Source organism: Hemicordylus capensis, chromosome 2 (assembly GCF_027244095.1).
Source record: "Hemicordylus capensis ecotype Gifberg chromosome 2, rHemCap1.1.pri, whole genome shotgun sequence".
Taxonomy (NCBI): domain Eukaryota; kingdom Metazoa; phylum Chordata; class Lepidosauria; order Squamata; family Cordylidae; genus Hemicordylus; species Hemicordylus capensis.
Window position 1 is genome coordinate 249,775,347 of NC_069658.1, and position 142,369 is coordinate 249,917,715.

At 47.1% G+C, this 142,369-nt stretch overlaps 4 protein-coding genes across 5 annotated transcripts; 2 read left to right on the forward strand and 2 right to left on the reverse strand.

Annotated features, from left to right (window-relative positions):
- Positions 1 to 499: 499 nt before the first annotated feature.
- On the forward strand, positions 500 to 12,807 carry LOC128343086 (zinc finger protein 24-like). Its single transcript, XM_053291592.1, has 5 exons — positions 500 to 655; positions 1,749 to 3,054; positions 6,493 to 6,619; positions 8,822 to 9,409; positions 12,691 to 12,807. Exons 2-5 carry the CDS (start codon positions 2,257 to 2,259, stop codon positions 12,708 to 12,710), a joined length of 1,533 nt encoding a protein of 510 aa, XP_053147567.1. The 5' UTR covers positions 500 to 655; positions 1,749 to 2,256; the 3' UTR covers positions 12,711 to 12,807.
- Positions 12,808 to 16,614: 3,807 nt separating this feature from the next.
- Positions 16,615 to 31,032, reverse strand: LOC128343049 (zinc finger protein 436-like). The gene is made up of 4 exons (XM_053291447.1): positions 30,907 to 31,032; positions 26,299 to 27,027; positions 22,918 to 22,975; positions 16,615 to 20,698 (listed from the first exon to the last, which is right to left on the reverse strand). Exons 2-4 carry the CDS (start codon positions 27,004 to 27,006, stop codon positions 19,266 to 19,268), a joined length of 2,199 nt encoding a protein of 732 aa, XP_053147422.1. The 5' UTR covers positions 27,007 to 27,027; positions 30,907 to 31,032; the 3' UTR covers positions 16,615 to 19,265.
- Positions 31,033 to 31,474: 442 nt separating this feature from the next.
- LOC128343039 (zinc finger protein 530-like) lies at positions 31,475 to 75,176 on the reverse strand. Of its 2 annotated transcripts, none has more exons than XM_053291398.1 (6): positions 75,039 to 75,176; positions 72,042 to 72,772; positions 67,347 to 67,473; positions 55,189 to 55,283; positions 51,739 to 51,853; positions 31,475 to 33,438 (listed from the first exon to the last, which is right to left on the reverse strand). In XM_053291398.1, the coding sequence occupies exons 2-6, from the start codon at positions 72,744 to 72,746 to the stop codon at positions 32,015 to 32,017; spliced, it is 2,466 nt and encodes an 821-aa protein (XP_053147373.1). In that variant the 5' UTR covers positions 72,747 to 72,772; positions 75,039 to 75,176; the 3' UTR covers positions 31,475 to 32,014. The 2 variants fall into 2 exon arrangements, with proteins under 2 accessions (XP_053147373.1, XP_053147372.1); XM_053291397.1 differs by lacking the exon at positions 31,475 to 33,438 and adding an exon at positions 39,729 to 45,726.
- A 1,486-nt stretch (positions 75,177 to 76,662) lies between these two features.
- On the forward strand, positions 76,663 to 91,017 carry LOC128343061 (zinc finger protein 397-like). Its single transcript, XM_053291524.1, has 4 exons — positions 76,663 to 76,764; positions 79,043 to 79,860; positions 83,098 to 83,206; positions 84,164 to 91,017. The coding sequence occupies exons 2-4, from the start codon at positions 79,048 to 79,050 to the stop codon at positions 85,180 to 85,182; spliced, it is 1,941 nt and encodes a 646-aa protein (XP_053147499.1). The 5' UTR covers positions 76,663 to 76,764; positions 79,043 to 79,047; the 3' UTR covers positions 85,183 to 91,017.
- Positions 91,018 to 142,369: the final 51,352 nt, after the last annotated feature.

Here is a 142,369-nt window from a genome sequence, read left to right on the forward strand (position 1 = left end):
AGTATAGGAATTTTATTTATTTATTTAGTGTGAAAAACCATTCAGCTCATGATTTCCCCCACTTGGAGCTTGAACTGAAACAGCCTGGAAGTGGTCTTATCCCCAGGAGTTTTTCACACAGGGCTTTTAGCTCACATCTCCTCCAGAATGGAGAGTGTGTGTTCACATATCAGCCAGATTACCCCAAAGACCTTGCAAGCTATCGGCGAGCACTTTACACACAATTCAGGTTTTTCATTGTGCATTTTGTAGCCTGATTTATATGGGTAATTTAAAAAATCCATTTTTTGTGTTTTTTTGGGAGGGCAGCTTCGAACTTGCAGTAAATCCTCACAGTAAACACGAGGTAAAGCCTGCTGTCTGAAAACCCTCAGTGAGAGCTAGGCAGAAGCAAAAATCCCTGTCAGAATTTGACAACTCTTCTTCCACATGCCTGGCTCAAAGGGTTAAAATCAGCAGCACCTGCAAATCCTAGAGTGGGATGAAGCCTTTGCCTTGGAAAGCTGGAAAGAAGGGAAGTAAATAGGAGAGACGCTTTCCTGTTCCGCTCTGGGAAATTCGGCTTTTGAATTTCCTTCCCACCAAGACCTGCGATTAGTGGTGAAGAAGGGAGGGCAGCTTTTTAATTGGAAACGGGGGCTGCTATGGGGGACCGGTGAGTTTCGGGGCTGGAGTGGCAGAGGGAGGGAGGGGGACCCAAATCCGAATATGATGCAAATAATGATAATGGAACCAGGCAGGGAGTGGGAGGCAATCTTACCTCTTTAAGTCATAGCGGGAGTGCAGCAGCTGTGAAAAAGGCAAATTCCATGCTAGGGATTATTAGAAACTGGGTTGAAAATAAGATTGCTAGTGTTGTTAATGCCGTTATACAAATCAGTGGTGCAGTCGTGTGCACAGTTCTGGTCACTGCATATCCAAAAGGATGTTCTAGAACTGGAAAAGGTACGGAAAAGGGCAACCAAAATGATCAGGAGGCTGGAGAACGACAGTGAGCCAGGCTACAATGTTGAGGGTTTTTTCTAGTTTAGAAAAAAAGACAAAGGATGGTTGTGTGTGTGTATTTGATAGGCATTTATAAAATTGTCCATGTTGTGGAGAAAGCAGATAGAGACAGATCCCCTATTAACTGGGGAAAGAGGCACCTTTAAAAGTGGTGGTTCTTATACTTAGCAGTGGAGGAGCAACTGTCATAGATAGCATCCCTTCTAGTGCCTGTTGCTGGTGTCTCCTCTGTGTGTTTTGCAATTGTGAGCTTCTTCAGGTGAGGTTTAGGGTTAGGGATCTTCTAACCCCTTTTGCTATGTAAATTGGGTTCAGAATGTTTTTGCTGAAAAGTGGTGTATAACTATTCTAAATCATCATAAGTGGCCTTACCAGGGGTGCCCAACCTTGGATCTGCAGATGTTCGTGGCTTATTGCTTTGGCCATTGTGACTGGAACAATGGGCATTGTACTGTAGTAGTACATGGGTACTGTAGTCCAGCTTTGGCCATTGTGTCTGGGGATGATAGGAATTGTAGTCCAACTACATCTGGGGGAATGCAAAGTTGTGGACCTCTGGTCTATATGCTTTAGTGTAAATAAATAAGACTGGGATTATAGAAAAATATAATTCTTTATAAACTTTAGGAAACTATCATGTTTTTTGTTTATGCTCATGTGGACAGATTTGTGTGTGCACATGCACAGTGATGCCTCACAAATTGGCCATGTTTTCTGTTTCTTACTGTGTCTTTTTTCTCCAGGGAGGAGATTGTCTTCATAACTGAGACCATAATAGTATCCTTGCCATGTCAAATTAATGGTCTGTCTTTCGTCAAGATCAGGCTGGTTCCGGATAATTTTGGGAAAGATGTTAATAGCTGAGCTAACTCATGGTTCATCATTAACTCTTGTGCATTCCCACGGAAAATCCTGATCCTCAGTAGTTTTTCAGGAGGGGCCACACCAACTTTGTGGGATCGACTTATGATACTTAACCTATACCGAAATCTAGGAGTTTGTCTTTCCTCAGTTCTTGACAAGAGATCTGAGACCAAGTGTGATCTCTGGAACCCGAGAGGCCCAAGTCTGGAGAAACTTTTGAAAGCTTATTTCAAACACCTTAGCAGAAGCATTGAATATGCAGCCACCAGCATCCAAAGATTTTAGGTACCAAGTTGTACAAAACTGTGCTTTGTATTGCTAGGCCCAACTTAAAGTTTTTAGGCCCCAGAACAGCTGAATACTTGGGGATTTTTCTAGGAGAGAGAGATGACTACAAAGAAAGTGTCAGCTGTAGCTGTAGGTCTCCAGTTCTCTTCTGCCCAAGAGCAAGGGGGCTTTTCAGCTATGAAAATGGAAGGCGAGGGTGTGCCAGATCCTGAGTCAGGGGAAGGGTCAAAGGGAGGAGAGAAAGCTCTGCGTGTCATCCAGTCTGGAACTATCCGAGAATTTTTGACGTGGGCAGCACCTCAGCCGATACAACAGGAGTCAGAAGAGGTCCTCCCTCAGCACTGGGAGGCTCAGTGGCGGCAGTTCCTGAAAGCAATGCAGTCCCCTCGCTTGGAACTCTCATCACAAGGTGATGCTAAATCTTTAGACCCCTTCCAACGAACAGCTGGCCGCACCCACCACCACCGGCCTACAGGAGGAAGAGGGATGGCAGGATCTCTGCCAGGCCTCAGAGGAAAACCTGAACAGGCCCATAGGAACCTGAATGCTAGGGACAATGTGCATTTCCGAAAGGTCAAGGCCACCTTCCCAGAGAGGAATGCTGGCAGGATGGAGTTGCGACGCCAGCGCTTCCGGAAATTCCGTTTCCAGGAGGCCAAGGGTCCTCAGGAGGTCTGCAGCCAGCTTCGGGAGCTCTGCCACTCTTGGCTGAAGCCAGAGAGCCGGACAAAGGAGGAGATTCTGGAGCTGCTGGTCCTGGAGCAGTTCTTGACCATCCTGCCACCGGAAATGCAGAGCTGGGTCCGAGAAGGCCAGCCAGAGACCTGTGCCCAAGCAGTGGCTCTGACCGAGGGTTTGCTGCCAGGACAAGGAGGGCCCAAGAGACGGGGATGTCAGGTAAGCAGTATTTAGTGTGATTGTGGGGCTTAGTTCAGAGACTCATAGGAACCAAACTGCTGGGGTAGATGTGAACATAAGGAGAGCCCTGCTGAATCAGACCAAAGTCTGATGAGTATGGGGCCACAGCTCAGTGGTAGAGCATCTGCTTAGCATGCAGGTGGTCCCCGGTTCAATCCCTGGGATCTCCAGGTAGGGCTGGGAAAGACTCCTGCCTGAAACCTTAGAGGAGCCTCTGCCAGGCAGTGTAGACAATACTGAGCTAGATGGACCAATGGTCTGACTCGGTATAAGGCAGCTTCCTATGTTCCTAAGTAAAGTTCAGCTTTCTGTTTCCCACAGTGTCCAACCAGATGCCTATGGGAAGCCCATGAGCAGCGCTTGAAGGAGTGTTGTTCCTGAGGGAACTGGTATTCAATTGCATACTGCCTCTGGATATGGAGAGTCTGTGGACCTCCTGATAGACCACCTCCTCCATTTAATTTGTTGAATCCATCTAATTTGGTGGTCATCCCACATCTTGTGGCAGTGAGTGCTATAATTCTGTGTAATGTGAACTCCTTTCTTTCATCTCTGCTGAATCCACGGCCAGTCGGTGTCATGGGGTGACCCTGGATTTGAAGAACATAAGAACAGCCCTGCTGGATCAGGCTCAAGGCCTATCTAGTCCAACATGATGTTTCACACAGTATCCCACCAGATGCCCCTGAGAAGCCCACAGGAAGGGGGTAAGGGCATGCCCTCTCTCCTGCTGTTGCTCCCCTGCAACTGATATTTCGTGACATCTTGCCTCTGAGGCTGGAGGTGGCCTGTAGGCCACCTAGTCTAGTAGTCATTAATAGACCTGTCTTCCATGATTTTGTCTAAGCCCCTTTTAAAGCCATCCAAGCTAGTGGCCATCACCACATCCTGTGGCAGAGAATTCCATGTTAATTATGCATAATTATCCATAAGTTAATTATCTAGTATGATGAGTGACAAGGAAATGCTTGTCTCTCAACTCTCACCACACCATTCATAATTTTATAAATCTCTACATTGCCTCCCAACTTTGGCCAGGTATCTCAAATGGACATCTGTCTTTGTAGTGCTGTGCCAGGTCCTTTGGGTGGTTGAGATGGAGTGCCAGATGCCCCCAGCCCCTCCTTATCTTACCTCCTGCCCTCCGCCTCTGCCTTTTTGGTGTCAGGGGTGGTTGCCACCTTCTTATTCAGCAACAGCACAAAACAGAGTGCGCAGTCTTCCTCCTGCCTTTGAAAAGGATAGAGTAGAAGAGGGATTTTGGAGAAGAGGACTAGAGTGTCTTCCAGGAGATGCTCTAGGCCACTATTCTCCTCTCCTCCTGACTTCCCCCTTCTGCTCCATCCTCTTCCTTTTCAAATCTGGCAAGCTTGAGAGGAGACAGAGTAGTTTGTTGGGTTCTATGGCAACAACTGCGGAGGAGGAAGTGGGTGAGGGTAATGAGAAGGAGCTGGAGAGTGGATAGTGAAGTGGAACTGGGGTGGGCAATGGGAGTGACCCCCTCCCCCCCCAATCCATTTCACCATTTCAGGTTGCTTCAGACACCTAATGGCGTAGCGGGGAAATGACTTGACTAGCAAGCCAGAGGTTGCCAGTTCGAATCCCCGCTGGAAACACCTATATCGGGCAGCATCGATATAGGAAGATGCTGAAAGGCATCATCTCACACTTCGCGGGAGGAGGCAATGGTAAACTCCTCCTGTATTCTACCAAAGACAACCACAGGGCTCTGTGTGCGCCAGGAGTGGACCCCGACTCAACGGCACACTTTACCACAATGGAACTGGCCCTGTTCCCACATGGGGTCTATATCTTGTGGTGAGTTTAGGAATACTCACTGTCTGGCAAATGTTTGTCTTCGAGTTGCACCCAGGATTATATCAAAAATGTCCCCATACGGAGTGGAATGTACCTGGGGGTGTCTGTTCTCTCCCTACACTCCTGACCTCCTGCACACAGTTAAATATTGTGTTTTTTATCTGGGCCTTTGAAGTGCAGGGGCTTGGACCTGGTTGTAACTGGAGAGTTTCTCTTCCTCTTCTAGATCCTGCTGATGAAATATTTGTTTCCATTCTGTATTGTTTTGTATTTGTTTGTATCACTCTAATATAATTATAATGGCCTATACGTTATATTGTGCACCATCTTGAGGCCAATAGAGAAAGGCCGTCTAAAAATAAATACAGCTGTTATGCACAATTAATTGCCTGCTACAGGAGCTGGATTGTATGAACATATAAAGCTGGTATAATTTGAATAAGGCTATTGGTTTTCAGCCAAACCTCTTTCCTGGCTCTGCTTGGATCATTTCCAGACGGGGCTTTTAGCTCAGAATGGAGGATCTGTTTTCACACAGCTGCCGGATTTATGCCAAAGTCCATGTGAGATATTGGGGAGCACTTCACACACGATTCGGGTTTTTCATTGCATGTTAGAGCCTAGCCCAGTTTATGTGTAGGGTAAAAAAAACCCAAAACTTTTTGTGTTGTTTTTTGGACAAATTCAAACTTGCTACTGGAGATGCCAGGGATTGAACCTGGGACCTCGTACATGCAAAGCGAGGGGTCTACCACTGAGAGCACTCTACAGACCTGCCCCTACGGTATAGTCAGGGTCTCCTCAGAGGTTCTTAAACCTGGGTCCCCAGAAGTTGGATGACAACTCCCATCATCCCCAGCCACACATTGTGGAAACTGTAGTCCAACAAGATCTGAGGATCCAAGTTTGAGAACCCTGTGTCAAGTCTACTGAGCTGTTGCTGTGCGTCACATGACGTTGCCTTAGACCAAGTACATCAGTAAAGTAAAGGTAAAGTTGTGCTGTCAAGTTGGTGTCAACTCCTGGCGGCCACAGAGCCCTGTGGTTATCTTTGATCGAATACAGGAGGGATTTATCATTGCCATCTCCCGCGCAGTGTGAGATGATGCCTTTCAGTATCTGCCTATATCACTGCTGCCTGATATAGGAGTCTGGGAAACATACCAGCAGGTATTCGAACCAGCAACCTTTTGCTCCCTAGGCAAGTTACTTCCCCGCTGCGCTATTAGGTGGCTCCAAGTACATCAGTACTACTGAGTATTCTTACTACATATTATTACTACCACTACTACAGATATTTATATGCTGCTTTTCAACAAAAGTTCTCGGAGTGATACATAAGCGAATTGACCCACTTTATTTCAACAAGGAGAGGGAGGAGCACACGAATTAGTAGGGCATTCCAAAACACATTATTTGTTGGGGTTTTTAAAAATTGTTTTGTTGTAAACCACCCAGAGATTTGCATTTTGGGCAGTATACAAATGTGTAAAATAAATAAATAATACATCATCCCAGTTGCCTAATCATAGGGATTGGGCAGCGATAGCTCTGCACCAGCTCTGCGAGCAGGTCATGATGTTCTCGTTGATTATTTAGGTGACAGATTCATTTGGAGATGGAGCTGTTGGTTCCTCCAAGGAGGAACAGATGACATCAGCCACCAGGCAGAAGCCGCTCCGCAGAGAGACCAAGCCAGAGACTGACCGAGATGTGAGCTCACTAGGTGAGGATTGATCTTACTTGAATTATTGGGCTGGTATTTGCCTCCTGGGTGCTTTCCAGATCACACGCTGTTCAGCAGTAAAATGCTTCGGCTTGGCAGGATCATTCTGAAAATGTCAATAGCTTGCACAACCCTCCTCCAATGGGAAGATACAGCTATTTTTCTGCAACAGACTTGCAATGTTGTAGGACTAAAACGGAAGGATAAAATCCAAAAGAAGGCATCGGAAATGTGAGCGGCACCTTGCTGACAGCACAGGGACTGCAATGTTGAAGCACACTCAACGGACATGTAGCGACACTGTTGTAGTGTGCAATCTGGAAAGTGCCCTGGCCAAGTAGGAAATCCTTGGTTCAAATCTCATCTCATCCACACCAGACCTCTTTCAGCAACTGTCTTTCACTCGGCCTCAGCAATATGGGTCTAATCATACTGCCCCATCTAATGGGGTTGTTGTGAGGATAATTAATTGATTAATGAGTTCATGTCTGTCCTGCCCTTCAGCACAATAGGCTCTCAGTGCTGTTTACAATTTAATGAAAACAATGCAATTGGATATAAACTCTAAAGCAAGCCTTGACAAATTTTCTTTGGATTTATGAGCCAACCCAAAAAGTTTTAAAGCCAGGCAATGGATACTGAACCAAATTATATCACTTAGTGATGGGCATGATAAGGGAAGGGTAAATGGGCTTCTCTTTATTAAGCAACTCTGACTCTGAATATCCTAGGAACATAGGAAGCTGCCATATACTGAGTCAGACTATTGGTCCATCTAGCTCAGTATTGTCTACACAGACTGGCAGCGGCTTCTCCAAGGTTGCAGGCAGGAATCTCTCTCAGCCCTATCTTGGAGAGGCCAGGGAGGGAACTTGAAACCTTCTGCTCTTCCCAGAGCGGGTCCATCCCCTGAGGGGAATATCTTGCAGTGCTCACACATCAAGTCTCCCATTCATATACAACCAGGGTGGACCCTGCTTAGCAAAGGGGACAAGTCATGCTTGCTACCACAAGACCAGCTCTCCTCCCATTCTGATCTAGGCACCATGGCTTCCTGGCACCTAGGTTTTGTGAAGCCGTGCTCTAAAGACAATAAAAGCGGCAGGATTACAAGATAATTAGTGGTTCAGACCTGACGTGGAGCCAGAACTGAATCCTGGCTGCATGTGATATCTCTTAGCCCTGCCCTTGGATTTGTATGGTTTCTTTCCCCTTTGCACACACTGGCATCAGAGTAGCCCATCCATACCCTGTATGTAAGCCCAGACCTATGTGAGGTCCAGTGGGCAATTCCTCTGAGTAATTCTCTTGCTTCCTAGCCTGAGGAACAATGAACCTATCCCATCACACTCCCTGCAGGGATGCAGCAGGATGATCCATCCTCGAAGGAGACTGATAGGCAAGTCCCCTGTGAATCAAGCAGAAGCAGGCAATCTCCTCTGTGGATCACAATCTGAACCTTTAATTTATTTCTTGCAGCATATTAGCTGTTCTCTTGTTGCACCCAGTTTGGGAATGGTTGGCACTGGCTTACGTTGCCTGCAGTGCTTCAAAGAGCCCTGTGGAGATGCACAGAGCTTGCATACTAGCTGAGTTTCTTTCTTCTCCTGCAGTGGAGGGTGGGGGCGGGGAGTAATTTTCACTGCTTCCTCCTTCCTCCTAAAGGACTCAGGAATGTGTCCTTGAGGGCTGTGCAGCCCTCAGGTACGTAGGAAGCTGCCATCTACTGAGTCAGACCATTAGTTGAGTATTGTCTCCACTAATTGTCTCAACTCAATATTGTCTACTTTGATGAGCAGCAGCTCTCCAGGGCTTCAGGCAGGATTTCCCCCCTCTCAGCCCTATCTGGAGTTGCCAGGGATTAAATCTGGAGCCTTCTGCATGTAAAGCAGGTGCTCTGTCACTGAGCTACAGCCCCGTCCATTTTCCTGCAGGTGAATAGTCCTTTAAGAGGGAGATGAAAGCAGCAAAAATTGTTTCTCCGCCCCCACACTGCTGCTAGGCTGTGGAAGAAGGAAGAAACTCAATTAGTTTGCAATCTCTTTATGTTCCTGCAAGGTTCTTGCTGTTGTCGGAGCACTGCGGGGAATGTTGACCATTGACAGAAGATGGGGGGGGGTTTGCAAGGGCCCCCATTTCCTGATTTTCAGTCACATTCCTGCATTCTGGAAACAGAATTACATCTGGCTTCTTCTATTTCAGGCAACTGCAGGACTGATGGTGACTGTGTGGAGGAGAGAGCTAAAAATGGGCCAAGCCGCCCTATGAGAGCCCAACTAGAAGATGAGAAGCTCCAAAGTTCTGAAAGTGGGAAGAAGGCTCACCGAGCACCAGACGTCACGCCACACCAGAGAGTCCACGTGGCACAGAGGCCCCATCAGTGCCCTGACTGCGGGAAGCGCTTCACCCAGCGCTCAAGCCTCACTATCCACCGCAGAATCCACACAGGAGAGAAGCCTTATCCTTGCCCCCAGTGTGGGAAATGCTTCCGCCAGAGTTCGAACCTTCTCAAACATCAGAGAATCCACTCTGGCGAGAAGCCCCATCGGTGCCCCGAGTGTGGGAAAAGCTTCGCCCAGCGTTCCAACCTCCTCATCCACCAGAGAACCCACACAGGAGAGATGCCCTACACTTGCTCCGAGTGTGGAGAAAGTTTCAGTCAGCACCGAGGCCTGATTGCTCACCAGAGAGTCCACACAGGAGAGGTGCCCGGTGGCTTTGGCTGTCTGGACTGTGGAAAATGCTTCCAGCAGAGCTCAGATCTCAATAAACACCTGAGAGTCCACACAGGTGAGAAACCCTACAGCTGCCTGGAGTGCAGGAAGAGCTTTCGCTACAGCTCCAATCTCAGTAAACACCAAAGAACCCACACGGGAGAGAAGCCCTATGTCTGCAACGAGTGTGGGAAAAGCTTCAGCCACTTGTCAACCCGGAACACGCACCAAAGAGTCCACACGGGGGAGAGGCCCTATGATTGTATGGAATGTGGCAAGAGATTCATTTCCAGCTCCAAACTCACGAGACATATGAGAACCCACTCAGGATACACCCCTTACATATGCAATGAATGTGGGACGAGTTTCGGTTCTCATGCTACTTTGACTACACACCAGAGAATTCACTTAGTGGAGAGCCTACACGTAGAAAGCAGCGCTAAGCCACCCGAGGGAAATGTTGGACAGAGACTCAGCAGGCCAAATCATACCAGCTTGTTATCTTGAAAGAGAAGTAGAAAGGGAGACAGGCTCTGACCTGACAGGCAGCTGAGAAGTCACACAGTGAAGGCTGAAACAGCCTTGGGGATGGAGACGGGGGACAGAGGATTAGGAGACTTGGCCAGTAACTTGGTTTGTGAGGTAGAGCTTGGCTAGTGAGATAGGAAAAGCTCCTGGATTTCATCCTCAGCTTTGAGAGGGTGTCACATAAATGTGGGCTAGCAATCAGAAATAGTAATTGGAAGTATGGTATATTTATTTACCACTCTTCCTCCAAGGAGCCCAGAGCAGTGTACTACATATTTAAGTTTCTCCTCACAACAACCCTGTGAAGTAGGTTAGGCTGAGAGAGAAGTGACCCGCCCAGAGTCACCCAGCAAGTATCATGGCTGAATGGGGATTTGAACTCGGGTCTCTCCGGTCCTAGTGCAGCACTCTAACCACTATACCATGCTGGCTCCCCCATCTACATCATTGTCTACATCATTGGTTTAGAAAGACGCCTGAGAAGCTGGTGTTCATAGTCTCTCCTTGTAGCAGACAGAAGCATGGCCTAGTAGTCACAAAAAGGAAGTTGTGTTTCCGGGACTCCAAAATCTGTACCTGGCTTAGCTATGAATATAGAACACTATGAATATAGAACACTGTCATATCAGGAAGGAAGGGTTCTGGCCCAGCCATGCACATAGAGAATTAGCATGTAAGGAAGAGATGCCCTGACATGCTCATTCTCTATGTGCATGGACTTTTATTTTTGTATGGAGTCGCCTTTGGTTGTGTGCGCTGTAATCTGAAATGGGATAGCCCCCAGACAGGCAATAGTCTGCGTGAGAATTGGCTCAGAAAATCCCATGGTACTCTCGCCCTATCCACACATTCTGTTCAGCACTTGTACAATCTGTGTACAGTGTACACAGGTACATTTCTGTATGCAGGTACAGTGATTCATATGTTACATTGAGTGCAAGTATAACAGTACACTTCCTATCTGCATCCTGCATTTCAGGGGGGGCCTGTACTTAGGTTCACTTTTAAAATGAACACAGATACAGTCATTCACATAAAAACACATGTCTGTATAGACATCCGAATGCAGGTACAACATAATGTCTGAATAGGGCTTTTGACACTAGGGAATTTTGACCTTTCTTGTGTTTCCTACCCCTTCCTTCCTGGATTATATATTTTTTAAAAGCAATTATTCCTTCTCTGTCCAGTCATTGAGAGCCATTTCACTTCTTTTCTTTTTTTAACTTTTAGGTACACAAGTAAATTGTTTTAAGTGTATGCCTAAAAGTGTAATGTCTGAATGCAACCAGTATATTTATCATACAGGTATCTTTGTCAGGAATCTGGGATTGGCTACAACTCCCTATTGAGTGCACTCTCTGGCAGACCTAGATTTGCTGCTGTGTAATGTGTGAACTGGCTCTGAAATGTGCTGTTCTGCTTCTCAAGAGAGCTTGTGGAAACTCTACCATGTAGGCATTTTGAATGAATTGTTTGGGAGGGAGGGAAGGGTTGCTATAATCTGTTTCCATACCCCATTATGGTGAATTAAAAAAAACCTCAGAAAACAAAGGTGTACTTTATGCCAGGAAGCCATTGCCCATGCAAATGCAGAAAGCAGCACTGGGTGCACAGTTCAGCATTCTCAGACTTCCTCTTTCATTTGTATTATGTTTTGTTTAAAGCAAAATAACATTACTTGCCTGGAAGCTACAAAATAGCAATGGGGCGACTTCTCTTCAGCTTGATTCAGAATCGATTCACGTTGGCCCGGTTCAGACATAACAGGAAGCCAGAGGTCCCTTCACCTCTGGTTTCCTAACCCAAATGTCCGAATTCGGGGAAATGGGAGTTTGCGGGAGAAAGCATCCCACGGTTTTGCTCGCCTTCGGTCAGAAGGGAGTTTTGCCACTCCAGACTCCATTTCTGTGGTGCCAGGATTGTATCCGAGCACTGGCACCGCAGTTTGGGCCCCAGGGAACTGAAGTTGAGAGAGGAAGCTCCTCCCTCTCTCTGGCCTGATTGGCAGTTTAGGCTGTCCTTCAGGGAAGACGGAAGCACTGTTGCCAGAACCAGAGGGGTATACTTATGCGAAACAAGGGCCATAACCTCCTGCACGCCTAAACATGGATGCGAGGGGGCCCTGTGGTTCTGTGTTATGTCTGAACCGGGCCATCGTCTCAGGTCTGAGAGCTTTGGCTGGTGCAGCTGTGCTCACTGCCAGTGTCTGTGCTTGGGCAATTCTTGGGGGGGGGGGGGGGGGGTTGGCCCAACTGCTGGCAGCAACCATTTCTGGAAGAAAAGTGGGGCCGGGGGGATGACATAGCACTGGTGAACCAGATAAAAAAAGGAAGGAGACCCCCAAAGGCACTATAATGGTGATTGTCAATTAAGAACAGCCCTGCTGGATCAGGCCCAAGGTCAACCTAGTTCAGCATCCTGTTTTGCACAGTGGCCCACTAGAAGCCTCTGGGAAGCCCACAGGCAAGAGAGGGGCATGCCCTCTCTCCTGCTGTTGCTCCCCTGCAACTGATGGCATCTGGTGGGCTGCTGTGTGAAACAGGATGCTGGACAAGATGGGCCTTGGGCCTGATCCAGCAGGGCTGCTCTTATGTTATTTAGAGGCTTCTTTGGCTGGAGGTGGCCTATAGCCCTTGGACTAGTAGCCACTGATAGACTTGTCTTCCATGAATTTATCTGCCTTTCTTCAAGCCATCCAGGCTGGTGGCTGTCACTGCATCTTGTGGCAGAGAATTCCATAGGTAAATTATGCACTATGTGAAAGTCCTAAATTTCTTGTCAATCAATTCTTTATTCAACCATTAAAAATATCTTTTATTCCTTTAGATGCGAAATACAGTCTCTGAAGAAGATAGTTGCGCATTTGCCACTGAAGAAGAACTTTTGGTCTCCAAATGTGTATGGCAAGAGATTTTTTAATGCTGAATAAAGAATTGAACATCACCTTTGTTGTTGAATCTTTGGGGCTTCTTCTCTTTTTTCCTCTTAGCAATCATTTCCCCCCACACCACAGTAACCCTGACATGGCAACATTCCAGGATATTGTGGGGAGGAAAATGGCAGCCACCTGTGGGAGCTGCCATTTGATCTCCTCAGTGGTCTGGGACAATGCTACATCACGGGCATTGTGGGTGAAAAATGGTTCCCATGCCTACCATGAGGAGCACCAAGGTAAGCTGCCCCATGAACCTTATAGGGATTCACCAACGGAAGGCACTTTGCCAAGAGCCCCTTCAAGCCTGAAGCTGACTCTGCATATTACCCTGCAGCATTGAATCTACATTGGCATCTGGTTGGGCCTGATCCATCAGAGCTGTTCTTATGTTGGTTTCTGAGCCCCGTTCAAAGTCCTGGTTATCTCCTTTAAACTTCTAAATTGGGGTAGCCAACATGAGGATCCCCAGCTGTTGGAATGAACTATAATTGGTTGTTGGACTAAAGCTTTGCAGCTGGGGATGATGGGAGTTATAGTTCAATAGCAGTTGGACAGCTTCCAGTTGGCCACCCCTGTGCTAAATGGTTCAGACCAGTATAAAGGGGAGGAGAGTTGGTCTTGTGGTAGCAAGCATGAATTTTGTCCCTTTTGCTATGCAAGGTCTGCCCTGCTTGCATATAAATGGGAGACTACATGTAAGCACTGTAAGTTATTCCCCTTAGGGGATGGGGCCGCTCTGGGAAGAGCACCTTCATGTTCGCATGGAGAAGGTTCCAAGTAGGTTTCCTCTCAGGCGTCTCCAAGATAGGGCTGAGACTCCCACTTGCAACCTTGGAGAAGCCACTGCCAGTCTGTAGACATTACTGAGCTAGGTGGACCAATGGTCTGACTTGGTATATGGCCGCTTCCTATCTTCCTATGTGCCTGCAGTTTAGGATTTGTAATGGAGGCTCTCTTCAGTATCCCAATGGCATTAGAAGTGTGCCGGCAGAGGGTGGGGGGCATACAAGATGGAGTCTTCTCTTTGGGAGTACCCAGACTCAGGGGCTCCCTCCCTTAGGAGGTCCCTCCAGGTGGAAAGCTGAAGAGGCCCTTGCCGCTGGGTGAGAGTACCTGTGGCTGTGGGGCTGCCGAGTCAGATTGAAACTCGAACTCCTTTCCTCGGGAGGCCAATCTAGCCTCTTCCTTTTCAACCTTTCAGAAGCGGTGAAGACTACTCTGTTTAAATGGGCCATCCGTTGTGGATAACTTCTTCCTTCCAAGATCCTGTTTTTACCAGCCATTGGAGATGGTTGTGTTTTAGTTGCATGTTTGTCCTGTTCTTTGAATTACGTCAGTGTTTGGTTTTTATTGTCAAACTCGTTTGTGGGCTGCTTCGGGATGCCCTTTGTGGGGGAAAGCAGCAGATATATTTTATAATAAATATGTCTCCAAAAAAAAGCCTTTCCCCCCACAAGCATCCTTGTCCAGCTTGAAAGACTGGCAGGTTGTGTGGGTTTTTTTTTGTTATTGACCTAAAGCACTTCCATTTTTCACAGGAGGGGCCATAGAGGGGCAGAGCACCCATTTTGCACGCAGAAGGTTCACTCCCTCACATTTTCCCCTCTGCCATTTCTCTTGAGTCCTGCTTTCTCTCATTTCTCTTGATGTCTGCTTTTGGCCTCACCAAGAATTTGTACATTCTGCTTAATGCTGGAGATAGATCTGCATAACTGCCAGGTTTTAGATTTTCAAATGCACAACTGCTAGATTTTGTTTTCAAAATGAAATCTTTGTCCCAGCAGGCTTTGAGGCATCAATGCAGTTAAATCTGCCTAACACCGCTCACACTTCATCTGAAGACAGTTTACAAACTGCAGAACTGTGGAATTTCAACATCATGTCCACCTTTTTCTCTGCCTATGCCACTTACCTGCTTAATATCCTGCCTTAAAAGATGTTTTATTTGGTCCTAATAAAAGTATTACCCTACTGTGGCTTTTCGATTACCCCTCTGGAGTAAAACTATAGCAACATTTCCCAACTGAACATGTATGACAATCAAAACAAAGGGAATAGGTTGAGGTGAATCATAAAGTTTGGGAAATAAAGTGGCTTCTGCATTCTGCATTGTAGCAGTCAAAATTGAAGTGTGGGCTGTATGGAACTCTTTATCTTTTTATGATTGTGAAACTCTTGTCCCCACCGCTTCTATGGAAGCCTGTCTAAGAGTCAGAACTCTGTTTAACCCATTGAGTCTATAGAGGTGGGGTGGGCCGATTTAAGGCTTCTGAGAGCAACATTATTCTGAGAACAACCAACTGAACTACAATTGGTATTGGACTAAAGTTTTGCGGCTGGGGATAATGGGAGTTGTAGTTCAACAGCCGTCAGAGAGCTTCAGGTTGGTCACCTCTGCGCTAAATGGTTCAGACAAGTATAAAGTGGAGGAGAGCTGGTCAGTCTTGTGGTAGCAAGCATGAATTGCTAACTTTTAAGATTTCCAAGATCAGCATTATTTATTTATTTTTGGCCAGAGCCAAAAGTGCCACCATAAAATAGCAGCTTGAGGAAGTAAAGCCAGGCACAAAACTGTCACCTGGGAAGATTGAGTCACATCACAAAATCGCAGCTTGCACAAAAACTAACATCAACAGAATAAGGGAAGTTAACACAGGAGAGTTTTGCTGCAGGACTGGTGTGGGGAGCAAGAGAAGCTGCTTTGTGGGGGAAGAAACTGGAAAGAAATTAATGGAAGGCCTAGTTAAAGCAACCCTGAGGACCTGGAGGGAGATTTAAAAATGGTGCGTCCCTGCCTCAACTCAGCCAGGCAATCAGATTTGCAGTACTGGCTGGAAGAGAAGGGAGGGAGAAGCAAGCCCATAGGATCGGCCTGGATAGAGCAGGGGTGAGCATTAGGTAGCTAGTTCACCTCTGGAGCTACCTAATCTTCACCCCTGCTCTCTAGGGGCAATGAGGAACCACTTAGCCTGGACAGAAGGAGAAAGAGGAAATGCTTAGACACTTTAAAGAGTGAGGAGAGAATGATGCTGAAGACTGCTTAGGAGGCAAGAGGCCTAGGTCAAATTCCAGAATCATAGTGGAATGATTCCGATCATATATTTAGACCCCCAACCCCCACCAGGCCATGCAATCAAAATGGGGCTGTGCTGAGAGGGTGCTTGTCCTCACGCCTCCCTGGCACATTTTGCTGCCTTTCGTCCTACCAGTGTGTCCATCCAAACTGCCTCCCCCATGTGATAAAGCAACATGCTGGGAGGACATCAGGATGTGCGGGGAATATGTAAAGATATGTGCACTTTCAACATGTCCCCGTTTTAATTAAATGGGCTGTTTAGGGGTAGGAGGGGGAATATTGTTCGAACTGACACAGTGATTATATCTCTTTTCCCACCTTTTGTCTTTTACTACGGAAACCGCTTTGACCACTTAAAGATAAAAGTGTGCTGTTGAGTTGGTGTTGACTCCTGGTGACTACAGAGCCCTGTGGTTGTCTTTGGCAGAATACAAGAGGGGTTTACCATAACATTGCCATCTCCTGCACAGTATGAGATCTCATACAGGTGTTTCCCATAGTCTGGGAAACATACCAGCAGGGACTCGAACCAGCAACCTCTTGCTCCCTAAGCAAGTTACTTCTTTGCTGCGCCATTAAGAGGCTACTTACTTGGTTGAAAATTGGTACAGACATATTTTCAATAAGTACTCTAAATTAAAAAGATGTGTACTTTTGCATTGGCCAGGGAACAATGAACTTCTGCATCTGCTCAGAGGCACTCTCACCCTCAGCATAAACGTTCTTAAAGATAATGGAGTCACCGGCAGCCTTTTTTATTCCCAGACTATGAAGTGAAGTGAAGGGCAAGATTCTTCCCAGGCCTCCAGCCCAAAGACAGAGAGTATATATGGAACTGCACACGCTAAAATTTAACAACAAATGTTTTCAACATGGTTTTCTTTGTTTGTAGAGCAGCTATCTAAACTAGGCACTGTACGTAAGGCTCAGTCTTCAGGTTTACAATCTAAGTCAGACACAACACATAGAGGGAGGGGAAAGTTAAAAGTGCTGTAGGGGAGAAAATAGAAGGAGGCGAGTTTAATTACCAATGGAAAGAGCCAGAGGGATGCCAAGAAGTAAAGCTTCCAGTGGCAGGAGTAGAAAAGAAGAGAAGCACAGATGAGAAATGGGAAATATAGTTTTTGATTTATGGAGGACAAGTTGTCTGAGACTCCAAGCAGTCAGGTTCTGGGACCCAGAATGGAAGGAGCTGGCAGTCAGTTCAGACAAACCAGAAGCAGGTACTGCATCCAAAACAGCAGGCAGAATCAGAGGGGGCCAGAAGCTGGTGTGACGAAAGACAGGCTGGTTCAGGATCCAAAGCTGCAGGCTCATAGGCAGTGCCCTCACACCAGTGACAAGTTAACATAAGAAAAAGCCCTGGTAGATCAGGCCCAAGGCCCACCTAGTCCAGCATCCTGCTTCGCACAGTGGCCCACCAGATGCCTCTGGGGAGCCCACAGGCAAGAGCCGAGGGCATGCCCTCTCTCCTCCTGCTACTCCCCTGCAACTGGTATTGAGAGGCAAGTGGATCAGAATGAGGAGCAAGCTCTGAGACTAGGGCAGGCATGCATAAGTCAAATACCCTGGTGGGCCAGAACAAACCATGACTTGGTAGGCAAGGGCCAAGATACATTCTCAACACATTAATGATTACATGAAAATTAATTAATTAAAAATATTAATGAAAACAAGTATGAGGAGGGAAGAGGAGGCTCCTAGCAACCTCTCCTCTTCCTTGCAGTTCCTTGCACGTCCAACGCCTTCAAAGGTCAGTTTTGAAAAGGGGCTGACCCCCGCCAGGTCCATGGGGCAAGGAGGAATTTTGCACCTCACCTCAAGCACCACAATACTTTGGGCCAGCCCTGGGGCCAGCCAAAAAGTCCCCGCGGGCCAGATCCGGCCTCCAGGCCTTATGTTGGCCAGGGCTAGGCCAGGGCTTTGCAGGGACTAGCAGACAGCAGACATTGGCCCATGGGGTCAGCTGAGGGGGTGTTTTGGCAGGCTGGTAGTGCAGCCTAGATGGAGCCCTGGAGCCACAGAGCTCAGCAATATGCCCAACCTGAGCCCTGGTGGCTACAGAAGATAAGGCACTGCAGCCTCACCCTGAGAGCAGTCCTGATTCACGGACCCTCCAGTGCCCCACAGGAGTGCAGCGAATGAGAAGGGTCGGAGGGAAAGAGAGGCAAGCCTGAGCAAGAGATTGAAGACAGATTGAACAGATGACTGGAGAAATGTATACAGGAAAGTGGGGCAGGAGCCAGTGCACGGCACTGAACCTAAGAACAGCCCTGCTGGATCAGGCCCAAGGCCCATCTAGTCCAGCATCCTGTTTCGCTGGATCACTGAAAAGGCATTAAGGGGATCATAACAGTGGCAGTCGGGGAGGGCGGTGCAAGAGGTGTGGCGAGAGGTACCTTTAACAGACTTAATCCACTGCGCATGTGCAGTGGCCAGGTGAGTGCTGTAGGTGGGAATCTAACTGTGGAATGCCGGTGATATCGCCAGTTAAAGGGACTCTCGCCGCACCCTCTGTGCGGCCCTCCCCAGCCACCACTGGATCATAATGGATGATTGGAATAAATGCAATGATCTGCATTGTTCAAGGCAGGGGAAAGAGGTTTGAGGGATATTGTTTGCATTCATATTTCTAGTTAATCCCAGCTGCTCTGGATGGGTAACAATGGTTAAGTGAAATGGAAATGTTAAACACTGAACCTCCATCACACCCAGCCCATCTGCAGCAAAATGGAATTTTTCCAGTGCCTGTGCATTATTAAGACCACTCTCCCCCGCCAAAGCAAGCACCCAGTATCTCGTCACCAGCCTTGCACAAGAGCTGAATAAAACCCTTCAGGAACATCAAATGAATCGTTGCTCAGTTCTTGGTGTCATAACGTTTTTCTTCTCCATAGTAAAATAAATAGACATGAGGAGTGAACATGTTCAGCAACTGCAGTAGATTTTCCAATGTTTAGCACCCTGAGAGCAATTCTGGAAAACATTGCCCCAGGCAAAGATATTTCAAGATTCTGGCTTGGTTCTAAAGGTGCCTAGTATGAGCAGAATGCAGTTCCACTTGTGAAAGGAGTATCCCCCAAATTCTTATCGCCTCCTCCCATGGCAACCCTCCATTCTGGAGGATCCCCTATCCTTCAAGAGCAGAACTGGGGTTTGCAGTGGGGAAGAGGGGGTGGGAAACTCCCATTGCACAAGTGGAATTTCACTCATGCTTCTCCAGATTCAACCCATTGTCCCTCCCCCCTAAGATGTTAAGAGCAAGTGTCTGGAAATCTGTGCTCCTGTATAAATTTTCCAGTGTCCCCCATGACTGGAGCTCCAACTGGAAGAATCTTTTCTCACCACCTAAGCTTTCAAGTCTCAGCCTTTCTTACACTCCAAGCATTCTTATAGTTTCACTCCGGTGTGGATTCTCTGATGTTTACGGAATCCGGAGAAACTACAGAATCTTTTCTCACACTCAGAGCACTCATACGGCTTCTCTCCTGTATGTGTTCTCTTGTGTCCAATGAGGGATGCTTTCTGGCTGAAGCTCTTGTCACAGTCCGTGCACTTATGTGGCTTCTCTCGCGTGTGGATTGTCTCATGTCTCAGGAGGTCAGAAGGCTGAGAGAACCATTTCCCACAGTGAGAGCACTGGTAGGGCTTCTCTCCTGTGTGTAGCTTCTTATGGCGGACGAGGTTAGGAGCATAACCGAACCGTTTGCCGCACTTGGAGCACTCATATGGTTTCTCTCCCGTGTGGGCTCTCCGGTGCGTAATAAGTGACTGCTTATCGCAGAAACCTTTGCCACAGTCTGAGCACTGATGCGGTCTCTCTCCTGTATGGGTCCTTTCATGTATAAGGAGGGATCCTTTCCAACTGAAGTTTTTGCCACAAGCTGAGCACGTGTACGGTTTCTCTCCAGTATGGGTTCTCTTGTGCATAATAAGGGATTTTTTATCACACAGACGTTTGCCACAGTCTGAACACTGAAAGGGCTTCTCTCCTGTGTGCAGCTTTTTGTGCCTTGCAAGGTTAGGGGCATAGCCAAACCGTTTCCCGCATTCGGAGCATTCAAACGGTTTCTCTCCCGTGTGGGCTCTCTGGTGCGTGCGAAGGGAATTTTTATCACAAAAGCCCTTGCCACAGTCTGAGCAGGTATGTAGCTTCTCCCCCACATGAGTCCTCTTATGTCTCCAAAGCACAGAGCGTTGGGCGAAACATTTCCCACACTGTGAGCAATTGAATGGTTTCTCGCCCGTATGTATCCTTTGATGCTTTCGAAGGTAAGAGCTGTCACTGAAACTTTTCCCGCACTCAGAGCAACCATATTGTTCCTCTCCAATACAAGCCCTCTCATGTCCAATTGGAAGACTGAAGCTTTGCCCACCATCTGGATATTCGTATGGTTTCTCTCCCGTGTGGCTTCGCAGATGCGTAATAAGGTGTGATGTATTCATGAAGACTTCCCCACAATATATACACTCATGTAGCTTTTCTTTCCGATGCATTTCCTGATCCTTAGGAAGGCTGGAGTCCTGGCGGAAGATTTCCCCAGAGTCAATTGCTGTAGTTTTTGTCTGACAATTGTAGATAACCCCAGGAAAAAGTTTACTGTGGGAGCCCTGATCATCTTCCTTATGAAGAAAAGTTTGTTTTGCTGTCTTCCCTGAATGGTTTTCCTGGTGACTTTCTGAGCCCTCTTGACTTCCAGGCACCTCGTTCATATCAGGACTTTGGAACGATGGTCCTCTGGCCCTTCCTGGAGATATCTCACCAATGTCCACTTGCTCAGGTTGGAAGGCCTCCTTGTTCTTCCATATGTGCCTCTCTGTCTCTGGAAAAGAAAACAATGACATCAATCCTGTCACTTCAGCAGGGGAGTCTCTAAGTGGCAAGAACAGTGAAGCAATCAATATTTATTTTGAAAGACTGATTACTAGACAAACAAAGAGCTTGTGCAAGAGACCACTTTGCTCTAGTGCAAGAAAACTAGAGCTGTGCAAAGTCAAGGGAATCCTCAGAAATGTGCACTTGCGCAAAAATACCCAGCAAAACACATAGGTGTGCCACAGGTTTGAACTAGTGCAACACTAGCTCCAGACTTCGCGGAACTAGTGAAACAACCTTGCGCTAGTGTCACATGTTTGTCCAAGTGCTGCTTTAGTCTGGATGTCAGCAAGATACACACAGCAAGAGGAGAGCTGGTCTTGTGGCGCAGCCCCTGTGCCAAGCCCTACGTTTAAACCAGGCGTTTAGCCGAGGTGAAGTGAAACTGTCATTTGGGCAACGCCCTCCGGGTTAAACGGCTCCCCCCCACCCCCCAGCCTGCCGCCATTTCTGGCAGTGAGCTGGGAGGAAGGAGCGGTCGTGCTGAGTGCAGCCGCTGTGCTCGAGCCGCGGGGCACCCTGGGATGCAGGGGTGGGGGAGTCCTCCCGCCCACAGCGTCTCCCTCCACCGCCCTGCTGCTCGTGTGGGCACCACACAGCGTGGCAGAAGGGAGATCGGCGGCTGCTCAATCTCGTGCCTTCCCTGCGTCCCGCCCGCTCTCCCCGGAGAGGTCGTGTGAAAGACTTCATGGGCTGATATCCAGACTTATGCTGCACTTGTGCGACGAACCAAGTTGCACGAGAGCAAGAAGACTGCATAGCTCTGCAAGGTTACAACCCAGATCCTGCTCTTGCACAAAGCCCCTCTGCAAAGTGAGCCACAGGTTGCTCCCTTTGTTGTGCAAGCACGTTTGTGCTGTATTACTTGTAGTGAGAGATGGTACTTAATCTCTTTTAAAATGAGAGGTCCTATGGGGTCATTCCTGCCTGGGCAGGTGTGAAAATTGGCCGTGGTAATTCAGTAATGAAGGAACGTATTCTGCATATGCTCAGAATTAGTCTCTTATTACCCCACATGTTCCAGGGATGGACATTGGCACTGAAATCAAACCCTAGAATGTTGAAAGTTCTGGCCATCAGATAGTGGCATGTGGTGTGCAGAAAATGGATAGAGGACCCCTTTCTAGGGGTGTGCGAACAGGTTCGGAACTGGAGAGAAGAGCTGTTCTTGTGGTAGCAAGATTGGCTTTGTCCCATTAGCTAAGCAGAGCCTACCCTGGTTGCATTTGAATGGGAGTCCACATGTGAGCATTGTAAGATATTCCCCTAGGAGATGGAGCCGCTCTGGGAAGAGCAGAACGTTCCAAGTTCCCTCCTTGGCAGCATCTCCAAGATAGGGCTGAGAGAGATCCCTGCCTGCAACCTTGGAGAAGCCGCTGCCAGTCTGTGTAGACAATACTGAGTTAGATGGACCAAGGGGCTGACTCAGTATATGGCAGCTTCCTATGTCCCTATGTGCTAGCACAACATGAGCCTGGGACCAGGGGCGGAGCCACCACTGGGCCAACGGGTTCAAAGAACCCGGGCCGCCAATAGAAAAGGCCGCCGAAGCCTCATGGGTCCATGAGACTTCAGCAAGGCCCAGGCCATGCCCCCTTTGTGTGTGATATCACACGCAAAGGGGGTGTGGCCTGTGCTGCAGAGAGCCCGAATGAGCTCTCAGCTCGTCATTTCAGGCAGCGTTGGTTGCCTGATAGGACGTTTCCCCGTTCTCTCTCTCCAGAGGGGGAAAGGAAGGGAAAAACGTTCTATCGGGCAGTGGCGCTGCCTGAAATAACTGGCAACAGAGTTTGCCCGGGCTCTTGGCAGCCCAGGAGTAGGAGGAGGGAGTTTGCTCTGGGCTCCTCTGGAGCCCGAGCTATGCCCCCGTGTGCGTGACATCATGCGCATGGGCATGTTTCGAGCAGGCCACCGAGTGGGGCTGGACCCAGGCCGCCGCTTGGCTGGCTCCATGCCTGCCTGGCCCTGGGACACACGCTCCAGACTTAGCACAACATGTTTGCATAAGTGCAACATTAGTCTGGATGCCAGCCAATATAAATAAGCATGTAGGTTCACCGTCTGGGGCTGCTCTTTGATTCAGCACAGTCACTAGAGGCTCAAGTGGCCTCTGTGGCTTGGAGCCACTTTGATCAACTTCGGCTGATATGCCAGCTGCAACCTTACCTGGATGGAGCTCAGACTTGGGGGAATCAATTGTCACCTCTTCCAAAGGCCCCAACATCTGAAACACAAAGGAAAATCGACCTTTAGTGAGAATTGCCATTCTCTTTTAGGCAAAGAGGGGCAACGGTTGCTGAGCACCAGAGGTCAGGGCAGAAGCATTGTACGTTTTGGATTTTCTTTTCATTTCAGTATTGTAGATACAGCCTGTGGCCAAACCAACAAGTTTGCTTCCTTTCTTACCAAAAGGTTAGAACCAACACCTTGAATGGACCCAGAAAGAAATGGGTTAGACAATGATTTTGGCTTGCTTTCCAGGAGGAGAGCGGCCCAGATCAGAAAGCCCTGTCTGAAAAACTGGGATAAAATTCATGATGGGATTGAGGGCTCCCTGAAGGCAGCTGGGTGGCCACCACTGGAAAGAAGGTGCTGTAATACTGTGATTCCCAGTTGGGACCCTGTTTCGTGCCCCGAAGTCGAAAGGCTTATTAAATCTTTTCCTATAGGCAAGGCTCCAGAAAGCGACTTTATTACTATTGATGCGCTGCGGTCTAATCTTGATTGGTGGGTACCCCTGCTTGCTTCTCTCTTTTCTTACATCGACTCTACGGTTAATATCCCCCGTGATTGGGGTGTAGCCATTATTATACCCTTTTATAAAAAGGGCAACAGGGATGACCCTAAAAATTATTGCCCAATCAGCCTTCTAAACGTGATTAGTAAGATCTATGCTAAACATCTATTTTATAAATTGGTGGATTGGATTGAGACAAATGATGTTCTGGCCCCAGAGCAGGCTAGCTTTCGGGCGGGCCAGTCTACCCTGGAGCACACCTTCACTCTACAATTCTTATCTGAAAAATATTCTAGTAAGCCAGCTTCCGGACTTTATTGATCTTAAATCCGCATTCGATCTTATATCCCGTGAAAGGCTCTGGCGTAAACTGTGCAATCTTTCGATAGACAGAAGGTTGCTATTATTGATTTCTTCCTTGTATGAAAGTGCCTTTCTGAAAGTTCGCTGCAATGCACTGGGGTCCCTTTCGACTGCGATACCTACATACAGGGGCGTGAGGCAGGGTTGCATCCTGGCTCCCTTATTATTTAATCTATACATTAACTCGGTGGTCCCTTTCGTATCTACACCTTCTACGCATCCTCCCAAAATAGCAAATAAGCATGTATCTATCCTTTTATATGCGGATGATATGGCAATCATGTCCCAAACCCCAATTGGTTTGAGACGTGCCTTGGGCCTTCTTTCAAAATTTTGTTCCCAAGAGTTCATTGAGATAAATTATGAAAAAAATAAAGTTATAGTTTTTGCAAAACGACCTAGGCAATATTGTTGGTCCATCAATGATCATAGGATTGCACAGGTCAACTCCTTTAAATATCTAGGAGTGGTTTTTCATTCATCAGGGTCACGCAATGCCCACCTCAAATCTACTTTGTTGACAGCACAGCTAACCACTAATCTAATTACATCTTTTCATTTCTCGAGGGGGGGTTCTTATATCCCCACTGCAGTTAAACTATTTGTATCTAAAGTCCACCCTCAAGTGTTGTACGGAGCCCAAATAGGACCTATTACTAACTTTACGGCTTTAGAAGCCCTGCAGTCCAAATTTCTGAGATCTATATTGTTAGTCCCCCGATGCATTAAGACGAGAGGTGGGTATGATTAGATTGGAAACTTGTTATTGGAGGAATATCATATTATTCTGGTTAAAATTTGTCTTCTCTTGTGTAGGATTGGCCCCCCTTATTAAGACTGATTGTTTCAGATTCAAGTGGAAGGCCCAAATTATTGACAAATTGGCTCATTATGGTTTCTCTCAGGATGAGATTATCAAAATGGGATATGATCGAGCCAGGACTCAGATCAAACAACGTATCATGGACATGGAACTGCAGGAAGAAGTTGCTTCCTTGCCTAAGAATATCTTTTTGGGGGATCAAATGTTTAACATCAAACCAGCTAGCTATTTGAGTCTAATTACCATTCCTAAACTCAGACGTGCTTTGACTCTCGCCCGTCTTAATGCGCTTCCATCTGCTGTTATGGAGGGAAGATTTAAAGGTACCCCTTTCTCTGCTCGACTTTGCCCTTGCGGGTCTGGTCAAGTGGAGACAAGTGCGCATGCCATTTTATATTGTAATTTCTATAGGGACGCCCGCTTAAGATTAGTGTCCCCTTTGCTGCAACATTTTCCTGGGCATTTGGATGACTTTTATTTGAAGTATTTACTGTCCAGTCTTGATGATGACCTAATCAGCAAAATGGCTAGGTACTGTTATATCATTTGTAACATCCGCTTAGGTTTCCAATAATGTTTTGCTTTCTCTTTTCCATGATTTTTGTTTTATGATTGTAATGGAGGGTGCTCTGCTCCCTTTGGCTGTCAGCAAGATCTATCTGGACTTCACCACATCTGCCTTAATTCTAACCTGTTCATATTGCGTTATAATCTGTGTGATTTATTATGCTGAGTTTCTTGCAAGTATGTATGTTTTACTATGTATTGGTCTATGACCGCAATAAAGAATGATGATGGTGCTGGCCAACACGGACCTTCAGTCTGATCTAGCAGAGCACTTCTTGTGTTTTCTTAAAATACCAGAAAGCTAGTCTAGGTCTGCTCTCATAGGAAGCTGCCTCATGTTGGGTCAGGCCATCAGTTCAATAGCACAACATTGAAGTCATTCACACAATCAAAAACTGTGTTCTACCTGAGTTTGGGAGCTGTGTGCACTTCCAATTTTCATTTGTGTGGAAGCAAGGTAGACCTGGGTAGAAGTGATTGTGTGGAAGCAAGATGGAGGCAAACCTGGGTAGCTTTTCCTCCTACCTTGCTTCCATGCAACTGAAAATTGGGAGTGCGCACAGTTCCCAAACCCCAGTAGAACACAGTTTCTGATTGTGTGAATGATCTCATTGTCTACACTGACTGGCAGCAGCACTCCAGGATTCAGATAGGGGTCTTTCCCAGCCTTACTTGGAGATGCCAGGGACAGAACCTGGTATTTTCTGCATGCAAAGCAGGTGCTCTTCCACTGGGCTATGATCCCTCTCCACCCTCAACCCCCAGCTGCTTTCTGAGGAACCCCTAATAACCAGTGTGGTGCAGTGGTTAGAGTATTGGATTTGGCCTGGGAAGACCCAGATTCAAGTCCCCATTCAGCTATGAAAACCACTGGGTGACTCTGAGCAGTCACTTATCTTTCAGCCTAACCGAATTGTTGTACACCACTCTGAGCTTCTTGGAGGAAGAGCAGGATATGCAAATCAAATCAAACACTAAGATTTCTGCTCTATTTTCCAACTTTTTGAACACAGCTGTTGCCATGTCCTTTCAGATGTCTTGAACGAAACGCTCTCACCTTCAGTGTTAACCTCTCAGGCTCTTGCTGTCTCAACAAGAAATCCTCTGCCAGGGCCACTGCTCGGGCAGAGGTTTCTGGCCTACGTTCCCAGACCCATCTCTGCATTTCTTGAGGCAGGATGGTCAGGAACTGCTCCAAGATCACTAGCTCTAGGATCCTCTCCTTGCTGTATGTCATTGGTTTCAGCCACCGGTGGCAGAGTTCCTGGAGCTGCCTGAAAACCTCTCGGGGCCTCTCAGCCTCCTGGTAGCAGAGCTGCCGGAAGTGCTGGCGCTGGGTCTCTAAGCGGATGCCCTCCTCGTTCAGAATCTCTCCCTCCACTTTCACGGAAGACTTGGCACTTGCTTGGGTTTCTCCACGGCGGCCTGGAAGTGTCTGGGCCAGATGCTCTCCTCTAGACCACTGGCTGGCATCAGCTACTCCCTTGAAGCTGGCCTGTATATCCCGAGAATCCTCCTCTGACCAGGTCTGAGGCAGTGGTGGGTTTTTCCATCCTGAATGAGGGGCCTGCATTGTCCTCAGGAACTCCTGCCACTGGGCTTCCCAACACTGTGGTAGACCCTCGTGGGGTTCTTGCTTAATTTGTGGTGGCCCTTCCTCCGTCAGAAACTCTCTGATGGTCCCAACCTGGACAACGTGAGGGTCCCTTCCCCCCACCTCCATTTTCTTCCAGGGTTTGGGTCCTGCTGGGTCCTGCTCTTCCATTTTTATTCCTGGATGTGGTTCCTGGATTGAAAAAGAAATTCATTTCTTTCTTGTCTTTCTTTTTTTGCTATTCATTTTTTATTATAAGCTTTTCCAAGTATCTAATCAGCCCCCAAGAACCCTAATACACCCTTCATCCCTTTGCACAACATCAGCATCACACCAAGTGAAGTGTCTGTCTTCAGTTAGTACAAATGACAAACCCCATCTTCTGTTCAGTAACACTGCAGACATTATCCAGTGCTCTTTCCCCGACTCCCTTCACCCATACTCTCCCTAATCATTAAAATAAATAAATAGATAGATAGATAGATAGATAGATAGACAGATAGATCTATCTACACACACACACACACACACACCCTAGAGAGTGGCCAACATCCTGATTAACAAAGAGGCACCTTTTAAAAATGATGATTCTCTTTACTTAGCCGGGGGAGAGCAACTGCCCCTATCCATTCCTGGCACAGCATTTTTAGGTTGTGAGCCCTTGGGGGGACAGGGAGCCATTTTATGTATTTATATCAAGCCTGCTCAACTTTGGCCCTCCAGCTGTTTTTTGTTTATTTTATTTACATTTCTATTCTGCTCTTTCTCCAAGGAGCCCAGAGCAGTGTACATAGTTACCTTTCTCCTCACAACAACCCTGTGAAGTAGGTTAGGCTGAGAGAGAAGTGACTGGCCCAGAATCACCCAGCAAGTATCATGGCTGAATGGGGATTTGAACTCGGGTCTCCTCAGTCCTAGTCCAGCACTCTAACCACTACACCACGCTGGCTCTCCTAAACCCAAAACGTTTTGAACTACAACTCCCATAATCCCAAGCCACAATGGCCAATATCCAGGGATTATGGGAACTGTAGGCCTTCTGCAGGAGGGCCGAAGTTGAGCAGCCCTAATGTATATCGATGTAAACCGCTTTGGGCACTTTTGTTGAAAAGTGGTATATAAACATATTCGTATTCACATTAATGCTGCACTTGTGAAAGGATATTGTGCTAGCCAATTAGTCATGCTAAGTCTACTAACTGAGCAAAGGGGCATTTTTCAACATGGCGATTCTCTTATATTAAGCTGTGGGGGAGCAATTGTCCCCATCCAGCTATATAGCACAGCATCCCTCCAGTGGCTGTTGCTGGTGTCTACCTTATGGCGTCCACTTTTTAGACTGTGAGCCCATTTTGGAGGACAGGGGATCGACTTGTGTATTTATTATTTATTTTTCTCTGTAAACTGTTGTGAAAACATTGCTGGCATGTAAATAGTCGTGGTCACAGAAGTCTGGAGCTTGCGTTTACACACAAGACAAACTTTATGATGTTTTAAAGTTTTGTTTGCAGTAATTTGAATCTGTTTTATATGATTTTGGGGGTTTGGCTGCTGTTTGTTTGGATTGTGAACCCCCCTGAGATTTTGTATAGGGTGGTATATAAATGTGTTAAACAAAACAAACCAGCACACCTCATGTGTTTGCAGGGAACTTTTGTTCAAGAGCACAATTCCGAAAATCCTCATGATTTAGCTGAGCTATGTGATTCTTGCTCTAGAGCTATTCTTGCTCTAGTGCAACTTCCTTCGCTGCACAAGTGCAGCATTTGATCATTGGTCAAAATGCCCAACTTCAACCATTGCTTTTGTCCTTCCAGATGCGGGAGGCCTAGGGGTGTGGCCCAGAAACATCATCAGTCTTCTGTCACCATAGAGCTCCAGAAAGTTATGCCATATCCCAGGGGTCCCCAATCTCAGGTCTCCCAGATATTGCACTACAACTTCCATCATGCCCAGCCACAATGGATGATGGGGATTGTAGTCCAATAAGATGTGGAGACTCAAGGTTGGTTGGGAACACCTGCCATATCCCATCAGACTTGTTGGAGTTACTCTTTTTTGGCCAAAGTTTCATACGCACCTGATCGAATAGGTCCTGGATCTATCGATCCTGGTTAGGAGTCCACCAGGATGTCTAGTGTCTCCGGATGCATACTGAATGCAAATCCTGAATACTGCATACTGCATACTGAATTATTATTATATACTGCATACTGCATACCCTGAATACTGCATACCCAACAATTATTATTATATTATTGATAGCTTTTTCAAGATATTTGCCTAATTTGTTGCCACATCCTAGAGCAGCGGTTCCCAAACTTGTAATCCAGATATTGTTGGACTACCACTCCCATCATCCTCCACCACAATGGTCTTCGGCCATTGTGGCTGGAGATGATGGAAGTTGTGACCCAACAATATATGGGGACAAGTATGAAAATCCCTATTTTAAACAAAATCCCTATTCCAAAAAACCCAAAAAATGTATTTAGAATGCAGTCTTACACAAAATTGCTTCAGTAAATCCCACTGGACACATTTTTTGTATATTTTTATTCCACCCTTCTTCTAAGGAACACAGAAGCACTTGGAATAGTGTGTCCCATTTTGGGCTCCACATTTTAAGAAGGGTGTTGACAAACCGGAGCAGGTTCAAAGGAGGGCAGCAAATGGTGAGGGGTCTGGAAACTAAGTCCTATGAGGAAGGGTTGAAGGAACTGGGTATGTTTAGCTTGGGGAAGAGAAGACTAAGTGGGGCTAGAATAACTGGCTTCAGATATCTGCAGGCAAATGAAGCAAACTTGTTCTCTCTTGCTCCTGAGGGCGGAACTAGAACCAATAAATTGAATTTACAAGGAACAGATTCATGCTAAACATTAGGAGGAAGAACTGTAAGATCTGTTGGACAGTGGAACAGTCTGCCTCATGCACTGGTGGGTGCTCCTTCACTGGAGGTTTCCAAACAAAGACTGGGCAGTCACCTGTGAGGAATGCTGCAGCAGTTTCCTACACACTGAGCAGGGGGTTGGACTAGAAGACCCCCAAGGCCCCAACGGTGCCTGCAAGCAAAGCAGGTTGCTCTGCCATTACAATAATATAGGCGCATAGAAAGCTGTCATACACTAAATCAGACCATTGGTCCATCTAGCTCAGTATTGTCTACCCAGACTGGCAGCAGCTTCTCCAAGTTTAGAGGCAGGGGTCTCTCTCAGCCTTATCTTGGAGATGCTGCCAGGGAGGGAGCTTGCAACCTTCTGCATGCAAGCAGGCAGGGGCTCTTCCCAGAACAGCCCCATCCCCTAAGGGGAACATCTTGCAGTGTTCACATGTAGTCTCCCATTCAAATGCCAACTAGGACAGACCAGGCTTAGCACAGGGGACAAGTCATGCTTGCTACAAGACCAGCAGGAGAGAAGTAGATGGCATCATGAAAGGAAGGTGGTAAATGGGTCTGGGATGGAATGACATCAGTGGATGGGAGAAACGAGAATCTGGGGGTGGGGGTTATGATGCAGTATGTGTGGTGTGGTGGTGGTGGTGGTGAGGGAGTTAGCAGAGAATGACAAGAAGGAGAGCAAGTTAAAACTGCCAGCAAATTTCATGCAAATACTGGCAAATCTGCCACATGTAATAAGTGCTTTTGTTTACGGTGTCATGTTGTAAGCCAGGGATTTTTAACCTTGGTCCCCCAGCTGTCATTGGACTACAATTTCCATCATTCTTTTGGCTTGGATCTGGGCATCCAATCCTTGTCCTAAGCAGTTACCAAAAGCAGATCTCTGCCACATCAGTCCTCTTCCTTTTATTCCTCTGGACAGCTGCACGGTGATCTCAAACTGTCCTGCCTCCCACTCCCGTTTCTCTTATTTGTTTTAGCATTTGGTCGATTTGTACCTGGTCTGGGAGGATCAGCTGCAGAGACAACCCCCTGATCTGGAACAGCGAAGGTCTTTTTTGCAACCCGACTCTCTTGTCTAGCGGTCAATTCCCTGCCTTTTCCTGCTGTGTCTTTCCCTATTGTTTCCCCTTTCTGATCTCCACCTTCCTCCAAATGCCCTTTTAACTTACCTGCTCCCAGCTGTTGTCTTCTCTGCACCTCTCTGGGATCTGCAGTCCAAATGTCCAACCCAGAGGCTGTTTCCCCCCATTCCCCTCCCCACCAGCAATGGGGAGAAACAGGAAAAGGAATTGAGAACAATTCAAATTTCCCAGCCTGTCTAGGAATCAAAGCTCTGTTGGTTTAACCTGGAAAAGCATCAAGGAGCAACTTTTCCTGGTAGAGCTGTTGAAAGAAGCCGCCAGGAAGCAGAAATGCTCTTCAGCAAACTAGTGAACCTGTTCACAATAAACATAATAGAAATAACAGGAATTGAAGCAAAATTAAAAGGAGTCTCAATAAAAAAATGTTGGCAGATATGAAGAGGAAAATTACTTAAAGTAATCCTATTAAGCAGTCATGGAAATTCAAATTTCGGCAAGGACAAATGTGTCCTTTTAATTTCAATGGGACTACTTTTGAGTAATTTTCCTTATGTCAGATAAGTTTAAAAACTAGTCTGGATGAATTAATATATTACACATTTTAAAAAATGATAAAAATGCATTAAAAAAAACCCAAGGAGTCTAAAGTGGGATGCAACAGAAGTGCTAAAAAGTGTTTTATTATTTAGCAAATTTATGTTACTTTTCAACAAAAGTTCTCAAAGCAATTGCCACAGCAGAAAGAATAGAAGACAATGTTTCCCGGTCCCCAAAGGTGCTCATGATTTAAAAAGAGACACAAGGGAGAAACCAGCAGAAGGGATGCTACACTGGGCTGGATAGGGCCAGCTGCTCTCCCCCTGTTAAAGGTCTACCACTTTAGGAGGTGCCTCTTGGCCCAGTTAACAGGGGTCTAACTGGTTCCTCTATTTATAAAAAGATTGCTTTAACCCCTAGATAATTTTGGTTCCCTTTTCATGCATCTTTTCAGAATCCCAAGGAAGCATCTTTTGCCCATGTCTCAGCTTGAGAAAAAGCTGCTGAGATTCATGTCTCTCTGTGTCTAGGTCCTTACGATCCAGAACTAGATGGGGAGTGTTTGGGACCAGGAGGACTTGGCCTCCAGCTGTGTATTCCAATGTTAAGTTTTCATATGGCTTTCATGTTCTAATTGAGCCTTATAGTCTAAGCATCCTTATGGTTTCTCTCCGGTGTGGATACTCAGATGTTTACGAAGACTATAGGAACGAGTGAATCTTTTATCACACTCAGAGCATTCATATGGCTTATCTCCTGAATGGATTCGCTTGTGCTCCATAAGAGATTCTTTCCGATTGAAGCTTTTGTTACAGTCGGAGCATTTGTGTGGTTTCTCTCCCGTGTGGATTATCTCATGCCTCAGAAGGGAAGAGGTCTGGGAGAATCGCTTCCCACACTGTGAGCATTTATATGGCTTTTCTCCTGTATGGAGCTTTTGATGCCTTATCAGGTTGGGGCCACTACTAAATGTTTTCTCACACTGGGAGCATCTATGCACTTTCTTGTCTGAGTGAGTTTTCCCATGCTCAGCAAGAGATGATTGATCACAGAAACTCTCCCCACATTGTGAGCATCCATATAGTTTCTCTCCCATATGTGATCTTGCATGTATGAGAAGTGGTTTTTCTTCACAGAATCCTTGGCCACAGACTGAACAAACATATGGTTTCTTGCTGGTGTGAGTTTTCTCGTGCATTATAAGTGTTATTTTATCCTGGAAGCTCTTCCCATCCTCAGGACATTCACATGGGTTCTGTACAGTGCGAGTTCTCTTGTGTTCAATGAGAGATTCTATACAACTGAAACTTTTGTCATAGTCTGAGCATTTATGTGGTTTTTCCCTCTTGTGGGTGCTCTGGTGTTTAATGAGATGAGCCTTCTGACTGAACCTCCGCTCACATATGGGGCACTTATAAGGTTTTTCTCCCGTGTGAGTTCTCAGGTGCATAAGGAGGACTGATCGTTTAATGAAACCTTTCCCACACTCTGTGCATTGATATGGCCTCTCTCCCGTGTGTTTTCTCCTGTGGATCTTAAGCTCTGAGCTGTACATGAAGTAATGATTGCAGTCTGAGCATCTATATGGTTTCTCCCCAGTGTGGGTCCTCTTGTGTATCACAAGGTGGTGTTTGTAGCGGAAGGTTTTCCCACACTCGGAGCATTCATATGGCTTCTCTCCTGTGTGGGTTCTCAGGTGGAGAAGGAGGCTAGAGGTGTTAATGAAGATCTTCCCACAGTGTATGCATTTGTATGGTTTTTCTTTCTTGTCCATTTTCTGATTCTTAAGAAGATCAGAGTCCTGATGGAGGATTTTTTCCTGGTCAGTTGGCACCTTTTCTCTATGACCCTTGTGGATTTCCTCTGGGAAGGTATTTTTTTGGAAACCTTGTTCACCTTCCATACAAAGAAAAGCTTGTTTTACTGGATGGTTTTCCTGGTGGCCTCCAAGCATCTCACCCACTTTAAGACTGGGAACTTTTTTCTCTTTGACTTTTCCTGTTGACGTTCCACTGATACCTACTTTCTCAGTTTGTTCCAGCTGAAGATTCTCTTCATTCTTCCACACGTGCCCATCAGCTTCTGGAATACAGAATCATGGCATGAATCATCCTTGCCTATATTTTGGTTACAGGGCAACTGTAAGCAATGACAAAGGTGAAATAAATCAGTAGCATAGGCCCCAGTCAATACTATTGTCAATTTTGGAAGGCCAATGCAGAAACAACTGAACCACAAATATGAATACAAAGGATATTTATATATCTCTTTCCAACCAAAGTTCTCAAAGCGGTTTACATAGATATGAATAAATAAATTGTTTGTTTAACTGACAATGATGTGTATGCCAAAACGTTTTGTTTTATGTCTACCAACTTTATTTTTGTGCAATAAAAAGACTCTCTTCTTTTTGAAGAAAGTTGAGATGTTAATATGTGCATTGTATCGCCAATATATCAACTTAAATAAATTTTAAAATGGTATTTAATGCCATTTAATGCTGGTAGATTCAGTACAGACATGGTACTTCTTCATTCAACACATAATTTATGGAGTTTGGTGCTACAAAATGTGGTGATGGCCATGGGCTGTAAATGAGATTAGACAAAATTGTGGAGGAAGGATCTATCAGTGACCATTAGTCATGATAGCCAAATGGAACTTCCATGTTCAGAAGCAGTCTATCTGAATACTAGTTGCTGGAGAACAGCAACAGGAGAGGGGCATTGCCTTTGCACCTTGCTTCCCAGAATATCTGATCAAATTAGAGATAGAGCTTTGAACCAGTAGGGTGCCTTTTATGAACTGAAATGCAAGTGATGATAGTAGAAAAATCTTACCCACTATTTACTATCTTGGCTTTTGCTAAAGAGTATAAAACTGGAAGTACAAGGGCCAAATTGTGCCCCTAGACTTCCCATCCGACCTCCCATAGCTCCTGACCCCAATGAAACTTCCCCACCATCACACACCCCCCCCCCACCCCGCAGACAATTTCTCTGAATTTGAAGCACAGGCAAAGGCTTTCTAGCTCCCCTTGTAAGAATTCTCCCATCATGCAACAGTTGCTTACTCCCATGTGTGTGAGCCAAAGGCCATAACTGTCTGTCTGTAACAGAGGGAGCCCTCGTTGAGGTGACCCTATGTGTCACTCACTACAACGGTACCAAATTTGGTTCAAATCAGTTAGACAGTCCACAAGTTAGTCCACTTGCACCACAAACATTAATACATCTGCCATTTTGAATTGGGGGAGATGACATCATCACAAACTACACCATTGAAGCATCCCTATGTGTCTCTTCAGCTGTAGCAAATTTGGTCCAAATCGGTAAGGCAGTCCACAAGTTGACCCAATTGCACCTCAAAAGTTTACGCATCCACCATCTTGAATTGGGGTGGATGACATCACCATAAACTATGCTGTTGAGGCATCTCTACAGTTGTAACCAGTTTGGTTCATATTGGTCCAGGCATTGCAAAGTTGATGAGGCGGGGACAGACAGACAGACAGACAGACACACACACACGGAATGTCAGGTGATATCATCAGCCTACTGGAAAGTAGGCTAACAACAACAGAAGACGCTCCAGAACATGCGCAAAGTGATAAAAGTGAGCCAGCGTGGTGTAGTGGCTAGAGTGCTGGACTAGGACCAGGGAGACCCAAGTTCAAAATCCCCATTCAGCCATGATACTAGCTGGGTGACTCTGGGCCAGTCACTTCTCTCTCAGCCTAACCTACTTCACAGGGTTGTTGTGAAAGAGAAACTTAAGTATGTAGTGCACCGCTCTGGGCTCCTTGGAGGAAGAGCGGGATATAAAATGTAATAATAATAATAATAATAATAATAATAATAATAATAATAATAATACCACCAACAACCAAGGGAAACATTCTAGCAGCTGCTGTTAGAAATAGAGCTGCACCAAAAGTTCTTTGAGAAGAAATTTCAGCCAAATTTGGGCGGGGGGATCAGGGCAAAAGAGGGAAATACTGACCCCCTTTCATTGCTGCCTGGCTTTTGCTGTCGTGCTGGCGGCAGCATTTCCCCTAGCAGCCACCAGCTGGCAGCCATCTTCTCTCTAAAAATGCCCCTCGTTCATTCTGATGGCAGAATGTTATTCGGAGTGGTTTTCCGGCAACTACTAGGAGAAGCACCATGCTGTTGGTGGAAATCTTCCCTCCTCGACCCCTGAAATTCACCCCACCCCCACAAATAAGGCAGCAAAAGCTAGGAAGCCATTTTGGCTTGGCCCTAGTTAGACAAGAACTAACTAGGAAAGGCCTGTTGTCCATGAGCCAAGACCATAAATTTTGGCCATTGGTACTAGGGATGTGTGAGCTGGCTCGAATTCAAACTGGCTCAAGTTGGACTGAGCTGTCTTGAAGGCTCAACTTCAAGCCAAACCTGCCCCCTGAAAAATGGGGATGGTCCGAGTTCGAGCCGTGCCACTCCCCAGCTCGAAGCCCGACTCGCAAGCTGGCTTGAGGGGTATACTTGTAAAGGGAAATCTTGCAAGGATTCCCCTTTACAAGTGAAGGGCTTTGCCAAGAGTAACTGTGATGGTGGGCGGGGGGGTGGGATGAAAAATGTTCCTGTACATTTAAAAACAAGCCAAACTGGTTTCCTTCCATTAAAAAAAAACTAGCCCAAGCCGATCACTGTACCTTTAAAAACAAGCCGATGGTGGCTGTAGCAGGGATGGCAGTGATCGCGGCTGGGATGGTGAGGAATGGCAGCAGCAGCCATGGTGGAGGTGTTGGAGGCAGCCGGTGCTCCTCCAATCCCGCTGCCCACCTCCCAAATCACAGGCTCGGTCATGCCTGCGGACAGTTTTGGGCCTCTGCGCAGGTGAGATCACCATTACAGTGAGTTCTGTACCTGCTGAATGGCCTCTGCACATGCGCAGACTTTGGACCAGACCCACTACAACTGAGTCTGAGCTCCAAGCCACCCGGTTCCATTCGAATTTGGCTCAAATTTGAACCAAACCAGGAAAACCAGTACCATGCACATCTCTAATTGGTACCATCTCAGGGAATGAATGCTCATAGTGATTTTTGGAAATATATACCTCACAGGAACATAGAAAGCTGCCATATACTGAGTCAGACCATTGGTCTATCTAGCTCAGTATTGTCTTCACAGACTGGCAGCGGCTTCTCCAAGGTTGCAGGCAGGAATCTCTCTCAGCCCTATCTTGAAGAAGCCAGGGAGGGAACTTGTAACCTCCCTAGAAATAGAAAATAGGGTTAGCATTATTATATTTAGCCCTATCCCCAAATTATTCAGGAAGAATTGCAGTCATTTTTACAAGAGGAAAGTGTTAGGGTAACAATGAACAAATTGTTGTACTCTCTCCATGGAGTAATTTTTAGAGGACATTCCTGCTAATTTGCATTTCTATTCCTCTGACAAAAACTGATTAAAATTGTATAGTAGTTTTTGTGTTTTTTAAAACTTAAAAAACACCATTGCAAATTTGTTCCCAAGGTCAGGACAATGAAAGCATGATAACACAAAGAAAGCTTGAAGTATTGCAGCACTATCACCTATTTTCCATCTGTAGGGATATATAGACCTTGTCAAAAATCACAATGAGCATTCACACACACACCCCACCCATGGTACTGATCACCCCAGCTGGCTCATGTGCTACTGATCCCACAACTAAAGGCATGTGCATACATGAAGGGGCACATTTTGAAAAGGGTGGAGAGAGCACCAGCACCAGCTCCCAAATAAAGCTCTAGACCAGAGGTTCTTAATGGGGCTGGAGATTGTGGCTGGGAATGCTGGGAGTTGTAGTTCAGCAACATCTGGCAGACCTCATGTTAAGAACCACTGGTCTAGACATTCTGAACATTCTAACTTTGAGCAGGCACAGAGACTCTGAAGAAGAATGCTAGAAACGTTAAAGCAACTGACTTGCCAACAGAAAGGTGTGGCTAAAGACCCGGTTACCATTCATGTTAACTTCTAGTTCCTTTTCTAAATGGCCAGGATTACGCTCGAGACTAGAGTAAAGTAGACTCAGAGTCAAGTGTTTACCAACTATTCATATTCAGATGTATGAAAGCAGTGACTACAGACACTTGATTACACTTTTCCCTGCAAACATTCAGAATTATCCGTAAAGAATGCTGCTATACTTGTAATACTGAAATGCTTACAGTTGAATCAGTCTTCATTTCTGAATATCAAATCAGATGCCACAGGATAAAATATCATTTAGCAAGACATCAGGGACAAGCAGCATGGACAGGCACAGGTTGATTTCCAGAGGAAGCGACCAAAAATCACAAGGGGCCAGAGGAGGCAGCATAGTAGCCCGCACTCCACCCCCCGCCCTGAGATGTGCACAAAATGCATCATGCACACCCCAACAATGTAGTACAGGCAGGGTAGCAAAAAGCAGCAATACCGGGGAAGGAATCAAGAATTTAAGCAAGCAAGGATCTGCCTAATAAGACCAAGTTGCTCATTCTGAGGGTCAGGTTCTGAAGCTGAGGTTTTATAGGGGCTGGTGGACATAGATTGGTCCTTGGGATGAGTGCTCAGGTAGGCTGGTACTGCAGCCTAGGTGGTGCCCTTGAAGCGCAGAACTCAACCTACAAGGCTGACCACTGAAGCAGACTACTAGAAACACAAGAGGTAAGCTGCTAGAGCAGGGCTGCAGAGAGGCCTGGTTCAAACCCACCTCCTTCAAGGACCTTACACTTCTATAACATAAGAATATAAGAACAGCCCTGCTGGATCAGGACCAAGGCCTATCGGGTCCAGCATCCTGTTTCAAGCAGTGGCCCACCAGATGCCTCTGAGAAGCCCACAAGCAAGAGGCATCTTGCCTCTGAGGCTGGAGGTGACCAGTAGCCACCGGACTAGTAGCCATTGGTAGACCTGTCCTGCATGAATTTGTCTAAGCCCCTTTTAAAGCCATCTAGGCGATTGGCCATCAACACATCCCATGATAGAGAATTCCATAGATTAAGTACGCACTGTGTGAAAAAAGTACTTCCTTTTGTGGGTCCTAAATTTCCCGGCCTTCAGTTTCATGGGATGACCCCTGATTCTAATGTGAGAGAGGGAGGAAAATTTCTCTCTGTCCACTCCATGCATAATTTTATACACCTCTATCATGTCTCCCCGTAGTCACCTCTTTTCCAAACTAAAGAGTCTCAGATGCTGTAGCTTTGCCTCATAAGGAAGGTGCTCCAGGTCCTTGATCATCTTGTTCTCCTCTTCGGTAACTTTTCCAGTTCTACAATGTCCTCAAGATATGGTGCCCAGAACTGTACGATGTACTTCAAATGTGGCCATACCATAGATTTGTATAAAGGCATTTTAATATTATCATTTTTACTTTCAATCCCCTTTCCTAATGATCTCTAGCATGGAATTTGCCTTTTTCACAGACGCTGCAGAGTCAAAAGAGCTGTCCACCACTACCCCAAGATCTCTCTTCTGGTCAGTCACTGACAGCTCAGATCCCATCAGCATATATGTGAAGTTGGGGTTTTTTTTTTGCTCTAATATGTATCACTTTACACTTGCTAACATTGAACTGCATTTGCCATTTTGTCACCCACTCACCCAATTCGGGGAGATCCTTTTGGAGTTCCTCACAATGTTCTTAGGATTTCATTACCCTAATAGTTTAGTGTCATCTGCAAATTTGGCCACTTTTGAGGCTTACCCCAACAAGTTAAAGAGCTAAAGACCAAAAATGGACTCTTATGTTTTTTTAAAAGCATCTCAAAGCTCAAAGTCAATTGTGGCCATGGGTTTGTTTTCTTTTTAAATTACGTTTATTCATTCATTTAACTTATTACTTGGGGAATAATTTACATCTCACTTTTCCAGTCAAAGAAACCTCAAGCTGGCTCACAGATATAATCCACAAATATAACCAAATGCAATAAAATCAAACCAAAACCAAGACAAAAATGATGAAAACAGAACAACAGACTACTGACTAGCAAATAAACAGTAGACTCAGAGTCAGTAATCAAAGAGTCTCTGCCTAAAGAGACAGATCTTTCATAGGCAACAAATGGCAGGCAGAATAGAGCCAAACAGATGCCTGGGGCAAGGAGTTCCATATCACGGAGGCCAGCACAGAGAAGGCCCTCCCAAGTGTCAGGGTACACTGAAACTAGTGTGATGCATAGAAGGCATGTTTTTAAAAGAAATATGCCAAATAAAGGCATGATGAATTATTGCTAAATGAGCACCCCCCCCAAAAAAAAGCATTGAGTGAAACACATCTCTGTGTTGTTGTTTTTAAATTAAAGATTGTATATGTGTGTATGTAACTGAATACCCAGTTCATGTTTATATTCATTTTCTTGAGCAAATAGACAAATAACCATTTTGTTAGATTTATTTTGTGATGCACACCATGCCACATAGCATTATGTTAGTATTCATTAAGACAGTGGAGAGGTTCACCTTAATTTTCTATATCAAAGACTGTAGCTTATATTTATGTAATGTAATGACCAAAAAAATCTCAAGCCTTTCAAAACCACTATTTAGTCTTTACAAAGTCAACTGCACCCTATACAATTTTTAAAAACCAACAAAGTGAACTGTACTTTCATAAAAGCAAACCATCTTATTATATTGATAAACAATGTAACAAAATAAAACCCTCAACTGTATGGTTGTAAAGTGAAAAAATGAAGTGTATTTTGGATCACGTGAACCCAAAGAACCTGCGGGAGCCACCTCCAGCCATGAGGTTCACAGGGTGACTTTGGGCCAGTCACTCTCTCTCTCCCGCAGCCTAACCTACCATGCAGAGTTGCTAGGAAAATACAATGGGAGCGAAGTTATGTATGCTGCCCCGGAGGACAGAAATGTAATGAATAACACAATAAATATATTTTGCAGGACAAATACTTCATGTTTGAAAAAGGAACATTGGTTTTACCATGAAGTAAGACCAAGGCATGTTTTTCACAGTGTATGGAGGTCATCCATCAGAATGGGTTGTGGACCCAACATGCTCCATAGACAGGACTAGATTCAAATTCAGAACGAGGCTGGCTTCCAGTGCACAGGAGAAGCCAAGACCCCAGTTCCAGGACTGTTACACAGAGGAGTTCAGGTGGAGAAAAAAGAACATGGTGAGGAGAAAGAAAGGAGAATCAGTTATCTAACAAACTGAATACCCTGGGAGTTGCCACCACCCAAAATATGCGACCCCGGTAAACTGAAGATGCATCCGCAGGTGGGTCAGATGACCTCTGTATACTGTGAAAAAGAATCCTTCACAGTAAGACCAATGCTTCTTTTCCCACAGTGTAGGAGGTAATCAATCAGAATGGGACATGCCCAATCAGTGAACAATAGGGCAGGAGAGGATGCAACTAAAGGACTTGTTGAAGGACAGTGTGGCCATAGGCTGCCTGTTCAGAGTGGAAAGATGCAACCTTGTCGCATTTGATAAAAGGGGTGATAGGGGACCAGGGGACCACTTTACAGGTTTCAAGCAGTGGAGTGTGGGCAGAGAAGGCCACTGATGCCAAGGAACAGTGGGTAGTGATGCCACCGGGTATGAGAAGTACCAGGGACTCATAGGCTAATGAAATGTATGTTCAGATCCACCTGGCCAGGATGACCTGGAAATCGTGGAGCCTAGGGATGAAGGATGAAAAGAAACAAAGAGTGAGTTGGAATGGTGGAATTTTTTAGTATGTCTAATGTAGTTGCAGAGAGCCCTACAGACATCCAAGGTATGCCAGTTCCACTCCTTAAGGTGAGAAGGAAAGGGACAAAAGAATGGCAAGATTCTATCCTGCAAACAGTGGAAGGTTGGGTTGATCTTGGGCAAGAAGGTAGGGTTGAGCTTGAGTGCCACCGAGTCAGGTTGGAGAAGGCAGAGTTCTTTCCAAACAGACAGGGCCTCAAGTTCGGAGACTCTGCGGGCTGAAGTGACTGCTACAAGAAAAAAAATAACTTTATAGGATAGGAGTTTGAGAGGTGCAGTGCAAATGGGTTCGAAAGGAGGTTGGGTTAACATGTTGAGCACCTTATAGAGATTCCACAAACCTATTTATAGGGGGCAGAGAGGCTCTCATGAGGAAATGGCGGATGTGCGGGTGCAAGGTCATATAATTATGGGCTGTGAGCTTAAGGACTGATGCAAGAGTGGAAGTTTGATGCTTCAGAGTATTAGGATGCAGGCCTTGATAAGACACCAGTTTGAAGAAAGGCCAATACCTCCGGGATGACTGAAGAGATAGGGTTAAGACGTTTCCTATTGGCCCAGCATGAAAACACTGCCCAGGTAGCCTAGTAAATCAAATTGGTTGAAGGACAACATGAAACCAGGATGGTGTTCTGGACTGTGGGGAAATAGCCTTTCTTGGCTAAGGCTGAACATCCAGGCACAGAATTGGAGCCAGTTTGAGTCTGGGTGTAGAATGGGACCCTGGGACAGAAGGCCTATCTGGAGAGGAAGATGCCATGGAGGCTGAATTGAGAGAGCTCTTAGGTTGGAGAACCAAGGCCTTTGAGGCCAATGTGGGGCAATCAGGATGAGTTCTGCTTGTTCCACTTGCATCTTTCGTATAACCTTCCCAATGACAGCCGACGGTAGAAAGGCATAGAGGAGCTTTGGGAGCCAGGGTGCTAGAAGGGCATCCGTTGTCTCCATTAGATGGGAGTGGAACCTGGTGAAGAACCTCAGGAGGAGGTGATTGTGTGGAGAGTCAAAGAGGTCTACTATGGGCCGGCCAAAAAAGTGAGCCACTGAGTGGAACACTTCTGGATGAAGAGTCCATTCCACTGGATCGACAGACTGGTGGCTGAGCCATTCACCTGAGCGTTGGACACACCACTGAGATGTTCTGCGGTGATAGATGACAGGTGGAGTCTTGTCCAGTGAAAGAGGCAGTAGGGGATCAACTTCTTTCCCACCCTAGAACAATCTAAGAAGAGAAGGGAAGAAAAGACTAGTAGGAAGCGAGCCAAAATTAGCGAGAGCAGACAAAACTCCTCCACAGTCCTGTAAATCTGAGGAAGACAGGGCCAGAAACTGGAGTCTTGGTGCCTCCTGTGCACCGGACGCAACCCTTGTTTTGAATTTGAATCTAGTCGTGTCTATGGAATATGTCGGGTCCACAATCCATTCTGATGGATGACCTCCTACACTGTGGAAAAACCACAAGGATGTTAATTTACCATACCACAAAATAAATAAAAAACATGATAACAAATAACAGTCTTCTTTTTTTGTGATAAATGGTTGGGATGGTTTCCTGGGGTATCTGAAAGGGTGGATTTTAGAAGCACTTATGCAATGCTTTTTAAGAACCATCATCATACCTTACCCATCCAACACCCCTATTCATGAGAAGATATGGGGTCACAAGGGAAATTTTTTAGAAGTAGTTTGAACCTCCAAATATTGTTCTGTGCAGCAACAGTCTGGGGTCTCACTCGAATTCAGTGGCCTGGGCCTTCCCCTCACAATCCACCCACAATGTCTCTTTGTGTCCCCATATCCTTATTGAAAATGTCACTGGAAAACAAGAGGTGGGATCCTCAGGAAACTCGATTTCTTCGGCTAAAGAAAAGGGCATTCACATTGTGCATTGTGTAGCTGTTCCTTTGCTCACTTACAGTCTTCCCTGTGGTGCTGAGCATCCTCTCTGAGTAAGGTACCACACAGCATCGCTGTACAGTGAGATTCATGCAAGCGGCTCCCTCTCCTAATCTTTGGCTAAGGTAGGCTTGGCCAACCTGAGGCTCTCCAGCTGCTGCCCAAATTGCAGCTGGGGGTGATAGGGAGTCATAGCCCAAAAACAGCTGGAAAGCCTCAGCTTGGTCACCTATGAGCTAGATCACTGGGGCGTGCAGCAATCCCCCCCCCGCCCCCCAGAATCCCACCTGTAAGTGTCCATTGCTTGGTGTGCCACAGAGGCAGACGGTGATCACTGGGAGCATGCATGGAATGGTCACTGTGCAACCAGGCATGGCGCGTCCTATTTTGTCTGCCTCGGAGAACTGCAAGTTGGCATTAGCAGAGGGGCAGGCTGGTGTGCATCTGCCCGGATCACCTTCAAATGCCCGCTTGTTAGAACTGGACAGCTGGGCTGGGGAACAATGAGCAGGGGCAGAGATCTACTCCCATCAGCTGAAGGCCACTGTAGCTGGGGATGATGGGAGTTGTAGTCAACCACATCTGGGAATCCTTGGTGCGGGGAACCCTGGACTCTACTATTTTCCGCATTCACAGGTCCCAGGGTGATGCTGCCCATAGACAGGCACGTTGCCTCTTCAAAGGGCCCCAAGCACAGCGTCACGCTCCTTCAGAAGGCCTCGGTGCCCTGGATTCACTTGGATGTCACTGCAGACCTTGAAATATTTCACGATAGCACACGTCATTATGGAGGGTACACTGTTCCGCCACCTGGCTATCTGCAGGTCTACCGGGTGTTGTGGCCTGCTTCTGCACGGCTGAATTTCTTTAAGGCAGGCCTGGGCGCCTGCAAAATGTCCGATGTGGCTGTAATTGTCTGAACTGGCCACCTGACCTCCCCGCCATGCTTTGCCAACACTCCCTTCACCATCAGGTTTAGACAGTGGGCCATACAGAATGTGCCTTTTGCTGAGCGCTTGGTTTGCTGCATGGCCTGTTGCAGCATTTGCAGGCTCAATGCCGGGGGCGGTAGGAACCAGTCGCTAAGTGCAGTTTCCTGGCAATGTTTGCAGTGGTTTGCAGCGCACGGCCCCAGCTGGATGCCTCTCGCACAGCCATTTGCCGCACTTGCCGTTCCTTGGCCAAAGTGCGGCAACTGACATTCAGCCCTGGGCTGGGCATCTTGTCCAGCTGTACATCATCAGATGCACGGTTCGAGTTGTTTCTGAAGAGGGTCTCTGATGCTCTCTGCCAGGGCTGGGATGTCGGAGAAGAAGTTGCTCCTCCCGGGTATACTCCATTGAGACACACAGCGACGGAGGAACTCCCGGAAGGCAGGGTCGTCCACCAGGGCGAAGGGCTGCATGCTCTTGGCAAGGAACTCTGCCAGCCACTGGCTTTGCTCCATCGCATGGGGGTTGGTGGGGTCCCATGCCTTCTTCCTGTTGACCGACTCGTGAACAGTCAGCAGGGTGGTTGCGTGGGCTGTGGCCTCAGGTGACGAGTGGATAGTGGTGGCGGTGCACACCACAGCAGGTGGCGTTGCTGGTGAGGATGAGGAGGATGTGACCACTGGTGTCGTTAGAGCCTTCTTGGGAAGCAGGAATGGGTGGTGCACAGACAGGTGCCGGTGCATTGATGTGGTCCCCACTTTGGCACAGCCCCCCTTCTTCCCTAGCCGCACGTGCTGCCTGCAGTGGTTACACACCACTGCAAACCTGTCCGTGGCGTGGTGCGAGAAGTGATTCCACACAAAAGAGGAGACCTTTCTCCCGCGCTTGGTGACCCGCACTTCTTCCCCGGGAGCTGGTGCGGAAGGACGCTTTTCTGACACAGCAGTAGCACGCAGAGTGCTGGAGATGCTGCTGGCTGAAGCAGGGGGACGGGAGCCGGTGGGGGTGTGCACCACTGCAGGCGGTGTTGTTGGGGAGGAGGAGGATACGGTGGCTGGCATTGGTGGAGCCTTCTCAGGAAGGAGAAGGGGGTGGTGTAGAGATAGGTGCCGGTGCATGGACGTGGTCCCCACCTTGGCACAGCCTCCTTCCTTCCCCAGCCTCACGCACTGCCTGCAGTGATTGCACACCACTGCAAATTTCTCCATGGTGTGGGTGAAATGGTTCCATACAAAAGAGGAGACTTTTCTCCCGCGTTTAGCGGGCGGCTTGGCGGCCTTTCCTTCCACCTGGGGAACTGGTGTGGTGGGGCACTTCTCCTCTGCAGTGGTGGCTCGTGGGATGCTGGTGGCACTGCTGGCCAAAGCAGGGGGATGCAGGCTGGGAGTGGTGCCACTTGTGGCACCAGTGGTGCTCTTTGAGAAGGGTGGCAGAGAAGAATGAAGTGAGTTGGCACTTGAGTTTGCCCATGGCCTTGGCTGGGAGGTCGTTGAAGCACGTGTACCAGAGACAATTTGCTCCTCCTCCACCAGATGTTCCATTGGATGAAGAGTTTGTCCCCAGGATTCCTCCTCCGCAGAGTCAGAGCAGGAGGGAGAGTGTTCTAGCTCCTGGGAGGAGCTCTGCATCAACAGGTCTGAGACTTCTTCCTGAATGATGTGGGCATCTGTGTGGATTGAAGGAAATGGTCCTCTGGTTGGCCACGTTGCAGCGGCAGAATCAGCAGAGGACAACCACCCAGGCTGTGTTGCTGGCGATGTGGACCGGGCAGCAGAGGAGCCTCGGAGAGAAGTTCTCCCTTGCATGTGCACCATGATAAGGCCTGCAGGAGGCAGATGAGGGGAGGGAAGAAGGTTAGGAGGATTCGCAAAGGTTCTTAGGTCCAAGAACAAATTATGGCACTTGTTCTTCTCCCTGCTCCACAAATAACTAGAGATGTGCAATTTGATTCGCAGGTGAATCGATTCATACTGAATCGGGGGCGATTCACATATTCAACCTCAAATCGAATCACCCGTAAAAAGAAGGGCCTGATTCAAGGTTGAATTGAATCAGCCCCGATTCAACATGAATCGATTTGAGTGATTTGCCTTGCAGGTGCCTTTTTGTCTCCATGTTTTTCCCTTGCTGATTAGTTTTCTGGCACTGGCTTCCAACTGGCTTGAGATCTCCTTGCTTCTTGGCTGGTTTATTGTCATTCAAATCAAGTGTTGGCATGGGCAACTGTGCCTCCATTGGCTGGGTGGAAGGAGCAAGGAGCAGGGAGGCCAAAACGTATTTTCAAAATGTTTTTAAGGGGCTGCTTGGAGGCAGAGAGAGTCATTGCTTTTGTGCTCAGGAGAGAAAGATCAGAGAAAGATTGCAGCAGCACTGAGAGCAGAATGGTGGTGGTGATCTGGGTCTGCCTGCCTGCCGGGCCCCCAGTGGAGAGAGAGACATAGAGTGCCTTCTGGACTTATCTCTTTCTCTATTTTTACTCCTTTAAATCTGCATTGCCAACAACTGCATTGCCAACTGCATCCAGTTTAAAGCCACTGGTGCTGGTAGTACAATTTATAAAAAATAGATAGATATTTAGATAGATAGATAGATAGATAGATAGATAGATAGATAGATAGATAGATAGATATTGAACTAGCAGCACCAGTGGCTTTAAACCGGGTGCTGTTTGGAATTTATTTTACTTGTGTTTATTATTCTGGCTTGTAGCCAGCCCCCACTGGCTTTAATAACTGGGGCGCTGTGCTGATCACCCCCCACCCGCTGCCATTATTCCAAAATAGTACCAGCAACCCCAGTGGCTTAACTGGATGCTGGAATTTTTTCCCCTTGTGTGGTCCCCCCTCCCCCTCCCAGCTTATTGCTTTTGGATCTTTTCCTACAAGCTTATTGCTCATAGCTAGCTCCCAGTGGTTTTAATAAATGGGGTGCTGTGCTGGGTATTGTTTGCCCCCTCTTGTAGCCCCAAGCTGCACTTCTTTGCTGCTGCTGCTACCTGGACTGAATTTTTATTTTTATTTTTTTGCAGGCTTATGGGCTGTGACTTCTGTCTGGTGCCCAGCCTGCCCAGGCTCTCTCTGTCCACCCCCCCTTCTTTTTTTTGTTTTGATTGGGTGGGTGCCGTGCCTGACTGGTGTCCCCCTGCCCTCCCCCTAGCTGTTGAGTCTCGGTGTCTGCTTGGCCCAAGAGTGCCTCCGAGAGCAACACCTGGCAGACTCCAGCCAAAGAAACCATTGGAAGCCCCCAGCCGAAGATGCCTGAAAGTGAGAGCCCCTCCCCTCCCCCACCTTGGTCAGGTTAAATTCTTTAAATAGGGCCTAGTTTGGGGAAGGGAGGGATTAGGTGGTAGGATTGTAGGACAGGAGGGGTGGGTCAGAGAGAGGCCACAGTAATCCCCTGCCCTTTGCCTTCCCTTCCCTTCGACTTGCCCTATTAGTGCTCGTTCCCCTCCAAAAACAGCCCCCTCCAGTAAAGCCTGCTTCTTTACTTTTAGGGTTTTTATTTTTTATTTTTCTAGCTTCTTGGTGTGCACCACAGTGCTATAGATAGTGGGACACACACACAGCATAAATAGATCACCTTGGACACACCACACCTCCTTAAAGCTGCTTCTTCTCTCCCCCCGCCCCACATGAGAGTTAGGGCTTAATTTAAAACAAAACAAAACCCAAGATGTCTGGGAGGGCACAAAGCAGAGCCAGAAGCAGAGGAGCAGGCAGAGGGAGGGGTGATGCTGCTCATGGTGGGTGATGGTGAGAGGGGCATACTCCTCCTTTATGGAGGAGTTGGCCGCACAGGTAGAAGTAGGGGGAAGTAAGTCCTCCCCGTCAGGAAGACAGGGGATTCTTCCTGTGGCAGCAAAGGAGGAGGTGTCAGTGGCTGTTAGCCCAGCCAGATCGCTCTCTCCATCCTCCACAATCCCTGTTGACAGTGCAACCCCTCCCACCCCCACCGTCTGAGGCTAAGGAGGAGAAGAAGGAAGTCATTTTGGTTGTTCCTGGACCTTCTCAGCCACTGAAGGCGGTGGTGGTGGCCACCAGAGCAAACCAGCAGCCCAGAACCACCACCACCACCACCACCACCACCATCACCACTGAAACGGTCTCGGAACAATAGCAGCATGGTGTGGGATCATTTTCAGCCCTGTGCGGGTGATCCACACCACACTGTCTACATCTGCTGCAGGACACAGGTCAGCAAGGGAAGGACCCCAAGAGTATTGGGATGATAATGCTGCAGCACCTGCGATGCTGTTACCTGGGGGTCCCTGGTCCTGCGCAGCAAGGTGCCTGCTTCTGCTCCCAAGCAGGGTAAGTTGCCTGCGCGGTGGGTGCAGTCAGTGGGCAAGCAGTCTGGTTGCACAGAGCCTCATATCTCATCACTCAGGCCATTGGGGAGATGATCACTTTGGAAGACCAGCCATTCCAGGTGGTGGAAAATGCTAGCTTCTGCCAGCTGCTTGCCCCTGACTACAACATCCCCTCACGCACCACCTTTAGCAGGTGTCCTCCCTGTACCGGGAATGCACTGCATATCTGTGCACTAGCATGTACTACCTTGAAGAACTGAGGAACAGCCCCAGCGGGAGGCATGCTGCTTTCCTGTCCTTCACGGCGCAGTGTGGGGGCAGGAGAGGGAGGGGGATCTGCTGCTGGTGGCGCGGCCAGCCCCTCCCATGTAGCGAAGCACAGGTGGGCTGTGCTGCATGTGCAGGTGCTGGACACTGAGCACACAGCAGGTAAGTTGTCAGTGGCCATGAATCGTCCAGTGGAGGAATGGCTGTCTGGTCACGCGGGATGCGCTCGGCCCTTCTGGGGCTGTGGCTAGGCAAGGCATCCTCACTACAGACATCCTCACTTACTTCCACCGGAGCAAAAAGGATAGGCGCATGCTCACGGACTGGCATACCTGAATACCTGACCCCTCAGGATGTTCCGACCGGGTGGAACTCCACCTTTCTCTTGCTCAGGCACCTGCAGGAGCAAGAGGTGGCCATCCACACCCTGTGGCAAGGAGGTGTGGCTTGGAAGTAGAGCTATCCAATCAGGACTGGGTGCTCCTTTCCAAGGTTGTCTTGGCAACTGAGCACTTGAACCATTCTTTGTGGCCATGAACAGCTTGTGTTCCAAGTCAGCAACAATAAGCCAGGCTCTGACCGCCGCTCTTCTCCTCGAGAGGGCAATGGATGAGCTCTAGATCACGCTGACCACTGAGGAAGCAATCGCCTTGGCAAGTTGGCTGAGGACTGGACTGGTGGATTGGTTGCTCACGACACCCCTGGGTAAATCATCAGAGCATGTTTTGTCCTGCCTATGTGACCCAAGGATGAAGGGCAAATCAGTCGCCCCTGACCAGCTGCCCAGGTGGAGGGATCTCCTGGTTGCAGAGGTTAGGCAAGCGGAGTAGAGGAGGCTGGGGCGCAACCAGGAGGAGGGTGCTGGAGTGCCTACTGCTAGTGTGCAGTCCAACCCTAGCAGCAGTATCACTGCCGCTTATTGGTCCAGCAGCATGGTGTCCCTGGCAGGGCCAAGTGAGCCAACGGTTCCACCTCCACGTTCCACTGGGTGGTTCATGGAGGGGTTCCTTGGCACCTTGCCAGGGGTATGGGAGGAGCCCACTGAGCCCTGCAGCAGTGCTGAGCAGTGTGTGCTGCAATACCTGCAGGAGCCGGTGGCAAGACGGAACTGATCCAGTTTTGGGCAACGCGTTGCCAAGTCTGGCTGGACTTGGTGGCGGTTGCTGGATGGTTCCTCCTGAGCCCGCCAAACAGAGTCCAGAGTGAAAGGGTGTTCTCCATGGCCAGGGGTGTGGTGACACCCCATTGCTTACGCTTGGATGCTGAAATGGTGGAGTGGCCGGTCTTCCTGAAGGCCAGCCTCCCCCTGCTGGGCTATCCTGAGCTGGTCATGGAGGGTGAGTGACTCATGGTCACCCCCACCCACTGTGACACTACTGGTAGCTCGCCCCAGCCTGGCCAACCCCATACCTAGATGTGTCATAGTCTGCCCGTTAGTCTGCCTGCAGACATGCACGCACACCACCACCACCACCACACCCAATGATGAGATATGGACTGGTGCCTGACCCATGTGTCAGGCTGTCAGCCCAGCACCAATCTGAGGCCATGGTGTGTTATCCAGACATAGGCAGGCAGGGATGTATGCTTACGCTGGAGAAAAAGAGAAGAAATAAGACTTCTTCTCATGGTAAGAGTCTAGAAGGCTCCCCACCCCCACCCCGTCGGACCACTGGTCCATCAGGCCATGACTGCTCTTGGCAGGCAGGATGGATGGAAGGAAGGAAGGTTTCTCAGCACTGAGTAACTAAGTATAATATGCTTGCTGTGCTATTGCTTGCTGTAACTATTGGGTTTTGCAGGATATCAGATAGACAAAGGCAGAACTTGGGTGTCTTCCTTCCTTCCTTTCTTAAGTTGTGGTTTGGTCAGTTTGTGAGATGGTGTTGTGGCGAGAAATGGACAGTGGCAGCTCAGCTGGATGTGAGTATTGCTGAAAGGAACTCCATGTCTGGCCTTGAGGCTGCATCACTCACTGCTCTGGTCTTCTCTGCAATCTGCATTGGAAGGTGTACACTCAGTCAAAATGTGGCTGAAGATGTTGCTGTAGTTGACCTTATGGCTATGCTTGCTGTTAAGGGTGCTGCTGTGGCAGCTGTTGCAAGTAAGGATGGAGTTATAATTGTATGTGAGAGAGCAATTTGTGCCAATGATGTTACTGCAGCGCAGGCACTGTGGCTGGCAGTGGATTCTGGGTCAGTGATTCTTTTTTGGCCATCTTTGGACTGTGTATTTGGCAAAATGTGGTGTTCTGTGCTGGGAGGGACTGTGTGTGCCTCTGTTCTGCAGTCTTGTTTTTTCAGGGCAGGGTTGCAAAATGTTCTCTGCTTGTTTCTCCTATAGGGAACAATGGGGAACTCGAATCATCCCATTGTTCCCCATGGGTAGGTCCCTAGGGACACCAACGTGGGTTGGGAAATTTTGAACTGGCCAGCAATAGCCGGCAAATTTGACAAATCAATTTGAGTTTTTGCAGTTTGATTCAAGATTGAATCAAACTGCAAAAAGCGATCTGTGCACATCCCTACCAATAACCAAAACTGAGCTATAGAACAGGAAGTCCCTGGCTCCAATCTTGCTTCTGCTTTGCGCTCACTAGGGTACTTCAGGCAAATCATTCCCTCTCAGCCTCAGTCTTTTCCATCTTCAATATGGGGCTAATAATATTTACTTACTTTACAGTACAGTTATTACAACATCATGCATCTGAATTGATTTGAATACTACTACTATGACGACGACGACGAAAGGCAGGGGCTCATCGCAGCTAGGATACCAGGTGGGATGCCAGATGTTATGCAGTAAGGGCTTGTCTTTGGGTTACCAGAATATCACAGTGGCACTTGATTACTTTGTTAAAGAAGTGATTTAGGGCCAAAACTAAAATTGGTCCTGCCAAAGATCCCCTCTCCCTCACCAAACGTATCATTGGTATACATAGAAGTTTGGGGGTTAAATAGTAGCTTTGGGGAGGGGCGAGTTTTCAGTGGGAAAACAATGCACAGGTAAAAGCTTAAACACCTACCTCCATGGCATGGTCCTGATTCTGGTCAGGGCCCTGTGTCGCTGCTACTTTAGAGGAAAAACAAGCCCCTACCTAGAAAATGATGTACTGAATGTCACGTCTAGCTTGGGCCTTAATGCCATGATCCATCGCAGCAGGCACGTGGATAACAATACTTAGGCTGCGGTACTGGCAGACAGGTACTAGATTTAAACTGACGCTTTCCCCCTCAGAGACTGGAGATTTTTACCTACCTGATGCAAGATTGCAGGCAGAAGGAGAAGAATTTCTTGCTGTTGGTAGGCATGTCCGGGCCTCACTTTCTTCCTGGCTTAGGAAATCGCAGGCAGGAGGAGAGGAAAGATGCACCTACAGGAGGAGATGAAACATGCTGTGAAACAACTACCCCTTGCGTATCTTTCTCCTCCCCACAGAAATTGCTACAGAGCTTTGGGAACTTCCTCCCTGCAAACCTCCCACAGGAAGAAAAAAGGTCTAGAGCAGGGTTTCTTAACCTTGGGCCCCCAGATGTTGATGGCCTACAACTCCCATCATCCCCAGCCATGTCCATTGTGGCTGGGGATGATGGGACTTGTAGTCCACCAACATCTGAGGGGCCAAGGTTAAGAAACCCTGCTCTAGAGCAGTCTAAAGCAGCAGCTTTGCATGCAGAAGGTCCCAGGTTCAAGCCCTGACAGCATCTCCAAAGAGGGCTGGGAATGACTCCTGTCTGAAATCATGGAGAGCTGCTGCTAATCAATGTAGACCAGGGGTTCCCCAAACTGTGGTACTCCAGATGTTGCTGAACTACAACTCCCATCACCCCCCGCTACAATTTATTGTGGCTGAGGAGGATGGGAGTTGTAGTTCAGCAATGTCTGGAGTACTGCAGGTTGGGAATCCTTGGCATAGACAATACCAAGGTAGATAGCCAGCATGGTGTAGTAGCGTGCTGGACTAGGACTGGGGAGACCTGAGTTCAAATCCCCATTCAGACATAATACTTGCTGGGTGACTCTGGGCCAGACACTTCTCTCTCAGCCTAGCCTACTTCACAGGGTTGTTGAACTTCTCCAAAATGAGGAGTATGGTGAAAAGAAAGCTGAAAGGGAAAATCAGGAGAGTCACTTTGCTCCAGAGTGCATGAAGTTTACACAAAACCACAATACTAGAAGCCCAATTAGATTGTATACCCCAAAGGATTAGGATTGTATACCCAAAAGGAGGAAAGGTACCACTAAGTCCAGGAGGATGCCAGCATGGCTAACAGGTACCTTCAAGGAAGCCATAAAAGGGAAGACTTCCTTCCAGAATTGGAAGGCCTGTCCAGATGAAGAGAACAGAAAGGAACACAAACTCTGGCAAAAGAAATGCAAGATGACAATAAGGGAGGCAAAGAGAGAGTTTGAGGAACATTTAGCTAAAAGCATCAAAGGGAATAACAAAAAACTTCTTCAAATACATCAGATGCAGGAAACCTGCCAGGGAGGCAGTTGGACCATTAGACAATGAGGGAGTGAAAGGGATTATTAAGGAGGATATGGAAGTTGCAGAGAAGCTAAATGAGTTCTTTGCATCTGTCTTCACGGCAGAGGATAGAGAGTATATACCTGTTCCTGAACCAGGCTTTTTGGGGATGGAGGCTAAAGAACTGAGTCAGATAGAAGTGACAAGAGATGATGTTCTAAACTATCTGGAAAAACTGAAAAACTAACAAATAGCCAGGGCTGGATGGCATCCATCTAAGAGTCCTCAAAGAACTCAAATGTGAAATTGCCAGCCTCCTTGCTAAAATATATAACTTATCCCTGAAATCGGGCTCTGTACCAGAGGACTGGAAAGTAGCAAATGTAACACCAATTTTCAAAAAGAGAACCAGGGGCGATCTGGGAAATTACAGGCTGGTTAGCTTAACGTCCATTCCAGGCAAATTGATGGAAAGCATCCTCAAGGATAAAATTGTAAAGCACATAGAAGAACAGGCCCTGCTGGGAGTGAACCAGCATGGCTTCCGCAAAAGTAAATCTTGCCTCACCAACCTTTTGGAGTTCTTTGAGAGTGTCAACATGTATGTGGATCAAGGTGATCCAGGTGACATAGTATACCTGGACTTCCAAAAAGCTTTTGGCAAAGTTCATCATCAAAGACTCCTGAGGAAACTTAGAGGTCATGGGATAAGGGGACAAGTACGTGGGTGGATTGCTAACTGGTTGAAAGACAGGAAACAGAGGGTAGGGATAAATGGAGAGTTTTCACCATGGAGGGAAGTAAGAAGTGGGTTCCCCCAGGGATCTGTACTGGGACCAGTGCTTTTTAATTTATTCATACATGATCTAGAAGCAGGGGTAAGCAGCAAGGTGGCCAAATTTGCAGATGATACTGAACTCTTTTGGGTAGTGAAATCCAAAACAGATTGTGAGGAGCTCCAAAAGGATCTCTCCAAACTGGGGGAGTGGGCGACAAAATGGCAAATGCAATTCAATGTTGGCAAGTGTAAAGTGATGCACATTGGGACGAAAAACCCTAACTTCAAGTATATGCTGATGGGATCCGAGCTGTCGGTGACGGACCAGGAGAGGGATCTTGGGGTCATAGTGGACAGCTCGTTGAAAGTGTCAACGCAATGTGCGGCAGCTGTGAAAAGGGCCAATTCCATGCTAGGGATCATTAGGAAGGGGGTTGAAAATAAAATGGCTAATGTTATAATGCCCTTATACAACACTATTGTGCGGCCACACCTGGAGTATTGCGTACAATTCTGGTCACCACATCTAAAAAAGGACATTGTAGAACTGGAAAAGGTGCAGAAGAGGGCAACTAAGATGATCAGGGGCATAGAGCACCTTTCTTATGAGGCAAGGCTACAACACCTGGGGCTATTTAGTTTAGAAAAAAGACGACTGCGGGGAGACATGATAGAGGTCTATAAAATCATGCATGGTGTGGAGAAAGTGGAGAGAGGGAAATTCTTCTCCTTCTCCCATAACACTAGAACCAGTGGTCACCCCATGAAATTGATTGCCAGGAAATTTAGGACCAACAAGCAGAAGTACTTTTTCACACAACGCGTGATCCACTTGTGGACTTCTCTGCCACAAGATGTGGTGACTGCCAACAGCCTGGATGGCTTTAAGAGGGGTTTGGATAACTTTATGGAGGAGAGTCCTATCAACGGCTACTAGCCGGAGGGCTAAAGGCCACCTCCAGCCTCAAAGGCAGGATGCCTCTCTGAGTACCAGTTGCAGGGGAGTAACAGCAGGAGAGAGGGCATGCCCTCAACTCCTGCCTGTGGCTTCCAGCAGCATCTGGTGGGCCACTGTGCGAAACAGGATGCTGGACTATATGGGCCTTGGGCCTGATCCAGCAGGACTGTTTTTATGTTCTTATGTTTTGAGGAGAAACTTAAGTATGTAATACATTGCTCTGGGCTCCTTGGAGGAAGAGTGGGATATAAAATGTAAATTAATAATAATAATAATAATAATAATAATAATAATAATGGTCTGACTTGGTTATAGGGCCGTTTCCTATGAAGAGGAGAATGTTGCCCAAGTCAAAAATGGAGCAACAGGTTTTTGAAATCCTCCCACCCCCAAACAAATCGGCATGCCAGGGCTTTGAATAGCTCTAGCCCCAGAATATGTACACACAGTGCCCAAGTGACAGTAAAGGTAGAGAAGCAGGTGTCTGTGCCTTTTGCCTACCTCAATTGAGATTGGAGAAGCAAGCAGTTCTTGGCCTCTCTGGCCCACGTCCCATTTCCTTCCTGCAAAGCACAGACAGGAGAGGACAGATGCATCTACAGAAGAGAGACAAAATGAAGCACACACTGAAGCCACCGTGAATGAAACACACGAGAATCGCTCCTGTCTCCCCATCTCCCCAGAAGGGTGTTTGAAGGTTGTTTGACAGTGGAACTGTCTGCCTTGTGCAGTGGTGGGCTCTCCTTCGCTGGAAGTTTTCCAACAGAGGCTGGACAAGCATCTGTCAGGGATGTTGGAGCAGATTCCTGCACTGAGTAGGAAGCTGGACTAGAAGACCCCCAAGGTCCCTTCTAGCTCTAAATATCCCATGGTTCATTATCTCTCTTTGCCTTTTCCTCTCTAACACACACACACACACACACACACGCACACACACACACACACACACACCCCTACCTCTCTGCTGGGCAACCTCTCAACAGTGGAGCTCAAACTCCCCTTCTCTGCATCCAAACTCAGCAACAGAAGTGGGAGAATGCACATGAAAAGGCAGGCAAGCAGCCCCCACCACAACACTGGATAGTGCAAGTGTACCAAAGTCATACAGGGGAGGAATTTTTAAAATCACCCTAAAGATCAGGTCAACAGCTTGGGGGATGCAATTAGATCTGGCTTTGCTAATATAGGTGCAAGTGTATTCTATAGACCCAAATGCTTATTACCAGCTCCAGCTGGAAGGGGCGGTCTGTCCATGAGGCAAGGTGAGGCAGTCACCTCAGGCAGCAGGTTATTGGGGCATCAGTGGGGTGGCAAAATGGCCCTTGCTGCCCTCTAGCACCTCACTAGCCATCCTCTGAAACACAGGAAGCTGCCATATATGGAGTCAGACCATTGGTCCATCTAACTCAGTATTGTCTACACAGACAGGCAGCAGCTTCTCCAAGGTTACAGGCAGGAATCTCTCTCAGCCCTGTCTTGGAAATGCCAGGGAGGGAACTTGGATGCAACGCAAGTATGCTGATGCTCTTCCCAGAGCATCCCCATCCCCTAGGGGAAATATCTTACAGTGCTTTAAATTTATTTATTTATTTATTATTTATGTAAACGGCTTTGGAAACTTTTGTTGAAAAGCAATATATAAATATTGTTTGTTGTTGTTTATGCTCACACATGTAGTCTCCCATTCAAATGCAAACCAGGGGGGACCTTGCTTAGCAAAGGGGACAATTCGTGCTTGCTACCACAAGACCAGCGCTCTTCTGCCACCCCCTGCCAAAGGAACAGATTTTTGCCTTCTCCTCCTGATCTCCTCTTCCTCTTTGCTGCTGCCACCAGCCTTAATGTGGAGCGCGTGTGCCCTCCTCTACCTGGGCTGATTATGAAGTCCGCTTCTTCTCCTTTTCATAATCAGCCCAGCGGTGCATGATGGAGGAAGCAGAGGAGGACTCATGCAGGAAGAAGAGGTAAGTGTGGGTGCATGTGCACATGAATCAAGCAATGGGGGTGGGGGAAGGGTAAGCAGGGAAAATGCTGCATGAGAGGAGGTGGCATTTAGCTCCCTGCCTCAGGCACACAGAGCTCTTTGGTTGCTACTGCTGGCTGGTATACCCTTTCTTGGGAAAATGGGATCTGGCCACAGTTATACAAGCTTGTTACATTCAGTAAATAAAGTAAGCAAACAGTAGACTGACAGTAAATAAAAAACAACCAAACAGCAGTGACAAAAACACTAAAAGAAGAAAAGCAATAGAAGAACTGAACAAATCCAAGGAGATCAGAAAAGGCCTGCTGAAATGGCAGCGTTTTCAGCTGGTGCCAAAACATCAGCAGGGAGGGCTCCAATGGCACCTAATGTGGCAAGGAGTTCCATTAGCTAGGGGCCACCACAGAGAAGATACCTACGTGCATTGCTACCAGCTGAGCCTCAGAAGGCAGTGAGACACACAGGAAGGGTTCCTTAGATGATTTCAAGGGATCATCAGATTTATGCAGAGGATGGTGATCATTAAAGTACCTTGGCCCTAGATGGTTTAGGGCTTTAAAGGTTATCATCAACACTTTGAATGATGCCAGGAAACCAACTGGCCATCCATGCAGTAGGAAGAACAATGGTGTGACACACTGGTTCTCAAATGTTTTGATACTGCGACCTGCTAAAATAGGATATCAAATTACAATATTGTCGGGAGCTTATCTCCCAGAGTCTATCAATACAATTCTTGCATCTGATGAAGCCGGCTCTAATCTGAGGGTTCTCAATCTGGGATCCCCAGATGTTGTTAAACTATAACTCCCAGCATCCCCAGCCACAGTGGCCCAGGGCAGCTGCATTACACACAGAATGTCCTGGGTTCAGTCCCTGGCAGCATCTCCACTCTTAGGGCTGCGAAAGGCCTACTCTTTGAGTCAGATTGGCTTAAGGCCTACCACTATCCTGAAGGAATGTCCACTAGGGAACAAAGTATGCATGCATAGACAAGAGAAATTCACAGGTAGGTTTTGTAGTGGCACACGCTACATATGTGAATTATACTCATATACCATTGTGTAGTTCTGAAATTTCCCTTTAAAAAAAAGAAAAGCCCTGATTAAGGCAACAGTCCTTCACTTCTTCTCCCCAAGCAACTAGTTTTCAGTGGCATGCTACCCTTGAACCCTGAGGCTCCATTTTGCCACTAAGGCTAAGCCTAGTGATGTCAGAGGCAAGCAGCCCAATCCAGAATAAGTGCAGGACAAGTCCAAACAGTGGATTTGGAGCTGGCCTGCTCAACTTTGCCCCCCCCAGCCGTTTTTGGACTACAACTCCCATAATCCCCAGCCACAGTGGCCAATAGCCAGGGATTATGGGAGTTGTAGGCCAACATCGGCAGGAGGGCCAAAATTGAGCAGCCCTGGTCTAGAGGTAACATGGTACAAGGTAACATGGCGAACAGGCTCCAGGAGGTAAGGCAAGGATGGAGCAGCTGTTCTCAGTGACAGGTTGCTCAGATTAGTGAGCCAGGCTTGAGACAGGAGTCATAGGTCAGCAGGACCCTGACTGTCACCTGATCTGGCTTGGCTGACAAGTTGCTGTCTCTCTTCCTACCACGTGGGTGGCGCTGTGGAGCAGCGAAGCTTGGGCCAGGCTTTTCCTTCCCTTGCAAGCTGAGCTGGTGGCACAGAAAGTCAAGTACAGGTGGCCCTCGTTATCCACGAGGGTTCCGTTCCCACCAATTTCCAGGATAACGAAACCACAGATAACAAGACCTTGAGGCAATGGGAATTGGGGGTTAGGTTCCTCTGGGTCAAAAAAAAGGTCAAGAAGGCCTTCTAAAGGTAGAAATCAGAGCAATAGGAACATAGAAACATTGGAAGCTGCCATATACTGAGTCAGACCATCTAGTTCAGTATTGTCTACACGGACTGGCAGCAGCTTCTCCAAGGTTACAGGCAGGAATCTCTCTCAGCTCTATCTTGGAGATGCCAGAGAGGGAATTTGGAACCTAGATGCTCTTCCCAGAATGGCTCCATCCCCTGAGGGGAATATCTTACAGCGCTCACACATCAAGTCTCCCATTCATATGCAACCAGGGAGGGCCCTGCTTAGCTCAGGGGACAAGTCATGCTTGCTACCACAAGACCAACTCTCCTCTCCTTAGACCAGCTCTCCTCTCTGTAGGTCTCCAGATGTTCAGCAATCATTGACCCTGCCACAAACTCCCAATTTTGAAATTTTTCCATAAAAAATCATGAGGGAATTTTTTTTTTTTAAAAGAGTGAGTCACAAAATGGCTCCTGTCAGCAAAATGGTGGTGGGAAATGATCTTGGAGGTCACTTCTGGCCATCTAGGAACTGCAGACAGGCAAATTTTAACCCTTTTTGTATCCACGAAAAACAAAGTCAGGTATACACGACCTGTGGATAAACAAAACCGCAGGTGCCGAGACTGCAGATAACGAGGGCCGCCTGGACCTAGGACCTAGTCCTAGATTCCCTGGTTTGACCTCATTGGCACCTCTCTTCCATGAATTTATCTAACCCTTAAAAAAAAAGCAATTTCTAAAAGAGTTTGAAGGACATGTTTAGAGAATGTGTTAAGAATTTTATTGGGGTTTTTCCATCTAAGAATGAAGACAGATCCAAATATCAAACATTCTGTGCTAATATAGTTAGATATTCACATGAAATATCCTTATAGCTTGGAAAACTAAACACATACAATGCTCCCTAATACTACAGACTTCATGTATCAAAGGGAACTGGAAAATTGCACTCTTAAATATTGGCACCTTTTATGTGGAGACATTGTTATGTTCTGGAAAGATATGTTCTGTCCCCTGCTAACTGAGCAAAGAGGCACATTTTTAAAATGGTGATTCTCTTTATTTAGCAAGGGGAGAGTAATTGGCCCTATCCATCCCCAGCACAGCATCCCTCCAGTGGCTGCTGGTGGTGTCTATCTTATGTTTCTTTTTTAAGATTGTGAGCCCTTTGGGGACAGGGAGCCATTTAATTTATTTATATCTATGTAAACCGTTCTGGGAACTTTTGTTGAAAAGTGGTATATAAATATTTGTCATATTCGTAAGAAATATTACTGTTCCTTATTTCCATCTTGCCTTCCCTCTAAGGATGTGAGGGCAACATACACTGTTCTGCCACCACTCATTTCCCCCCTCACAACAATCCTGGGAGGGAGAATGACTGGTCCAAAGTCATCCAGTGAGCTTCATTGCCATGTGAGGATTTGAAACCATAACCCTTGGTTTCAGTCCAATACTCAAACCACTACAGTGGCTCTTAGTACAACTGAGGTTCCTCGCATGAACACATCTATGGCTACCTTCTTGTGGGGAAATATATAAGATCAAAGCTAGCTTTTCCCATAGTCAAAGGATTTGAAGGGTTTCTCTCGTGCATGAATCCCCCCGTGTGTGATCAGAGAGTCCTTCCGACAGAAGCTTTTCCCACAGTCAGAGCATTTGTAGGGCTTCTCTCCCGAGTGGATTCTCTCGTGCCTAACAAGTTGCTGTTTCCGGCTGAAGCTTTTCCCACAGCTGCCACATTTGTGTGGTTTCTCTCCCGTGTGAGTTCTTTCGTGTGTAATAAGATTTCCTTTCTGACAGAAGCTTTTCCCACATTCCAAGCATTTGTGTGGTCTTTCACCTGTGTGGATTCTCTCATGTATAACAAGGTGAGCACTGTTATTGCAGATTTTCCCACAATAGGTACATTCATATAGCCTTTGCATTTTCTGATTCTTAGAGAGGTCAGCTCTCGGAGAGCGGCTTTTCCCACAGTCAGAGCCTGTCTCTTTTCTTGATCGCTTCAAGAGTCCATCTTCCAAGACACTTTCATTTAAACCTTTGCCACACTTTTCGTGAGGAAAGGCTTCCTTGTCTGGATGGCGTTTGGGGCAAATTTTTACTCCCTTATGACTTTCAGGCATCTCTTCCACTTCAGGGCTCTGGGAAAAAGTCACTTTAGCTCTTGTAAACAGTATTCCATGGATGGGAGTTTTCTCAGGTCTTTGCAACCAGAAGTTATCATCATTCTTCCCAGTGTGCTCATCAGCTTCTGGAACAGAGAATCACGACATGAGTCAGTCCCCATATTGGAGTGAAAGCGATCACCTAAGCAGTGAATCAAGTGAAGGAAACCAAAATAGGAAACTAATGAAAAAACAAAACAAGAGGACAGTTCATAGTGGGCCAGTTCAGATGAGCCTTCATCTGCTGGCCTGACCACACAGGATAAGGATGTGTGGGTGCAATGAGCATGTACGTTCTTCCCACACCATTATGGCACACCAGGACAACTCTCCCTAATCGGTTGGGGTGGCGGCTCATCCTCCACATGCGCTAGTTTAAACTAGTACTTGTAGCACATGTAGAGAAGCGGTTCAGATGAACTCCCACCACGTGATTAATGAATGGCATCCTAGCACACCAGGAGGCAGGGGAAGAATGCATGCATTCAAGGGGTGCACATGTCTTTATCACGTGTGCGCAGGCCAGCAGATGAAGTATTATATGAACTGGCCCAGTACAGTGAGTGGGATGAAAAAAGAGGGTAATCACCCACATGACCACAGTTTGTACTGTTCGCTTACAGTGGTATATAGCACTGGAACTGCTTCAGTCTTCCAGAAGTCTTGCTAGTTAGGCACAGGGACCCTCTGGAGGTATTCTTGACTCTCGCGGGCTCTTTGGAGGATGATGCAAACATAGTTCTACCAGTTCAACCCTCTCTATTCCCTTCGCTGGGAGGGGCAAAATCCGTGAGCTGTTTCTCCAGCAACAACAGCTAACCAATGATACTCGGAAGATGTAAAGCTTGCCTCCTAATCTGGAAAGGTTCTGGTTAGAATGGTAGGGAAATACAGAGGGTATGTTATGAAGGATATTTCCTCTAAGATTATGGAGAACCTTAGACTCGTCAGTTATTGAAACCATCCTGCATTATGGAAACTGTGTCCATTATCTCAGTGTTTCCAGTCAGTGGTGCTGTTCCATCCCTGGGAACAGAGGCCTTTTCACAAGATGGCTGTCTTTCACAAAATGGTTGAAAGGTATTACTGGCTCTCCTTCAAGCAAGCCAGCAACTGGTAACAGAATCAGTTCTAGGAATTTAATAGATGAGCCATCCACTCTCATACAGACTGAGAATTTTCCTCTGGGGGTTGGTGAAAGGATGCTTGTAGTGGGAGATTTTATCCTCAGAAGTGCAGATTTCTGGGTGTTTGATGGTCACATAGAATGCTCAGTGACTTTATTTAAAATATATATCCCACTTTTTCACCCTAAATGGATTTTCAAGGCAGCTGATAGAAATAATAAGAAGACAAAACTATAGTACAAAACTTCAGAAGGCCAGGAAGCCACACAGTCACCCAAAAAAGTCCTTCAACAGAGGAGAGAATCGCACCCCAGAAGGCCCTTCTGAATGAAGAAAAGTTTTTGCTAGCTCCCACAGGCTTGCCAGGAAGTTGGCCTGACAGGAGAGAGTTTTATAAACAAGACAGACAAAACACCAGAAATTCACACTCCATGAGAGGAAGATGGAGACAGGGTAGTCCATTACAGGTACATTATACAGCAGTAAGGACTTCTGGTCATCTTCTTGGACTTGGATTCTTTCAGTGGAAAGGAGTAGGACTTACACACACACACACACACACACACACACACACACACAGCTCTTCTTTTCTGCATTCCTCCTGGACTTCTTGGGCTGACTTGAGACAGAGTCCTCCAGGCAACACTATCCTCCCTTATTCCTCTGACCTGCCTCTCTCTGTCCTTGCTTGGTCCCTCTCTTTTGACTTGGAGGCTCGCTGTACAAAGGGAGGGGAAAGCCTCACCTTGCCTCCTATTATCCCTTATCTTTCTGAAAAGGATGTGGCACCTGGCTGTGAGAACCCTGGTTTTAAGGTTTTAAAAAGAAAACAAAAGTATATCCCACTTCTCCCCAAAATAATCTAATTACAGACAATTCTTATACAAATTGTTGTTCTTGGAGTGCCACAACTAAGACCTGCACTTTGTTCCCAGACATGGGGCAAGTACAGCCCCACCAGCTGTTGCCGAGAGTGTCCAACGTTTGCGGCTACTGCCTAGCTTCAATATGGTAGGGCTACATGGAGCAAGGCCTACTCAGGTGATCCCAGAATGTGGGAAGGAAGCATTTTCTCACTATTCTGGCTGCAAATTTTGCTGCCCTGTGGGGTGGCGGGGGAGAAGGGAAAGATTATAATTCCAGCTTAGCTAAGAAAAGTTTGCACTGACAAGTCAACTTCCATTCACACGTGTATTACTTCTTGATTAGCAGCTGGAGACATAAATCAGATGTATATTCTTAACGAGCATCCAAATGGTTAGGTTATTGAATTAGATGGGCTATACTTGTGATAAGAACATAGGAAGCTGCCATATACTGAGTCAGACCATTGGTCTATCTAGCTCAGTATTGCCTTCACAGACTGGCAGCGGCTTCTCCAAGGTTGCAGACAGGTGCTGTTTCAGTGAATGCATGGGGGAGGTTGTCTGAATACTCATACTATCTCTTGGCAATACTGCCTTTTCTGATTACCCCTTTAAACAAACAAACAAACAAAATAAATAAATAAATAAAGCACAGGAAGAAAGTCAATACTAGACTGTGGCAGAGTGGCCTCCATAGTTGTTTGCTCTTCTGAGTCCACAAGCCTTCTTCAATAATCCACCCCTCTCTTTCCTTTATTGTTCAATCATGGATAACCCCCAAAAGGTTAGCTAGAGTATTTATCCTCAAGGGGATGGAGGTCATAGTTTCTTCCCAGGAATTCTGGGAATTTTATGTGCAGAACAGCCTTGGGCTTTCCAACAGCAGAAAGCGCCAGCACCTGAAGCTTCCCCAAAGCTTGTTAACATCCAATAATGTAACCCTAAACCAGGTTCCCCCCACATACATCTCATAGCTGAAGTACACTCCCCCTCCCCCGTTTTAATGAAATAAAAGCTGACTTGACAGAGAGTGACGCCATAAGAATGACCCCAAGTTTCAAGAAGCCCACATCTTCGACATGAGCCACTATGTTGAGCCTGCCCTCTAATTGGCAGGAGGCAAGTCCGGAGCCGCAACCTGTGCAAAGGTGTGACAGGCGGCCTCTTCTGAAGGCACGCAATTCTGCTGCATCTCTGCATTACAAATAACCCGATTATGTCTATTACAGCGATGGGACAGAATTACCTGATCAGCTGAGAGCAGATGCCTGGGAGCCATGCTTGAGCGGTGACTTCTCCAGATAATCAACAGCCTGCCTCCATTGTGAATGGATACACTGAGCTCAGGAGCCTTTATTTATCTATTTGTCTGGTGGTGAAACAGTGTCCTGCCTCCCTCAGCCAACTCTGCTCCTTCTCCTCTGCTGCCCTTTATGCCTAGAACCACCTCCCAGAATACCTCCAGAATGTCACCTCTCTGGTTCCTTTAAATCCCTACCCAAATATTTGCCTTTGGGTCAAACTTCCTAGTCCCCTTATTCTCCTGCAACCAAGCCAAAGTAAATGTAAATGAACTAATAGCATATTCTTCCCGAGTTGATCCCAGCCTCCATTTCTCTCCCTCTGGCATTAATTTTAGATTATGAATCCCTGGGACGGAGACCGTATATAAAACAAGCAACAATCAGCAGCATCCAAATGAAATTAGTCATGACTAAAGCCTCATTTAGACGATATAAAATTGCCCTGCTATAGCAAGGCGAAGCGGGAGGAAGTCCTGCCTCCGACACATCAATCAGCAGTGCATCCCGCCACTCATGCTTACAGCAGGGCTTGTCTGAAGAGGGAAAAGCCCAATGCTTGATGGTGGGCGCTTGCATGATTGCAAGACTGGATCAATCCAGTCTCGCAATCACGAAAGTGCCCACCCAGGAGCAGATTAAGCTTTTTTCGGCCTGTAGGCAACCAAAGATTTCCCGCCCCTATCTGTCCTGATACAACAAGCCAAGAAGCACAGCCAGGAGGGAAGTGAGCAACATAACCCAACACCCCCTGATTTCCATAAAAGCAGAGGAGGTGCCAGTCTTTGGCACGAGAATCCCTTTTGCTGCCCTTTTCTTCTTTGCAAGGAGTGCAAAGTGGCAGCAGATAGGCTTGCAAAAGAAGTTGCTGCCACTGCCATGCTCGGTATGTTGCATTGCTACTGGCTGATCATGGGTGGGTCGCACACACCACAAAGGAGGAATGTTGTTTGTCCTTTCTTACTACAATGGTACCCACTCAGTCTTTCACACCAATCCTTGTTCCCTGTTTGCTCAGAAGTCATAGGAGAGATGGTCTTGTGGTAGCAAGCACGACTTGCCCCCTTAGCTAAGCAGGGTCTACCTTGGTTGCATATGAATGGGAGACTAGAAGTATAAGCACTGTAAGAGATCCCCCTCAGGGGATGGAGCTGCTCAGGGAAAAGCAGAAGGTTTCAAGTTCCCTCCCTGGCGGCATCTCCAAGATAGGGCTGAGAGAGATTCCTGCTTGCAACCTTGGAGAAGCCGCTTCCAGTCTATGAAGACAATACTGAGCTAGATAGACCAATGGTCTGACTCAGTAAATGGTAGCTTCCGATGTTCCTATCTCACTGATTTGAATAGGGTTTGATTCCTAGTAACTGTGCACAGTTACTGTCTGAGGCAGCCCTGGATGAGCATAGGGGTGCAATAATATTTTTGGGGGAGGGCCCTGATCTCCTGTTGGCGACCCTCCGATTGGAACCGAAGGAAGTGGGAAAGCAGAGTCTGGACCAGGGAGCCTATTTGGGGGAAAGTAGGCTGTGAGGCAGCAGAAATGGGGAGAAAGCTGAATTGAACGCTTGGGAATTGAATGCTTGGGATATTAGGGGAGGACTGGCATCAGAGAAGTGTTGGGTTTGGGGGGAGCCCTCCCCCTGCCCAATAAAGGGGTTTATCTGGAAAGAGGAGGTTTGAGGGGTGCATTAGGTGGCTGTGAATTAGCTGGGTTGGGCAGAGGCTCGTTGTGAGAGAGGCAAGCCAAGGCGATGTGGAGGCAATTGTGCTGGGAAACAGTTTAGGGGGCCGGTAGAGGAGGAACGGAATGAGGAGAAGCCCAAGGGATGGAAAGGCGGCTGCAGGAGCCAAGGCATCATGGGGAATGGGATGAGAGATTGGACAGCCCCATAAGAAAGAGGGTGCGCCCACACTCTGGGAAACAGGACGCAGGGAAGCAACAAGACTGGGGAGTCCAAAATGGAGACAGCCCCAGAGCTGCTGCTGTACTCAGGAGAGGAGGAGAGGAGGAGGACACTGAGAGCCGGAAGGGTCCATAGTGAGGGGCTGTCAGAGGCGTAACTAGGGAAAACGGCGCCTGGGGCAAGCACTGAAATGGCGCCCCCCCCCCTCCCAACATACTACATTATACTTAGGTTTTTCCTCACAAGCGCCCACCGCCGCCGCCAAGCCGGGCCACTGACTGGCCGCCAGGCGCCAGCAAAGCAATGGGGGGAGGCGCAGGCGGCGCGGAAGGGGCCGCTCTTGGGGAAGGGGGTGCCGACGCGCTCCCTTGACTGCTGCAGCACTGCTGCACTGAGCAGGAAACATTTGTATTAACAAAAAAAATTTAAAAATTTTTTTTAAAAAAATTTGTCATGGCGCCCCCCATGTGACCAGAAAAGATGGTGCCCGGGGCACGTGCCCCCCCTGCCCCCCCTATAGTTACGCCTCTGGGGGCTGTGGTTTGGAGGGAGCAGAGGAGGAGGAAAATGGACCGAAAATATTAGCTGGAGACCAGCCTTGGAAGAAGGGGCTAGGAGGCGGACGGATGGCCTCACTGCCAACAACAACATCGCAGGCCGCTGCTGCCATCCCGTTGCTGTTCCTCCGCCCCGCTGGCTGCCCGCACCGCACCCGCAACTGACGAGACACACAAAACACAATGTTAAATATTTAGTTATTTTTAAAAATGCCGCTGGGGGAGTTTTTGCCACCGTAGGCAGCTGACTCCACAGCCTCTCCTGTAATCCGCCTCTGCCCCCGCCCATCACACATGGGGCTTTTCCCTCTTCAGACAAGCCCCACTGTAAGCATGGGCAGGAGGATGTGAGGTGAGTGACGCGGTGTTCCTTCCCCTGCACCCCGCTGTACACGGCTACAGTGGGGTGATTTTATAACGTCTGAATGAGGCTCAAGTCCCATTGAAATAAACGGTTCTGAAGTTAGTCAGGACTACTTTGAATGATTGATTTCCATGGTGCTTAGCCTAGCCTGGAGCTACCCAGGGGCGTAGCAAGGCTGGAGTGGGCCCAGAGACAAGATCTTAAAATGAGCCCTCCGCTCACTGAAGCTCAGCTCATGAAGTAAATAAATCTTAAATGAGGCTGAACATAATCCTAAATAATTTTTTTAAAGGTTTGGTAAATTGTGGACGATGCAAGTCATTGAATGGTCCTAGAGAAAGACATGCTGTTCTGGTGGCTCCAGGTCTTAACACTCACATCAATTTCGGAGGATGAATACAACTGAAGGGAGCCCGGGTGGGTGTGCAGCTGGGTCTCCAGACCACTGTCTCCCCTTGCTCTATTATAGTTATGCCCCTGGAGCTACCCCAATATTTTTTGTGGCATGCTATGGTTCTTTCATGCACTGCTGGTGTGTCCCAGCACACCCTTTGAGGAAGACTGCCCTTACCCAGCAGGTTGGCATCCCCTTCACTTTCCTGCTTGACCTCCATGGGATACGGCAACTCCATGATGTCTGATGGATCCTGCTCCGATTTGGGGGAATTAACAGCCGTCTCTTCCAAAGCCACAGGAATCTGAAAGAAAATATAAATTAAGAATTGTGACTTAATGTGCGTTGTCATTTGTTTCAGAAGGAGCAGGACGGTGTAGGTTACCCGGATGGAGGCAGGGCCAGTCTAATTAATAGGTAATCAAATGTGGGTTTTCGAGACAGTTTTGCAAAAATTTCTGATTGCAAAAATTTCTGAAAAAGATTCCCATGCATTTTTCACATTTCTCAGAAAATTTTACTGTGCAGATTTTCAGGATGTCTTAAATAGACTGTGATCTGATCTGGCAAGTTATTTGACTTATATATTTAATTTAAACAAAGCCATTTCCTTTGTAGGCAAGTTAGCTCTTGGTATCCCTTTTTGCTTGCCATTTAAGTGACTGACTGTTTTCAGATTACAAACATAAAAAGTTAGGGGCATCATTAAATACAATCTGCAAGCCCCACTCAGAGGTGCACCTAGGTAACTTTGGAGCCTGGGCCTAAAGGCTTTGGAGCACACACACCCCCACCCTGCAAATTAAGCATTATCATGTTCAGCCAGGCGACCACACCACCCGGAACAGACTAAAGAGGATTTGGGGCCCCCCAGGGGCTGTGGAGGCCCTGGACTTCTGCCCTGAAGTCCAGGGGAAAGAGCACCTCTGGCCCCACTGACCCCCCCCCATACTACTTAACACCCCTCCAATTTTATCCAAATCACCTCCCTCACCGCATAAAGGAAAAGTAAAGTGAGCCGTTGAGTCGGTGTCGACTCCTGGCACCCACAGAGCCCTGTGGTTGTCTTTGGTCGAATACAGGAGGGGTTGACCATTGTCTCCTCCTGCGCAGTCTGAGATGATGTCTTGCAGCATCTTCCTATATTGCTGCTGCCTACTATAAGTACCAGTGGGGATTAGAACTGGCAACCTTCTGCTTGTTAGTCAAGCATTTCCCCGCTGAGCCATTAGGTGGCTTCCTTCACCACATAGGCTTCTATAAAACTGTAGCCTGGCAGAGTGGAGGGAAGAGGTTCCCTATAACTTCTTAGCAATTCAAGCACTGAATTGGCAGCGGAAGGATTAATTGCTCAGGCACCAGCCGTGAGACCTGAAGTAATTAACTCATCTGATAGATGTGGAAATCAATTCATTTTAGAGCCCATTTTTTGAATGACTATCACTTGGATGAATTCTATTGGCTGGATTACGGTAAGACAGCCTCTGTTCCTGCTAAACTGGGCAAAGAGGTGCACTTAAAAGTGGTTGCTCTTTTATATTTAGCTCAACTGAATATCAACTAACCTGACTGGGAATGTGGTCAAAGCTCAGTGGTGAAGCACCTGTATTGCATACAGAACATCCCAGGCTCAATTCCTGGAATCTTTAGGTAGGGAAAGACTGCTGTTTGAAACCCTGGAGAGCAGCTACCAGTCAGAGTAGACAATACTGAGCTAGATGGACCAAGGGTCTGACTTATAAGAGCAGCCCTGCTGGATCAGGCCCAAGGATGCCCATCTAGTCCAGCATCCTGTTCCACACAGCGGCCCACCAGATGCCTCTGGGGAGCCCTCAGGCAAGAGACGAAGGGATGCCATCTCTTTGTTGTAGCTCGCCTGCAACTGGGATTCAGAGGCCTCCTGCCTCTGAGCCTGGAGGTAGCCTATAGCCATCAAGCTAGTAGCCTGTCCTCCGTGAATTTTTCTAAGCCCCTTTTAAAGCCATTCAGGCTGGTGGCGATCACCACATTCCATGGCAGAGTTCCACAGTTTAATTATGTGCTGTGTGGAAAAAGTACTTCCTTTTGTCTGTCCAAAATTTCCTGGCAGTTTCATGGGATGATCCCTGGTTCTAGTGCTGTGGTGGTGTTGGTGGTGGGGAGGTCTCTCTCACTCTCCATACCATGCATAATTGTATAGACCTCCATCATGTCTCCCATTTTTTCTAAACTAAAAAGCCCCATATTTATGGCCGTGCACCATAAGGAAGATGCTCCAGCCCCCTGATCATCTTGGTTGCCCTCTTCTGCACCTTTTGCAGTTCTATAATGTCATTTTTTAGATACAGTGGCCAGAACTGCACACAGTACTCCAAATGTACCTGCACCAACTCTAGGTCAACCTCAGTGTTTTCATTAGGACAATAATAGCATGTCCCTACTAATGCATTTGCTTTCAGCCTTGTACTATCACCCACAATGTTTCTGGGGAAGACGCTGGTCTTCCTAAGTTTTCTGTTTTGTTAGATTCTATCCCTTCTTTAACATACAGTATTATTCCACCCCAATCTGCCCCTCCTTGTCCTTTCTATAGAGCAGTGGCTCCTAAACTGGGAGCCTCCAGATGTTGCTGAACTACAGCTCCCATCATTCCCAGCCACAATAAACTGTAGCTGGGGCTGATGGGAGTTGCAATCCAGCAATATCTGGAGGCTCCCAGATTGGGAACCACTGCTACAGAGTGTCCCACTGGTTCGTACCATTTTACTGGGTTTCCATTATGCTCACTATATCTAGGTTTTCATTTGTAAACAAGTGCTCCAGCTTGCCCATCTTGGCTCAGAAGCTTCTGGCTTTGGCATATAAATACCTATATGCGGAGTCCTTTACCCAGTGTCAGTGTGTGCTACCTCCCTTATGGACATTTAACCTTTCCAACCAGCGATCATATCCTTCTGTCTGCTCTTTTCCTGGCTCTTTGCTGTCCCCTTCTGGATTATCTGAAACATTTACACCCTTGCAAAATAAGGAATCATGTTTGCCAGACTGGCTACTGCCCAGCTCTTGTCAGCTCTCCCCCCAACTTCATTTTAGAGGCTGCTCTACAACCTTTTTGATTGTAAGTGCCAGCAGTTGGGTTCCATCTTGCTTCAAGTGGAGCCTGTCTCTTTTGCACAGCCTTGTCTCATCCCAAAACATTCCCCAGTGCCTAAAAAAATCTAAACCCCTCATCCTGGCACCACCATGCCATCCATGCGTTGAGTTCCCACAGCTCCTCCTGTCTCACTGGCCCTGCACATGAAACAGGTAGCATTGCTGAGAGCCTACCTTGGAGATTCTGGAGTTCAATGTGTTACCTAGCAGCCTAAATGTGGCTACCAGGACCTTTCAACTGCATTTCCCAACATCTTTGGTGTCAACGTGCACCACGACAACCAACTCCTCCCCAGCACTGCCTAAAAGCCTATCTAGACACTACTTGACATCTGCAATCTTCACACCAGGGAGGCAAGTCACCACGCGGTCTGCTCACGGACCACAGACCCATCTTTCTATGCCCCTAATGGTCGAATCACCCACTAAAAGGAGATACTCAGTCCACAGAGGAATATCCTCTGTGAGAGAGGATATGGATTTATTATCCAAGAAAGGGGTCCTTTCTAAGGGAGCATTTCCCTCTTCCTCTGAACAATGTCAACCTTCCCCAATACCCTCATTCTCCGTCCATAACATCAGAAGAGCTGTCAGCCTGGGATTGAGATGCCTCTATCACATTCCTGGAGGTCTCATCCACATACCTCTCTGAGCTTCTCCAGGTGAGCCATCGGCTTCGAGGGAATGAAATTGTTCCTGAGAGCCAGGAGCTCCTTGCACCAAGTACAGACCCATGACTTCTGCCCATCAAGCAGATAGTCACACATGCAGCACTCCATGCAATATACTTGGCAACACCCCTAGCTGGCCTTTTTCGTTGTTTAGATTATACAGGGATTCTTTCTCAAAAGCTAAATTGCAAGTTGTCAGCTAATTAGACAGTTTAAACTCTCTCTCCAAAGAAAACTAAAAAGTGGGGGACAGCACTTACTTTTCTGTTCACGCTGGCCTCCTTTGTGATCATGAGGGACTGCTTCCACACTATCCTGAACACATCCTCCTAAACTCCACACAAAACTCCTTTGTAACCTGTTAGCAAACTCCTGTTCTCTACTCTCCCCAGCCTACTCCTCTTATTTAGAGAGCTGGCTTCAAACTGAGGCAAACTCACTCAACAGAAATGTGGCCTCTCCCACAAATTGTGACTCATCTTAGCTTTGACTCATTTAAGGCAGCTTCCTATCTATTCAACTCGGCATAGTTTGTGAACATTTTTTGGTTGAAAAATAGTAAATAAGTATTTATTATAATAATTTCCAAAATTATTATGATTAATACCTATTTACTGTTTTTCAACTGCTTTTATTATAGTGATCCCATATTTGCCCTGAGCCACCTAATGGCGCAGCGGGGAAATGCTTGACTAACAAGGAGAAGGTTGCCGGTTCGAATCCGCTCTGGTATGTTTCCCAGACTATGGGAAACACCTATATTGGGCAGCAGCAATATAGGAAGATGCTGAAAGGCATCATCTCATACTGTATGGGAGAAGGCAATGGTAAACCCCTCCTGTATTCTACCAAAGACAACTACAGGGCTCTGTGGTCGCTAGGAGTCGAAATCAACTTGACGGCACACTTTACTTTTACTTTATATTTGCCCTGAGCATTTTACTAAGAGAGGCAGGGCAAGGTTGCGGGGAGAAGCCAACACAGACATTCTCAGGTATCCCGCAACCGCACCTTTCCACATGAGATGATGAACAGAGTTTCCAACAATTTCTCTGTAGGGATTTCTCACCTTTTGTTCTGGTCTCTGTGACTCTTGCCATCTCATCAAGAAATCCTCTGCCAGGGCCACTGCTTGGGCACAGGTCTCTACCCCACGTCCCCTCACCCAGCCCTGCATTTCCTCAGGCAGGATGGTCAGGAACTGTTCCAGGATCAACAGCTCCAGGATCTGGTCCTTGCTGTGCCTCTCGGGCACCAGCCACTGATAGCAAAGTTCCTGGAGTTGGCTCAGTGCCTCTTGGGGCCCTTCAGCCTCTTGGTAACAGAAATGCCTGAAGCGCTGACGGCGTGACTCTAAGCTTGCATCCTCATCCAGGATCTCCTTCTTCACTCTCACAGGCGAATCCAGCCTTTCACAGGCTTCTGAACTGTGGCCTGGCAGGGTATGGACCACACACTCTCCTCTAGGCTGCTGGCTGGTTTCAACTATGGCTCTGAAGGAGGCCTGGAACGCCTTGGAGTCCTGCTGGGACCAGGGCTGAGGCAGCGGTGGGTTTTCCCATCCTGACTGAGGGGGCTGCATTGCCTTCAAGAATTCCTGCCACTGAGCCTCCCAGCGCTGCTGTAGCCCCTCGTCGGGTTCTTTTTTAATTTGTCGTGGGGTTGCTGCAGTCAGGAACTCCCTGATGGTCCCAACTTGTACAACGTGAGGGTCTCTTCCTCCTGCCGCTAAGTTTTCTTTTGTTTCCGGTCCTGTCAAGTCCTGCTCTTCCATTTTTGCTCACAGCTGCACTTCTTGATCTGTGAAGGAAATTCAGCCTGTGATCCGCGATGAAGAAAGGACACACCCCAGACGAAACAATGACATATTCTGCAGTGCCATACATAAGGAAGATGCATCTTCCTGACCACTAAACAATCAAGAGGAAGATTGGATCTTAAGTTGTTTGCCCCCTTGTGAGGACACTGGCTGACATCTAGACAAATGAAGTAGTCCTTTAGAGTAACTCCTGAGTAACTTAGTCTGGATGTCAGCTACTGTTCTGAACCGTGGGATCCAAAAATGCATTAAAACAAGCAAAACTAAAATGTAGAAGTCAGGATGAACACAATATCTAAAATGTCTATTTATTTTATTACATTTCTATCCCACCTTTCTTCCATTATAAAGTTCAAGGTAGCTCCTATCGGGGTCCCAGGCAGTCACCCATCCTAGCACTGATCCAACCTAGACCTGCCTAGCTTTAGCAAAGTAGCTACATCATATGCCTTCAGACTATACCTGGAACAAGGCTGCACCTCATAAGAGCAGCCCTGCTGGGTCAGGCCCAAGGAGGCCCATCTAGTCCAGCATCCTCTTTCACACAGTGGCCCACCAGATGCCTCCGAGAAGTCCACAGGCAAGAAGTGAGGGCATGCCCTCTCTCCTGCTGTGGCTCCCCTGCAACTGGTATTGAGAGGCATCGTGCCTCTGAGGCTGGAGATGGCCCACAGCCACCAGACCAGTAGCCATTGATAGACCTGTCCACCATGAATCTAAGCCCCTTTTAAAGTCATCCAAACTGGTGACCTCAGTGCTACAAATATATGCAACATAATTTTTTAAAAATAAAAAGAAACAGAAGTGAATGGTTGCTTACTGATAGTGTCATAATCTGAGTAAGCATTTTCATATGTTTGTAGCAATAACATTTTAAAAATACATGTACATTATTAGATAACAATGTCACTCACATTATGGCCTCTTAAAGCTTATTCACACAGTCATTTGAATCTAGGTTTAACGTGGGTTACCAACACTGAAGTGATTGTGTGAACCCATGCCAGGGTAGTTCATGAACCCAGATTCGCACCTTGGCATGAGTTCACACAATCGCACTAATGCTGGTATCCCTAAGCCAGTGGTTCCCAACCAGGGTTCCTCCAGATGTTGCTGAATTACAGCTCCCAGCATCCCCAGCTATAATGTATTGTGGTTGGGAATGCTGGGAGTTGTAGTTCAGCAACATCTGGAGGAACCCTGGTTGGGAACCCAAACCTAGATGCAAACGATTGTGTGAACAGGCCTACTATCTATGCAATGCACTGCCTCAAGATGTGGTGATGGTGACTAGCTAAGATGGCTTTGAATGGGGATTAGTCAAGTTCATGGAGGACGTTCATCAAAGGTTACTAGTCTTAACTGGTATATGCTACCTCCAGGTTCAGGGGCAGTTGCTGGAGAGGAGGCATGCCTTCAGCTCCTGCTTGTGCGCTTCCCAGAGGCATCTGGTAGGCAAATGTGGGAAATAGGATACTGGACTAGATGGGTCTGATCCAGCAAGGCTCTTCATATATCTCAGGTTCAATACCTGGCAGCATCTCAAGGTAGGCCTGGGGAAGATCCCTGTCTGGAACCTTGGAGAGCTGCTGCCAGTCAGTGAGCTACTTTGACCAATAACCTGACTCAGAATAAATATTTATCCTTGGAGCCAGTGTTCCTTCTAACAGGGATTCCCAGGTGTTGTTGACTACAACTCCCAGAATCCCCAAGCTAAAGCCACTGCAGCTGGGGATTCTGGGAGTTGTAGTCAACATCTGGGAATCCCTGTTAGAAAGAACACTGATTCAAAGGATAAATATTTATTGTGTTCACCTCTCCCTCTGGTGACCCCTCAGAGCGAGGGATATAATGAAGAAAACAGGTCGGTGTGGAGCTGGGGCTCCTGGGTTCTTTGAACCCTTTCGCTCAACCATAGCTACACCCCTGCTTCTGATCTCTATTTTTCCCCCAGCGCTCCCTTCTTACTTATCTCCCCACAAATGTTGGCTTATTGTTGCACCTCCCAGAAAATCTACAATCCAAATGTCCACCACAGAGACCAGGAGCAGGACAAGGAGTGATTTTCTTTCTTTTAGCATGTCCTTGCCTGGATGGATTTATGCTCAGCTGCACAGCCAGGACTGGATCTGAAACGCCTGCTTTGGGGCACTGGTTTACAAGCCATCTCCCCCTCCCTCAAAGTCACCAGTTTCTTGTTGGTGTCATTTCTTTCCTTCCCGTTTCTTAAATCCCCTAGTCGCTCACCTCTTTTCAAATCCTGACTTTCTGCTGCAGTTCTCCTTGGGAAGCTACACCCCAGATTTAAGGGGCCATGGAAAAAAGGGGGAAAGGGGCGGGGGAAACCCTTCCCCTTTCAGCCCGACCATGGAGAGCAGGCACAGGAAAAGGAAGCCAGTGCAACGCGAAAAAAGGTGAGAGACAGAGAAATAAAGAAATAAATCCTATCAGGACCTATCTAGGAAGTACAGCTCAGTCAGTTTAACCCCTTTAGTTCGTCACAAAGCACAAAAAGCTTCAAGGAAAAATTCGGTCCTAAGTGTAAAGTGGCTGGCAACCAGGTCTAGAAATGTGTGGTTTACCACTCCATCAAATATTCTTTTTATTGATTTATGTTTTTAAAGGGGAAACTGCTCGTTTGTGAATGCATTGTGCTCGAGAAGGCAGTGCAGATAGGCTACTACTAACTAATGCAGACCAAATGAATACAGTGTGTGGTTGATATAGAACAGAGATTCCCAACCTTGGGTCCATACCACTGTGGCTTGGGATGATGGGAGTTGTAGTGCAGCAACAGCTGGAGAGCCAAGGTGGCTGCCCCTTATATAGAACCTTCATCAGCAGTTTATAATGGGCACGAGATGGGGGCATATCAGAACATAGAAGCACTCTGCTGGATCAGACCAAAGGTCCATCTAGTCCCGCATCCTGTTTCCGGTGTGGTCAACAGTAGATGCCTCTGGGAAGTTCAAAAGTAGGCTATGAAAGCAATTAATGGTCCTCCTCTCTGGCTGTTGCCTCCTAGTTTTTGGTGCTTAGAGGTATATTGCCTTTAAACATGGAGGTTACACATATAGGCATCATGATTAGTAGCACTGACAGATTTCTATGAAGTGCGCATGTTAGTCTGCAGCAGCAAATTGTCCTGTAAAGGTAAAGTGTGCCGTCAAGTCGATTTCGACTCCTGGCACCCACAGAGCCCTGTGGTTGTCTTGGGTAGAATACAGGAGGGGTTTACCATGGCCATCTCCCTGGCAGTATGAGATGATGCCTTTCAGCATCTTCCTATATTGCTGCTGGGGATTCCAGCGGGGATTCGAACGGGCAACCTTCTGCTTGTTAGTCAAGCATTTCCCCGCTGCGCCACTTAAAGTGGCTAAATTGTCCTGTGGCATCTGTTTAAATAACTTAAGAACATGATAAAGACTTATTGCAGCATAAGCTTTTGCAGACTAGAGGTCCACATTGTCAGTTATCCTGTATACACCCACTGAAGATTGCACATCCTGTATCCGATAAGAGAGCTTCTTCCACAATAAATCTGTTTGTTAAAGTGTTTGAAGTGATGATAATAACAACTGATAACTGATGATAAATAGCTCCATCACTGCACCTCCACGAAGGGAAAAGGCTTCACTTGTTGAATTTCTACCTGTCCCGAAGTGGTTAAAGTTAGAGGAGTGGATGGGGGAGGAATAACAGGAGACAAACTTACTTGACGGATGAAGCACTTCAGAAGCACTATTATTCTCCTTATTACTCCACGATGAAGCATTCTAAGGGTTAAATAAGTAGAGATCTCAGTGCTAGAGAGGACCAGGGTTCTAAGCGTTGGTCCCCCCGCTTGAGGGGATTTAAATACTCGATGCACCTTCCTGTTCTGTTCTACCTACCCTGGGAAAAATTTGCTTTTGAATTTTCCAGCAGCAGTGGTATTGTTGGGGTTGGTGCATTTTCAGGAAGGGTTGTACAGGTGAGTTGTTTGCAAAAGAGGGAGTTGATCCTGGATCAGAGACGAGAGAAACTATAGTTAGAGAGGTCTCTTTCTTCTACACCGTCAAGTTCAGTCCTAGGTTAAATAAGATACAGGAGTAATCGGGGATAATTATATGGGAGGAAAAGGTAAGGGTTGCCAACGATTCAGCTGGTCCCTGCAGCTATGCCTTTAAAGTTAGCTTTGATCTTCAGGAATTAATACGTGGCTCTCTGAAGGGCATGGAGATCTTGATGTTTATCACCCGCTAATTGCTGCAGATTAAAGCTGCTGTGAAAGGACTAATTGAAAAGTAGATGACCCTAGACAATGGGAGAATTTCTATTATTCTCTGCAGTCAGTCTATAGCAGACATGGGTGTAAATTTTTTCCTAATATACCATTAGCAAAATATGTAGTTTTTTTCTTTTTTAGGATTGTTGTTGCTCCCCTGCCCCATGGTGGGTGGTGGGTGGGGGCGGGCTTTAACTGATATGGCACGCAAAAATTCAACAGGTAAAACATTTTATAGCACAGTGTGGGAAGCAGCATTTGTTGAATTTCTTCTTATCATGCAGCTGTTAAAAGCACAAGGATACATTAGGGCTTGCAAATCTGTATAGCTTTTGCTGCTTATGATACTATCGGTTAGAGAGCTGGCAGGAAATACCCCTTTTCCTCCTACTCCATCCATGCGTGTATATCCTTGACCTTTTTCTCAGTTATTGCCTAGTTGGTATCTTTTGATATGGTAGCTTTCCACTGTCAAATTTTCCATGGAAAATGTTCCACACCACATCATTGTGTTGAAGTCAGACCAGACAGCTAGGAGGTAATAAGAAACAGTATATCTGTGGGCATGCTAAAAAGCCATATGAGGTGTTTTTTGTTTTGTTTTTTAAAATGTCAGTGTCATTCTTCCCCCTTTGTACATAATTGTTTAAATCTGTGAGTTGCCATGTTGAGGTATTTGCAAGTGTTTCAATATAAACAATTTCTGAGTGAACTTTGAATTTGTTTGGAGAATAATATTAAAACCGGATTAAGTGCATTTATTGGTGTCCCCCCCCCCATCAAATATTTCAGTTCAACTGGCTCTTTGAAGAAGTTTGAGATATTTGAACAGCTGGTAAAGTTTAATATGTTGTATTTCTGAACTGTTTTTAAATTAAATATATGAGTCACATAATATGCCAAATCAGGTCCCAATCTATTTAGGATGTTGGGAAAATGTGTATAGTAAAATTGTCTGAGAGAATTCTTATGCACTTATGCAAATAAGGGAAAATATGTGAGAAAAATTCTGGATTTCCTCCCAGAATATCCACATTACTGTGTTTTTTTAAAAATCATTAATGTTCTTAAATTGCTTATCTTAAAGTTTTGGACCTTAATTGACTGTAAGCTGCCTTGGGTGCTCTTGCTTGGGTCAACTGGTAGATAAAGATGCTACCTTGTAGAAGCAACCCCTCTGTTGATCTTGATAAACTATTTCCCCCACTGCTGTCAGCCAGACTGCACTGTGGGAAGACTTGCTAGGAGTCTGTTTCCTGACAGAAGGCAATTTTTGTCAGCTCTGGGTGAGAAAGCTTCTAAAACTGGCCTTCTGCCCCAGGGCTCTGGAATGCACTTCAAAATGAAATCAGAACCTCCTCATCTCTGGTTGTTTTTAAGCAACTCTTGAAAACACACCTATTTTATTAAGCTTTTAGTTCAGGGTTTCTTAACCTTGGGCCCCCAGATGTTGTTGGACTACAACTCCCATCATCCTCAGCCACAAAGGCCATGTCTGGAGATGATGGGAGTTGTAGTCCAACAACATCTGGGGGCCCAAGGTTAAGAAGCCCTGTTTTAGTTTATAATGTGTTAAAGTTTTATATGATATAAGGTTTTAATTTGTAAACCCCCCAGAGATTTTATATGGGGCGGTATATAAATGGGACAAATAAAATAAAATTGTTTGCTTTGCTTCCCATGTTCTCCATCTCTTCCTCTTCCCTCAGGGAGAAGCCTCCTTGCTGTGTAACATGTAATGTTATCTAGTGCTTGTTTAAAAACGCCTACCATTATCCTGGGGGGACAAAAAGTCCTGTAAAGGAACAGTCTGTTCTACTGACCCTGTTACAGACACAATCGCGGCCATTCCCACAAGCTTTCAAGTGAGAAGGAACTTCAGTGGGGACGGATCAGGCCTCAGCTAGGACTGAAGCCTGCCTGTTTGTTTGTTTGTTTATTCTTTTCATTTCTATCCCACTCTTCCTTGCTGCATCTCTTTCAGAGGAAATGGCTGCCAAGCAAAGGTCTAGAATAAATGTTGGCCTCCAGGCCCAAGCGGCACGAGGGCATGCAGGTGTCAAAATGGACGGCCGCGACCCAACAGGCCCGAAACTGACAGAAGGGATTGAAAGAGCAGGAAAATCCCCCCGTGTCCTTCAGGTCGGGACCATCAGGGAGTTTCTCGACTGGGCTGCTCCCATGCAAGTGAAACAAGAACCAGATGAGGGGTTACCGGAGCACTGGGAAGCCCAGTGGCAGGAGTTCCTCAAAGCCATGCAGTCCCCTCACTTGGGTTGGGGGGGGAACTCGCAGCTGCCGGAGGAGGCTGTGCCATGGGGGGACAACAAGGCTTTCTTTGCTTCCTTTGAGCGACTGGCTGGTACTTGCCAGTTGCCTCGTCGGGAATGGTTGGCTCGCTTACTGCCTGTCCTGAGCAGAGAGGCCAAGGAGGCCTACAGCAACCTTAACCTCCAAGACCGAGGCGAATATGCGAAAGTCAAGGCGGCCATCTTGAAAGTGGATGCCATTCGGACGGAGACACAGCGCCAGCGCTTCAGGCAGTTCCGTTATCATGAAGCCAGAGGCCCCCGAGAGGTGTGTGGCCAGCTCCGCGAGCTCTGCCGTGGGTGGCTGAAGCCGGAAAAGCACACCAAAGAGCAGATTTTGGACCTTCTGGTCCTTGAGCAGTTCCTGACCCTCTTGCCACAGGAAATCCAGAGCTGGGTCAGGGAGCACGACCCAGAGACCTGTGCCCAAGCAGTGCCCCTGGCTGAGGCTTTCCTGCGGAGGCGGCGAGAGACGGAAATAAATGAAAAGAAGGTGATTTCCTTGAGTCGTGATGTTGGGGGATCTGTAGTGAGGGGAATTCAGTTATGCAACAAGTGACAGATGGAGATCTGTTGGTAAATCTCTGGGTGATTTATAGTAGATCAGGAAGGATTTCCTTGTACTAATTGTGTCTCTCTCAGCTTTGGTGTTTCCCACTGGTAAAATAGGAGTACTAATTGATGGCCTCTGACCGGACTTCCATGCAGTTCTTTAAGGGTTTTGTGATCTTGAGTAGCTCTGATGTACATTTATACCTGTATATGGCCCAGACTATGGGAAACACCTGTATTGGACAGCAGCGATATAGGAAGATGCTGAAAGGCATCATCTCATACTGCACGGGAGGAGGCAATGGTAAACCCTTCCTGTATTCTACCAAAGAAAACCACATGGCTCTGGTCACCAGGAGTCGACACCGACTCCACGGCACACTTTATAGCTCATGGGGTACAGTGCAGGGGTGATCCTTCCAAGAGGAAATAGAGAGGAGAGCTGGTCTTGTGGTAGCAAGCAAAACTTGTCCCTTTAGCTAAGCAGGGTCCGCCCTGGTTGCATATGAATGTCCATCCGACTAGAAGTGTGAGCACTGCAAGATATTCCCCTCAGGGGATGGAGCCACTCTGGGAAGATCATCTAGGTTCCAGGTTCCCTCCCTGGCGGCATCTCCAAGATAGGGCTGAGAAAGATCCCTGCCTGCAACCTGGGAGAAGCCGCTGCCAGTTTGTGAAGACAAGCTAGATGGACTAGTGGTCTGACTCGGTATATGGCAGCTTCCTATGTTCCTATGAAAGGCAGCAAGCATGAATCATTCCCTTCGCTAAGCAGAGTCTGCATTGGTTTGCACTGAGATGGCAGACTACATGTGAGCATTGTAAGATATTCCCCATAGGGGATGGGGCCATAGTTCAGTGGAAGACCTTCTAGGCCCAAGTTCACTCCATGGCAACTTCAGGTAGGACTGAGAGAGACTCTTGCCAGCTGTGAGTATGGCAGGCTCCTGCCAGTCAGTGTGGACATTACTGAGCTAGGTGGACCAATGGTCTGACTCAGTATAGGGCAGCTTCTTATGTTCCTGTGGAGAAGCATTTGTCTCAGATAGTAGTTTATTGGAGCCAGCGTAGTGTAGTGGCTAGAGTGCTGGACTAGGACCAGGGAGACCTGAGTTCAGATCCCCATTCAGCCATGAAACTAGCTGGGTGACTCTGGGCCAGTCACTTCTCTCTCAGCCTAACCTACTGCACAGGGTTGTTGTGAGGAGAAACTCAAGTATGTAGTACACCACTCTGGGCTCCTTGGAGGAAGAGCAGGATATAAAATGTAAAAATAATAAAAAATAATATTGGGGCTCCCATGGAGGCAGAAAGGTGTCCTCTGCTGCTCTCTGCTGCCTCGCTTGTCTGTCTTGGCCACCTCCCACCATCGCAATTGTCATGGTCCTCCTCTTTGTTTTTTCCATCAGCCTTGGCATGGGGCGCATATGTCCTCCACCACCTCATCCCATCTGCACTGCTGGACATTAGGACTTCTGCTTTTTCTCCCTTTTCATAATCAGCCAGTTGGTGCATGAGGAAGGAGGTAGTGGAGAGTGTATGCAGCACACAGTGGCAGCTACTGTTGCTGATGCAAAGGAGGAGGTAGAGTATGTTCGTGCAAGTCGTGGAAACAAAGGGTATTTATTTAAGATATTTATACCCCACGCCTCCAGTACATTACTGCTTGGGGAGGCTCACAACATTTATAGCAAGATACAACATAAAACAAGACTAATAAAATTAACCAAATTTAAGTTAAACAACTTCAAAGACCAGGCTAAAACCACATTTAAAATTACATTAAGTTTCAAATTAAAAGTTATTTTAAAAGCTAAAAACTGAGAACTATAAACATTAAAGAACCTACCAGATATAAACAGAGATGGAATATTAAAAAGCCTCTTTTAAAAAGATGTTTTCAATTTGTTTTTTAAAACACTGAGGGCGAGAGCATGGCAAAGCTCCTCAGAGAGGGCGTTTCAAAGCCGAGGGGCCACAACTGAAAAGGGTAAGGTGCGGAGGAGGGTGTGTGTGAGGTGCAGTGCTGGATTACTGGAGAGGCAGAGTAGGCATTTGCCTGCGGTGGCAACATTTGAGGAGCAGCAAATTTTGCCCCCCTCAGATTTTGCTGCTCCTTTCTGTGGCGGCGGCAGCTGCAGCAAGGGTAGAGTGGGCGAGGAGAAAGTCCCCCCTCTTACCTTATATTTAAAAAGGCAAGCCTTTTTTGTTTAAGGTAAAAGGACAGCAACAGCCCCTTTGCCTATGGGCGGCAAAAAGCTTAATCCACCCCTGGTGAGGTGGGGTAGCCTTTCACACCCTGCCTCAGGAACACAGAGGTCTTGGACCACCACTGGTGTAGTAGGTAACTGGCTCTACCCCGAGCCACCATTTTGTGTCTAGCTCTGCTCCACTCCACCCTGTCCCAGTTTGGCCCTTGGCTCTGGTTGGTGGGTCTTGGTGTTCTCGTAGAAAACAAAGGGGATCCTGCAAGTCTGACAGTTGTCTGTAGTGCAGCTTTCAGACACCCTTGGATGTAGAATGGGATAAGCCCATGGAATTATGCACAGTGTGGATCAAGTGGATAGAAAGATCTCTCTCTCCCTCTCTCATAATATTAGAACCTGGGGTCATCCATTGAAGTTAAGTGCTGGGAGATTGAGGACAGACAAAAGGAAAGTGCTGCTTTACATAACAGGTAGTTAAGCTGTGGAATTTGCTGCTGCTGGATGTGCTGATGGCCACCCATCTAGATCAGGGTTTCTTAATTTTGGGCTCCCAGATGTTGTTGGACTACAACTCCCATCATCCTCAGCCACAAAGGCCATGTCTGGGGATGATGAGAGTTGTAGTCCAACAACATCTGGGGGCCCAAGGTTAAGAAGCCCTGATCTAGATGGTTTTAAAAGGGATTAGACACATTCATGGGAGATAGGGCCATCAGTAGCCACTAGGCTAGAGAGCTGTATATTTCCATCAGGACTGAGGTGGTGGTGCTCCTTAACACCAGGTACTCAGGAATAGCAATGGGAGAAGACAGTTGCCCTCTTCTCTCCCCCCCCCACCCCCCACACATGCAAGCTTTCTGGATGCACCTAGTTGGCCTCTGCAGGAAGCAGGATGTCGGACTAAATGGGCCTTTGACCTGATCCAGCAGGGCTTTTCTTTTGCTCTTACATGTGTTTAACTGCTGTTCCAGATGCTGGAGGCTGACCTTGTGAATTGGCCAGAGACCAAGCGGTCTCCTGCAGGCACTGGGCTGAAGCGGCTCTGCAGAGAGGTCAAGCAAGAAGATGCCAGAATCCTGGGTAAGGTCTTGCCCTCCCCAAGCCATCAGGATGCTGTTTGGAGCAGTCTGTCTCCCAGTTGCTTACGTTCCCAAATGGCTGATTGAATTGTAGTGTTGGGTATTCATGGGCTGCATCTTGAAGGCTTACCGCTGGGACAACTGGACCTGCTGCTAATGTAATTTTCTTGATGGGGATGGTGTGTGGGGGTGGGGTGGGGGGGTGTCGTTCACATAAAATGAGAAAATTAAAACAACAACAGCTAGTAGTAGCAGAACTAATGGAGCCTACCTTCCACTCTTTTAGCATGGTGACTCTTACCTAGGATCCTCTCTTGTGCACTACAGATTTGGTTTGCATCCTGCTGTTAGCATAACAGCTACAAAGGGGCGTTGCCTATATTTTGAGTGGCTGCCATCATGAAACAAAATGGCGGATCAGCAAAGAAATACTCACATCGGGGTCTCCTGGGACCCCCTCTCGTATGCTGTATCAAAGTTCTGTATGTAGAAAACTAGCATCTTGGTGAGTAGGGTTCTAGCCCAGTCTTCTCCCTGACATGCTAGTTTCCAGTGACCAGAGATTTCCTTTTTAATGTGGAAATCACATTAAAATCATGGGCCTAGAGCACCTTTCTTATGAGGCAAAGCTAAAGCATCTATGGCTCTTTAGTTTGGAAAAGAGGCAACTACGGAGAAACATGATAGAGGTGTATAAAATTATGCATGGAGTAGAGAGAGTGGACAGAGATAAGATTTTGTTCTCTCACAATGCTAGAACTGGGGTCATCCCATGAAACCGAAGGCTGGGAAATCTAGGACCAACAAAAGGAAGTACTTTTTCACACCACACATAATTAATGTATGGAATTCTCTGCCACAGGATGTGGCAATAGCCACTAGCTTGGATGGCTTTAAAGGGCCCTAGACAAATTCATGGAGGACACTTATTGGCTACTATTTGTTTGTTTGTTTTCAGATGCTAGTGGCTCTGGTGGTGACCGAACAGGGAAGAAAGCCAATCGGAGTACAGAGAATGGGCTGAAGAGTTCTAGCAGAGCCCATCAGGGACACAGGAGTTTCCAGAGTCCTGACAACAGGAAGGGTTTTCACCCAAACCCAGCCCTCATTAAACTCCAGAAAAACCATGTAGTGGAGAGTCCCCATCAGTGCCCTGACTGTGGGAAGCGCTTCACTCAGCGTTCGAGCCTCACTATCCACCGGAGAATCCACACAGGAGAGAAGCCTTATCCTTGCCCCCAATGTGGGAAATGCTTCCGCCAAAGTTCAAACCTTCTCAAACATCAGAGAATCCACTCTGGCGAGAAGCCCCATCAATGCCCCGAGTGCGGGAAATGTTTTGCTCAGCGCTCAAACCTCCTCATCCACCAGAGAACCCACACAGGAGAGATGCCCTATGTATGCTCTGAATGTGGGGCATGCTTTAGCCAACACCGAGGCCTCGTCACTCACCGAAGGATCCACATGGAAGAAATGCCCTATGGATACGGCTGCCCGGACTGTGGGAAATGTTTCCAACAGAACTCGGACCTCACTAAACATCTGAGAGTCCACACAGGCGAAAAGCCGTACAGCTGCTCGGAGTGTGGGAAGAGCTTCAGTTACAGCTCCAATCTCAGCAAACACCAGAGAATCCACACAGGAGAGAAGCCTTACCTCTGTAACGTGTGTGGGAAAAGCTTCAGCCACTTGTCAACTCGGAACACACACCAGAGAGTCCATACAGGAGAGAGGCCCTATGGCTGCAGCGAGTGTGGGAAAAGATTCATTTCCAGCTCCAAACTCACTCGGCACCTGAGAACACACACTGGACCTACCCCTTACATCTGCAACGAATGCGGAAGGAGCTTCAATTCCCATGGTACTCTGACTACACATCAGCGAGTCCACTCAGATGAGGGTTACAATGTCAGAAATTCTTGGGAAACTGCTGAGCAGGGGCCCAGCAGCCTCTCAGGCAGGGCGTCAACTCTGTGATTGATGCCTGTTTCTGTTCCTTATGATTTAGCCTGTCCTGGTCATCTAGGTTCATTGTGATACGTATAGGAAGGGTGCTAGTCCCTAAGGTGTTGGAATGTGGAGGTCTGCACTGTGCAGGCAGGACGTGAGACTAGGGAAGGATATAGGAGTAGTCTGGTGGTTTTGAAAATAGAGGTAGGTTGAAAATAGGATAGTAGGGAGGCTGGAAGGTAAGATTTCAGACTTCTGTTGCCAGTTTAATTGTAGGAGCAGAATAAAGCCTAGTGCAGAAGAGAAGTCCCCAACGCCCATTATAGTCAGTCCCTCCCAAGCACAAAAACAACTGTTTTGAGCCTTCTCTTAGCAAAGCATGCCCCAACTGCAATTTAGCCATGTGACCGGTAAATGGAACCTCCAGGTGCAGAAGCAGTATACCTCCAAGTGCTTGGCACAAACAGGGAAAAGCTGATGTCTTTGAGCTTTGCCCGTGAGCTTCCTAGAAAGATCATCCTGGCCTGTGTTGTAAAGGAAGCGCTGGACCTTTTGGGGTCTGAATCCACAATGTAGTGTTGATCTCTTGTGAGGAGAATTGTGCTGTGTGTCGCGGATCATTCCATGAGCAGTGTTCAGTAGGTGAACGTGTCACTTTTATAACCAGGGGAGGGCCGTAGCTCAGTGGTTCTGCATGCAGAAGAGCCCAGGTTCAATCCCTAGCATCTCCAGCTGATAGAAGACCCTTGCCTAAGACCTTTGATAGCCACTGCCACTCTGTGCAGACAATAGCAAAGGTCTGACTGCATAAAGCAGCTTTGTGTATATGTTCATAGTTGCCTGCTTCAGAATAGGTACATACCCAACTCATGATGTGAGTCGGGTGTGTCATTTCCCCCCGATAAATTTGTCTCTGGTTTGGAAGGTGAAATGAGATTCTTCGTGTGAAATATATGAAATTTGGAGGGACAGTTGAAGATGCCTCAGCACTCATGTGGCAAAATCACAAGGTGGGAGACTGCTCTTGGGGAAAAGGTGACCCTCCCACTCCCCCCCCCCCGCACGTATTCTAAGAAATCTTGAGACTACCAAACCAATTCTGAATCGAGTTAGGTTCAGCCACTGGTTCTAATCTGGGGCAGAATGGCCTGTTCTAATGATGCAAAGTTGCAAACTAGATCACAGTTTGAGTGGTGAGAAAGAGCAATACCTTTGTAAAGCAGGCCTTGACAAATTTTCTTTGGATTCGGGAGTCGGACATCTGACAAAGTTACGGACTTAGAGGCTGACATTGTGAAGTGGGGCAGTAAACGGGATTCTCTTTATCCCCTTTACCAATGACATACTTAGAACAGAAACAGAGCTGCTTGGGACAAATATTATTAAATAACCGTACCACTGAATATCCTAGTCTAGGTGCTATGGCTTCCTGGCACCTGGGATTTGTCAAGCCCTGCTAACAAACTTTAGGGAAGAGATCTAGATCAGGACCTGTCTTGTGGTAGAAAGCATAATTTGTCCTCTTTACTAAGCAGAGTCCGCCCTGGTTGCATATGAATGGGAGACTGCATGCACAAGCACTGTAAGCTCTTCCCTTTAGGGGATGGGGCTACTAGCACCTGCCTGCTTGCATGCAGAAGGTTCCAAGTTCCCTCCCTGGCAGCATCTCCAAGATAGGGCTGAGAGAGACTCCTGCCTGCAGCCTTGGAGAAGCCGCTGCCAGTCTGTGTGGATCAGAGATTCTTAACGTTGGGCCCCAGACGGTATTGGACTTCAACTCCCATAACCCCCAACCCCAGTGGCCGTGGGTTGGGGATTATGGAAGTCCAAAAACCTCTGGGGACCCAGCGTTGAGAATCCCTGGTGTAGACAATACTGAGCTTGATGGACCAATGGCCTGACTTGGTAGAAGAAGGCAGCTCTCTACGTGTGGCTGCGTATGACGGAAGTTGAGGTGCAGGGCTGTGCAACTTCAACCCTCCTACAGATGTTTCCAGATGAGATTAAACCAGGGCCAGAGCCAGCGTCCCCTCTAACCTGGATTCCCAGATGTTGTTGACTACAACTCCCATAATCCCCAGCCAAAGGCCACGGCAGCTGAGGATGCTGGGAGTTGTAGAGAACAACCTCTGGGATTGCCTGTTAGAGGGGACGCTGGCCAGAGCTGTGAGAGAGTGCCTGGGTCTGGAGAACCCACACCCTCCTCTCTCTGGGGCCGCCTTGCTTGCCTGCCCTCCCCCTCTGCCAGCCACTCCTGAGGGGAAGGCTCCAGCAGCGGGCTTCTCCTTCTTCCTGTGCCATGTGGAACATGCCATTGCTGGGCGGTGGTGGGTGGTGGTGGTGTGGGGGAAGCTGCCACCCCCCCGCCGCCCAGCATGCTGGGAGCATGCTGCCACTGCGGGGGTGGGTGGGCACTGCCTGTGAGGACACGGGCCGCCCCTGCCCTCCCTACGTCCTTTGTTTAGCCCCCATCGTTGTCTTTTTTTGCCTCCCTAATGCCGAAATGGCCTGCAAACAGGCCCTGAAAGGAAAGGGCTGGTATTCCGAGACAGTGCTAATAGAGGCGGAGAGTTCAGGGGAGCTGTTGAGCCGAACCAGGGGCTTCTGGAATGACACGAGCCCTATTGAGCTGTTAAGTGGGACGTGGGTACAGGTGTGGGTACACAGGTTTGTGGGAATGAATGTTCCTGTGTTCGTTCAAAAAGTACCAGAGAAGTGGGCTGTCGGGCCTGCGTTCGGCAGGACGTGTGGATCCCTATCCCTGCCTACGGCTCTGCACCTGTGTAGACTGTGCACGGATTGTAAGTGCGTTGAACAGAACATGGGAATAGGAATCTTACATTGTAGGCGCATGCAGATTGCATGCCCTACTACTTGGACAAATATTGATATACTGCTTTTCAATAAAAGTTCTCAAAGCGGTTTACAGAGATAAATAAAATATTTTTTATTTATTTATTACATAAATAAATGCAATGGCTCCCTGTCCCCAAAGGGTTCACTGTCTAAAAAAGAAACATAAGGTCGACACCAGCAGCAAGCACTGGAGGGGTGCTGTGCTGGGGCTGGATGGGAACAGTTGCTCTCCCCCTGCTACATAGAAGAAGATCGCTGTTTTGAAAAGTGTCTCAGCTCAGTTAGCAGGGCCTCACACGCACATGTGTCTGTGTGAATGACTGTATATTCATTTTGAAAGTGAACCAGAGTGCAGATAGGAAGCATATTCCTGTATGTATATTGAACATAATGGCTGGCCTAATGAGGAGAGTTGCTCAAAGTAGTGCCATTGAAATTAAAAGGACAAGTTAGGCTTTAATTTCAAAAGGACAACTTGAAGTAACTTTCTTCCACTGTGTGAATAAACTGTCCATGCGTACAGATCTGTGTGTGTGTACACTGTACACACATGATACATGTGTTGAATGTAATGTGTGAATAGGGCTATTCTTGTGAAAACATTGAGAAATGTGAATTATAGCTCCAAGCAGCAGAACAGATTTTGTTGGGCGTCTTCTGATTAGATCTACAGTTTTGCTCATACCAGAGGAGTGGTCCAGCCTTCTTCCTACCTAGATAGACCAATGAGCCTCCTTCACGGAGAAACATGATGGCTGCAGGAATGGGTCAACTGAGGGACCCAGGTTATACAGAGTTGTGTAACCTGGGCCCCTGTGTAACTCCAGGTTAACTGGAGTTTTCCCATGCTTAGAGTGACACAGCATTGGCTTAAAAGCCTCCAGAAGACACTCTGGGCTGTCTTTTTCTCTAACTACTACTTTTGCTAACTCGGCAGAGGCCCCTTTTGCTAAGGTAGGAACAGCCATTTCCCCCCCAATTCATCCAAGTTATGTCTTTGATTAATATGGCAAGTTGAAATTAATCCTGGTCCTCACTCCACATGCGACACCAAGGAATACGTATTCTTGCATCTGTCTTTTTTTTAAAAAAAAAAAGCTCTTACAGAGCTCACACCAGAGGAAAAGAGACTGTCTTGCACACAAAATCTACCCATTAATGTAGCCTACATGTTAATTTCTCAGCCATTCAGCCACCCTGAATAAGTCCAAATAGGATTCAGAACCAAGAATCGGAGTTCTAAACCCTTTCAAAGTTCCTTCAGCAGCTAGAGTTGTGTAGCAGTCATGAACCTGAGTTATGAATCTAGAAGTTAAGCCCCTTGTTAGAATCTCACTTGACCAGGAACTCTGTGGTTGGTCTTCCCATTGCCTCAGCCTTTCCCCTCTGCAGTGTAGGAATTAGAACACAGTACTGGCCTCCCTTAGAGGATTTTCATGAGTTAAGGTAGGGTATCCTCCTCCACCCTTAAAAGTATGCCCCCTACCTTCGAACCACCACCCCACCTCTGTTCCATGTGCATCTTTGTCATCAATGGCTTTTAGCCATGTTGGCTGAACGGAACATGGATGCAAATGGCTGAACGGAACAAATACGTGACCAAGAACCGTATAAAGATGAGTTGTATGAAGGGGGAGTGTGTTGAAACAGCTGCAGGGCTTCTTGCCTTCATGCGCTTTGTTGGCTTCCGGGTGGTATCTGGTAGGCCACAGAAAGTGGATCTGGATGAACCTTTGATCTGATCCAGCAGGGCTGCTCTTCTGCTTGTAGATGGGGGCTGGGGAGTGGGAAGGTGAAGCCTTGATTCTCAGTGGCTGCAGGGGTAAAGCCGGTTTATCCCGATCTCTATACTGTCCCCATGTGAGCTTCTGTAGAGCCCTATATAAGTCTTTGCCACTTACTCTGTCCTTTGGGCGGGGGAGCTGCATCGGGAGTGGAAGCAGAGGCACTGTTGCAGAGAGGGCAGAGCCCGGCCTCCACCCCGTCGTATCGGAGAGTGGAGGGCAGGTGGAGCTCTCATGCGTCTCTGTGCATGGTGATGTATGGCCAACCCCTGCCGTGTCTTTCTCTGTACGTATTCCCCCTGCAGTGTGTCTCTGTGCATGTATTGCTACCCCCTGTGACATGTCTCTGGGCATGGAGATATAGTGCCACTCCTTGCAATCTGTCTCTTTACATGGGGGCATGCTGTATTGCTGCCCTCACATGGGTCCTTGCAAGTGTCAAGTATACCACACACACACCCACACACACACAGGCTGTTCTCACATGCAGCCTAGCCTGGGCTAGAGATGCCCAGCCCTGGTTAGACTGTGCATGAAAAATGCTGGGATTGGGCATGATCCTGGTGGGGCAGCGCTGTTTACCCCAGCTGTTAGCCAAGGTAAAGGGAGCAAGTTCTCCCTTACCCTGGCCTCATGTGTTCACTGGGGCTATGTTTAGTCCCAGCAGACACAGAGACTGCCCATCTCTTGGGGGAATCCCTGAATGCAACATATGTGTTGTGCATTGCATTGTGGGATTCACAGAGGCCAGAGCAACAAGTTCTGGTCCCGGATCCCTCCATGAAGCACAGAGTGGGGCAGCTTGTGTGAGAGCACGGAGCGTGTTCCTTCTACCACTCCCTCTATCATCTGTGGGGAAGGTAAGCCTTTTGGAGCCTAACCCAACCCAACCCTCCGCTCTTGGTGACCGTGAGAATCACCCCACCGTCTGTCCTACTTACATGTATTTTGCTAGTTTTATTAATATTCCCTGCTGAGTTGCAAGGGGTAGAGTGGGATGGGTGAAGGAGTTCACTGCAGCAGCAGACCAGTTTAAAAATGGCCTTCCCTCAAAGGATGGAGGGGAGTGAGAGGGTGACGTGTCCCTTCTTGAATGCTGGGCTCTCTAGTAAGAACCTCTGGATGAAGTCTGGGACTGTGTATACTGACTTTGTGCTTTGAACAATAAAATAAAATCTGCATCAAGAAAAGTTGGATGGAGGACCTTGGATCTGTGATTAAAATCAAGCCTGTCTGTATGAGTTTGCTTTTTTTTTTTTTTTATAAATACTTTAATTATGGTTTTCTCCTTGTCCTGATGAAGGGACAAATGGTTGCCTGGGGCACAGATATACTAATTCACCACTTGAAATCGGCTCAGTTTCCTCATCTCATTTCTGGGGCCTCGGCATAAGTAGCCCACATGTTTTCATGCCATGAGGACTAGGAATTTTTCTTTTAAATTTGTTAGTATTATTTATATATTGAGTATATCTATCCCACTTTCCCATCCCCATTATGGGATGCTTAAAATGGCTAACAATCGCTGTGAAAAAAAATAATTTTGCTAAGACGCAAACATCAAAATGATGATTAAAAACAGCAGGCACAGTTCTGGCGGTATGATAGCAATTTAACTCTCTGAGAAGTTAAGAGCCTGCCAAAAAAGAAATTGGCCAGGCTCAGCCGAAGCCCTGATACTAGGATGGAACCCGAGCCAGCCAACTGAGAGACCCCCAAACCAGAGATCCTGGAACTGGCATTCACTGAGCTCGAGCCCCTCTTCCATATCAAATATCTCATGCTCCCCAAGACTACACAGCAGTGCCAGCAACGAGCCAGGGGGACCTTCGTGAAGTGGAGGAGAGACGTGCTAGACTCCAAGACAGAGGGCTGCCTCTTTACATCTCTCTCTCTCTTCTTCAGGCAGGGAGGCAGAACCTGGAAGGAGTAGCCACCTTATTGGAGCAGGGGACTTCTCCTAGAGACCTCTCCAGGGTGTTCCTTGCCTATCCCTGACTGCTGGGCTGCCCCTTTAAATCTCTTTGCTCTCCAGGCAGGGAGTTGGAGCCTGGCAGGGGTATCCCCGAGCCTAGAAATATTTAAGGCTTCATTCCTGCTCAGGGAACAATGTGATCACTGGGAGCTCTCCATGGTGCTGCAACTGCCTTCTGGGTTCCCAATTGTAGGAAAGAGCTGCCACACATGGGTGAGAGAGAGAGAGAGAGAGAGAGAGAGATGAATAAGATTGCTGAGGGTTCTACTCAGGCTGCTGTATCCATTATCTCGGCAATAACATCTAATTTAAAAGCCAAATTGTTTTTCTTCTTTGGTCTACAGTGATACTAGAAACATGTAAATGTCATACAACATACAAAACTGTAGCTCACCTTGTTGTTCTTTTGAGGAAAATTCCAAAAGCAACAGTATGGTAATACTTTTATTAGGGCCAGCAAAGACGTCACAAAGTTTTGTGCAAGCCTTTTAATTCTGCTGAATTCTTCTTCGGAGTGGATGGAGGGTGAGGGGAGAGAAGAGAGAACAACCAGGATGATGTTGAAGCACCAAAGTCTGCAGTTTCTAACAGCGTTCTCGTAAAGTGCGGGAGGCATTAAGCAGAATTTGATTAACCTATGCTAGGACCAAAAAGGAGTGTGCCAAGGGCTACTGGGATAGTGATTTATTTATTTAGAAAATTATACCCTCACCTTTTAAAAAACAGCTTTCAAGTTGAAAACAGTAAAAAATTAAAATACAACTGTGGACCCCCCCCCAAAAAAAAACTGTGGACCCCCCCAAATAAACACCACCCTACAGCAATGTTAACATTAAAACACCACAGAGCAAAAAGATAAAACCACTTCCAGCTCTCATACAGCAGAAGTAGATCAGAAGATTTTGGGGAAGGTCTGCAGGAATAATTCCCATTCAAAAATTGCCAGGAAAGGTACCAACCAAAAATCAGGTGGCAGGGAGTTTCAGAGAAAGGGGACCATCTCCGAGAAGGCCTGCTTATGTGTCAACAGCTTAGCTTGCAGGAGCAGTGGGATGCACAAGAGAGGCTTCCTCATGATTGTAAATATTTAATAATGGTCTTTCTTTCTTTCTTTCTTTCTTTCTTTCTTTCTTTCTTTCTTTCTTTCTTTCTTTCTTTCCAAACAAAGGATCTAGCTGTTACTTGGGTTTGTTTCCAGCACTAAGTGGAACACACAGTTTCCTTATGAGAGCAGCAGTCAAAAGCAACATGCTATTATTATATTACCCAAACTGGAGATTAATTTTAGGTGATGTACTATGCAAAGAGTCAAAATACAACTGCAGGTGTGCAGTGGCAGATAACAAGACATCACAAAAGCACCACGTGCAACAAATGTCAGGATTCATCCAAAGGAGAAAAAGTTTAGGATTTTCAAGGAAAGTCAAATGAGCATCCATAAAACAAGAGTGAAATTTTGCAGAGGCCTTTCTACACATCCCTAGGGTTGGGTTCTGTTGAGGGTTACAGCAGAATCTCCACCAAGCAGCAATTCAGGAGGGACCAGATTTTGGACAGCTCTGAGAGGAAAGGGGTCAGGACCTTGGATAGCTCAGGTACCCAAGAGATGTTGTTCCAGCAGTTGCTAGAGAATACCGCTATTTTTTACGGCTGCTGTCCAGGTAGAGTGAATTGGCCCTGTCCTTTCTGTGGAGAAGGCTCTGTTTCTTGCCTTGCCTGGTTTTCTGAATCCACCAGCAATGGGGAACCTCTACTAGAGCTGGCAGGTCCTCAGGGACACCTCTGAATCAGAGGATGTAGGCAGGGCTGTGTTCTTCAGTCATGACAGAGATGCTAACTCAGGTCCCCCAGTTCTGCTGGTGGGGGAGGTCACATGGGGTCTGAGTCACATAATCTTCCCACCCCATCTCATCCCCTGAACTGTCCACCTTGTCCTTGTTCTGGATCCAGGGTCATGTCAGATTGGTACTGCAATCTTAAAAAAAAGAAAAATCCAAAATGAATTTAATGGTTCATCCCAATGAAATTTTTCAAGAGAAGCCAAATAGAGTTTCTGTAAGACAGGTGCAATTTCTCAGAAGGGTTCTGGAAACTACATGTTTAGTGTCACATTCAACAAGAGCTGGTACAGTGCAGTGAATCACTAGTTTGAATTTGAACTGGAAATCCTTGGTTTGAATTTGACCTTAGCCATAAGCTCACAAGGTGGCCTAAGCTAGGGGTTTCCATGCTTAGGCTCCAGATATTGTTGGACTACAACTCCCATCATCCAAAGGTCATTGTGGCTGGGGATGAAGGGAGTTGTAGTCCGACAATGTCTGGGAACCCCAGACTCTGGAAAACCTTTCTCTTTCCCCCTCTTCCTCAGCCTCAGCCATCCCATCTGCAAGATGAAGAGAAATAATACCAAGCTTAGAGGGATGTTTTAAGAATTGCAGCAAGAAAATTCTGCTTTAAGCTCTCGGAAGTGTTATATAAAGGCCAAGCCTCCTCATTACTGCTTGGCTTGAGCCCTGGCATTGAAAAGCTGGCTCTAGTGAGCTTTGGCTCTTTGAAAATCCCTTTGTAGTAGCACAGGCGTTTCCTATAGTGGGCAATGGGCCCTGTAAGCAAAACAATACATTAAATCCCAAACAAGTTAATGGCTTGCAGTACAGCCTTTGGTCACAAGGTGGCAGCAGGAAACTAGTTTCCGAAGGCTACGGACTAGCTTGGTCTGATGCGAAAGATTCGGTCCAAGCCCGTTCATCCTTTGACACTGAGGTAGCCTTGTGGGGAAACCCTGAGTGGCTTCCATACACTGGGTGAAGTCAAATCCTGGTGTGGTGCTGAGAACATAATAGAACAAGATCCCTGCTGGATCAAACCAAAAGTCCAGCATTCTATTTATCAGAGCTTTTGAGAAGCACATAAGCAGGTCATTATGAAAACAGCCCTCTCCTACTGTTGCTTCCCACAACTGGTATTCAGGGGTATACTGCCTCTGAACATGGAGGGGCTGTATTGCTAAAATGTATGGCCGGACTTATTCTTCATGACCTTGTCTAATCCTCATCTAAAACTACCTAGTTGTTGTGGTTGTGGCCCTCAGCTCTTGCCGGTGGGCTTCCCAGCAGCATCTGGTGGGCCTCTGTGTGAAACCAGATGCTGGACTAGATGGGCATCCTTGGGTCTGATCCAGCGGGGCTGTTCTTATGTTCTTATATTGCATTTCTTTCTCCAAGAAGCTCAGATGGCATGCAAAGTTTCCCCTCTCCACTTGATCCTTACAGCAGCTCCAATGCTCCTCATCTGACAGACTAACCCACTACACTGCAGTTGCTCTCGTCTAAGTCAGTAACCATCACCACATCTTGTGGCAGTGAGTTCCACCTGTCAATAGTAGTATTTCCTTTTGCCAGTCCCTGAATGTACTGGTCCAAGGCAACTAGTTTCATTGGGTGACCCTAGTATCCCCACATTATGCCACACTTAACTCTCATCTAAACCAGTGACCATCACCACATCTTGTGGCAGTGAGTTCCACCTGTCAATAGTAGTATTTCCTTTTGCCTGTCCCTGAATGTACTGTTCCAAGGCAACCAGTTTCATTGGGTGACCTTAGTGTTCTCACATTACACTAAGCCAGTGACCATCGCCACATCTTGTGGCAGTGTGTGGGTGGCAAGGAGACCCATAGAGTGGCACCCGTAGTGGTGGGCAATCTGGCACTTGACTGCCCCTGTGGCACTTCTTCTTGCGCCTGAGGCAACCATTCTACCCTGCCTCGTGGAAGGGCCGCCCCCTGTTTTGTGTGTATGTCTCATGACATTCTGGCAAACCTCTGAAGGCTGAAACCACAAGGGGAGGAAGGAAGAACCATCGCGGACCAAAGCCCACTTAGCACACAAATCAAGACCAGCTCTCCGTTTTCCATAAACAAGCTCTTTATCTCAACGACGATGTTATTGATGTCGGCTGCGCAAGCTAAAAACTGACATGAACAAATACTTCTGGAAGGCAGTTTAGGTTTTGGAACGGAGAACACACGCAAATGCTGAACAAGCTGACGTATTGCCTTTGGATCTCGCTGCCTCCCGAAGAGCAGCATACTTGGTGGTTACATAGGAACGCAGGCGACTGCCTTGTACTCACTCAGAGCAGTGGCCCATTTGGCCCAGGACTGTCTACACTGCCTGGAAGCGCCACTCCCAAGTTTCAGCAAGAGGTCTCTCCCAGCCCTGCCTGGAGATGGCAGGGTCTGGACCTGGGACCCCTGCTAACTGAGCCACGAGAGACCTTTAAAGTGGTGGCTCTCTCTTATTGAGCAGGGGGAGAGCAACTGGCCTTATCCGGCCCCAGCGCAGCACCCCTCCAGTGGCTGCTGGTGGTATCTGCCTTATGTTTCTTTTTAGACTGCGAGCCCTTCTTTGGGAACAGGGGACCATCTAATTTATGTATTATTTATTTTTTCTATGTAACCGATTTGAGAGCCACGGCTGAAGAGAGGTATATAAATATCCATGCTAGGAGATGCTCTGCTGCTGAGCCACAATCCCAGACCCATAGCTCAGGTTATTGTGAGATTTTAGTTTTACAACTTCCATGTGAGGCGGGACTGAAAAGTAGTGCCACCTATGACCAAGGTTGGGCAAACTCAGGGGCAGCCCAAGGTATTGCACGGAGCCAGTGACTATCGGCACATCATGTGGCAGTGTGTGTGGGGGGGTCACTGAGGGCATTTAGCAGCTCATTGAGGCAAGCTGACAAATGTGGCCCTGCCCCATACATGCCCCTGCTGTGGGCCGGCTCCCTTTCAAAACAGCCTTTGTGAGCTTGGGAAGGGGCACAGGGAGGAGGGGAGGTCGCTAGCAGCCTCCTCTTCTCTCTTTGTGCAAGTTTTGCCTGGCGAGTGCGGAGAAGGGCTCCCTGCAAAGCTTGCAGGGGCAGATCAGGCCCCATGAGCTGCTGGTGCTGCTGCTTGCCACCCCGCTCATGTCCCCAAAAGCTGCCACCTGAGGTGACTGCCTCATGAAAGGACCACCCCTGGTAAAATCTGTTCATCCTGAGAAGAGCTCAGCTGGGTTATAGCTGCCCCACTTTCCGCTCCATTCACTGCAGGTCCACACTGGGGGGAAGCTGCACCTGTGGGACTTCTGCCCATCATACAATTGTCAAAGGTATGTTAACAGATGAAGTTGCCTTTCGCAAGGTCAGATCACTGGACCACCTAATTCAGGCTTGTCCTCCAGTAGCAGAGAGTCTTTCTCAACCAGGTGGAGTTTCTGTCAGGGCCAGTAGGGGAGTGAATAAAACCGTATTTGCCGGTTCAGCTCGAATCTGAAACAGATTCGAGCTGGTCTGGCCCGGCTTTGGCCCGGTTGAGCCAGACCTGGTTCAAGTTCGAACTGAGCCAGCTCAACCAGCTCAGAGCAATACTGGTAAAAGGGGATCCAGTGAGGATTCCCCTTTACCAGTAAAGGGGCAGGGGGCTTGCTTAGTGTTAGAGTGAGCGGGAGGGGAGTAAATAAGTACTTGCAAGGGCCCGATTTGGGACCTTCTGCATGCCACTGAGTTCCTGATGAGCGTATGCAGCTGCTTTCTACTGAATCAGACCACTGGTGCATTTAGCTCAGGATTGTCTCCACTGACTGTAAGCTGCTCTCTGGACTGGTGTTTCAGACATGGATCTTTCCTAGCTCTGGAGATACTGCCAGGGATTGGACCGAGGACCTTCTGCATGCAAAGCAGATGTTCTGTCACTGAGATACAACTCCACTCCATTGAACTCAATGGGATTTCCTTTCTATCAAACATTTTGTCATGGATGTTGTCTCAGTTCTTTGTGTGAGGCATGTCTGACTGTGTTTTAATGTGTCCATTTACGGCTTGGGGTTGGAGTCACAGTGTGTCTGTCTGCTCCTCACTTGCTGTCCTGAATTCAAACTGAGAGGTTCTCCCTCTCTGCATAAGAGACTCTTATGATTATTATCTTGTTTGCACAGTCAGACTGGTGTTATTGACTGGTTTGTTTTATCCAGACATTGAGTCCTTCCCAAGGACCTGGGATGCCAGAATTTTGTTAAAAATATTGTTGTTGTTATAGGTATCGCTGCAAAATGTAGGCTGTTCCCAGTAAAGATCTTTTTTGTAGTTGGCTGATGGTGATTTCTGTGGCCCCTATGGTGCCACAGGAAATTATAAACAAACACACACACACTACTACTACTACTACTCTACTACTACTACTACTACTACTATTCATTCATTCATTCATTCATTCATTCAATTTCTATACCACCCTTCCAAAAAAATGGCTCAGGGCAGTTTACACAGAGAAATAACAAATACATAAGATGGATCCCTGTCCCCAAAGGGCTCACAATGTTAGTCTCTTGTTTTCTTAGCCTAAGTTTTAGTTAGTAATAAATATCAAACTCTTGTTTCTCAGCTAAAATGGCTTCCTTTGCAATTATTCATAGAGGAGAAGTAATTTCTCTGCAACAAAACACACAAAGCACTGAGAGATTGTGTCGATATTAAGGGTAGGTATCAAGGAGCAATATCTCTGGCTGGACATTTTGCAGGCTTGTATATATTTAGGAACATTGGAACATAGGAATCTGCCTTCTACTGAGTCAGACCATTGGTCTATCTAGCTCAGTATTGTCTGCACAGATTGGAAGCAGCTTCTCCAAGGTTGCAGGCAGGAGTCTCTCTATCTCCCTATCTTGGAGATGCCAGGGAAGGAACTTGTGCATGTAAGCATGTAGATGCTCTTCCAAGAGTGGCCCAATCCCCCGAGGTGAATATCTTACAGTGCTCACACATGTCTCTCATTCAAATGAAAACCAGGGTATACCCTGCTTAGCAAAGCATGCTTGCTACCACAAGACCAGCTCTCTCCCCATAGACCAGCTTTCCTCCTATTTGACGTGTCTGCAAAGTTGCTGGGCAGGCATGGAAATCCGGTACCTAATGAATAATGCAAAATCCTCGTAATTTCAGGTTCCATTTAATGCAAACAATTCAAGTTTCTGGTCCTCTTCTTAGTGGAGGAAAGGTGGGCAAAGCCTGCTGAAATCTGAGGCAGAAGATGTCCAACCGTCCCTATTTGCCAGCAACAGTCCATATATTATGGAATCTGTCCCAGGTAAATCATTGTCCCAATGCTGTCCCTGTTTTGTTTCTTGTTGGAGATGCCTTGTTCAATGTTTTTTGCATGTAAGTTGCTAGAGTTGCCGCTCTCCAGGGTTCTGCTCCCTCCCCGGTGTCTTTAGAAATTTGGTCTCCAAGGGGGTGGGTGGATGCATTGTCTGTCTAGTACCCCTGCATGGAAACTGGTGCACAACATAAAGGCATTCTGCATTGCTCAGCATCCGCAGTCTGCAGGAGTGTGTAATACCGGGTGGGAGATTTGAGCAGTAATCCTTGATATCAGAACTGAATTGAATTGAATTGGTTGTTGAAGAGGTGTATCCCTCTTTTGAACTGCAAAATGTTGAAGGGTATTGTGGGCTTGGCTTATCTGCTTGCGTTATCCAGAATCATATACTTTGTGCATTTGATGACTGGCTTTCCATTTGTGGCATGCGTGTAGGGTGAGAACCGTGTGCCATGCCTTCCAAGTTGCTTGGCCCCACCCCCAGCCCTGGATTAACCATAAGGCAAAACAAGCACGTGCTTAGGGCATCAAGGGAAGGGGGGCACCACAGAGTTCCCCCCCCTAACTATCATGCCCGTAACTCTTTCACTGAACATAAGAACAGCCCTGCTGGATCAAGCCGAAGGCCTATCTAGTCCAACATCTTGTTTCACACAGTGGCCCACCAGATGACACTGGGACCCTACAGGCAGGAGTTGAGGGCATGCCCTCCTTCCTGCTGTTACTCCCCTGCAACTGGAACTCAGAGGAATCCTGCCTTTGAGGCTGGAGGTGGCCTATAGCCCTCCAACTAGTAGCCAATGATAGACCTCTCCTCCATGAAGTGATCCAAACCCCTCTTAAGGCCATCCAGGTTGTTGGCTGTCACCACATCTTGTGGCAGAGAATTCCACAAGTTGATTATGCGTTGTGTGAAAGAATACTTCCGTTTGCTGGTCCTAGATTTCCTGGAAATCAGTATCATGGGACGACCCCTGGTTGTAGTGTTATGTGAGAGGGAGAAGAATCTCTCTCTCCCCACTTTCTCCATGCCATGCATGATTTTATAGACCTCTATCATGTCTCCCCACAGACGTCTTTTTTCTAAACTAAAAAGCCCCAGGTGTTGTAGTCTTGCCTCATAGGAAAGGTGCTCTAGTCCCCTGATCATCTTGGTTGCCCTTTTCTGTACCTTCTCCAGTTCAACAATGTCCTTTTTAAGATGTGGTGACCAGAACTGTACGCAGTACTCCAAGTGTGGTCGCACCATAGTTTTGTATAAGGGCATTATAATGTTAGCCGTTTTATTTTCAATCCCCTTTCTAATGATCCCTAGCATGGAATTGGCCTTTTTCACAGCTGCCGCACATTGAGTCGACACTTTCAACGAGCTGTCAACCACAACCACAAGATCCCTCTCCTGGTCCGTCACCGACAGCTTGGATCCCATCAGCATATACTTGAAGTTGGGGTTTTTTGTCCCAATGTGCATCACTTTACACTTGCTAACATTGAACCGCATTTGCCATTTTGTCGCCCACTCCCCCAGTTTGGAGAGATCCTTTTGGAGCTGCTCACAATCCGTTTTGGATTTCACTACCCGGAAGAGTTTGGTATCATCTGCAAATCTGGCCACATCGCTGCTTACCCCTGCTTCTAGATCATGTATGAATAAATTAAAAAGCACTGGTCCCAGTACAGATCCCTGGGGGACCCCACTTCTTACTTCCCTCCATTGTGAAAACTCTCTATTTATACTTACCCTCTGTTTCCTGTCTTTCAACCAATAGCAGTCCACACATGTACTTGTCCCTTTATCCCATGGCTGCTAAGTTTCCTCAGGAGTCATTGATGAGGAACTTTATCAAAAGTTTTTTGGAAGTCCAGGTAGACTATGCAGGTTCGGATTGGCTCACCGAGCAGCAGGGCATTTCCCTGGTGTACCCTCGCCTGGTGCGCCCTGCTGCACTTGCTGGGCTCTCCCTGTGCCAGCTGCCTGGCACCCCTTTCCCCCTCTCCCTGTCCGGAGAGTCCCACCTCCTCTCCTTCCAATTGGTCATGAGAAGTAGGCTCAGACTGCCCTTAGGGCAACAGGGCATATTCCCGGTGTGCCCCACCCATCCCACACCACCTGGTGTGCCCCACCCCACCCCTGTGCCCCAACTCCCACTCTTATTTACCCATTCTGCTCAAAACCTGGCCCCTCCCCACATACATTCCACCACCCTCTCAGTGCCCCCAGTCCGGCCCTGATACTATATCAGCCAGATTACCTTGATCCACACACTTGTTTGACACTCTCATAGAACTCCAAAAGGTTTGTGAGGCAAGATTTACCTTTGCAGAAGCCATGCTTGTTCACTCCCAGCAGGGCCTGTTCTTCTATGTGCTTTACAATTTTTTCCTTGAGGATGCTTTCCATCAGTTTGCTGGGAACAGATGTTAAGCTAACCAGCCTGTAATTTCCCGGATTGTCCCTGGATCTCTTTTTGAAAATCGGTGTTACATTGGCTACTTTCCAGTCCTCGGGTACAGAGCCTGCTTGCAGGGATAAGTTATATATTTTGGCAAGGAGGTCGGCAATTTCACATTTGAGTTCTTTGAGGACTCTTGGGTGGATGCCATCTGGCCCTGGCGATTTGTTAGTTTTCTGTTTTTCCAGACAGTTTAGAACATCATCTCTTGTCACTTCTATCTGACTCAGTTCTTTAGCCTCCATCCCTGAAAAGTCTTGTTCAGGAACAGGTATATGCTCAGTATCCTCTGCCGTGAAGATGGACACAAAGAACTCATTGAGCTTCTCTGCAACCTCCATATCCTCCTTAATAATCCCTTTCACTCCCTCATTATCTAATGGTCCAACAGCCTCCCTGGCAGGTTTCCTGCTTCTGATGTATTAAAGAAGTTTTTATTATTCCCCTTGATACTTTTGGCTAAATGTTCCTCAAACTCCCTTTTCACCTCCCTTACTGTCACCTTGCATTTCACTGCCACACTCAACTTTAGTCGATTTTTTGTAATTGTTTTTATCTGCTGTGTTTGACTTTACTCTGCATTGTTAAAAAAACGTTTTCTTTGGCTTGGTGAGCGACTAAAGTTTCGAGAAACTACTAAACTATGTATCTGAAGTAAAAAGTCATTGATTTGCGAAAGATTACTGTAAAGAGCAGTACAAAATATTGATAAAACTTCAGTAAAAGATGGTCGTATGTTATGATGTCTGACCTTGAAGATGAAATATTTTTCTCAATCATTCCTTTTGTTGCAGCTATTTATAAGAAATTATAGGCAGTGGAAATGTTTTGTTTTACCTTAAAAAATCTAGAAGAAAACGTAAAAAAAAATATAAATAAATATTAAGGTATAAGTAAATGATTTGCTTGAGTCTTAATGTCTTGTCAGTTAAGCAATGGAGGGGGCCGAGCGGAGCACCATTGTTGGGCTGTGCTTAGGGCATCAGTTGCCCTTAATCCAGCCCTGCCCACTCCCTACATATTTTCCATTGGTGAAATGTTGGAAGGTATGCCATAGGAAAGCCACCTAATGGCGAAGCGGGGAAATGCTTGACTAACAAGCAGAAGGTTACTGGGAAGGTTGCCAGTTCAAATCCCTGCTGGTATGTTTCCCAGACTATGGGAAACACCTATATCGGGCAGCAGCGATATAGGAAGATGCTGAAAGGCATCATTTCACACTGTGAGGGAGGAGGCAATGGTAAACCCCTCCTGTATTCTACCAAAAGAAAACCACAGGGCTCTGTGGGCGCCAGGAGTCGAAATCGACTTGATGGCACACTTTATAATAATAATAATAATAATAATAATAACAACAACAACAACAACAACAACAACATTTATATCCCGCTCTTCCTCCAAGGAGCCCAGAGCGGTGTACTACATATTTTAAATTTTTCTTTCACAACAACCCTGTGAAGTAGGCTAGGCTGAGAGAGAAGTGACTGGCCCAGAGTCACCCAGCTAGTATCATGGCTGAATGGGGATTTGAACTCGGGTCTCCCCGGTCCTAGTCCAGCGCTCAAACCACTACACCACACTGGCTCACCTTTATGCCATAGGATGCTGCTTTATACTGAGTCAGACCATTGGTCCATCTAGCTCAGTTTTGTCTACACTGACTGGCAGCAGCTCTCCAAGGTTTCAGGCAGGAGTCTTTTCCACAGACTACCTGGAGGTGCCAAGGATGGAACCTGGGACCTTCTGCATGCAAAGCAGATGCTCCACCACTGAGCTACAAGCCCCTTCTCCAAAAGGAATATCTTATAGTTGACACTGCTGATATGTAGTCACCAGTCTAAATGCAAACCAAGGGGAACCCTGCTTAGCAAAGGGGACAATTCATGCTCAGCACTACATGACTGGCTTAAACCCATTGCCTTCCCTCCCATCTTTGCTTTCCTGCATCAGAAAATTCTAAAGTACAGGGAAAAAAGTGACTCTCAAGAAATCCTACCAAGAATATCTGCAAATCATTCAGTTGAACTGTGGAAAGGGAAATTCCTCAGCACAGAGTTTGACCAACAGGCAGCTCAAGTGATGAAAAGCCTGGCTTGGTGAGGGATATGTGGCCGGAACTCAGGCTTGGCAGGCACTGACAGGTGTAACATCAGCTCCTGACAGTCAGGGGCCTCCTGATTGGCTGAGCCAAGGATAAATAGCAGGAGTCTGTCCTTGTCTGGTCAGTCGAGCCAGAAGTCCCATCTGCTGCTCTCTAAACTTTCTGTTCTCCTTCACGTCAGCCAGTCACGTTACTGCAGGCCAAGGTCCAGGAATGGCCGCACACAACCCTGGCCTGGTCTCAACATTGACCCATCTTAATTGTTTTATGTGGGTCCCCCCCCCTTTTTTCCTGTTTTGTTAAATCCATTAGCCTTTCTACAGGAAACGGGCACTCAAGGCAACGCTCATGAATGTAAAAAACCCTCTCAAACATTAATACAGTCAAGGGGGGGAAACACTTTAAAATAAAATTAAAATGCTGGAAACAAGCAAAATCAAATGTTGGAAACATGCAAATTGGAGCAGAACAAAGGGACAGCAATGAAAATCCAAACGTAAGCTTGCCTTGTGCAGTGCTGGTCCGCAGAGGTGCACCGAGGTCATTTTGGAGCCTGGACCTAAAGGCCTTTGGAGGCCCACCCCTCCCCTCCAAGCGACGCATCATCATGCTCTGCCAGGCAACCACACCACCCGGGACAGACTAAAGAGGATTTGGGGGCCCCCAGGGGCTGTGGAGGCCCTGGACTTGGGCCCCAAAGTCCAGGGGTAAGAGCGCCTCTGCGGGTGTGTGAAGTTTTGCTCCCTGAAGTGAAGTACCAAATGACACCCACTCCCTTCCCTTTCTCTGCTTTTCCGTATGGAAATCACACCCCCATTGTCTTCCTCCCTTCAAATCTCCCTTCCTTCCATTTCTATTAGGAAGGAAAGAGGGAAAGCGTTATGGTGCCATTTTGCCTCCCTCCCTCTGCAGGCCATTCATGGGGAATGAATGCCCTGCCCTGCCCCCCCCCCCCCAGTCCAGCATCTGTAGTGGCCTGCTTCACCCTGGTTCAGGGTAGAGTCTGTCCTGACCTGGCAGGAAAAGGTGGATCCTTACCAAGTCAGTAGAAGGAGGGCTCTTTGGAGACGGGATTGTTGCTTGGTGGGAGAGGGTCTGTTTTTGCATGCAGGACGTCCCACTGTCCCAGGTTCAATCCCTGGTACCTCCAGGGTGTTTTCCAGATTACACATTGGAACATACTCACACCGAATCCTCTAAGTGCCCCTCCATATTCCCTGTGTTTCCAAATCGGTGTCGCTGTGTTGTAAGCAGGGTGTGTTCACATTTCCCATGCCTTGATTTGAATTTTAATGATGCATTTTTGCCCTACAACGTTGTAAACGCACTGCAGGAAAGGAGCTGTATTTTTGTTGTTGCAGGGAGCCTTGCCCCGCATTTTATTTGTTGTAGACAGTTCTTTGCCAGGGTGCGGGCCCTGCTTGCTTCCTCCATCCCCTTGCCTTGGGGAGAGAAAGAGGCAGGGAGAAATCTCGGCACCTCCCTCCTCCTCCGCTTCCTCCCAACATAACTTGAACTTCTCAACACAGAAGGGGAAGGGGAGGGGGAGGGAGGAGATCAGAGGGGTTTTATTATTTTTTTCCCATCGGGGTTCTCTTCTGCATTCCCCTTTTAATTTGCTACTTTGGCCAGAGACTCATATTAGTGCAGCTGAGCAAACTTCTGAATCCAACCCTTTCTCATGCACTTTTACTGAAGAGGAAGCCCACTGAACTAAATCATTTACTTCTGTGCAATCCCACTTGCTTAGGAGCTTTCCCACCTCTTACAACTTTTAAAAAGGCAGTCAAGACACATTTCCTCACCCAGGCTTTTAATTAGATACTGTTTTAATTGTTTGATGATTTTGTAATAGTTCTAACATTGTTTTAAATTTTAAATTGTTGCAATGTTTTAATCTTTTTATTTGTTTTTTTTAAAAAATGTAAACTGCCCAGAGACCTGCATTTTAGGCAGCATATAAATATGCTAAATAAATAAAAGAATAAATGCTGCAAGGCAAAGGGCAGGGAGAGAGAACAGCCACTTACTTAAAAGGAAGTCCATTGAAATGAATCATGATTCACTTACTTGTGTGCAATCCCACAGCCCTCACTGCAGGAGCGCTCCCATCCCCTCCGCCTCTTCCCTCCTATTTATTTATTTCTCTGGAGGTGCGCCACCACCATCCTCCCTCCTCGGGAGAAGGCCCGGCAGGAGGGAAGCAGTGAGGGCAAAGGCGGAGAGGAGAAAGCCACAAGGATCCCTGGCCTTAGTGGCGCTCTGCCAGGGGCAGCAGGCCCATCCTTAGGGCGGGGCAACTGGTGTGATCACCCCGGGCCCCACGTTTGGAGAGGCCCTGCGGTGGTAGTGCCTTGGAGGTGGTGGGAGCGGCAAGCAGCCTGCCTCACTGATCACTCGGCTCCAGCTGGCCACACCATCCAGCGAGCGGCAGCCAAGGCAGTGAGTGGTGAGCAGCCTGCTCCTCTCGCCCGCCTCGGCTCCCAGCAGCACGGCAGCCGGCGTGGCCACTGCCGTGTGTGGGGCAGGGGGGAGCGGCGTGGCCAGTGAGAGGTGAAGGGCCTGCTCTGCATCGGAAGGCTGCCTGCGTGCCCGCCTTGGCTCTGGGGTGGAGCGCTGGCAGCCAGCGAGCTGTGAGCCACCCGCTCCACTCAGTGAGGCTGCCCACATGCAGCAAAACAAAACCAACCAGAATTCCCAAAGCGGTTTACATAGAGAAATAAAAATGAACTAGCTGACCCCTCACAGAGCATCTGTGCGCTCTTTGGGGCCGGTGGCTCCCCCTTTCACCACACCTTCTCGGCCATACTCTCCCTGGCAGCCCTTCCTGGCAGTGGGCCACCTCCTCCTCCTCACCACGGCTGGGCCCGCCACCTCCTCACTGTGGCCAGGCCGGCCTGCCCCCCTGCCGCCTCCATTACTGTGGCCAGGCCAGGCCCAGCCACCACCACCATCTCCATTGCCACCGCTGCCTCCATTACCGCTGCCGCTGCTTCCCCACCACAGTCGGGCCCGGACGTCATCCTCCAACGTCCTCCCGCCCAATGCTGAGAACTCTCGCCGCGGGTTGCAAGAGTTCCGCCTCAAAAGCCTTGCCACGCATAGCTGGCCAAGTGAATCAATTATATAGATAAGGATGGATCCCTGTTCCCAAAGGGCTCACAATGTAAAAAGAAACAGAAGGTAGACACCAGCAACAGCCACTGGAGGGGTTGGATAGGGCCAGTTGCTCTCCCCCTTCTTAATATAAGAGATCCACTACTTTAAAAAGGTGTCTCTTTGCTCAGTTAGCACATTTTATTTTCAGTGTTTTTAATCTCAAAGCCACAGTGTGGAGGTTCTGGCCTGTAACGCTGAACATTTGACAGCAGCTGAAAAGTGTCTTGGATCTTCAGTATAGAGTCACCTGGCAAGATATTTCCTTCTTCCCGACACACGTTCTTGAGAACGTAAGTATTATTAAAGGACATGGATGGGCTGTGTGTCTGTCCCACAGTTTTGCAATGGTGCAGGACACCAGTCTTGATACTGGTAATGTCTTTTCGTCTCGAACCCTTATCCAAGCTTCAGACTGTGCTGTGACGAAGTGGGGATTCAGGTGGGATGGCCGTCCATGGTGACTCAGCAAGCATGAGGAATGATTTCAAGCGCCGCAGTGAAGTCATGTTCTGTCAATATTGGAAGCAGATGCGAGCCGTGAATTTCTGCAGCTGTGCAGGAGACGATGGGATCCAGATGTGGTGTCCGGGACAGACGGGGGATGGAGACGGCTGAAGGAGAGAGACACACCGAGGCTGGATGCCGGAGATGCTCTCTCTCCCTCTCACCCCTTGACTCCTAGAGTGATAGTGTGTGAAAAGGCCCCATTATCTAAATAGACCAAACACGCAAGGGACCCCTTTGTCCCCCCCACCCCGCCCATCCAGGCTGTGTAGAGGACAAGGCTGGAGAGCCAGGATTCCTAGACCGCATGGGAAGGGAAGCCAGTCTAGTGGCTAGAACAGAGGGGATTTGGAGGGAAGGTTTTCTTGTTCTTTCAGATTTCTGCAGGTGGTGTGCACAACAAATGAATTGACAGCTGATGAGCTAAGGGCAGATTACAATATTTAAAGATGCATCCCCCGCTAACTGGGCAAAGAGGCACCTTTCAAAGTGCAGTGGGAGCGTAGTGGTTAGAGTGTTGGGCTAGGATCGGAAAGACCCGAGTTCAAATCCCCATCCAACCATGACACTCACTGGGGTGACTCTGGGCCAGTCGTGTATCTCTCAGCCTATCCTACCTCACAGGGTTGTTGTGAGGATAAACATAACCATGTACACCGCTCTGAGCTCCTTGGAGGAAAAGCGGGATATAAATGTAAAAACATAACAACAGCAACAACAAAACTGGCCCTATTCAGTCCTAGCACACTGCAGACCTGTCAGCTAGGCAGGTTAAGGCGATTGCCCAGGGCACCAATTCTTGGGGTGGGGCGCATAAACAGTGCTAGAATATAGAACTGACAATTATTCTTTCTCTCCCTCTCTTATTAAAACCCTGCAAAACTGCACAGTGGTGAAAATCCAAAACAGATTGTAAGAAGCTCCAAAAGGATCTCTCCGAACTGCGGGAGTGGGCGACAAAACAGCAAATGCTGTTCAGTGCTGGCAAGTGTAAAGTGATACACATTGGGACTAAAAATCCCAACTTCAAGTACACACTGATGGGATCTGAGCTCTTGGTGACTGACCAGGAGAGGGATCTTGGAGTCGTGGTGGACAGTTCGTTGAAAGTGTGGACTCAACGTGCAGCAGCTGTGAAAAAGACCAATTCCATGCTAGGGATCATTAGGAAGGGGACAGAAAATTTTATTATTTATTTTTATTTAATGGATTTTTATACTGCCCCAAACCAAAGTCTTGGGGCGGTTTAATAAAATAAAACAGCTAATATTCTAATGCCCTTATACAAAACGATGGTGCGGCTACACCTGAAGTAGTGTGCAAAATTCTGGTCACCACATCAAAAAAAGGGCATTGTAGAACTGGAAAAGGTGCAGAAGTGGGCAACCAAGATAATCAGGGACCTAGAGCACCTTTCTTATGAGGCAAGGCTACAACACCTGAGACTATTTAGTTTATAAAAAAGATGACTGCGGGGAGACATGATGGAGGTCTATAAAATCATGCATGGTGTGGAGAAAGTGGATAGAGAGAAATTCTTCTTCCTCTCACTTAACACAAGAACCAGTGGTCATCCCATGAAATTGATTGCCATGAAATTACGGAAGTACTTTTTTCACACAACGCACAATCCACTTGTGGAATTCTCTGCCTCAAGATGTGGTGACAGCAGCCAACAACCTGGATGGCTTCAAGAGGGGTTTGGATAACTTCATGGAGGAGAGGTCTATCATCGGCTACTAGTCGGAGGGCTATAGGCCACCTCCAGCCTCAAAGGCAAGATCCCTCTGAGTACCGGTTACAGGGGAGTAACAGCAGGAGAGATGGCATGCCCTCAACTCCTGCCTGTAGGCTCCCCAGAGGCATCTGGTGGGCCACTGTGTGAAACAGGATGCTGGACTAGATGGGCCTTGGACCTGATCCAGCAGGGCTGTTCTTATGTTCTTATGGTATAATATGTGATACTGCACTCTGCTCATAGGAACATAGGCAGCTGCCATGTACCGTCGGACCATTGGTCCATCTAGATCAGTACTGTCTATATAGACTGGCAGCGGCTTCTCCAAGGTTGCACACAGGAATCTCTCTCAGCCCTATCTTGGGATGCTGCCAGGGAAGGACCTCGGGACTTTCTGCATGCAAGCATGCAAATGCTCTTCCCAGAGTGGCCCCATCCTTCGAGGGGAATATCTTACAGTGCTCACACATCAAGTCTCCCATTCATATGCAACCAGGGCAGACCCTGCTTAGCAAAGGGGACAATTCACGCTTGCTACCACAAGACCAGCTCTCCTCCCATGGTGGTGTGTGCATTCTGTACCCCAAAATACGTAGTCTTCTTGGCTCATTGCACCTCAGCCGCCACTAATACTTAGCCTCATAAACTCAGGGTGTGCAAAAGACCAGCTGGCCTGGTTTAGTTCGAGTCCAAAGCAGACTTGGACTGGACTGGGCCTGTTCAGTTTTGCCCCCCATCGAATTCCCCCAGTTCGCTTGGGGTGCATTTGTTTGTGATTCATTTCTAGCTTAATTTTTGTGTGTGTACTTATCCACAGGGGGTCCACAAAGGTTTCCCCTCCCCCCACCGGCCTCCCTTATGTAAAAAATCAACCGGTTTGGGATTCTTCGACCTGTTCCGGGCCTTTCCTCCTTGCAGTGGCCATTTTGGAGGCTGCCACACATGCACAATGGTCATGACCCAGGCTACGCAGAGGCCCATTGCTCATGCATGACGGCCTCCAAAATGGCCACTGTGACGGGGGTGAGGCCCGGAAAGGGCCGAAGACCGCCTGAACTGGGCAATTTTTGACGTAAGAAAGGCCAGTGGGGGGAGGGGGGACCTCCGCAGTTCCCTCTGTGGCCTCGTAGAAGCTCCCCAGAGGTTGCAAGTACTAAAAAAATTTTTTAGGCTGGTGGGGGTCCGATCTGGTGTTGAATCGAACCGGGGGTGGTTTGGCTCAACCCCAAACCTTCGAACCGAACCAGTTCGATATCAAACCAGTTTGATAGTGAACTAATTTGCACATCCCTAGCATAAACTGCACTGCCTCTTTTGAATGTGAACTGCCTGCCTCAGCATTTATTTCAAAAAAGAAATGGTCTCAGATGGGTTTTCCAAATTAACAGCAGTATCTTTTCATCTCTGAAGTGTTGGAGTTTTGCTCCCGTGATAGACTGAGAACTCTCTCCCAACGTATCCTCCAACCAGCACAGACTAGACATTCACTGGTGATCTGCGTGGGCTGATAATTCGACCTCAGGAATGAGCAGCCAGCGCAGCTCAAGTTAAAGCCAGGGCTTCGCATGTCTCGGCAGGTGTGTGCGTGCGTGTGCCAAAATCAAACTTTGCCCAGGGTGCCAGAAACTCTAGCGCCAGCCTTGGCACTGCATCCGTCCAGTAGCTGCTGCTGGTGTCTATGCTGTGTTTCTTTTTAGATTGTGTGCCCTTTGGGAACCGGGAACCACCACCACCATCACCACCTCCTATGTAAACCACTGTTTTATAGCTGCTTCCCTCATACACACAAGGACATCTTATGCAGATTTAACTAGGGGTTTATTCAGCAACAACTTCATTTTTCTCCTTTCCCTTTCCCTCCCTTTCTCCTCTCCTACACTCTACAGGTTCCCCACTGGGACAACTGTCCAAACAAAAAAACTGCAAAAGATTACTGGACAGAATACAACTGCTTTGAAAGCTTTTAGCTGAAAAGTGGTATATAAAAAATAATGCATGCTTGTGATGTATAACACACAGACACAAACACACACACACACGCACCCCCGACTTTGCACAGGTTCAGATATCACGCAGAACCATGTCCCCCCCGTCCCCCACAATCTTGCCACAATTAGTTTAGCTATGTCTGAACCTGTGCTAGTCAACAACAGTGGTTTATTTCGGACACACAAACCCAAGGATTGAAGTTGGTTTGTTTGTTCTAACCATAGTCTCATGTGATGTTGGAACTTGCACTCATGGTTTAATCTTGGTTTGTTTCAGTAGTTCCACATTCAAAGGACCCTTGCACTGAGAGAAGTGCAAGTCTCGATCATGGGAGGCAAGGAGAAGGGGCGGGACCCAAATAAACTACAATGTGATAAAACAAACCAAGATCTGATGAGAGAGAGAGAGAGAGAGAGCCAGCCAGCCAGCCACAGCCAAGACTAGTTAAAGAACACATAGATCAAAGAGCATAGAGAAGCTAGACGGGGCCTATAGAGAGCACAGAAAGAGCAAAGACTAGTTCACTGGAGGTAAGACGGGCGGCACCCAAGCCAACCACAATATAGAAAAACAAACCAAGATTTGCTGCCCCTGCCACAGTCACCCTGCTCTGCTCATGCCTCCACGCTCACCCTCCACCATTGTCACTGGCCTCTGCCATCCTGTCCACAGCATGGTATAGTGGTCTGCAGGCCAGGGAGCCCAAGGTGGCAGGCAGCAAATTGTGAGGTGGGTGGTTAGTGGTGGGCGTGGGGAGGGGAGCCCTGCTGAGGAAGTGAATGGTGGGGCCTGCAGTGGCTCTCTCCCCTGTGGGGTCTTGGTTGGCCCCTTTTCTCCTCAGGGCCCCAGGCAATCTTTGTACTTGGAACACAGCCACACGATTATAGATCTGTCCCAAACTGGTCCGTCTAACTCCGTATTGTCTACTCTAACTGGAAGCAGCTTTTCAGGGGTTTTCCCCAGCCCAACCTAGAGATGCCATGGATCGAACCTAGAACCTTTTGCATGCAAGCAGATGCACTACCACTGGACTACAGTTCCATGGCATACAATCTTACAAGTTCAGCTACCCTCGCCCCTCCAACAGTAATCAAACTAGTGACCTAAGGACTCAACAGGACCAGGCAAGACAGTGAGACCCGCTGTGGTGCCGCCTTCTTTTTCTTTTGGAAATTTAGAAACAACAACAACAACAGTAAATATTTATATACCACTTTTCATCAAACGTTTCCAAAGCAGTCTACATAGAGAAATAATACATAAATAAATAAAGATGGCTCCCTGTCCCCAAAGGGCTCACAATCTGAAAAGAAACATAAGATAAACACCAGCAACCGTCACTGGAGGAATACTGTGCTGGGGATGGATAGGGCCAGTTGCTTTCCCCCCACCAAATAAAGAGAATCACCATTTTTAAAAGGCGCCTCTTTGCCCAGTTAGCCAGGGGGAAGGCTGGGAAGGATGGAAAAGATAGCATGCTCTCATTGACTTGGAGGGTCCTTTAGGCCGACTCTCTAGGAGTAACCAGGTGTCTTCCATATGGAAGCAATTCAGACGCACAGACAAAGACTCTTGGGGGTTCTGATAAAGCCTGGCTCATTTTATTCAAAGCATTGCATTGTGGAAGATATTATTTTTCAGGCTGTGCCAAAATGTCTCCCCCATTTTATTACTCCATATGCAAGTGGCAAAACTCCAGGGAGACACATTTCACTTATTTTCATGGTGAGTGTATGAAATGGGAACAAAACAGAGCATTTTTTTTTTTAAACCAGAGGTGCACCTCCTGGTGGGTGCCATTTTTCCCAGCATGCCCCTGTGCATGACGCTGTGTGATATAAAATCTAAAACTGGACACAGGAAAGACAACAAATGGAGGAACATAGGAAGCTGTCATTACAGAGTCAGACCCTTGATCCATCAAGCTCAGTATTGTCTACTCTGACTGGCAGCAGCTCTCCAGAATCTGAGGCAGGAGTCTTTCCCAGCCCTACTTGGAGATGCCAGAGACTGAACCCGGGGCAGGGCCTTTTCAAGACTCCGAGAGGCCGGGAGGTGGAATGATCATTTGAGGGTCCAGCTGACATACTGCACAATGTTACACCATGCGGCAGAATGTATAATTTGCAGTGAACATAGGAATTATACATAATTAGCACTTTCAACCATCAATCCTGAATAGTTGAACAGAACATCCAACTGATTATGAGATATACAAAATAAATCAGAAGATAAATTTGGCTTTATTTGGGAACCCTTTATACGTTATAATTTGTCACAGGGTTGGATACCTCATTCAAGATTTGGATTTTCTTTGCTAATGAATTCTTGAGCAAGCCTGCTTTAATCTTGATACTGCTTAATTTTGATATTTAGATAGTCAGTTGGATGTTCTGTTCAAATATTCAGGATTGGTGGTTGAAAGTTCTAATTAGAATATGGGTGGTTAGGAGGAAATGTCGACATGATTGAGTGCTGTTTTCCGATTTGATGTACAAAACATATATGAGATATTTACTATATTCGTTTACTTTTCTTTTTATGTACTCTGTATTCTGTATTCTTTTTCATATTAATAATTTTTTTTAAGGATGCTGGGGGCAGAGGGTCTGTCCCACTATGACCAGGGAAGATGTCGTGAGGGGAGACCCACCGGAGCAGTCCAGCCAGACCCATCATAAATGGATCTGCGTTGCCACCTCTATGATTTGGGTTTGGAAATGGGCACGGAACTGCTGTTTGGGCATATTGCAGCTACTACCTTGGCCAGCTATAACTGCAGTTATCCTGTACATCTGAACTCATCCTAAATGTGAGAACTGCTTGCATGTAGAAGGTCCCAGGTTCAATCCCTGCCATCCCCAGGTAGGCCTAGGAAGGATTCCTGCCTGAAACCCTGGAAAGCCGCTGCTAGTCACTGCAGACAATACTGAGCTAGATGGACCAAGGGTCTGGCATGGGATAAGGCAGCTTCCTATGTACAATGGCCCTTAGTTCCCTATTCTGAATTGAAACTAACAGTACACATAACCAAAATAAATACATATTCTTCCCCTATCTTCTCCTGTCTCCTTCTTCTTTCCCCTTGAGGCGGCAGTCCATAGCTCAGTGTGGTAGAGCATCTGCCTAGCACGCAGAAGGTCCTAAGTTCAATCCTCAGCATCTCCAGGTAAGGCTGAGAAAAATTCCTGCCTGAAGGCCTGGAATGCTGTTGCCAGTCAGAGCAGACAAGCTGGGGCTAGACCAGGCCTGCTCAACCTAGTCCCCACCCCCCCAGCTGTTTTTGCACGACAACTCCCATAATCCCCAGCCACAGTGGCCAATAGCCAGGGATTGTGGGAATTGTAGGCCAACATCTGCAGGAGGGCCAGAGGTGAGCAGCCCTGAGCTAAATGGACCAAGCTAGACGGATTCACTAGACAAGCTAGATGGACCAGTGGTCTGACTCTCCTTCCTAGTCTATATGATTTCCTGCCCTAATCTCTTAGGGTCAAGGAATGCAGCATTAATTAATTAATTAATTATAATTATTATTATTATTATTATTATTTTTACATTTACGTATATCCCGCTCTTCCTCCAAGGAGCCCAGAGCGGTGTACTACATACTTGAGTTTCTCTTTCACAACAACCCTGTGAAGTAGGTTAGGCTGAGAGAGAAGTGACTGGCCCAGAGTCACCCAGCTAGTTTCATGGCTCAATGGGGATTTGAATTCGGGTCTCCCCGGTCCTAGTCCAGCACTCTAACCGCTACACCACGCTGGCCCTCCGCCAAGGCACTTGGATCCCAGCAGTGCCATGTGCTGACCCTCAACTTATGAGGGAGGCATATTAAATCCCAGGACTCCTGGGTTCTCTGGGAGGGAGATGGGGTTTGATGAACCACAGCCAGGGAGTGAAGACCCGTGCGTTTCATTCAGTGTCTCACTAGTGTTCGGCTTGCATCCAGCCCGGTTTGTTACAAAACACAGCTGCTGTCCATGAGGGGATGTTAAGTGGTTTGATTAATACTCTGAATGGACAAAGTGTAAGCGGGGGGATCTTTGGGGGTTTGCCTTGTTTATTCCTCAGCGCGACTCGCGTCAGTCCCCCACCCATCCACTCCAGCCTCCTTGTTCCTGTCAGAGCTCCCTTGGATTTATGGCTTTTTAATAAATACAAAGAATTCCGTGCTGGAAAGGAGTGCATAAATAAAGTGATTGGTGGAGGGGAGCAGAAATCTCCCAGGATTCGGAAGAGGGGGGAAAAAGTTTCCAGTGACCTCAGCCCCATCACGTCAGATTCAACTGATCAACACCTGTTCTTTGCCTAACACTCGTTCCCAAAAAGGACCTCTCCAGGCCCCCCGTATTGCAATCCTCCAAGGAAGGCAGGACATCTGGAGGGGAAGAGAAAACATAAAACACAGCCCCACTCCCCCCGAAACCGCTTTGTGTTTGTCTCATCAAAGGTGAGACATACATTTTAAAAAAATTTCTTAAAAATAGTCAGAGTACAGTTTATTTTCGTGGAGAATAAAGCCACCTGGCTTTATTGATTGGCTTATCATTGTTCTACTGTGTTTCCAAAAATAAAACATTCCACAAAGTGGTTTACAAACATTAAAACAGAAAGACAAGAAATCCATACGTATAAAATAAATAATAAGCAGGCATAAACGGCAAGCTAAAAGTAGAGTAAAAAACCCAGCTTGGATATCAAAGTCATAAATTAAATAAAAAGCCAGATGAAATACAACAGATTTTTTAGGGCCTGCATAAAATCAGCCAGTGTTGGGGTCAGAAGATCACTGTTTTGGTTTTTGTCATATGGGGGAAACAAGGGTGTTTTTTTTAAAGTAGGGTCTCGGGGCTGAGTAATCCAATTAGGGAAGAGGTTTTGTGGTTATTTTTTCCATGTGTTTTTTTTCTGTGTGGTTTTGGTTAGGTTTTAAATGTTATACTAGTGCCAGTGGCTGAAATCCTGACTAAATTACTCATTAGCAGTCCCACTGACACTAGAGGGACGTAGGAAGCCGCTTTATACTGAGTCAGACCATTGGTCCATCTAGTTCATTGTCTACTCTGACTCGCAGCTGTTCTCCAGGTCTTCAGGCAGGAGTCATTTTTAGCCCTACCTGGAGATGCTGCCAGGGATTGAACTCGGGATCTTCCGCATGCCAAGCAGATGCTCTGCCACTGAGCTAAAGAGAGACAATCCTTATTATGGTCAGTGACCAATCTTAAAGCCACTGTGTTCTTACCCCCATTAATTTCAGTGGGACTGCTCATGAATAATGTTTTCTGAATGTCAGCCATTGTATTTTGGGGAGATTGCACATTTGTTTCCGTTTAATATTGTTAGCTGCCTTGGGTTTCTTTTTTTCTAAAACAAAGGTGGGCTATATAAAATGGACTAAACAAAGTACAAGGTTCTTTATTTGCGACCCAAGGTCAGCATAACATAACGTAAACAAAACATCTCATAACATAGAAAGATACAATTGGAAAAATGTAAATATATAGATGAATATCCACGAATAAATAATCAGTAAAAATTTGGACTAAACAAATAGCTGTTTAAATAGAAGGGTGCTTGAAACCGTTTATAAGTAGTGTATTGCACTACAGAAGTTAAACATCGATATTTGGCTGTTGAAAATGTGAAATTAGGGTTGTCAGACCACCAGGACTGGCCTGGGGGTCTCCAGGAATCAGCACCAGTTTCCAGGTGACTATTGAGAGCAATCCTGGAGATTGTAATGGCTTCATATTGTATCAAAAACTTTGGGGTAGCGATGATGGTGGGCAGGAATCTCTCCAGCAAGTTTTTCACATGGGGCTTTTAAACTCGCATCTCCTCTGGAATGGAGGGGGTGCATCTATATATTGGCCAGGTTTACCCCGAAGTCCCTGAGAGTTATTAGGGGAGCAGTTCACCTACAATTCAGGTTCTTTACTGCACGTTAGAGCGTAGCCCGATTTATATCCGGGGTAAAAAAATCCACTATCTATGTCGTGTTTTGGGGGACAACTTTGAATTCACAGTAAAGTATCTCCGTAGGAATATTTTTAGTCAGAGTTGGCAACCCTAAATGTACTACTATGGATTTGGTAGCGATGTATTTGCCAAATTGTCTCTGAAGCTTGAGGTGCCTGAAACATGACTATAATTTATGAAATCATAATTCATGGACTTACAAATGATTTGAATTTGAAATTTGAATTTCCTGCTCTGTGCAGGGAAGACTGCCAAGGTCCCTTCCATGTCTAAAATTCTTTTATTTCAAACTCAGGCTTTGGTTGATTGATTGATCAACAATTTCTATACCTCTTTTCATTAAAATGATCTCAAAGAGATTGACAATATAATTAAAACAATGCCAAATTAAAATACAAAAAGTACAGATATTAAATAGGAATATAAAGTCTGAAAACCTATATAAAACACTAACACAAAAAACACAAAGCAGCAGCAGCAGCAGTAGTAGTAAAAACTGTGCCCTCAAAAAGCCTGGGTGAAGAGCCATGTTGTTGTTTCCACTAAGAGCCATGTTGTTGTTTCCACTTGTTTCCTAAAAACTGTGATGGAGGCGGAGGAGCGAATGCCAGCCAGGAGAGTATTCCAAAGCCTGGGGGCAATGACTGAGAAGGCCCTGTCCCGTGTTCTTGACAGACGAGCCTCTCTCACCATGCGGAGCACAGCCCCCTGCAATAATAATAATAATAATAATTATTATTATTATTATTTTTACATTTATATCCCGCTCTTCCTCCAAGGAGCGCAGAGTGGTATACTACATACTTAAAGTTTCTCTTTCACAACAACCCTGTGCAGTAGGTTAGGCTGAGAGAGAAGTGACTGGCCCAGAGTCACCCAGCAAGTCTCATGGCTGAATGGGGATTTGAACTTGGGTCTCCCCGGTCCTAGTCCAGCACTCTAACCACTACACCACGCTGATCTTGTCAAGCAGGCAGAAACCCTTGGGAGCAGGTGGTCCTTCAGATATCCAGGGCCCAAATCATTAAGGACTTTAAAGGTCAAAACCAGCACCTTACATAAGAACAGCCCTCCTGGATCAGGCCCTGGACCAAGAAACAAATTGGCAGCCAAATTGCCAATGCAGTTCCAGACTATTCCAGACTATTTAGACTGTAAGCCCTTTTGGGACTGTAACTCTTTCTTTCTTTCTTTCTTTCTTTCTTTCTTTCTTTCTTTCTTTCTTTCTTTCTTTCTTTCTTTTGCTTTGAGCACTTTTGAAATGCAGCATATAAATATTCACAGTAGTAGTAGTAGTAGGAATAGAAGAAGAGCTGTGCTGAATCAGGCCTATGCAGTCCAGCACCCTTTTCCACACAGTGGCTCACCAAATGCCCTGGGAAGCCACACAACCAGGAGATAAAGGCATGCTTCCTCTCCTGCCACTGCTCTCCTGCAACTGGTAGTAGTTTCTCTTTGGGAGGTACCCTAAAATCAGTTTCAAATTTTTTCAAAAAGAAATGGTTCCAGTCATTTATCTAGAATGATAAAACAATATTAACATCCTCTAGGATCTGTATCCAAACCAGTGCTATTAAATCTGTTCACAAATGAGCTGGCGTCAGGGGTGAGCAGTGAGATAGCCACATTTTAAGGTGACACCACATTAATCAGGAGAATGAAATCCTCAAAGCAAATTGTCAAGATCCCCAAATGAAATCCGTCCAAGCCGGATAAAATTGGCCTGAGGACAGCAGGAAAGATGCTGTTATTCAGTTTAAATAAGTGTAAAGGACTTTAGGACAAACAAGTCCAGGAATGGAGCGGATGCTCTCAGTTGCTCCTGAGGGCAGGATTGGAACCAATGGGCTGAAATGACAAAAAGGCAGATTCCTGTTTGGGCATTACGAAGAATTTTCTAGCTGTAAGAGCAGTTTGACTGTGGAACAGTCTGCTTCATGCAGTTGTGGGCTCACCTTTGCTGGAGGTTTTCAAACAGATGGGACGGCCATCTGTCAAGGATGCTGTATATCATCATCATCATCATCATCATCATCATCATCTGACATTCTCTGCAGCCCTGTGGTGATGGAAGGAGGGCTGCAGCCTTCCGCATGCCTGCACTGGAGGTGTATTTGCACATCAGACCAGGTGCGGAGGGGAAGCGAATAGTGATTTTTTTTTTTTGCATTTCCCCTCACTACAAAAGCCTGCTCCACTTGTATAAGTATGTTCCTGAGGGTTGTGCAACTCCCAGCAAGCCGGGAACGGAGAGAGGGGCAAGCAATGTTTATGTCTCTCCCTTCACTTCCAAAGCCCAGCCCACTTCTATATGTTCCTATATGTATACAAGTGGAGTGCGCTTTTGAAGGGAGAGACATAAACATTGCGTGCCCCTCTCTCTCTCTCTCTCTCTGTGTCCGGCTTGCTGAGCAAAGAAGCTTTCAGTGCCGGGATGCTGAAAGCTGCTTGTGGGTCCACAGACCTCCTTTTGTTACCAGAGGGCTGCAGAGAGCAGTGATGCTCTTTGGACCGGACTTCCGGTCTGAAGTCCGGTCCTTCACCACCCGGAGGCCCCCTAATGTCCTGCTGGTGTTGGCTGCTCTGGCCTGCACTGTGCCACTGCCGAGTGCCCTGCAACAGCCCACCTGCCCGCCAGTCATGTAGGCTTGCAGCCTGCCTGCCTGTTGGCTGATCATGCAGGCTTGCGGCCTGCTCTCCTGATCTCACGGCGGGGGTGGGGGGGTGGGGGCTGGTTGCTGAGGGCCGGGTGCGACGGAACCTGCTCCGCCTGCCCGATCTCCTGCTGTGGTGGAGGGGCACAGAGGGCTGGGTGTGGCTGGGCCTGCTCTGCCTGTCCACACAGTGGGGGTGCCCCCCTGAAATGCCTTTTGGCCTAGGCTCCACAATTACCTAGGTGCACCTTAAGTGGCATAGCAGGGAAAAGCTCGACTAACAAGCAGAAGGTTGCCGGTTCGAATCCCCGCTGGTACTATATCAGGAAGCAGCAATATAGGAAGATGCTGAAAGGCATCCTCTCATACTTTGCGGGAGGAGGCAATGGTAAACCCTTCCTGTATTCTACCAAAGAAAACCACAATGCTCTGTGGGCACCGGCAGTTGAAATCGCCTTGACGGCACACTTTACCTTTACCTCTGGCAGAGATTATTGGCCAATATTATTATCATTATTATGAATATACCACGTCTTAGTGAAGAAGTTCTTAAGTTGGTTTACACAGAAAAAGGAATAATATGGTTCCCTGTCTCAAAAGGGCTCACAACCGAAAAAGGAACATAGGGGAGACAGCAGCAACAAGAACTGAAGTAGATTCCCTGTTCAGAGCAGAGAGTTGGTCTAGAAGACATCCGAGGTCCCTTCCAGGTCTAAACTTCTATGACTTAATTCTATGAATGTTTATCTTAGGGTTATGGCAGAAAGCTCTCTGAGAATGTCAGCTGTGGATGCTGTGATAATGAAAAGGGCAATTATTAGGAAAGGGAATTGAAAATAAAACAGCGTCATAATGTCATTACATAAGCCTATCATGCGGCTGCATTTAGGACAGTGTGTGCAGTTCTGGTCTCTTTGTCTCAAAAATGATATCATCAGTCTGGAGACTGTACAGAGAAGTGCTGCTACGGTGATCAAGGAGATGGAGTACCTTCCTTATGAGGAGAGAAGTTGTGGCTTTTTTAGCTTAGTGGGGAGAAGGTGCCTTATGAGGTAATGAACATGATAAATGTTGACAGGAATAGTGTGGAGAGTGAATAGATCTCTCTCTCTCTCTCTCTCTCTCTCTCTCTCTCTCTCTCTCACCTAATACCAGAACACGGTGTCAGCTAATGAAATGTGTTGCCAATAGTTTGGGGGAAGACAAAAGGAAATTCTCCTTCATATAACGCCCAGATTAACGTGTGGAATTAATTATGACAAGATGCAATGATCACGATTGGGTTCCTCAAAAGCAACAGCCAAGTTCATGGAGGTTAGGTCTCTCATTTACTTTGATCAATGACAGCTAAATGGCAGTGCCTCTGAAGACCACACTCATGTGTGACATGGGAGATACAAAGATAGGGTGTCCTGCCCCACATCCCCAAGTGGTGAGAAGTTCTAGAGGCATGCAGCCTGCCTAGGGTTCTGGTTTCCTCGGGGAATAACGCCACTGCAGGCTGATGATGTGTCTTTGTGGTATTTGGGGTTTTTCCCCCACCTCTGGATGAAGATAGAAGGTCATAGAACAGTCTTAGAAGTCTGCAATGGGTTATGTCAGAGAGGCCAAACCCTGTATCCTGGGATGCTGCTGCTCCTTGCCATCACTGCCTCATTTTAGCCCTCTCTAAAACAGAGTTTCTAGTTTCTCTCCTTAGAAATTTCATAAAATTTCTCTAGAAAGAAAATTTCTAGTTTCTCTTTCTAGAACAGAGTTTCTCAACCATTTAAGCTTGTGGTAGCAAGCATGGCTTGTCCCCTTAGCTAAGCAGGGTCCACCTTGGTTGTATATGAATGGGAGACTTGATGTGTGAGCACTGTAAGATATTCCCCTCAGGGGATGAAGCCGCTCTGGGAAGAGCAGAAGGTTCCAAGTTCCCTCCCTGGCAGCATCCCAAGATAGGGCTGAGAGAGATTCCTGCCTGCAGCCTTGGAGAAGCCACTGCCAGTCTGTGAAGACAATACTGAGCTAGATAGACCAATGGTCTGACTCAGTATATGGCCGCTTCCTATGTTCCTTTGTACTAGGTGGTCACTTAGGGCAACTGTTCATGATGGGGGGGGGGGGAGGGGGGTACCACAGCTCCCTGGGCAGAAGCTGAGTGCGCAAGGGTCGCCTCCTAGTTGGTCTCTGCCTTGCTTTTCTCCCCCTGTGCCGTCCCTGCCGCCCCCACTCCCTCCCTGCTGCAGTGGCTCAGGTGGGAGCCCCCATTCTGGTTTTTCAAGCACCCAGGCCCCAAACAGAAAGAGAGTGGTGTGTGCAATGGTCGGCTTGACTGTGGGCAGGCCTGGTTGGTTGTGGAGGGAAGCTCCTCTCCTTCCAGCACCATTAAACGCTGCTCCCTAGGAGACTGAGAGGCTGGTTGGTGCTGAGGATCACAGGGCCTGCACTGCTGAGGAGAGGGAGGCTGCGGCAATAGAGGAAGGGCAGGTGTCTAGTGGGTTTCAAGCTCCTCAGCAACTTTCCTTCTCCCGCTGTATTCCCCAGACCAGTGCGGGCTAGTCACTCTCTGGTCTTCTGCATGGGCTGGTCATTTGACCTGGGAATGAGCAGCCGGCTCGGCTTAAGTTAAAGCCCCTGGAGCTCCACACGTCTTGGTTGGAGGCGGTGGTGCCAAAGTCAAACTTTGCCCAGGGCACCAAAAGCTCGAGGACTGGCCCTGTTTAAGTAGCAAGAAGCCCTTAACTTTTGAAAAATTAAATAAGTGCCTCTATTTTCCAGCGGGTTTTATGTTTACAGTAATGTATGCCATATGTCAGATGTTTGGTCTAATTTGTGTGCGGTTGCCACCTTTTACACCAAGGATACACAACTCAAGAAAGCTCCTGCTCTAGAGATGATGTTGGCCAAAATCAGGAGTGCTGACTACAACTCCCATCACCCCTAGCCTCAATGCTGAAAGCTGATAGGAGTTGTAGTCCAACAACATCTGGGGATTCAAGTTCGAGGAGCCCTGCATTTTCTCGTGCTCTTGTGAGAATGAACACACTGGTTCAAATGGTGGGTTACATGCTTTATATAAATATCCTTCTAGGGCCTGGTTCACACAGTCATTCAAATGTCGGTTCAATGTGGATTACCATGAGAGCCAGTGTGGTATAGTGGTTAGAGTGTTGGACTAGGATTAGGGAGACCTGAGTTCAAATCCCCATTCAGCTAAGAAACTCACTGGGTGACTCTGGGCCAGTCATGCATTTCTCAGTCTAACCTACCTCACAGGGTTGTTGTGAAGATAAATATAACCATGTGCACCGCTCTGGGCTCCTTGGAGGAAGAGTGGGATATAAGTGTAATAAATAGTAAATAAATAAATTGTAAGAACCCACACAAAAATGATTTATGGCCTGAAGTGAATCTGAGATTCCCAACTTGGAATGAGTTCACACAATCACGCTGGTGTCAGTAACCCCCATTAAGCCTAGATTCCAACAGTTGTGTGAACCAGGCCTAGATAGTCTAATCCAACCCCTTGCTCAGTGCAATCTGCAACAGCATCCCTGACCGATGGCTGTTTGAAAAGCTCCACAGCAGGATTGCCCCCACAGTGGTGTGAGGCACTTAAGCTCTTCTCACAAGCAGCTAAGCCTGGGCTAGGGCAGCTAAGCTTGGGCTTAGTGGAGAGACTTGGGCTTAGAGAGCTGAGTGGCTCCCACCGGCACTGTGGTGGCAAACCTGCCTACAAAGCCTGCTGGTTAGCCGAGGTGAAGGGCGCAAGTGTGCCCTAAACCCGGGCAAACTGCTTGTGTGCGCGTGCAGTGCATTGCAGGGGCGTAGCAAGGTTGGAGTGAGCCCAGAGACAAGATTTTAAAATGCATCCCCCCCCCCACTGAAGCTCAGCTCATGAAGTAAAGAAATCTTAAATGAGGCTGAATAGTGGTAACAAAAAGCATATCTATATCTATATCTATATATCTCCTATGTGCCACAATAGAACATCATCTTAAATTAGTTTTTAAAAGGTTTTGTAAATTGTGGACAGTGCAAGTCATTTAATGGTACTAGAGAAAGACATGCTGTTCTGGTAGCTCCACGTCTTAACACTCACATCCATTTCGGAGGATGAATACCACTGAAGGAAGCCCAGGCAGGTGCGTGGCTAGGGGAGTCAGTCATGTGACTTGCCTCTAGGCCCCCCCCAAGGCAGTGGGCCCCCAGACAACTGCCCCCCCTTGCCCTATTATAGTTACACCCCTGGTGCATTGAGGGATTTCTGGGGGCCAGGACCATGTGTCCTGACCCCCCACACCTCTGCGCTGCCTAGGGCAGCAGCAGACTGTCTGGGAACGTAATCCGTGCACCCTGACCCACCCAGATCTGGCAGCCAGCTCGTCTGTGGGGAAGGCAAACTTTTGCTGCCTTCCCCGCTGCCGCCTTCAAACCCTCTCACCCTCAACCTTCTGCCCGCCCTCAAACCCTCTCGTGAGAAAGGGCTTCCAAGGGAAAGAGTTGTGGTATGCAAGGACAAGGCAGTGGAGTGGAATCAGGAATATTCACAGTTTAATGAAATAGATATTATGTATAGAGAGGCAAGTGCAGACGGCTTCTCAGTGCTCTTGCTGCTGGCTGTTAGTTAGCCCCGCCTCTATTCATAGGAACATAGGAAGCTGCCATATACTGAGTCAGACCATTGGTCCGTCTAGCTCAGTATTGTCTGCACAGATTGGCAGCAGCTTCTCCAAGGTTGCAGGCAAGAATCTCTCTCAGCCCTATCTTGGAGAAGCCAGAGAGGGAACTTGGAAGTGCTCACACTTCTAGTCTCCTGCTCAGATGCAACCCGGGCAGACCCTGCTTAGCTAAGGGGACAAGTCATGCTTGCTACCACAAGACCAGCTCTCCTCTCCTGGACTATTCCGGACTGGAATATAAGCAACTCAAGCCCCATTCAAAAGCTGGCCTGGATCAAGGAATGGATTTACCAAAAACATCACAGGGCTCAGTATTTCATTATCAAACAGCTCTTACCTTTAAGAAATTCTTCCTAACATCTATCTTAAATCTTCTGCATTGTAATTTTAATGAATTGGTTCTAATCCTGCCCTCAGGAGCAACAAAGAACAAGTGTGCTTTCTTCTACATGACATATTAGGAAGAAGGTTCTAGACTAACCTTCTGCTTGCTTTGCTGGTTTTATATTTTACAGGGAGTTTTCTTGTAAGAGAACTTTAAATAAATGCTTCCCTTGTATATAAAAAAAATACTGATATTTGAATTAATAATGAAAGCATGAAGTGGACAAAGCTGTCTTGAACCATAAGGTCTGCACGGGTTCAATGCAGAGGCAGAAGAACCTATGCCTAAAGTGTCCCCGTCCCCCCTCCCACTGAACAAACACTTTCACACCATCCCTCAACAGCCCCCCAGGAAGGAGATTCCACAAGCCCCATGGGCAGTTTGTCCTAAGGCTGAACTGTTCTTAATAGTTCACAGGTTCTTTGTTAATGTTTAGTAAAAACTGATCCAGATGCTTCCCAGGCCAATGGGCCGTGAGGCATCATCAGAGGGAAAGGAGCAAAAGCCTTCCAAGTCATCAGCGAATCTTACCAGGATTAAGTGGGGGGAGGCCCTTTCTGAGGCCACTGATCAGCCAAGGACTGCTGCTGGCCCCTTTTCGTGTGTTTAAGTATTTAGCATATACCCGCATTGTATATGTGAGGGCCAGTGTAGCATAGCGGTTAGGGTGGACTAGGAGTGAGGGTCCCAGGTTCAAATCCTTACCTGCCATGAAGCTCACTTGGGCCAGTCACTGCCTCTCAGCCTAGCCTACCTTACAGGGTGAGAAGAAAAGGGGCAGGAGGTATCCTAGGTATGCTGCCTTGAGCTCCTTGGAGGAAAAGTGAGATCTCAATGTAAAATCAATAATAAATACCTCCACGTGTGCTTTAAAATGACTTGTTGGATCAGCCACCTCTGCCTCATAAAGGTAGCACTGGTGAATATATCCAGTCTATAATGCTGAACATCAGCTGTGGTGGCGTAGCTGGGAAGCAGCTTGCCTAGGGAGCAAGAGGCTGTTAGTTCAAATCTCCGCCGGTGTGCTTCCCAGTCTGTGCCTAGTAAATATATATTTGTAGTCACCTATATTGGACAGCAGCGATATAGGAAGGTGCTGGAGGCGGATGCTCACTTCAGTGACAACGGCAAAGGCATCATCTCATACTGCGTGGGAGGAAGGCAATGCTAAACCACTCCTGTATTCTACCAATAAAACCACATGGCTCTGTGGTCGCCGAGCTTGAGAACCCCTGGAGCCACAATGCCCTGGGGATGATGGGAGTTGTAGTCCCATATCTCTGGCCTAGTCAAGTGTCCTTGACATTTTTCCCATACTAGGAGGAAACAAACAATGGATTTATGGGAGCAATTGCAATTGCTACCAACCCCTTCTATAGGAGGAGATTAGAGAAATTGACTTTTAAAGCTCCTCCTTTGCATCAGTTTCAGTGGAAGCTGGTTTGTTTCCGGATGTAATTCAAACCAGTGGTTCTTGAATATGTGAGAACAGCTACACATAAGCAGATTCTCTTCTGATAACTCAACTATTTGTTACTTAGAGTGATGGTGGTGGTAATGGGGAAACTCCAAACACAACTTATCTGTGGTTGCCAGACGGTCTCTAGTTTCTAGTCAATCTGGGCCCAGAGCCGTTCCAGGCCCCAAGAAGATTATACTGGCCTAACCATTCACATAGGCTTACGCTGCAGCACTGAAACTGTTCCACCACATGGAGAACAGTTCTTACATGGCCTTCTCATCCTGAGGCCTTTTAGAACTGCCTATTAAAGAGGCAGTATGCAGCACTGGTGATAACCTTTAGAACTCGTTACAGCTTGAGACCAGGATAGTTACTGTCTCCTCCCATGTGATTCTCTCTGTCTGCTAAGGCCAGTAGAAGACCTTTGATGTATGTTGCTGCTTCTCGAAATTCAGTTGACAGGGACGATGGAAAGGGCCTTCTCAAATGTTGTGCCCAGATTGTGAAATCCTTTGCCCCAGGAGATCTATTTGGCCCCCTCACTGATGGGTTTATTTTGGTCATCTTTTGAAGACGTTTTTGTTCCAGCAGGCCTTTTGGCCTGGTTGTGGGTTGGTTTTCTTGTTTCCCTCTGGAAGTCTGGTGTGTGTGTGTGCACGTTATTTCTGGCTGATGATACTTTTATGGTTTGACAATGTTTAACTGTGTTGTTATTGTTTGATTTTGTTATAATCTTATGATGTAAGTTGCCTCCAGTGCTTCTTTGAAGTGAGAAGTGCAGGGTCAGCGTTAGTATAATGAATAATTATAGGCCTGGATGTACTCCAGATCCAGAAGAAGATCCTGAATCGTCACGACCGCCTATCCTGTATATCCACTAAGCTTTGGTTGTGTGAAGGGCCCCTGAGGGTAAGAGAAAGACAGTTCTGTGTGTATGAAGCACAGTTCCATAGGGAAACCATCTTACTACTTCAGGCTAATGTAGGAGTCTGATACCAGGCTTGTTCACACAATTGCAGGCAGAGAAGGAGAAACTATCTCAGAACAGTAGTGCATATGCTGGTAACCTTCAGACTTGACTACTGCAATGTGCTCTATCTAGGGCTGCCTTTGTACACAGTCCGGAAACTGCAGTTGGTACAGAAAGTGGCAGCCAGGCTGGTCTCTGGGTCATCTTAAAGAAATCATATTACTCCCATACTAAAAGAGCTACACTGGCTACCAGTAAGTTTCCAGGGAAAATACAAGGTGCTGGTTATAACCTATAAAGCCCTAAACCAGGGTTTCTTAACTTTGGGCCGCCAGATGTTGAGGGACTACAACTCTCATCATTACTAGCCTCAATGGACATGGCTGGGGATGATGTGAGTATAGTCCATCAACATCTGGAGGCCCAAGGTTAAGAAACCCTGCCCTAAACAGCTTAGGCCCAGGGTATTAAGTCTTCTTCACAATAAGCCTCATCACCCATTGACATCATCATAAAATGAGAGGTTTGTCTGTGGTTGCCAATGGCTTGTCTGGTGGTTACTTGCCTTCTCTGTTGCTGCCCCAAGACTCTGGAATGTGCTCCCTGCTGAAATAAGAGCCTCCATATCTCTACTCTGACAACCCTTAAGAAGTCTCTAAAGACACATTTATTCACCTGAGCTTTTGTGGTTTCAAATTGTTTTAAGGTTTTCATTTCTGTTTTCATTTGTTTTATGTTGCTGTAAACCGCCCAGAGACAGAAGTCTGGGGCGGTGTACAAATACAATGAATGAATGAATGAATGCTGGGGGAGGAATCTGGGTAGGGTGCACTCAATCTGGGTAGGATACACTCACACACTATCACACTCCCCTTCTCCTACCTTGATGTTTGCAAACACACAACCACCAATCAGGAGTGTGCCCAGCACTCCTGCTTAGGCTTCTCCTATCCTGCGGGCAGTCATGTGAATGAGCCTATTGGCTAACATCCAGATTAATGCTGCACGTGCACAATCAGGTTGAGCTAGCAAAATAATATTGTGCTAGCCAGGTGTGCCAAGTCAGGGGCTCACAGTAGTGGGTGATTTGATCACTAGGGGCATAGAGAGATGGGTCTGTCACCTGCGTGTAGACCTCATGGTTACCTGCCTGCCTGGTGCGAAGGTTGCGGATGTCACGCTGCGTATAGGTAGGCTGTTAGGCAGTGCTGGGGAGGAGTTGGCTGTTGTGGTGCACATTGGCACCAACGATGTTGGGAAATACAGTTGGGAGGTCTTGGAAGCCAAATTTAGGCTGCTAGGTAGTCCAGGACCCCCAGGGTAGTGTTCTCTGAAGTGCTACCTGTTACACATGCAGGGACAACGAGACAGGTGGAGCTGAGGGGTCACAATGCGTGGATGAGACGGTGGTGCCGGGAGGAGGGGTTTAGATTCGTTAGGCACTGGGATACATTTTGGGGAAAGTGAAGCCTGTACAAAAGGGACGAGCTCCACTTGAACCAAAATGGAACCAGACTGCTGGTGCTAAAAATCAAGAAGTTCGCAGAGCAGCTTTTAAAATGAAGCCTGGGGGATTGCTGACTGGAACAGGGTGGTATCTGCTTCGGCTGACAAAATCCACTAAGGTATGAGGGTGAACATGTTTTGGATAAACCAGAAGGGGACAGAGTAGAGCCAGGAGTTGAGCAGAAGGAAACACAGGACAGCTTGCCAAATAGGTCAAATGATGGTAAGGGGGATAGCACACGCAAACACCAGGTGAGGGACCCAGCGTATAAGTGTCTGTATACCAATGCCAGAAGCCTCTGAGCCAAGATGGATGAGCTGGAGTACTTGGTTACTAATGAAAACATAGCTATAGTGGGTGTAACAGAAACCTGGTGGAATGGTGAGAACCAGTGGGACACAATTATGACTGGAATAATCCAGTAATATGAATTACTATGAATTACTATGAAGTAATATGAATATGAATGAACTCTATAGAAGGGACAGGGAGGGTAGGGTTGGTGGAGAAGTGGCACTCTATATCAAAGAAGGGATAGATTCCAAGAAGCTAGAAAACCTAGGTGGACCAGCATCCTCCACAGAATCATTATGGGTAACATTACAAGGACTGAAAGGAAATGTGTTACAAGGGACATGCTATTGCTCTCCAGATCAAAGTGCTGAGAGTGACCTGGAATTGCTGAAACAAATAAGAGAGGTGTCAAAGAGAGGCAGGGCAGTAATAGTGGGTGACTTCAACTACCCACACACAGACTGGGAAAATTCACATTCATGTAATGACAGAGAGTCCAAATTTCTAGACGTGCTAAATGACTGTGCCTTAGAACAGTTAGTCGCTGAACCAACCAGAGAGATGGCAACTTTGGATTTAATCCTGAGTGGTGCCCAGGACCTGGTGCGAGATGTCAGAGTTGCAGAACCATTGGGTGGCAGTGACCATAGTGTTATCCAATTCAGCATATATGCGAGTGGAGAATTGTCAAGGAAGTCCAACACAGATGCATTGGACTTCAGAAAAGGAAACTTTTCAAAAATGAGGGGACTGGTAAGAAGGAAGTTGAAAGGGAAAGTCAGGAAGGTCAAATCACTCCAGAAAGCATCTATTAGATTAATTCTCCTGGGTGTGCCTTGGAATGTGCGTCCCAGCGCCCAGCTGATTGGCTGGGCGGCGGACAGGCCTGATTGGCTGAGGCGCACCCAGGAGGATTGGTCGCCGCGGCAGTGGCAGGCCTGGCCGCAGACGCCAGAGGCAGCAGCGGGCCCAGCCCAGCCACGGAGGCAAGGCCTGGGGGGGGGGGGGAGAAAGTGTGTGTGTGTGTGAGAAGTGGCAGTGGGGAGGAGAGCTGGCTGGGTCTGGAAGTGGAGACTGGGGCAGAAGGTGGGTGGGGAGAGAGGTAACCGCCAGCCCCAAAGAGCGCATAGATGCTCTGTGCGGGGTCGGCTAGTGGAACCTATTTAAAACCACAGTACTAGAAGCACAGTTGGAATGTATATCAAGAAGGAGGAAAGGTACCACCAAGTTCAGGAGGATGCCAGTGTGGCTAACGAGGACAAAAACAAGGGCAGTCACGAGAATGCAACTCAGCAAAATCAGAGGGAAAAGAACCCACCCATGACTAAAGCAAAAATGTATGAAGAAATCATGTATTACAATAAAACAACTGAAAATGTATGCTAATGACCAATGAGACAATGGTTAGAAGAATAATGACAAAACCATAAATATGAATGACAACTCATAATGGAACATAAATGATAATAGTCAGAACCATCTAGCAGAGAAACTACTAAACAAGGCGAATGTAGGGCTGCAAATGTGTGGCTAACGAGTCAGGGAAGCTATAAAAGGGAAGAAGACTTCCTTCAGAAAATGGAAGTCCTGCCCAAATGAAAAGAACGGTAAGGAACATAAACTAGCAAAAGAAATGCAAGGACACAAAAATGGATTCAAAGAGAGAGTTTGAGGAGCATATAGCTAGAAGTGTCAAGGGGAATAACAAAAACGTATTTAAATATATCAGAAGAAGAAAACCTGTCAGGGAGGCAGTTCGACCCTCTTTGCATCTGTCTTCATGGCAGAGGATACTGACCATATACCCTCTCCAGAACTGAGTTTTTCAGGTTTAGCGGCTGAGGAACTGGGCGAATTTGAGGTGACAAGGGAAGATGTTCTAAACTGTCTTGAAAAGCTAAAAATTAACAAATCTCCAGGGCCAGATGGCATCCACCCAAGAGTTCTGAAGGAATTCAAATGTGAAATTGCTGATCTCCTAGCAAAAATATATAACTTGACCCTACAATCAGGCTCTGTACCAGAGGACTGAAAAGTAGCCAATGTAACTCCAATTTTCAAGAAGGGATCCAGGGGGGATCGGAAAATTACAGGCTGGTCAGCTTAACTTCGGTGCCAAGTAAATTGATGGAAAGCATACTTAAGGACAAAATTATTAAAGCATATAGAAGAACAGGCCTTGTTGAAGGAGAACCAGCATGGCTTCTGCAAAGGAAAGTCTTGCCTCACTAACCTTCTGGAGTTCTTTGAGAGTGCCAACAGGCATGTGGATAAAGGTGATCCAGTTGACATAGTATACTTGGACTTCCAAAAAGCTTTTGATAAAGTTCCCCACCAAAGGCTCTTGAGCAAACTTAGCAGTCATGGAATAAGGGGACAGGTTCATGTGTGGATCGGTAACTGGTTGAAGGACAGGAAACAGAGGGTAGGTATAAATGGACAGTTTTCACAATGGAGGTAGGTATGAAGTGGGGTCCCCCAGAGATCAGTACTGGGACCAGTACTCTTTAACTTGTTCATAAATGATCTAGAACTTGGGATGACCAGCGAAGTGACCAAATTTGCAGATGACACTAAACTATTTAGGGTAGTGAAATCCAAAATGGATTGTGAGGAACTCCAAAAAGATCTCTCCAAACTGGGAGACTGGGTGACAAAATGGCAAATGCAGTTCAGCGTTGGCAAGTGTAAAGTGATGCACATTGGGTCAAAGCACACCACCTTCACATATATGCTGATGGGATCTGAGCTGTCGGTTATTGACCAGGAGAGAAATCTTGGGGTTGTGGTGGACAGCTCATTGAAAGTGTCATCTCAGTGCGCGGCAACTGTGAAGAAAAGCCAATTCCATGCTAGGAATCATTAAAATAAAATAAAAATGCCAATATTATTTATTTATTTATTTACTTTATTTATTTTTATTTGATTTCAATACCGCCCTTCCAAAAATGACACAGAGCGGTTTACACAGAGAAATAATAAATAAAATGGATCCCTGTCCCGAAAGGGTTCACAATCTAAAAAGAAACATAAGATAGACACCAGGAACAGTCACTGGAGGTACTGTCCTGGGGGTGGATAGGGACAGCTGTGATAAAAGCTAATTCCATGCTAGGAATAATTAGGAAGGGGATTGAAAATAAAAATGCTAATATAATATACAAATCTATGGTGCTGCCACATCTGGAGTACTGTGTACAGCTTTGGTCACCGTATCTTAAGAAGGATATTGTAGAACTGGAAAAGGTGCATAAGAGGGCAACCAAAATTATCAGGGGCCTGAAGCCCCTTCCTTACGAGGCTAGGTTACAGCATCTGGGGCTCTTTACCTTGGAAAAGAGGCTAAGAGGAGACATGATCGAATGTTATAAAATTATGCATGGAGTGGAGAGGGTAGACAGAGAGAAATTTCTCTCTCTCACACACAACACTAGAACCAGGGGTCACCCCATGAAACTGAAGGTTGGGAAATTTAGGGCCGACAAGAGGAAGTACTTTTTCACACAGCGCATAATTAATCTATGGTATTCCTTGCCATGGGATGTGGTGATGGCCACCAACTTGGATGGCTTTAAAAGGGGCTTAGACAGATTAATGGTGGACAAGTCTAGCAGTGGCTACTAGTCTAGTGGCTGTGAGCCATCTCCAGCCTCAGAGGCACGATGCCTCTCAATACCAGTTGCAGGAGAGCCACAGCAGGAGAGAGGACATGCACATACCTCTTGCCTGTGGTTTCCTCAGAGGCATCTGGTGGGCCACTGTGTGAAACGGGATGCTGGACTAGATGGGCCTTGGGCCTGATCCAGCAGGGCTGTTCTTATTCCTCATGAGTGTTGTGCTACTGCACACCTGTTTGTGCTTGCCCACCATGGTGGTGTGCTTCCTGTTGTGAAGTCTCTTCCTTAGGAACCTTTTGCACAAGAGTGCAATGTTGACCATCCCCATGACTTTGTTCAGCTGTGTGTCCAGGCCCCACCTGGGTGGACCCGAGTTTTGCTAGGCAGCAAGGCAGGATTAACACAAGGCAGTCCAGACTGCAAAGAAGACTGATGCAGCAGTGGTGGGTGGCTGAGACTGAGGAGGTTAAGTAGGAGCCAAGAAGTCTCCACCCATCTCCTGGCTCTGCCCAGTCTCCTCCCCCACAGCTGAACCAGGTCCTGTCTCTAGGTCCCACCCACCTGGTGTGCTGATTGGCTGAGGCCTGAAGTTCACCAGTCTGTCAGTCAAGACAGGGTTCACTTCCGGTTAACTCTTTAGGGGGCGGGGTGGCTGATCACTACACCTCTTCATGAGGCAACCCTTCCTCCTGATGAGACCTTTCTAAGATGTATCTGTGAGCCGCCTGGCAAGCACTCCGTTGTTGCTGTTTTAGCTCAGCCAGGCTTGGCAGCGGCGATCGGAGGGTCTGATGGCGATGCTGGAGGTCTCACATATGGGACTGGATCAGAGGTTTGGGGGAGACAGTCCTTCAAGTCTTCAGGTAGAAGATAGTTCTTTGGTTCTGCATCAGGGGGTTGGCCAGTCATGGTTCCAGATCACAGGCAGCTGGTAGGTTGCAGGCTACAGCTCCATCAGCTGGCTGGCTACAGGTTCTTCCTCTGAGGACTCACTCCTGGAGGACTCACCAGTCGGGGGGAGGGGGGTCTCTGACACTAAGTGATCTTATTTCACACGTACAATGTTTCTTGATGCACAAGCACAGTGGAGGTCGGCCACTGTAGTTAAGCTTAAGTACGTGTCACTGAAACAACTGCACAATTAATCCTTGCATAATTAACCCTTGCTTACTTTTTGCCTCCATTTTACTTCTTTTCCTCTGCTGTCTCCCTAGTGTCAGTATCTAGATTGTAAGCCTCTTGGGGCAGGGACCAATCCTCTCGTTCTTTGTAAAGGGCCCTGTACACAGCTGGTGCTAAATACAGAAAGAATAGCTTTGTTCCCACGACCGCCACCAGGACAGGAGAAACTCCCAGCCTGGGTGGGAGAGCTGGGTGCACTTCCAGTTTTTGGTCATGTGCTTGCTAACATTAAGGTGGGGTGTGGGGAGAATGATCATGTGCAAGGCAGCAGCTGGGTAGGATTGCCTTTTCCCCTACCTCGGTAAAATGCTGGGGATGGAACCTGGGTAGGGGTGCACTCCTCCTAGGCAGCTGCCGCTTCTCACCCGATCATTCTCCCCACTTCCTACCTTAATGTTACCAAGTGCACGACTGAAAATCAGGACTGCGTCTGGCTCTCTTATCCAGGCTGGGTGCTTCTCCGACCCTCCCGGGAGTGGTGTGAACAAGCCTAATATTTCTTTCTCAGCTCTTACCATGGGTTGTTTAGCCGTAGTGTCAACTGAGACTTACAACTGATGGCACAAATGTACTCATTGGCAAACGAACAAACAGACAGGGGTCATCGGTTAATAAATTTTGTTTGCAGATCAGATCGGACAATATTCCCCAGTCATCTAAGGAATAGAAATTTGGCAGAAGGATGGTCCAATACAGCTGCGGCTGGAACGGACCTTATCGTCTCTCTGTCAGAGCCAGTGGCTAACATTCTGTCACACTTTAGTGTGACCAAGGGCCAAATGGGATCGGATGGCAGGAAATCCATGTTCAGGTCTCCCTTTACCTTTTTAAAAAGGACCTTCCCCATGCACCATCTTTCCGATCTGAATTGCACCCTCTTCTGAACTTCTATTTGCCATATAAGTACCCCTTTTCCCTCAAAGGAATGAATGGCAATCATTGACATATTTGAGGAAAAGAAAAGGAATGTGCTTAAAGACACTATTAGCATGGGGGCTAAATGTATTCCCACGCCATGGAGGTCCTGCTATTAAGAATGGAGTTTGCCTGAATCCATTTTGGATTCTGTTCCTTGATCACATCAAAGTGTGACATAATGTTGGGCGTGTGGGGAGAAATGTTAACAAGAGACTCTCATATAGAGAGATAATTAGGTCTGTTGCTGCTCCAGCTGTATTGAAGCGCATATATGCCAAATTTCAGTTCCTCAAATGAGTGGAGAACATTGACCGAACTGCAAACTAAATTTATTAACTGACGGCCCATGTCTGTCTGTTTTTGTAACAGTGTTGGAAGGAACCATAAATCTTATTTCCGCTTGGCATGTTTGCCTTCCTGCTAAAATAATTCTCCTTGACACACAGTGACAGTGAGATCTGCAGTTTGGCTTTCCCAGGGGCAGCTAACATATTTGGAACATTCCATGACATCATAGAAGGTCAGCAAATGGCTAGGAAAGAGTTTGGAGCATAGGAAGCTGCCTTACACCATTGGTTCATCAAGCTAAATATTGTCTATACAGACTGGCAGTGCCTTCTTCAAGGTTACAGACAGGAGTCTCATTTAGCCCTATCCTAGAGATGCCAGGGAGGGAGGGAATATGGGATCTTGTAAACAAAAGAGGCAGGTAGTTCTTGGTCTATGTCATTGGAGGGCTAGTTTGGTCCAAATAGTATGGTCTGGCAGTGACAATCAGATAAATGCTGGTCTTTAATGCAGAGAAGGCCTGGATTCAAATCCTCTGTCAATTCTTTTAGCCCCAGCTTCTCATCTGTAAAATGAAAACATCACTGAGGGGATGGTTGTGAAGAGAAACAAAACACATCAACACATGCAACAACCACCCCATCTCCTGTCAGGGCACCCAGCTGCTTGGTTTCCAGTTTCTCAATCAAGGGTATTAGAATCTATACCCCAAGGAACAGGGCTGGCCCTAGGGGTTTTGGCGCCCTAGGGGAAGTATGACTTTGGTGTGGGCCCCGCACATTCAGTTAAGATTATATTCTGTAACATACCTAATAAAATTTTATCTGAATGAGGGTGGGGGGCAAGTCATACTTGGCACTTGGTGGTTGGTGCTGGGGTGGGCAGAAAGGAAAGCTGATTATACCAATATCTTTTAGCATGTGAGCCTTTTCGGGACAGTGAACCCTCTTATTTATATTTCTTCTATGTAAACCACTTTGGGAACTTTGGTTGAAAAGTGTTCTATTAATATTTCTCGTTGTAAGCCACCTAATGGCGCAGCGGGGAAGTAACTTGCCTAGGGAGCAAGAGGTTGCTGGTTCGAATCCCTGCTGGTATGTTTCCCAGACTATGGGCAGCGAAATAGGAAGACACTGAAAGGCAACATCTCACACTGCGCAGGAGATGGCCATGGCAAACCCCTCCTGTATTCTACCAAAGACAACCACAGGGCTCTGTGGGCGCCAGGAGTTGACACTGACTCGACGGCACAACTTTACCTTTAGTCATCCACAGTGGTACCTTTAAAAATCCATGAGACCACCACTCCCTACCGCCTTGCTCTGCTGCCTAGCTTCACGCAGAGTCTGCCTGCACTGCACGGCCCTACCCTCACTACTCATGCACATGGATGTTGGCTGGGTGTGTGGCGATGTTGGGGCATGTGCCATGGGAGGATTCTGTGTGGAATGGGGCCATGGCAGGCTTACGGGTTTTTAAAGGTATGATCTGTTGTCCTCTTTGCCTCTTTTGGTGCAGCTGCAATACGGGGTGGGGGGGGTGGGGGCTGTTCACGGAGGGGACCTGGTGGCAGACACCCATGCACACCCCCCCCCGCAAGCACTGGTGCCCTAGAATGGGTGCCCTAGTTGATGGGACAGCCCTGCATAGGATTGGCAGCTTTTGAACTGGTCCCTGGAGCTGTGTTTTTAATAAGCAGTTTGATGGGCAGACATTAGCTAGTGATAATTTCAACTATGACGAGCCTAAAACAACAACACCTAAGAAGAGTCCTGCTGGAGCAGAGCAAAAGTCCAGGGATGGGGCCATAGCTCTGTGGAAGAGCATCTTCCTTGCATACAAGAAGTCCCAGTTCCAATCCCTGGCATCTCCCTATAGGGCTGGAAAAGATCCTTGTCTGAAAAAACCCTACAGAGCTGCTGCCAATTGGAGTAGGCGATACTGAGCTAGATGGACCAAGGGTCTGACTTGTAAATGTCAGCTTCCTATGCATCATCCAGACCAGTATCTTGTTCCCCACTGTGACCAGCCAAACGTCTCTGCAAAGCCCACAGCCAGGGTATGAAGACAAGAGCCTTCTCCTGCTATTGCTTCCCAGCAAACAAATTCAGTGGCATACTGCTCTTGAACATGGAGGCTCATTTCTGCACATCAAGCTGATGTTAGAGACACAAGGGCAGGGCAGGCAGTTCTGTTCTGCTTAACTGGCAACTTCACCCTCTTCTCTCATGGAAGCCAGGTGTCCTGTTTCCACTTACCCTGCTCCCCACCCTCATGTGTCCATTCTGTGATTAGCAAACCCTGGCCATTTAGGCTCCTTATGTGGATGTGGATGTATGCACACACATGCACATGTACAGGCTGATTTATTCCCCTAAGCAACCCTCAGAGCAGAAAAAAGTACAACAAAAATCACAAAAGACTAATCCAGGCATCCTGAACCCTATTTAGGTTTGCCACCTTTCCCTGGTATCCTTAATGCATTCATTGCACATATATTTCTTCAACAGGACTTGGCGTGGCATTCATGGTGCTCCCCCATCCAGGCATGGATCCAGACCCAGGCCCCTTACCACCTCCGGTGCAGACTGTGCCCTTAGCTCAAATGGCAGGGTAGGCAGAAATTCAAAAAATCCCTCGCCCCGCCCTCAGCATAGAGGTACAAGCCTGGACAATGCTTCACCGGTGGGATTTCTGCCTGGTATGCATCTGGGAGTCTTGCTGGGGTCAAGTTGCAAGCCTCATGCCCATGTAAGTCTGATCCGGCTCTCAGAGAGCCTTGGCTCCTGAAACCCTGCCCCACCCTGTCCGTTTTCCAATTACCAAATGACTCGGGAATCCACGCTTGAATTCTTCTTTAATTTCTGGTGTAGCCCTCTTTTGAAGCACATGGGCTTTGTCTGCATTGTTAGAGAAACAACAAACAAGGAAGGAATGAAGGGAAGGGCTCGGGCCAAAGACTGACTCATGAGACCCCCTCCGCTCTTCTCCAGCCCTGTCTCTCTGTCTCACTGACAATATGCTTCAAGGGTCACAGCAGAAAGAGTCAGACAGTACAGACCGTTCTTCCAGGAAACATGCTTTCCCCTTTGGGGAGGCAACATTAATACCTCCCTGGAGGGAGCTGGGGCCCAAACAGAAGCCGAAGGGATAATATTAGAGATACAGCTGATGAAACTTGTGTATTGTCTGAGGGGGTCTGCCTACACTTCAGAGGTCATGCCACATGACACGACACCAAGCCACACCAGACAACATAGAACCTGGTCTGGTCTAAAGCCCCATTCACAAGTTATGTGCAACACTTGTACAAAGAGTGTACAGTATGAAAAAGGTGCAGATCTGGACACAGATACAGCTATGCATAAGTTACTTTGAACACAAGTACATCAGTACACTTCCTATCTGTACCATGTATTTGAGGGGTCTGTACCCAGGATCTCTTTTATTCAGTCATTCAGAGCCACCTAATGGTGCAGCGGGGAAGTAACTTGCCTAGGGAGCAAGAGGTTGCTGGTTCGAATCCCCACTGAAACATCCATATCGGGCAGCAGCGATATAGGAAGATGCTGAAAGGCATCATCTCATAGTGTGCGGGAGATGGCAATGGTAAACCCCTCCTGTATTCTACCAAAGACAACCACAGGGCTCTGAGGTCGCCAGGAGTCAACACTGACTCGATGGCACAACTTACTTACTTACAGTAAGTAATATTATAGGAATATTATATTATAATATTATAGGCATATTATAGGCATATTATATTTATAGGAAGAGAGCTGGTCTTGTGGTAGCAAGCATGACTTGTCCCCTTAGCTAAGCAGGGTCCACCCTGCTTGCATATGAATGGGAGACTTGATGTGTCAGCACTGCAAGATATTCCCCTCAGGGGATGGAGCCGCTCTGGGAAGAGCTTAAAAACACAAAAACGTAAGAACAGCCCTGCTGGATCAGGCCCAAGGCCCATCTAGTCCAGCATCCTGTTTCACACAGTGGCCCACCAGATGCCACTGGAAGCCTACAGCAGGAGCTGAGGGCATGCTTTCTCTCCTGTTACTCCCCTGCAACTAGTACTCAAAGGCATCCTGCCTTTGAGGCTGGAGGTGGCCCTCCAACTAGTAGCCGTTGATAGACCTCTTCTCCATGTCCAAGCCCCTCTTAAAGCCATCCAGGTTATTGGCTGACACCACATCTTGTGGCAGAGAATTCCACAAGTTGATTATGCGTTGTGTGAAAGAATACTTCCATTTGCTGGTCCTAAATTTCCCGGCAACCCATTTCATGGGATGACTCCTGGTTCTAGTGTTATGTGAGAGGGAGAAGAATTTCTCTCTATCTACTTTCCCCACTCCTCTATCATGTCTCCCCGCAGTCGTCTTTTTTCAAAACGAAATAGCCCCAGCTATTTAGCATCTTGGTTCCAAGTTACCTCCCTAGCTTCTCCAAGATAGGGCTGAGAGAGATTCCTGCCTGCAACCTTGGAGAAGTCGCTACCAGTCTGTGTAGACAATACTGAGCAAGATGGACCTATGGTCTGACTCAGTATATGGCAGCATCCTAGGTTCCTAGGTTCCTACAGTCATTCAGACAAACATATGTAGGAGTGTACAGACATCTGTACACCCGTACAATATAATGTCTGAATAGGGCTTATTATGCAACAGAATTTTTGAGTGGTGTGAGGAAAAACATTGAAGTCCTCACAAAGTAGAGTATGCTCTGATGGTAAAGAAGTTTAGCCCAAGAGATTATCTGAATAGGTTAAGCTCAAAAAACAAAGAAAGATTTATTAAGAGACTAAAGCATCAGCTATGGAGAGAGACATAGAACAATATACCCAAACAGGCACAAGTCTTCAACAACAGACAGATTCTAACTGACTATTAACTGACAAAGAGAGACCTATTAACATCTCATCATGCCTCTAGTGTTCAGAAGAGGTTACTGCAGTGCTAAGAGCAATGCTTTAGAATTCTCACTTCTACCAAGAATAGCCCTACTCAGATGTTCTAAGAAAGAGGTTGCACATGATACAAGCCTCCAAAAGCACACCGGAAGACCTGCCCGGCATGCCACTCACTCACTCCCCAGGCTTCTCATTCAAGGTTACAACGATTGTCTGAAGAAGTGTGAAGGTTACAATGCTGGTCTGCAAGTGTGATGGTGAATGCTTCTGTGATAGGCAGGCTCAGGTGTCTGAGCCTGGTGATCACAGAAGCACCTGCCATCATGTTTGCAGTGTTCTCCCCTTCAGATAAATGCTGTAGCTGTGAATGACCCATCAAGCTTGTGTGTGAGTGAGTGATGGGGCTGTGGGCGGGACTTCCAGTGCATTTTGGGAATAATGTCCGGTTAGGGCTAATGAGGTGGCAGAATACTGAGGTGAGTCTCCTGCTAACTAAGCAAAGAGGCATCTTTCAAAGTGGCTCTCTCTTATATTTAGCAAGGGGAGAGCAACTGTCCCTATTCAGCCCAGCATAGTGTCTCTCCAGTGGCTGCTGCTGGTATCTCCCTTGTATCTTGTTCTTTTTAGATTGTGAACCTATTTGGAACACAGAAACATCTTATTCTTTTTTCTGCATAAACCACGTTGAAAATGTTTTTGTTAAAGAGCAGTATATAAATATTCATCATCATTATTCATACTTCATAAAAAATAAAAACAATAACAACCTCCCCAGGAGAAATGTTTCATAGATACCAATACAATAGCTTTTCTCCTGGGGCAAGAAACAGCTGAATGCCTCCTGATCTAGATTGGGACCATGGAGGTGACAAAGGGTTATAGCCCCACTCTGCGTCCACCATAGTCCCAGTCAGGATCAGAGCTCCCCATGCATGCTATACATAAGAAAAATCAAGCATAGGAACATAGGAAGCTGCCTTATACTGAGTCAGACCTTAGTCCATCTAGCTCAGTATTATCTACACAGACTGGCAGCAGCTTCTCCAAGGTTGCCAGCAGGATGTCTCTCAGCAAAATCTTGGAGAAGCCAGGGAGGGAACTTGGGACCTAGATGCTCTTCCCAGAACGGCCCCATCCCTTAAGGAGAATAGCTTAACTATTCACATATAGTCTCCCATTCAAATGCAAACCAAGGTGGACCCTGCTTAGCAAAGGGTGTGATTCATGCTTGCTACCACAAGACCAGCTCTTCTCTTATGGCATGCCAAACACAATCATGCAGTTGGTGAACTATCTCACTTGGTCCTCAGCCAGCCGTGCTAACACCAATTACTGAGATAACCTGATGTAGGCTGTTCTGACCTCCTTAGAGGATGGGTGGGATACAGATGGGAGAGCCAGTGCTGTGTCTAAGTGAGCAGAGAAATCCCCAAAGGCGAAAAAACACCAGAGACAACAAACAGAATGAAATGTTCAGCTGAGATACAAAATTGGAACCGTCAGATGTTTATAAGCATGAAAGGACCAAATGCCTCAGATTGCTGGGAAGAATCGCAGTACAAAAAGTCACAAGTTGTCCATCTGAAAAACTCTGGTTAGCTTTATTCCTGCCAAATAACAATCAGTTCTGCGGGCCAGGATAGAAGTTACTTTGAATGTGTTATTGAATTTTGTGCTTTGAACTGGTCTTAAAGAAAACAGTAAAAAGCAGGCCACCACAGGTGACAAATGGCAGCTTAGTGGGCCATGGTTTTCAATAGGATGATGGTGTGTGTGTGGGGGGGTGGTGGTGTGCGGAATAGTTGGACTCCGACTCCTCCTCACACTATGCTCCGGTTCCAGATTTAGGATTTCTAGCCTTACAGGATTGGCCTGGAGTCTCCCAGAAATCAGCATCAATCTCCAGGTGACTGCTGAAAGCAATCCTGGAGATTTTCATGGCCTGGTACTGTGAAATTTATTTATTTATTTATTTATTTGATTGGTTTGATTTGATTTGATTTGATTTGATTTTTATACTGCCCTTCCAAAATGGCTCAGGGTGGTTTACAATTAAAACATAAACCATTAAAACCAATAACAATCAAAACAGAAATATAAATATAAACACCAATTTACAATTAAAACATCGTAAAAAACAATTAAACAATCAGAACAAATAAAACCCTGAAAACTGGGTTACAGCATTAAAACAATTAAAACTGATTAAAAACCCAGAAGGCCAGGCCAAACAGATAGGTTTTAAGGGCTCTCTTGAAAGTCATTAAAGAATTAATATTGCATATTTCTGCTGGGAGTGCATTCCACAGCCCAGGAGCAGCTACAGAGAAGGCCCGCCTCTGAGTCACCACCAAACGAACCAGTGGTAACTGGAGACGGACCTCCTCAGATGACCTTAACGTGTGGTGGGAATCATGTAAAAGAAGGTGCTCTCTAAGATAACTCAGACACAAGCAAGGGCTTTAACGGTAATAACCAGCACTTTGTATTTTGCCCGGAAACATATTGGCAGCCAGTGTAACTGTTTCAAAACAGGAAAAATATGGTCTCTCTGGGTTGCCCCAGACACCAATCTGGCTGCTGCATTCTGAACTAACTGAAGTTTCCAGACTACGTACAAAGGCAGCCCCACATAGAATGCATTGCAGTAGTCAAGCCGGGAGGTTACCAGCTGATGCACCA

What these genes read in the sequence shown, in the direction of transcription:
- LOC128343086 (XM_053291592.1), top strand. Translation starts at nt 2,257, where the DNA reads ATGACTACAAAGAAAGTGTCAGCTGTAGCTGTAGGTCTCCAGTTCTCT. An exon ending in CCAAGAGACGGGGATGTCAG is followed by an intron (nt 3,055 to 6,492) that starts GTAAGCAGTATT and finishes TTGATTATTTAG; the next exon opens with GTGACAGATTCATTTGGAGA. An exon ending in CCGAGATGTGAGCTCACTAG is followed by an intron (nt 6,620 to 8,821) that starts GTGAGGATTGAT and finishes CTTCTATTTCAG; the next exon opens with GCAACTGCAGGACTGATGGT.
- LOC128343049 (XM_053291447.1), bottom strand. Translation starts at nt 27,006, where the DNA reads ATGGAAGAGCAGGACCCAGCAGGACCCAAACCCTGGAAGAAAATGGAG. An exon ending in CTGAGAGGTTAACACTGAAG is followed by an intron (nt 22,976 to 26,298) that starts GTGAGAGCGTTT and finishes TTTGTGTTTCAG; the next exon opens with ATGTTGGGGCCTTTGGAAGA. An exon ending in CAAGTCTGAGCTCCATCCAG is followed by an intron (nt 20,699 to 22,917) that starts GTAAGGTTGCAG and finishes TTTCTTTTCCAG; the next exon opens with AGACAGAGAGGCACATATGG.
- LOC128343039 (XM_053291397.1), bottom strand. Translation starts at nt 72,746, where the DNA reads ATGGAAGAGCAGGACTTGACAGGACCGGAAACAAAAGAAAACTTAGCG. An exon ending in AGGGGATGCCAACCTGCTGG is followed by an intron (nt 55,284 to 67,346) that starts GTAAGGGCAGTC and finishes TCTCTTCTGTAG; the next exon opens with ATGCATCTGTCCTCTCCTGT. An exon ending in TGCCTGCAATCTTGCATCAG is followed by an intron (nt 45,727 to 51,738) that starts GTAGGTAAAAAT and finishes TGCCTCCTGCAG; the next exon opens with GCCTTATCATGGTGCACATG.
- LOC128343061 (XM_053291524.1), top strand. Translation starts at nt 79,048, where the DNA reads ATGGCTGCCAAGCAAAGGTCTAGAATAAATGTTGGCCTCCAGGCCCAA. An exon ending in CGGAAATAAATGAAAAGAAG is followed by an intron (nt 79,861 to 83,097) that starts GTGATTTCCTTG and finishes CTGCTGTTCCAG; the next exon opens with ATGCTGGAGGCTGACCTTGT. An exon ending in AGAAGATGCCAGAATCCTGG is followed by an intron (nt 83,207 to 84,163) that starts GTAAGGTCTTGC and finishes GTTTGTTTTCAG; the next exon opens with ATGCTAGTGGCTCTGGTGGT.